General features: G+C 34.0%; 7 protein-coding genes, 2 non-coding genes and 1 pseudogene across 12 annotated transcripts; 4 read left to right on the top strand and 6 right to left on the bottom strand.

Moving 5' to 3' along the window:
• The first annotated feature begins 9,641 nt into the window (after window positions 1–9,641).
• Window positions 9,642–9,749, top strand: LOC130937684 (small nucleolar RNA R71). The gene has a single exon (XR_009068890.1). It is a non-coding gene; the product is annotated as a small nucleolar RNA R71 (small nucleolar RNA).
• A 6,602-nt stretch (window positions 9,750–16,351) lies between these two features.
• Window positions 16,352–16,458, bottom strand: LOC130938524 (small nucleolar RNA R71). Its single transcript, XR_009069688.1, has one exon. It is a non-coding gene; the product is annotated as a small nucleolar RNA R71 (small nucleolar RNA).
• Window positions 16,459–41,089: 24,631 nt separating this feature from the next.
• On the top strand, window positions 41,090–51,182 carry LOC130932431 (triacylglycerol lipase 2-like). The gene is made up of 9 exons (XM_057861754.1): window positions 41,090–41,242; window positions 44,286–44,402; window positions 46,270–46,410; window positions 46,675–46,785; window positions 47,719–47,862; window positions 48,393–48,433; window positions 50,046–50,125; window positions 50,669–50,764; window positions 50,860–51,182. The coding sequence occupies exons 1-9, from the start codon at window positions 41,090–41,092 to the stop codon at window positions 51,180–51,182; spliced, it is 1,206 nt and encodes a 401-aa protein (XP_057717737.1).
• A 9,587-nt stretch (window positions 51,183–60,769) lies between these two features.
• LOC130934594 (2-hydroxyacyl-CoA lyase-like) lies at window positions 60,770–62,604 on the bottom strand (annotated as a pseudogene).
• A 3,817-nt stretch (window positions 62,605–66,421) lies between these two features.
• Window positions 66,422–69,087, top strand: LOC130936205 (uncharacterized protein At4g15970-like). The gene is made up of 3 exons (XM_057866241.1): window positions 66,422–66,662; window positions 67,292–67,657; window positions 68,447–69,087. The coding sequence occupies exons 1-3, from the start codon at window positions 66,522–66,524 to the stop codon at window positions 68,942–68,944; spliced, it is 1,005 nt and encodes a 334-aa protein (XP_057722224.1). The 5' UTR covers window positions 66,422–66,521; the 3' UTR covers window positions 68,945–69,087.
• Window positions 69,088–69,612: 525 nt separating this feature from the next.
• LOC130935828 (30S ribosomal protein S21, chloroplastic) lies at window positions 69,613–71,448 on the bottom strand. Its single transcript, XM_057865734.1, has 2 exons — window positions 70,983–71,448; window positions 69,613–70,024 (listed from the first exon to the last, which is right to left on the bottom strand). The coding sequence occupies exons 1-2, from the start codon at window positions 71,420–71,422 to the stop codon at window positions 69,907–69,909; spliced, it is 558 nt and encodes a 185-aa protein (XP_057721717.1). The 5' UTR covers window positions 71,423–71,448; the 3' UTR covers window positions 69,613–69,906.
• Window positions 71,449–71,666: 218 nt separating this feature from the next.
• On the top strand, window positions 71,667–78,152 carry LOC130936253 (uncharacterized). Its single transcript, XM_057866299.1, has 15 exons — window positions 71,667–71,906; window positions 72,029–72,292; window positions 72,363–72,460; window positions 72,775–72,937; window positions 73,030–73,140; window positions 73,627–74,643; window positions 74,732–74,884; window positions 74,960–75,059; window positions 75,151–75,245; window positions 75,828–76,016; window positions 76,128–76,184; window positions 76,291–76,362; window positions 76,502–76,600; window positions 76,865–76,996; window positions 77,126–78,152. The coding sequence occupies exons 1-15, from the start codon at window positions 71,790–71,792 to the stop codon at window positions 77,453–77,455; spliced, it is 2,997 nt and encodes a 998-aa protein (XP_057722282.1). The 5' UTR covers window positions 71,667–71,789; the 3' UTR covers window positions 77,456–78,152.
• A 647-nt stretch (window positions 78,153–78,799) lies between these two features.
• LOC130932941 (uncharacterized) lies at window positions 78,800–83,976 on the bottom strand. Of its 2 annotated transcripts, XM_057862407.1 has the most exons (15): window positions 83,712–83,973; window positions 83,510–83,624; window positions 83,321–83,432; window positions 83,135–83,179; window positions 82,971–83,038; window positions 82,813–82,867; window positions 82,638–82,717; window positions 82,444–82,527; window positions 81,837–81,950; window positions 80,799–80,917; window positions 80,594–80,711; window positions 80,086–80,219; window positions 79,846–79,999; window positions 79,679–79,758; window positions 78,800–79,089 (listed from the first exon to the last, which is right to left on the bottom strand). In XM_057862407.1, the coding sequence occupies exons 1-15, from the start codon at window positions 83,903–83,905 to the stop codon at window positions 79,014–79,016; spliced, it is 1,548 nt and encodes a 515-aa protein (XP_057718390.1). In that variant the 5' UTR covers window positions 83,906–83,973; the 3' UTR covers window positions 78,800–79,013. The 2 variants fall into 2 exon arrangements, with proteins under 2 accessions (XP_057718390.1, XP_057718391.1); XM_057862408.1 differs by lacking the exon at window positions 81,837–81,950 and having other exon boundaries at window positions 83,712–83,976.
• Window positions 83,977–84,934: 958 nt separating this feature from the next.
• Window positions 84,935–91,815, bottom strand: LOC130935601 (uridine/cytidine kinase UKL1, chloroplastic). Of its 2 annotated transcripts, XM_057865420.1 has the most exons (14): window positions 91,487–91,813; window positions 91,293–91,384; window positions 90,875–90,944; window positions 90,119–90,237; window positions 88,195–88,291; window positions 87,823–87,902; window positions 87,235–87,429; window positions 86,894–86,977; window positions 86,744–86,804; window positions 86,516–86,576; window positions 86,177–86,270; window positions 86,005–86,077; window positions 85,472–85,554; window positions 84,935–85,381 (listed from the first exon to the last, which is right to left on the bottom strand). In XM_057865420.1, the coding sequence occupies exons 1-14, from the start codon at window positions 91,680–91,682 to the stop codon at window positions 85,235–85,237; spliced, it is 1,452 nt and encodes a 483-aa protein (XP_057721403.1). In that variant the 5' UTR covers window positions 91,683–91,813; the 3' UTR covers window positions 84,935–85,234. The 2 variants fall into 2 exon arrangements, with proteins under 2 accessions (XP_057721403.1, XP_057721402.1); XM_057865419.1 differs by having other exon boundaries at window positions 86,005–86,270; window positions 91,487–91,815.
• A 14,867-nt stretch (window positions 91,816–106,682) lies between these two features.
• On the bottom strand, window positions 106,683–124,327 carry LOC130933180 (DNA replication ATP-dependent helicase/nuclease JHS1). 2 transcript variants are annotated; one of them, XM_057862726.1, is made up of 34 exons: window positions 123,747–124,327; window positions 123,183–123,350; window positions 122,886–123,110; window positions 122,638–122,706; window positions 121,843–122,046; window positions 121,687–121,746; window positions 121,546–121,607; window positions 119,826–119,958; window positions 119,020–119,130; window positions 118,780–118,876; window positions 118,536–118,618; window positions 117,772–117,837; window positions 117,251–117,406; window positions 117,067–117,122; window positions 116,910–116,967; window positions 116,712–116,822; window positions 116,568–116,624; window positions 115,991–116,125; window positions 115,630–115,866; window positions 114,439–114,513; window positions 114,114–114,229; window positions 113,942–114,014; window positions 113,658–113,762; window positions 113,385–113,552; window positions 112,791–112,860; window positions 112,559–112,710; window positions 111,108–111,185; window positions 110,934–111,026; window positions 110,700–110,837; window positions 110,217–110,256; window positions 110,040–110,137; window positions 109,761–109,898; window positions 109,505–109,624; window positions 106,683–107,043 (listed from the first exon to the last, which is right to left on the bottom strand). In XM_057862726.1, the coding sequence occupies exons 1-34, from the start codon at window positions 124,206–124,208 to the stop codon at window positions 106,885–106,887; spliced, it is 4,173 nt and encodes a 1,390-aa protein (XP_057718709.1). In that variant the 5' UTR covers window positions 124,209–124,327; the 3' UTR covers window positions 106,683–106,884. The 2 variants fall into 2 exon arrangements, with proteins under 2 accessions (XP_057718709.1, XP_057718710.1); XM_057862727.1 differs by having other exon boundaries at window positions 110,064–110,137; window positions 123,747–124,326.
• Window positions 124,328–137,649: the final 13,322 nt, after the last annotated feature.

The raw sequence follows: 137,649 nt of genomic DNA, 5'->3' as shown, positions 1-137,649 counted from the left end.
TAACAACACAAAGCTATGTAAAGGGAGTCAGGGCCCTCTCAGGTATGTTACACACTCACAACCCTCATTTATAATTTTATATCTCTTATATCTATTCTGACTTGAGCGTTGGAGTGTCTTTCTAAGTACCACTCCTACCGTTCGAAGGTCCGATTGCGTCATCACCAAGACTGAAAAGTCCCGATCCTCCCATCAACATGTACTAGCGAAATCTTGTACAAAATATAATATAATAATAATTTTTTGGTTTAAATACTTTATTAGTTCTTATACTTTACTAATTTTTAGTCAAGTTCTTATCTAAGAATTTATAATTAAATCATTATATTAGGTAAAAAAGTTGATTAGATCTTTAGTAATTATCATCTTTTAGAAAATATACACTAATCCTAGAATATTTTATTTTTAAAATATTTTATAATTTATCCTACATTAAACATAAAAATAAATAATGTTAAAAAAAGTTAAAAGAAAATCTAATTGAAGATTTTTATCCAATATAGGAACTTAACATAATTACAAACTATTAAATTATAAGAACCTAAATAAAAACTTAATGAAACTATTAAGATTAGTAGAATAATTAAATATAATTTTTATAATTATATTTTTTATTATAAAATATGATTAATTTTTAAATGATCTAACTAATAAATTAAAGGTTTAATTACTTTGTTGGTCCCTATAGTTTAACCAAATTTTTAATTAGGTCCTTATAGTTTTTTCCTTTCAATTGAGTCTCTATACCAATTTTTTGTTTTAATTGGGTCCTTACAGTGACAAGAAACGTTTGGAATAACGGAATATTCTGTTCCAAAATAGAATATACCCAGTTTTAAACATTTTTTGTAATCCTGAGTGTATTTACATATTTTGTATTGTCAAAATTGCCCCTTCCTTAATAAAGGAATAACCCTTGATCTTAAGTAACCAAAAAATAACCCTTCATTTTCACTGAGGCAAAAGAAACCCTTCCCCTTCACTCCATCTTCGTTTGTGATTGTTCGAGAACGCGTTTGCATTCCACCATTGTTTGATCGAGGTTTGTTATTGTCTATCGTCACCTTCTTTATCGAAGAAGCTACTGTCGTCGTTGTTGCAAAGGTACGAGTTACACTTTTTTCCATTCTTCATTCTTTCAAAAGTTGTCGAACGTTATGGCGTTGAAGTCATTAGCATTGTTGGTAATGTTTGATTAGGGGATGACTAATTAGCATTTTGCTTTTTTTTCTTGTGTAACAATGGGAGAATCAGAGTTCACAATAGAGCTCCATCACGGAAGAAAATTTATTGTGAATGACCATATATTTTTAAAAAAATAAAAAAAATTAGAAATAAAAGTTTGTGATGGTTTCAGTGGCTAAGAGAAGGGGGGTTGAATCTTAGCCCCCTTTTCGATGCTAACACTTGCTGATCTTCAGAGAAGACTTTTCTGTTTTTGCTCGTCCCTTGCCACGAGACTTTTCTTTTTGTCTCGTCACTTGGCACGAGATAATTCTGGTTTTTGCTCCTGTGTATTTGAAAACAGAAATGGAGTAGGAAGTAGAAGAAGATTGCACCCAGATATATCCTGGTTCGGCTGCTAAGTGCAGTGCAGCCTACATCCAATCTCCATCACAAACATGATGGAATTTCACTATAATCAATCTGATTACAACTTGTAAAGTGCTAACCCAACTTACAAGGGGATTCCCACAGAATCATGATACACAACATAGATGAACAAAGGACCTCTAAGACATCTATGGCTTTTTCTTTTAATTTTGCTCTCTCTGCCTTTTTTCACTCTATGGCTTTTTCATACAAACCTCACTTGTTTGCCTTTTTCCATGAGACTCAAGACATGACAAAATTAAACAGAAAAATTACAAAATAGAGAACATTGAAGGAGAAGAGAAAAACTGTTAGCTCAGGTAGCTCCGAAAACTCTGTGCCTTGCACTCTCAAATTTTCTCCTTGCTTCAAACAGTGGTTGTTCCCCCTTTTTAAAGAAAAGGAAAGCCTCCACACTTGAAGCCAAAACCGAACCAACTTTCTTCCTCCTTCAACAAACACAGAACCGGTTCGGCCACACAGAGAGAGAAGAGATAACCATGCATTAACCAACATGCAATTACCTCTAGTCCTTTCTTGATCATCACCCTTCATCAATCCGGGCTCTCCATCCTTGGCTTGCTCTCCAAGATGGATTTCTGGCCCTTGATGCCTCATGATGATAATGACTTCATCTGCTTCAATCTCTGTCTTCAACCATCACTTCGCCACTCTAGCTACTCCCTGTGGTGGTTGAGCAGAACCAAAGACAAGCCATGCTTCAAGAATCTCCCTCTTGGCCGAATCTTCAACGTCCCTTTTTGAGCATGAAAGGCTCAAGATTACCTCACCAAATCTAACCACATTTGGTGAAAATCTCAGCCACAGCTCACTTTTATTTTAGTGTGTTTTCTTGCCATCATTAGCTTGATGGTCTTGATGCATACAGCCTCTTCCTTTTCTTGGTTGAAGAATATTTCTTCCATTGTTTCCTGGACAAGGACCGGAGAAAGAAGAGGAAAGAGATGAGAGAGAATTAAAGAATCTGAAGAAAAGCAATGTAGAGTGGCTAAAGCACATTAATTTGAGAATAGCTTGCTTTTACTTCCCTTAGAGTGGCGTGCATAGTCATAATAGCCATCAAATCAATCTTCTCTCTCTTTCTTATGTTTCCAATGCATTAAATCAATTTTGAATTCCATCCAAAGTGAAAAATGGAATCCGTTGGAGGCAAGCAACCAAATTCAATGAGTTGGGTTTTTCATCAATGTGCCCCAATTCCATTTTTTTCTTTCGGACCATGCATGCTCAACAAATTGGGCTTGTGACATTATTTAAATTTCTGGCCCAATAGTAACATTTGCTTTCCTGATAAAATTTGGAACATGCACAAAGCAAATGGAAAGCATGTAACACACTTGGGCTTATAGCATTAAAACTTATTCTTGGCCCAATATAACTAGCTTTAATCACAAACTCATTTGGACACTCAAAGCTGAACCAATAATGCAACAGTTGGGCTTTGTTAATTTTCTTTTGTTTCGGCCCAACAAAAATCTGCACAACAAAATTATTAATTAAGCAAATATGAATTAAGATCAAATTAATAATTTTGTAATTTAATATTTTAATAATGTTTGTTCATCATCAAAATCTAATAAGAGTTTTCCAAACTCATCAATCTCCCCCTTGATGACAAACATTATTAAAATTGAAATGGAAAGAAATTTTGAGATTGAGTGAAGAGTACTCCCTTTGAATTTGAATTTCTCTCTGGTGCACGAAATTGTGATCAATACTTTTCAAAACATAAACAATCCCTAGTAATGGCTCCAAAGACTTGGTGCTCAATACCATGGCATAAACACAACTCCGCACAACTAACCAGCAAGTGCACTGGGTCGTCCAAGTAATAAACCTTACGCGAGTAAGGGTCGATCCCACGGAGATTGGTGGTATGAAGCAAGCTATGGTCATCTTGTAAATCTCAGTCAGGCAGACTCAAATGGGTATAGTGATAAACGAATAAAGCAATAAGATAAAGATAGAGATACTTATGTATATCATTGGTGTAAGAGCTTCAGACAAGCGTATGAAGATGCCTTCCCTTCCGTCTCTCTGCTTTCCTACTGCCTTCATCCAATCCTTCTTACTCCTTTCCATGGCAAGCTCGTGTAGGGTTTCACTGTTGTCAGCAGCTACCTCCCATCCTCTCAGTGAAAATACGTCCCTGATGCTCTGTCACAGCATAGGCTAATCATCTGTCGGTTCTCGTTCAGGCCGGAATAATATCCATTGATATTTTTGCGTCTGTCACTAACGCCCTAGCCTGCTAGGAGTTTGAAGCACGTCACAGTCATTCAATCATTGAATCCTACTCAGAATACCACAGACAAGGTTAGACCTTCTGGATTCTCTTGAATGCCGCCATCAGTTCTCGCCTATACCACGAAGACTCTGATCTCACGGAATGGCTGGCTCGTTTGTCAGGCGAGCACTCGGTTGTCAGGCGATCAACCATGCATCGTGTATCAGTAATCCAAGAGATATTCACTAAGCCTCGCATGCTTGTAGAACAAGAATGGTTGTCAGTCACCTTGTTCATAGGTGAGAATGATGATGAGTGTCACGGATCATCACATTCATCAAGTTGAAGAACAAGTGATATCTTGGATAAAGAACAAGCGGAATTGAATAGAAGAACAATAGTAATTGCATTAATACTCGAGGTACAGCAGAGCTCCACACCTTAATCTATGGTGTGTAGAAACTCCACCGTTGAAAATACATAAGCATAAGGTCTAGGCATGGCCGAATGGCCAGCCTCCCAATGATCTAAGGTAGCATAAAACGAAGATAGCTACCAAAGTCTACAGATACAATAGTAAAAGGTCCTACTTATAGATAACTCGTAGCCTAAGGTGTACAAAAGATGAGTAAATGACATAAAAATCCACTTCCGGGCCCACTTGGTGTGTGCTTGGGCTGAGCAATGAAGCATTTTCGTGTAGAGACTCTCCTTGGAGTTAAACGCCAGCTTTTATGCCAGTTTGGGCGTTTAACTCCCATTTAGGTGCCAGTTCCGGCGTTTAACGCTGGAATTTCTTGAGGTGACTTTGAACGCCGGTTTGGGCCATCAAATCTTGGGCAAAGTATGGACTATCATATATTGCTGGAAAGCCCAGGATGTCTACTTTCCAACGCCGTTGAGAGCGCGCCAATTGGGCTTTTGTAGCTCCAGAAAATCCACTTCGAGTGCAGGGAGGTCAGAATCCAACAGCATCTGCAGTCCTTTTGAGTCTCTGGATTAGATTTTTGCTCAGATCCCTCAATTTCAGCCAGAAAATACCTGAAATCACAGAAAACACACAAACTCATAGTAAAGTCCAGAAAGTGAATTTTAACTAAAAACTAATAAAAATATACTAAAAACTAACTAAAAGATATCAAAAACATACTAAAAACAATGCCAAAAAGCGTACAAATTATCCGCTCATCACAACACCAAACTTAAATTGTTGCTTGTCCCCAAGCAACTGAAAATCAAATAAGATAAAAAGAAGAGAATATACTATAGACTCCAAATTATCAATGAAACTAAGCTCCAAATTAGATGAGCGGGACTAGTAGCTTTTTGCCTCCGAACAGTTTTGGCATCTCACTTTATCCTTTGAAATTCAGAATGATTGGCTTCTTTAGGAACTCCGAATCCAGATAGTGTTATTGATTCTCCTAGTTAAGTATGATGATTCTTGAACACAGCTACTTATTGAGTCTTGGCCGTGGCCCAAAGCACTCTGTCTTCCAGTATTACCACCGGATACATACATGCCACAGACACATAATTGGGTGAACCTTTTCAGATTGTGACTCAGCTTTGCTAAAGTCCCCAATTAGAGGTGTCCAGGGTTCTTAAGCACACTCTTATTGCCTTGGATCACAACTTTATTTCTTTCTTTTTCTTTCTTTTTCTCTTTCTCCCTTTTTCTTTCTTTTTCTTTCGTTTTTCTTTCCCTTTCTTTTTCTTTTTCTTTTTTTTTTGTATTCACTGCTTTTTCTTGCTTCAAGAATCATTTTTATGATTTTTCAGATCCTCAGTAACATGTCTCCTTTTTCATCATTCTTTCAAGAGCCAACAATTTTAACATTCATGAACCACAAATTCAAAAGACATATGCACTGTTTAAGCATACATTCAGAAAACAAAAAGTATTGCCACCACATCAAACTAATTAAGCTAGTTTTAAAGATGAATTCGAAATCCTGTACTTCTTGTTCTTTTGTGATAAAAACAGTTTTCATTTAAGAAAGGTGATGGATTCATAGGACATTCATAACTTTAAGGCATAGACACTAAGACACTAATGATCACAAGACACAAACATGGATAAACATAAGCATAAAATTCGAAAAACAGAAGAATAAAGAACAAGGGAATCAAGGAACGGGTCCACCTTAGTGATGGCGGCTCTTTCTTCCTCTTGAAGATCCTATGGAGTGCTTGAGCTCCTCAATGTCTCTTCCTTGTCTTTGTTGCTCCTCTCTCATGATTCTTTGATCTTCTCTAATTTCATGGAGGAGAATGGAGTGTTCTTGATGCTCCACCCTTAGTTGTCCCATGTTGGAACTCAACTCTCCTAGGGAGGTGTTTAGTTGCTCCCAATAGTTTTGTGGAGGAAAGTGCATCCCTTGAGGCATCTCAGGGATCTCTTGATGAGAGGGGTCTCTTGTGTGCTCCATCCTTTTCTTGGTGATGGGCTTGTCCTCATCAATGGGGGTATCTCCTTCTATGTCAACTCCCACTGAATAACAGAGGTGACAAATGAGATGAGGAAAGGCTAGCCTTGCCAAGGTGGAAGACTTGTCCGCCACTTTATAGAGTTCTTGGGCTATAACCTCATGAACTTCCACTTCTTCTCCAATCATGATGCTATGAATCATGATGGCCCGGTCTATGGTAACTTCGGACCGGTTGCTAGTGGGAATGATTGAGCGTTGAATGAACTCCAACCATCCTCTAGCCATGGGCTTGAGGTCATGCCTTCTCAATTGAACCGGCTTGCCTCTTGAATCTCTCTTCCATTGTGCGCCCTCTTCACATATAACTGTGAGGACTTGGTCCAACCTTTGATCAAAGTTGACCCTTCTTGTGTAAGGATGTTCATCTCCTTGCATCATAGGCAAGTTGAACGCTACCCTCACACTTTTCGGACTAAAATCCAAGTATTTCCCCCGAACCATAGTAAGATAATTCTTTGGATCCGGGTTCACACTTTGATCATGGTTCTTGGTGATCCATGCATTGGCATAGAACTCTTGAACCATCAAGATTCCGACTTGTTGAATGGGGTTGGTAAGTACTTCCCAACCTCTTCTTCAGATCTCATGGCGGATCTCCGGATATTCACCCTTTTTGAGTGAAAAGGGGACCTCGGGGATCACCTTCTTCAAGGCCACAACTTCATAGAAGTGGTCTTGATGCACCCTTGAGATGAATCTATCCATCTCCCATGACTCGGAGGTGGAAGCTTTTGCCTTCCCTTTCCTCTTTTTAGAGGTTTCCGGCCTTGGATGCCATAAATGGTTATGGAAAACGAAAAAGCAACGCTTTTACCACACCAAACTTAAAAGGTTTGCTCGTCCTCGAGCAAAAGAAGAAAGAAGAGAGTAGAAGAAGAAGAAATGAGGAAGAGGGAGATGGTAGTGTGTTCGGCCAAAGAAGGGGGAGAAGTGGTGTTTAGGTTGTGTGAAAATGAAGAAGTGAAGAAGGGTATTTATAGGAGAGAGGGGAGAAGGAGTTCGGCCAAGTATGGGTGGGTTTGGGAGGGAAAGTGGTTTGAATTTGAAGGGTGAGGTTGGTGGGGTTTTATGAAGGATGGATGTGAGTGGTGAAGAGAAAGATGGGATTTGATAGGTGAAGGGTTGTTGGGGAAGAGGTATTGAGGTGATTGGTGAATGGGGGAAGAAGAGAGAGGGTGGTGGTGGGGTCCTGTGGGGTCCACAGATCCTGTGGTGTCAAGGAAAAGTCATCCCTGCACCAAATGTTGCTCAAAATCACGTTTTGAGCCAATTCTGGCGTTAAACGCCGGGCTGGTGCCCATTCCTGGCGTTTAACGCCAGGTTCTTGCCCCTTTCTGGCGTTAAACGCCCAGAATGGTGCCAGACTGGGCGTTAAACGCCCAACTGCTAGGTTTACTGGCGTTTGAACGCCAGCAACATCTTCCTCCAGGGTGTGCTGTTTTTCTTCCTGTTTTTCATTTTGTTTTTGCTTTTTTCATTGATTTTGTGACTTCTTATGATCATCAACCTACAAAAAACATAAAATAACAAAAGGAAATGGTTAATTATAAAACATTGGGTTGCCTCCCAACAAGCGCTTCTTTAATGTCAGTAGCTTGACAGATGGCTCTCATGGAGCCTTACAAATGATCAGAGCAATGTGGGAACCTCCCAACACCAAACTTAGAGTTTGAATGTGGGGGTTCAACACCAAACTTAGAGTTTGGTTGTGGCCTCCCAACACCAAACTTAGAGTTTGACTGTGGGGGCTCTATTTGTCTCTGATTTGAGGGAAGCTCTTCAAGCTTCATCTCCATGGTGACAGAGGGATATCCTTGAGCCTTAAACACAAAGGATTCTTCATTCACTTGAATGATTAGTTCACCTCTATCAACATCAATCACAGCCTTTGCTGTGGCTAGGAAGGGTCTGCCAAGGATGATGGATTCATCCATGCACTTCCCAATCTCTAGGACTATGAAATCAGCAGGGATGTAATGGTTTTCAATTTTTACCAAAACATTCTCTACAAGTCCATGAGCTTGTTTTCTTGAGTTGTCTGCCATCTCTAATGAGATTCTTGCAGCTTGTACCTCAAAGATCCCTAGCTTCTCCATTACAGAGAGAGGCATGAGGTTCACACTTGACCCTAAGTCACACAAGGCCTTCTTGAAGGTCATGGTGCCTATGGTACAAGGTATTGAAAACTTCCCAGGATCTTGTCTCTTTTGAGGTAATTTCTGCCTAGACAAGTCATCCAGTTCTTTGGTGAGCAAGGGAGGTTCATCTTCCCCAGTCTCATTTCCAAATAACTTGCCATTTAGCTTCATGATTGCTCCAAGGTATTTAGCAACTTGCTCTTCAGTGACATACTCATCCTCTTCAGAGGAAGAATACTCATCAGAGCTCATGAAAGGCAGAAGTAAGTCCAATGGAATCTCTATGGTCTCATTTTGAGCCTCAGATTCCCATGGTTCCTCATTGGGGAACTCAAAGGAGGTTGGTGCACGCCCATTGAGGTCTTCCTCAGTGGCGTCCACTTCCTCTCTTTCCTCTCCATATTCGGCCATGTTTATGGCTTTGCACTCTCCTTTTGGATTTTCTTCTGTGTTGCTTGGGAGAGTACTAGGAGGGAGTTCAGTAATTTTCTTGCTCAGCTGACCCACTTGTCCTTCCAAATTTCTGATGGAGGACCTTGTTTCATTCATGAAACTTTGAGTGGTTTTAATTAGATCAGAGACCATGGTTGCTAAGTCAGAGGTATTCTGCTTAGAACTCTCTGTCTGTTGCTGAGAAGATGATGGAAAAGGCTTGCCATTGCTAAACCTGTTTCTTCCACCATTATTATTGTTGAAACCTTGTTGAGGTTTCTCTTCATTCTTCCATGAGAAATTTGGGTGATTTCTCCATGAAGAATTGTAGGTGTTTCCATAGGGCTCTCCTAGGTAATTCACCTCTTCCATTGAAGGGTTCTCAGGATCATAAGCTTCTTCCTCAGAGGAAGCATCCTTAGTACTGCTTGGTGCATTTTGCATTTCAGACAGACTTTGAGAAATCAAATTAACTTGTTGAGTCAATATTTTATTCTGAGCCAAAATGGCATTCAGAGTATCAATCTCAAGAACTCCTTTCTTCTGATTAGTCCCATTGTTCACAGGATTCCTTTCAGAAGTGTACATGAATTGGTTATTTGCAACCATTTCAATTAGCTCTTGAGCCTCTGTAGGCGTCTTCTTCAAATAAAGAGATCCTCCAGCAGAGCTATCCAAAGACATCTTGGATAGTTCAGAGAGACCATCATAGAAGATACCTATGATGTTCCATTCAGAAAGCATGTCTGAGGGACATCTTCTGATTAATTGTTTGTATCTTTCCCAAGCTTCATAGAAGGATTCTCCATCCTTCTGTCTGAAGGTTTGGACTTCCACTCTAAGCTTACTCCATTTTTGAGGTGGAAAGAACTTTGCCAAGAAGGCATTGACTAGCATTTCCCAAGAATCCAGGCTATCTTTAGGTTGTGAGTCCAACCATATTCTAGCTCTGTCTCTTACAGCAAAAGGGAATAGCATCAGTCTGTAGACCTCAGGGTCAACCCCATTAGTCTTGACTGTGTCACAGATTTGCAAGAACTCAGCTAAAAACTGATGAGGATCTTCCATTGGAAGTCCATGGAATTTGCAATTCTGTTGCATTAGAGAAACTAATTGAGGCTTAAGCTCAAAGTTGTTTGCTCCAATGGCAGGGATAGAGATGCTTCTCCCATAGAAGTTGGGAGTAGGTGCAGTAAAGTCACCCAGCACCTTCCTTGCATTGTTGGCATTGTTGTTGTTTTCGGCTGCCATGTGTTCTTCTTCTTGGAAGAATTCGGTCAGGTCCTCTAAAGAGAGTTGTGCCTTGGCTTCTCTTAGCTTTCGCTTCAAGGTTCTCTCAGGTTCAGGGTCAGCTTCAACAAGAATGCCTTTGTCTCTGCTCCTGCTCATATGAAAGAGAAGAGAAAAAGAAAATGTGGAATCCTCTATGTCACAGTATAGAGATTCCTTGAAGTGTCAGAGGAAAAGAAAAATAGAAGAAGGAGGTAGAAGTATTCGAACTTGATTAGATAGAGTTCGAATTGTGCATTAAGAAGGAGTAGTACTCCATAAATAGAAGGATGTGGGAGGAGAGGAAGAAGATTTTCGAAAATTCAATTAAAAGGATTTTGAAAACATTTTGAAAAACATTTAATTGATTTTCGAAAATAAAAGTAAGAAAGAAATCAAGTGTTTTTTTTTTTTTGAAAAAGGAATTGAAATTAGAAATCAAAAAGATTTGATTGAAAACTATTTTGAAAAAGATGAGGTTAAGAAGATATGATTAGTTTTAAAAAGATGTAATTGAAAAGATATGATTTGAAAACAATTTTAAAAGATATGATTTGAAAACAATTTGAAAAGATATGATTTTAAAAATTAATGACTTGCCTAACAAGAAAAGATATGATTCAAACATAAAACCTTCCTTAACAGAAAAGGCAAAAAATGTTCAATCAAATCATTAATTGTTAGTAAGTATCTTTGAAAAAGGAAAGAAATTGATTTTGAAAACATTTGATTGAAAAGATATGATTTGAAAAAGATTTGATTTTGAAAAACTTTGAAAACTGAAAAAAATTGATTTGAAAACAAAATCTTCCCCCTAGCACCATCCTGGCGTTAAACGCCCAGAATGGTATACATTCTGGCGTTTAACGCCCAAAATGCTACCTCCTTGGGCGTTAAACGCCCAACCAGGTACCCTGGCTGGCGTTTAAACGCCAGTCTGTCTTCTTCACTGGGCATTTTTGAATGCTCAGCTTTTTCTGTGTAATTCCTCTGCAGTATGTTCTGAATCTTCAATTCTTGGTATCATTGACTTGAAAAGACACAAATTAAAAATATTTTTGGATTTTTTTTTAATAATCAAAATGCAACAAGAATGAAATAACAATGCATGCAGGACACCAAACTTAGCAGTTTGTATACTACTGACACTAACAAGATGAGAATGCATATGAGAAACAACAAAACACTCAAGTCAATAGAATTCAAAGATCATAACAAGGAAATCATCAAGAACAACTTGAAGATTAGTGAAGACACATGCATAAATTCGAAAAATGCAAGAAAAACAGAAACATGCAATTGACACCAAACTTAAGATGAGACTCTAGACTCAAACAAAAAAAAATATTTTGGATTTTATGATTTTGTAATTTTTTTGTGCTTTTTTGAAAATTAAGTGAAAAGGAAAATAAAGGTATCAAAATTCTTAATGAGAATTCCAGGAATCATGCAATGTTAGTCTATAGCTTTAGTCTAAAGGAATTAGACATGGCCGGCCAAGCTTCAGCAGGACATTGCATTCAAGAGCTAAATTGATGAGAATCAATCAGCTTTGGTGATGATAAGAACATCACCTTTGAAACACTAGAATTCATTCTTAAGAACTCTGAAGAAAAATACCTAATCTAAGCAACAAGATGAACCGTCAGTTGTCCATACTCGAACAATCCCCGGCAACGGCGCCAAAAACTTGGTGCACGAAATTGTGATCAATACTTTTCAAAACATAAACAATCCCTAGTAATGGCTCCAAAGACTTGGTGCTCAATACCATGGCATAAACACAACTCCGCACAACTAACCAGCAAGTGCACTGGGTCGTCCAAGTAATAAACCTTACGCGAGTAAGGGTCGATCCCACGGAGATTGGTGGTATGAAGCAAGCTATGGTCATCTTGTAAATCTCAGTCAGGCAGACTCAAATGGGTATAGTGATAAACGAATAAAGCAATAAGATAAAGATAGAGATACTTATGTATATCATTGGTGTAAGAGCTTCAGACAAGCGTATGAAGATGCCTTCCCTTCCGTCTCTCTGCTTTCCTACTGCCTTCATTCAATCCTTCTTACTCCTTTCCATGGCAAGCTCGTGTAGGGTTTCACTGTTGTCAGCAGCTACCTCCCATCCTCTCAGTGAAAATACGTCCCTGATGCTCTGTCACAGCATAGGCTAATCATCTGTCGGTTCTCGTTCAGGCCGGAATAATATCCATTGATACTTTTGCGTCTGTCACTAACGCCCTAGCCTGCTGATGAGCGGATAATTTGTATGCTTTTTGGCATTGTTTTTAGTATATTTTTAGTATGATCTAGTTAGTTTTTAGTATATTTTTATTAGTTTTTAGTTAAAATTCACTTTTCTGGACTTTACTATGAGTTTGTGTATTTTTCTGTGATTTCAGGTATTTTCTGGCTGAAATTGAGGGACCTGAGCAAAAATCTGATCCAGAGACTCAAAAGGACTGCAGATGCTGTTGGATTCTGACCTCCCTGCACTCGAAGCGGATTTTCTGGAGCTACAGAAGCCCAATTGGCGCGCTCTCAACGGCGTTGGAAAGTAGACATCCTGGGCTTTCCAGCAATATATAATAGTTTATACTTTGCCCAAGATTTGATGGCCCAAACCGGCGTTCAAAGTCACCTCAAGAAATTCCAGCGTTAAACGCCGGAACTGGCACCTAATTGGGAGTTAAACGCCCAAACTGGCACTAAAGCTGGCGTTTAACTCCAAGGAGAGTCTCTACACGAAAAAGCTTCATTGCTCAGCCCAAGCACACCAAGTGGGCCCGGAAGTGGATTTTTATGTCATTTACTCATCTATGTACTAGTTTTCTATAAGTAGGACCTTTTACTATTGTATTTGGAGAGACTTTGGTAGCTATCTTCGTTTTATGCTATCTTAGACCTTTGGGAGGCTGGCCATTCGGCCATGCCTAGACCTTGTTCTTATGTATTTTCAACGGTGGAGTTTCTACACCATAGATTAAGGTGTGGAGCTCTGCTGTACCTCGAGTATTAATGCAATTACTATTGTTCTTCCATTCAATTCCACTTGTTCTTTGTCCAAGATATCACTTGTTCTTCACTTGATGAAGGTGATGATTGACGCCCATCACCATTCTCACTCATGAACAAGGTGACTGACAACCATTCTTGTTCTACAAGCATCTGAGGCTTAGTGAATATCTCTTGGATTCCTAATTGCACGATGCATGGTTGATCGCCTGACAACCGAGTGCTCGCCTGACAAACGAGCCAACCATTCCGTGAGATCAGAGTCTTCGTGGTATAGGCAAGAACTGATGGCAGCATTCAAGAGAATCCGGAAGGTCTAACCTTGTCTGTGGTATTCTGAGTAGGATTCAATGACTGAATGACTGTGACGTGCTTCAAACTCCTAGCAGGCTAGGGCGTTAGTGACAGACGCAAAGTATCAATGGATATTATTCCGGCCTGACCGAGAACCGACAGCTGAATTCCGCTATGCCGTGACAGGACATATGCAATCGCTTTCACTGAGAGGATGGGAGGTAGCCACTGACAATGGTGAAACCCTACACAAGCTTGCCATGGAAAGGAGTAAGAAGGATTGGATGAAGGCAGTAGGAAAGCAGAGAGACGGAAGGGAAGGCATCTTCATACGCTTGTCTGAAGCTCTTACACCAATGATATACATAAGTATCACTATCTTTATCTTTTATATTATTTTCGTTCATCATCATATACATTTGAGTTTGCCTGACTAAGATTTACAAGATGACCATAGCTTGCTTCAATGCTAACAATCTCCGTGGGATCGACCCTTACTCACGTAAGGTATTACTTGGACGACCCAGTGCACTTGCTGGTTAGTTGTGCGAAGTTGTGTAATGCCATGGAATTGAACCACCAAGTTTTTTGGAGTTCATGACCAGGGATTATGAGAGTTGTGAAAAGTATTGTTCACAATTTCGCGCTACCAAGTTTTTGGCGCCGTTGCCGGGGATTGTTCAAGTTTTGAGCAAGCTTTTGGTAACAATGCCTGGGATTGTTCTAGTTTGGACAACTGACGGTTCATCTTGTTGCTTAGATTAGGTATTTATTTTTTTCGAAATTCTTGAAGATGAATTCTAGAGTTTCATGATGATTTGTTGAAATCTGGCTGGCTGAGAAGCCATGTCTAATCTGATTGGACCGAGGTTTCAACTTATCACCACAAGAGCTTGTTGATTTTCATCAATCTTGCTTTTGGAGCAGTGATCTGCTAAGACTTGGCTGACCTTTGGTCATGTCTAGTGTTTTGGACCGGAGCTTTCCTTGAAAGCTTGGCTGGCTGTGAAGCCATGTCTAATGCCTGGACCGGAGTCTTAGACTAGCATTGCACTGATTCCTGGAATTCTCATTAAGAATTTTGATACCTTTTCCCACTTAATTTTCGAAAAACACAAAAAAATAAAAAAAAATCATAAAATCCAAAAATATTTGATGTTTCTTGCTTAAGTCTAGTGTCTCATCTTAAGTTGGTGTCAATAGCATGCATTCATTCATGTGTCTTAAGGATCTTCAAGTAATTCTTGATGATTTCTTACTCTGATCTTTGAATTCTTTTGGCTTGAGTGTTTATGTGTCTCATATAGTGTTAGTAGTATACAAACTGCTAAGTTTGGTGTCTTGCATGCATTGTTATTTGATTCTTGTTGCATTTTGATTATTAAAAATCCAAAAATATTTTTAATTTGTGTCTTTTCAAGTCAATGATACAAAGAATTGAAGATTCAGAACATACTGCAGAGGAATTATACAGAAAAAGCTGAGCATTCAAAAATGCCCAGTGAAGAAGGCAGACTGGCGTTTAAACGCCAGCCAGGGTACCTGGTTGGGCGTTTAACGCCCAAAGAGGTAGCATTTTGGGCGTTAAACGCCAGAATGTATACCATTCTGGGCGTTTAACGCCAGGATGGTGCTAGGAGGAAGATTTTGTTTTCAAAATCAATTTTTTTTCAAGTTTTCAAAGTTTTTCAAAACCAAATCTTTTTCAAATCATATCTTTTCAATCAAATGTTTTCAAAATCAATTTCTTTCCTTTTTCAAAGATACTTACCAACAATTAATGATTTGATTGAACATTTTTTGCCTTTTCTATTAAGAAAGGTTTTATGTTTGAATCTTATCTTTTCTTGTTAGGCAAGTCATTAATAATTTTTTTTTTTTAAAATTCATGTCCTTTCAAACTGTTTTCAAATCATATCTGTTAAAATTGTTTTCAAATCATATCTTCTCAATCACATCTTTTTAAAACCATAACTTTTCAATCAAATCTTTTTAACCTCATCTTTTTCAAAATAGTTTTCAATCAAATCTTTTTGACTTCTAATTTCAAAATCTTTTTCAAAAATCACTTGATTTCTTTTTCACTTTCAATTTTCGAAAATTATCAACATCTTTTTAATTGAATTTTCAAAAATTCTCTTCCCTCCTTCCCACATCCTTCTATTTATGGAGTACTACTCCTTCTTAATGCACAATTCGAACTCTATCTAATCAAGTTCGAATTCTTCTACCTTCTTTCTTCTATTTTTCTTTTCCTCTGACACTTCAGGGAATCTCTGTACTGTGACATAGAGGATTCCACATTTCTCTTGTTCTCTTCTCTTTCATATGAGCAGGAGCAGAGACAAAGGCATTCTTGTTGAAGCTGACCCTGAACCCGAGAGAACCTTGAAGAGAAAGCTAATAGAAGCCAAGGCACAACTCTCTTTAGAGGACCTGACCGAATTCTTCAAAGAAGAAGAACACATGGCAGCCGAAAACAATAACAATGCCAACAATGCAAGGAAGGTGCTGGGTGACTTCACTGCACCTACTCCTAATTTTTATGGGAGAAGCATCTCTATCCCTGCCATTGGAGCAAACAACTTTGAGCTTAAGCCTCAATTAGTTTCTCTAATGCAACAGAATTGCAAGTTCCATGGACTTCCAATGGAAGATCCTCATCAGTTCTTAGCTGAATTCTTGCAAATCTGTGACACAGTCAAGACTAATGGGGTTAACCCTGAGGTCTACAGACTGATGCTATTCCCTTTTGCTGTAAGAGACAGAGCTAGAATATGGTTGGATTCTCAACCTAAAGAAAGCCTGGACTCTTGGGAAAAGCTAGTCAATGCCTTCTTGGCAAAGTTCTTTCCACCACAAGATGGAGTAAGCTTAGAGTGGAAGTCCAACCTTCAGACAGAAGGATGGAGAATCCCTCTATGAAGCTTGGGAAAGATACAAACAATTAATCAGAAGATGTCCCTCAGACATGCTTTCTGAATGGAGCATCATAGGTATTTTCTATGATGGTCTCTCTGAACTATCTAAGATGTCCTTGGATAGCTCTGCTGGAGGATCTCTTCATCTGAAGAAGACGCCTGCAGAAGCTCAAGAATTGATTGAAATGGTTGCAAATAACCAATTCATGTACACTTCTGAAAGGAATCCTGTGAACAATGGGACTAGTCAGAAGAAAGGAGTTCTTGAGATTGACACTCTGAATGCCATATTGGCTCAGAACAAGATATTGACTCAACAAGTCAATTTGATTTCTCAAAGTCTGTCTGGAATGCAAATGCACCAAACAGTACTAAGGATGCTTCATCTGAGGAAGAAGCTTATGATCCTGAGAACCCTTCCATGGAAGAGGTGAATTACCTAGGAGAACCCTATGGAAACACCTATAATTCTTCATGGAGAAATCACCCAAATTTCTCATGGAAGAATCAAGAGAGACCTCAACAAGGTTTCAATAATAATAATGGTGGAAGAAACAGGTTTAGCAATAGCAAGCCTTTTCCATCATCTTCTCAGCAACAGACAGAGAGTTCTAAGCAGAATACTTCTGACTTAGCAACAATGGTCTCTGATCTAATAAAGACCACTCAAAGTTTCATGAATGAAACAAGGTCCTCCATCAGAAATTTGGAAGGACAAGTGGGTCAGCTGAGCAAGAAAGTTACTGAACTCCCTCCTAGCACTCTCCCAAGTAATACAGAAGAAAATCCAAAAGGAGAGTGCAAAGCCATAGACATGGCCGAATATGGAGAGGAAAGAAAGGAGGAGGACGCCACTGAAGAAGACCTCAGTGGGCGTGTACCAATCTCCTCTGAGTTCCTCAATGAGGAACAATGGGAATCTGAGGCTCAAAATGAGACCATAGAGATTCCATTGGACTTACTTCTGCCATTCATGAGCTCTGATGAGTATTCTTCCTCTGAAGAGGATGAGTATGTCACTGAAGAGCAAGTTGCTAAATACCTTGGAGCAATCATGAAGCTAAATGACAAGTTATTTGGAAATGAGACTTGGGAGGATGAACCACCTTTGCTCACCAAAGAACTGGATGACTTGTCTAGGCAGAAACTGCCTCAAAAGAGGCAAGATCCTGGGAAGTTTTCTATACCTTGTACCATAGGCACCATGACCTTCAAGAAGGCCTTGTGTGACTTAGGGTCAAGTGTAAACCTCATGCCCCTCTCTGTAATGGAGAAATTAGGGATCTTTGAGGTGCAAGCTGCAAGAATCTCATTAGAGATGGCAGACAATTCAAGAAAACAAGCTCATGGACTTGTAGAGAATGTTTTGGTGAAGATTGAAAACCATTACATCCCTACTGATTTCATAGTCCTAGAGACTGGGAAGTGCATGGATGAATCCATCATCCTTGGCAGACCCTTCCTAGCCACAGCAAGGGCTGTGATTGATGTTGATAGAGGAGAGTTGATCATTCAAGTGAATGGAGAATCCTTGGTGTTTAAGGCCCAAGGACATCCCTCTATCATCATGGAGAGGAAGCATGAAGAGCTTCTCTCAAAACAGAGCCAAGCAGAGCCCCCACAGTCAAACTCTAAGTTTGGTGTTGGGAGGCCACAACCAAACTCTAAGTTTGGTGTTGAACCCCCACATTCAAACTCTAAGTTTGGTGTTGGGAGGTTCCAACACGGTTCTGAGTATCTCTGAGGCTCCATGGGAGTCCTCTGTCAAGCTAATGACATTAAAGAAGCGCTTGTTGGGAGGCAACCCAATGTTTTATAGTTAACTATTTTCTTTTGTTATTTTATCTTTTTTGTAGGTTGATGATCATAAGAAGTCACAAAAACAATGAAAAAAGCAAAAACAGAATGAAAAACAGGAAGAAAAACAGCACACCCTGGAGGAGAAGAAGCTGGCGTTCAAACGCCAGTAATGCTAGCTGTTGGGCGTTTAACGCCCAGTCTGGCACCATTCTGGGCGTTTAACGCCAGAAAGGGGCACCAGACTGGCGTTAAACGCCAGTAAAGGGCAACAACCTGGCGTTAAACGCCAGGAATGGGCACCAGCCCGGCGTTTAATGCCAGAAATAGCTCAAAACGTGATTTTGAGCAACATTTGGTGCAGGGATGACTTTTCCTTGACACCACAGGATCTGTGGACCCCACAGGACCCCACCATCAATCTCTCTCTTCTTCCCCCATTCACCAATCACCTCAATACCTCTTCCCCAAAAACCCTTCACCTATCAAATCCCATCTTTCTCTTCACCACTCACATCCATCCTTCATAAAACCCCACCAACCTCACCCTTCAAATTCAAACCACTTTCCCTCCCAAACCCACCCATAATGGCCGAACCATTACCCCCCTCTCTCCTATATACCCTTCTTCAACCCTTCATTTTCACACAACCTAAACACCCCTTCTTTCCCTTCTTGGCCGAACACACCACCTTCCCCCTCTTCCTCATTTCTTCTTCTTCTACTCTCTTCTTTCTTCTTTTGCTCGAGGACGAGCAAACATTTTAAGTTTGGTGTGGTAAAAGCGTTGCTTTTTCGTTTTCCATAACCATTTATGGCATCCAAGGCCGGAGAAACCTCTAAAAAGAGGAAAGGGAAGGCAAAAGCTTCCACCTCCGAGTCATGGGAGATGGATAGATTCCTCTCAAGGGTGCATCAAGACCACTTCTATGAAGTTGTGGCCTTGAAGAAGGTGATCCCCGAGGTCCCCTTTTCACTCAAAAGGGTGAATATCCGGAGATCCGCCATGAGATCCGAAGAAGAGGTTGGGAAGTACTTACCAACCCCATTCAACAAGTCGGAATCTTGATGGTTCAAGAGTTCTATGCCAATGCATGGATCACAAAGAACCATGACCAAAGTGTGAACCCGAATCCAAAGAATTATCTCACTATGGTTCGGGGAAATACTTGGATTTCAGTCCGGAGAGTGTGAGGGTGGCGTTCAACTTGCCTATGATGCAAGGAGATGAGCATCCTTACACTAGAAGGGTCAACTTTGATCAAAGGTTGGACCAAGTCCTCACAACCATATGTGAAGAGGGCGCACAATGGAAGCAAGATTCAAGAGGAAAGCCGGTTCAATTGAGAAGGCATGACCTCAAGCCCGTGGCTAGAGGATGGTTAGAGTTCATACAACGCTCAATCATTCCCACTAGCAACCGGTCCGAAGTTACCATAGACCGGGCTATCATGATCCATAGCATCATGATTGGAGAAGAAATAGAAGTTCATGAGGTCATAGCCCAAGAACTCTACAAGGTGGCGGACAAGACCTCCACTTTGGCAAGGTTAGCCTTTCCTCATCTCATCTGTCACCTCTGTTATTCAGTTGGAGTTGACATAGAGGGAGATACCCCCATTGATGAGGACAAGCCCATCACCAAGAAAAGGATGGAGTACACAAGAGACCCCTCTCACCATGAGATCCCTGAGATTCCTCAAGGGATGCACTTTCCTCCACAAAATTATTGGGAGCAATTAAACACCTCCCTAGGAGAATTGAGTTCCAACATGGGACAACTAAGGGTGGAGCATCAAGAACACTCCATTCTCCTCCATGAAATTAGAGAAGACCAAAGAATCATGAGGGAGGAGCAACAAAGACAAGGAAGAGACATTGAGGAGCTCAAGCACTCCATAGGATCTTCAAGAGCAAGAAAGAGCCGCCATCACTAAGGTGGACCCGTTCCGTGATTTCCTTGTTCTTTATTCTTCTGTTTTTCGATTTTTATGCTTTATGTTTGTCCATGTTTGTGTCTTGTGATCATTAGTATCTTAGTGTCTATGCCTTAAAGTTATGAATGTCCTATGAATCCATCACCTTTCTTGAATAAAAACGTGCTTAATTGAAAAGGAAAGAATTGCATGAATTCTGAATTTTATAATAGTTTAATTATTTTGATGTGGTGGCAACACTTTTGTTCTCTGAATGTATGCTTGAACAGTGCATATGTCTTTTGAACTTGTGGTTCATGAATGTTGGCTCTTGAAAGAATGATGAAAAAGGAGACATGTTACTGAGGATCTGAAAAATCATTAAAAATGATTCTTGAAGCAAGAAAAAGCAAAAAAAAAAAAAAAAAGAGAAAAAGCAAACCAAAAAAAAAACCAAAAAAAAAAGAAAGAAAAAGAAAGAAATAAAGTTGTGATCCAAGGCAAATAAGAGTGTGCTTAAGAACCCTGGACACCTCTAATTGGAGACTTTAGCAAAGCTGAGTCACAATCTGAAAAGGTTCACCCAATTATGTGTCTGTGGCATGTATGTATCCGGTGGTAATACTGGAAGACAGAGTGCTTTGGGTCACGGCCAAGACTCAAGAAATAGCTATGTTCAAGAATCATCATACTTTACTAGGAGAATCATTAACACTATCTGGATTCTGAGTTCCTAAAGAAGCCAATCATTCTGAATTACAAGGGATAGAGTGAGATGCCAAAACTATTCAGAGGCAAAAAGATAAAAGCCCTGCTCATCTAATTAATACTGATCTTCATAGATGTTTTTGGAGTTCATTGCATATTCTCTTCTTTTTATCTTATTTGATCTTCAGTTGCTTGGGGACAAGCAACAATTTAAGTTTGGTGTTGTGATGAGCGGATAATTTGTATGCTTTTTGGCATTGTTTTTAGTATATTTTTAGTATGATCTAGTTAGTTTTTAGTATATTTTTATTAGTTTTTAGTTAAAATTCACTTTTCTGGACTTTACTATGAGTTTGTGTGTTTTTCTGTGATTTCAGGTATTTTCTGGCTGAAATTGAGGGACCTAAGCAAAAATCTGATCCAGAGACTCAAAAGGACTGCAGATGCTGTTGGATTCTGACCTCCCTGCACTCGAAGCGGATTTTCTGGAGCTACAGAAGCCCAATTGGCGCGCTCTCAACGGCGTTGGAAAGTAAACATCCTGGGCTTTCCAGCAATATATAATAGTCCATACTTTGCCCAAGATTTGATGGCCCAAACCGGCGTTCAAAGTCACCTCAAGAAATTCCAGCGTTAAACGCCGGAACTGGCACCTAATTGGGAGTTAAACGCCCAAACTGGCACTAAAGCTGGCGTTTAACTCCAAGGAGAGTCTCTACACGAAAAAGCTTCATTGCTCAGCCCAAGCACACACCAAGTGGGCCTGGAAGTGGATTTTTATGTCATTTACTCATCTATGTACTAGTTTTCTATAAGTAGGACCTTTTACTATTGTATTTGGAGAGACTTTGGTAGCTATCTTCGTTTTATGCTATCTTAGACCTTTGGGAGGCTGGCCATTCGGCCATGCCTAGACCTTGTTCTTATGTATTTTCAACGGTGGAGTTTCTACACACCATAGATTAAGGTGTGGAGCTCTGCTGTACCTCGAGTATTAATGCAATTACTATTGTTCTTCCATTCAATTCCACTTGTTCTTTGTCCAAGATATCACTTGTTCTTCAACTTGATGAAGGTGATGATTGACGCCCATCACCATTCTCACTCATGAACAAGGTGACTGACAACCATTCTTGTTCTACAAGCATCTGAGGCTTAGTGAATATCTCTTGAATTCCTAATTGCACGATGCATGGTTGATCGCCTGACAACCGAGTGCTCGCCTGACAAACGAGCCAACCATTCCGTGAGATCAGAGTCTTCGTGGTATAGGCAAGAACTGATGGCAGCATTCAAGAGAATCCGGAAGGTCTAACCTTGTCTGTGGTATTCTGAGTAGGATTCAATGACTGAATGACTGTGACGTGCTTCAAACTCCTAGCAGGCTAGGGCGTTAGTGATAGACGCAAAAGTATCAATGGATATTATTCCGGCCTGACCGAGAACCGACAGCTGAATTCCGCTATGCCGTGACAGGACATATGCAATCGCTTTCACTGAGAGGATGGGAGGTAGCCACTGACAATGGTGAAACCCTACACAAGCTTGCCATGGAAAGGAGTAAGAAGGATTGGATGAAGGCAGTAGGAAAGCAGAGAGACGGAAGGGAAGGCATCTTCATACGCTTGTCTGAAGCTCTTACACCAATGATATACATAAGTATCACTATCTTTATCTTTTATATTATTTTCGTTCATCATCATATACATTTGAGTTTGCCTGACTAAGATTTACAAGATGACCATAGCTTGCTTCAATGCTAACAATCTCCGTGGGATCGACCCTTACTCACGTAAGGTATTACTTGGACGACCCAGTGCACTTGCTGGTTAGTTGTGCGAAGTTGTGTAATGCCATGGAATTGAACCACCAAGTTTTTGGAGTTCATGACCAGGGATTATGAGAGTTGTGAAAAGTATTGTTCACAATTTCGCGCTACCACCTGCTAGGAGTTTGAAGCATGTCACAGTCATTCAATCATTGAATCCTACTCAGAATACCACAGACAAGGTTAGACCTTCCGGATTCTCTTGAATGCCGCCATCAGTTCTCGCCTATACCACGAAGACTCTGATCTCACGGAATGGCTGGCTCGTTTGTCAGGCGAGCACTCGGTTGTCAGGCGATCAACCATGCATCGTGTATCAGTAATCCAAGAGATATTCACTAAGCCTCGCATGCTTGTAGAACAAGAATGGTTGTCAGTCACCTTGTTCATAGGTGAGAATGATGATGAGTGTCACGGATCATCACATTCATCAAGTTGAAGAACAAGTGATATCTTGGATAAAGAACAAGCGGAATTGAATAGAAGAACAATAGTAATTGCATTAATACTCGAGGTACAGCAGAGCTCCACACCTTAATCTATGGTGTGTAGAAACTCCACCGTTGAAAATACATAAGCATAAGGTCTAGGCATGGCCGAATGGCCAGCCTCCCAATGATCTAAGGTAGCATAAAACGAAGATAGCTACCAAAGTCTACAGATACAATAGTAAAAGGTCCTACTTATAGATAACTCGTAGCCTAAGGTGTACAAAAGATGAGTAAATGACATAAAAATCCACTTCCGGGCCCACTTGGTGTGTGCTTGGGCTGAGCAATGAAGCATTTTCGTGTAGAGACTCTCCTTGGAGTTAAACGCCAGCTTTTATGCCAGTTTGGGCGTTTAACTCCCATTTAGGTGCCAGTTCCGGCGTTTAACGCTGGAATTTCTTGAGGTGACTTTGAACGCCGGTTTGGGCCATCAAATCTTGGGCAAAGTATGGACTATCATATATTTCTGGAAAGCCCAGGATGTCTACTTTCCAACGCCGTTGAGAGCGCGCCAATTGGGCTTTTGTAGCTCCAGAAAATCCACTTCGAGTGCAGGGAGGTCAGAATCCAACAGCATCTGCAGTCCTTTTGAGTCTCTGGATCAGATTTTTGCTCAGATCCCTCAATTTCAGCCAGAAAATACCTGAAATCACAGAAAAACACACAAACTCATAGTAAAGTCCAGAAAAGTGAATTTTAACTAAAAACTAATAAAAATATACTAAAAACTAACTAAAAGATATCAAAAACATACTAAAAACAATGCCAAAAAGCGTACAAATTATCCGCTCATCACTCTCCCTTTCTAAATGTTACATGGCTCCCCCTTAATGTATGCTATTTTACCAAGGGAAGCACTAACTTGTAACATTTAAAATCAAGCTTCAAGTAACAATGTTATTTAGCAAATTTTATGATGCTAAATGCTTGATTTATGAGCAGTTTTAATTGATAATCAAAACTCATTTGATATCATAACTGATTTACTGCTCAAACACAAAAGGTATCCAAATATTTTTCAAACATTTTCTTGTTTAGGATATCAGAGCAAATCAACATGATGAAAAATATTTGAAGAACAAAACAAGACAGTTTTGATATTTTACACAAATTAAAGGAACTGCCAAAAATAAATTTTCAATCCAACAAGTTTATCAATGATGAATCAACAGCCAGGCATCAAAATAAATCAAACATCATTATAAACCAAATGCCAAATAGACTAATCATGATAAACAAATGCAGTTCAAACAGCAATGACCATATTAAAACAAATGCAATAACAACATGCATTCTTTGAACAAGGGTGATCATGAATTTTCAAAATTGAAAATTTCAACCCCTGTGGTTCCCCTGTTTTTCCAACCCTTGTTTCGTTCCAATTTTAATTTTGGAACCTAAATTTCCTCCCCCTTTTGTCATCATGGGGCACCTGCACAAAACGTGATTAACATAGCAAAATATTTAAGATAAAACAGTAAAGGTATATCTCAGTATTCCTAGAGATTATCCTAGAGCAGTGAGTATCAAGTCATGCTCATACAAAAAACAGATTGAGCCTAATGGAGCCAATATCAAACAGAATAAACACAATTGCTAATCATCAGAGAAATGAATGTCTTCTTCCTCAGCGCCTCCTTCACTATCATCTCCCAAATCCTTATTAAGATGTTCCAGCATCAGGTTGACCCTTTCTTTGCAGTTTTTCCAAGCTTTCTCACTCTCATAAGCTTGCTTGCGGGCCTCTTTGTGAGATCGAAACATCATGTCTGCCATGTTTGAAAATTCTCCAAAAATCTGTTGGATGGATCTGATTGTTTTGGAAGATTCTGGCCTGCCATCATGGTCACTATCCGATGCAGTTTTTCGCCCTTTGGTTTCCTTAGTTGCTCCTCCTCCTCGGATTGTAGACACCTCGTTTTCTACCTTCTCATTTAACAAATCAACTTTAAAGTACTCAAAAATTCTAGTTAAAAATATACCATAAGGCAGGTTAGCCTTTCTGGTGCTTCTAACAGAATCCCACATGTGCCTAATCATGATGTAACCAAAGGAAATAGGGGTAGAGGTAACCAAAGCAAACAATATGAGACAGTCAGAAAATGTTACTCGGTTGTGTGAGCCACTTTGGGGAGTCAGAATATAAGTGATGATTCGGTGAAGTAGGGAATTGACTGGTCCAAGGGCTTTGTGAGTTGGAGTGGTGCCATGCAATCCAGAAAGGTTTTTGCAAATGTGCTGGAGAACAGTTTTGTGAGAAACGCCGACTTGTGTGTCCCATTTCTCCACCATATATGCTCGCGGTCCTTCATCCTTGAAGCCCAGGGCCGCTCCAATTGTCTCAGCATCAAGGGCTATTTGAACCCTTTTGACATAGGAATGAAGGGTGCCGTCAATAAGTCGCATATTAGCATAAAACTCTCGAACAAGACCTGGGTAGACTGGTTTCTTGATGAGGAGCAGAGGCTTCCAGTTGAGGAGTTCAAACAGAGAGGAAATGTTGGTACTCTTGAGATTTTCGAGACTGACAAGATAGGTAGTGCACAAATGACGCTTCTCCATAACCTCTTTGTGAAACTCAAAAGAGGTACAGGAGTTAAATCTGCTTGGATCAAAATGAGAGTGAGTCTTGCCATACTTGTCTCTGAATTCCATGGATTCCAAGTTTGGAGGTTCAGTCGTGTCATTGAGTGCAAACCCCTGATTCTTCTGTGAGCTTTTTCCGGGGGTAGACTTCTTCGGTGATGAGGGTGGAGGTGAAGGAGTGGGAGAAGTATGAGACTCTTGCTCTTCTTCTTCAACTACAGGTTTCTTGTTCTTGCCTCGGCCTGAACTTTTGTGGGCAATCACCTTTTTTCTCATGGTGGTTGTTTGTTTGGACGGTGGTGAAAGAGAAGATGATGAGGTTGAATGAATGTGGATATGAGTGTGGGTTTGATGCGTTGATGGTTTTTGAGACAGAAGAATTCTTTCACTCTTTCTTGGCGCGGTTTTCTTTTTCATGGTAATGGAGGAATGAAATATGAAAGGGTTGATAACCGAGTTGAGTGGGAGAGAAGCAAGGTGGGTGACGCATTAAATGAGGTTTGGAGAGAGAATATGATGGAAATAATGATCATTAGTGGGTGGTTAATGACCATTATGTGGTGGTTATTACCCAAAAGATGATTTCCCTTTTAACTTTTGAAATCTAAAACTGAAAAGTTGTTGCCTTAAATCAAGGGATTAGATGGAGAGAGGGATTTGATTTGACAATAACCACTTCCAAGAAGATATGATGACATAAGGAAGAAGATTCTTATTTGCATGGAGAGATAACTAACAAAACTGTTATGGTGGGGTCATGGAATTTTGGTGGGGCCCATAAAATTTTGAATTCTGCGTTGCCTCCCCCTTGACCACAGCTCTTCCATTATGTAATTATTTTTCATCTCGTCCAAACCTACGAGCAAAACTGAATAGAGTCACAAATTCACAGATTTTCAATGAAACTTAAATCAAACATCCCCAAACTTTTTCTCAAGGTACAGAATCTATCTTCACAGAGAGGTTTTGTAAAAATATCAGCAATTTGGTCTTCAAATTTTACAAATTGAATATCAATAGTACCCTTTTGCACATGTTCCCTAATAAAATGATATTTTATCTCAATGTGCTTAGTTCTTGAGTGCAGAACAGGATTTTTTGAAATGTTTATAGCACTCATATTATCACAAAATAAGGGTATACTATTGATTTTTAATTCGTAATCTTCCAATTATGTTTTTAACCAAATTAATTGTGAGCAACAAGCAGATGCGGAAACATATTCGGCTTCAGCAGTGGATAGAGCCACTGTGGCTTGTTTCTTGCTTGACCACATGTTGAGTGAGCTTCCAAGGAAGCAACACATGCCGGAGGTGCTCCTCCTATCCACTCGATCTCCCGCATAATCTGCATCACAAAACCCTACTGCACAAAAGTCATCAGATTTAGGATACCATAATCCATAATTACAAGTTCCCTTAATGTATCTAATGATGCGTTTAACAGCCGTAAGGTGGGATTCTTTTAGATGTGATTGAAACCTTGAACATACACCCACACTTTGGACTATATCCGGTCTAGAGGAGGTAAGGTACATGAGTGAACCTATCATTCCTCTATACCTTGTTTCATCCACATCTTGGCCATCATCATCCTTTTCAAGTTTAGTATTGGGATGCATAGGAGTGCCCATTGATTTGGAATTTTCTAGGCCAAACTTTTTGATAAGTTCTTTTGCATACTTTCCTTGATGAATAAAAATACCACTAGGAGTTTGCTTAATTTGGAGGCCAAGAAAGAAAGTAAGCTCTCCCATTAAACTCATCTCAAACTCACTAGTCATGAGTTTTCCAAACTCTTCACACAAGGAAACATTGGCCGAACCAAATACAATGTCATCAACATAAACTTGAACAAGAAGGATATCATCATTAGATGTTTTAATGAATAGGGTAGTGTCAGTGGTTCCCCTTTGAAAATGATTTTCCAACAAAAAAGCACTAAGCCTTTCATACCAAGCTCTTGGAGCTTGTCTAAGACCATAAAGAGCCTTAGTTAATTTAAAAAACATGATTTAGAAATTCTTTATGTTCAAAACCGGGGGGTTGAGCCATATACACCTCCCTATCAATAAAGCCATTAAGGAAAGCGCACTTAACATCCATTTGAAATATTTTGAAACCCTTATGGGCAGCATAGGCAAGAAGCAACCTAATTGCTTCCATTCTAGCTACCGAAGCAAAAGACTCATCAAAATCAATACCTTCTTCTTGATCGTAACCTTGGGCCACTAATCTAGCCTTGTTACGAACAACTTGTCCATCTTCACCAAGTTTATTTTTAAATACCCACTTAGTACCCGTTACCTTCTTACCATCCGGATGAGGTACTAATGTCCAAACCTTATTCTTGTCAAATTGAGCAAGCTCCTCTTGCATTGCTTTGACCCATGATGGATCCTCAAGAGCTTGTTTGACATTGTTGGGTTCTATTTGTGACAAGAAGGCAAGATTGCTAAGTTCGGTTGGCCTTTTGATGGATGATCTTGTTGTTACTTCTTGAGAGGGATCACCAATGATGAAGTCATGAGGATAGCCTCTCATGGACTTCCATTCTCTAGGCTTTCGGACAGGTGTTGAGTTTTGATGAACTTCTGGTGGTCTCACTGTTTCAGTTTCTCGTGCCTGCTCAGGAGACAAAACAAAAGTTTCTCCTTCAATCTGACGAGACAAAACTGGACTGGCAGATTCTTCATTCTGGACAGATTTGGGATTTTCTTTACTTGTTCCAGCTCCTTCTCCATCTGAATCATTATCTATCACAGTACTGGGAATTAAGTTAGAATCACAAAAAGTAACATGTATGGATTCCTCTATTGTCCTATGCTCCTTGAGATAAACTCTATAGGCCTTGCTTATGGTGGAATATCCAACAAACATTCCTTCATAGGATTTTGGATCAAATTTTCCAAGATTTTCTTTATTATTAAGCACAAAGCATTTGCATCCAAAAACATGAAAGTACTTAAGATTTGGAGGGGTTCCTTTCCATAGCTCATAAGGGGTTTTCTTTAGCCCTTTTCTAATGATTGTTCTATTCAAAATATAACATGCTGTGTTCACAGCTTCTGCCCACAAAAATTTAGGAATCTCATTTTCACATAGCATAGCCCTAGTCATTTCTTGAAGGCTTCGATTCCTTCTTTCAACCACCCCGTTTTGTTGGGGTGTTCTAGGGCATGAGAAATTATGAGAAATCCCTAAGTCATCACAGAATTTTTCAAAATCTTGATTTTCAAATTCTCTTCCATGATCACTTCTTAAATGGGCAATTTTCAAATCCTTTTCATTTTGAATTTTCTTGCAAAGGGTGGAAAAGGCATAAAATGCATCATTCTTATGAGCAAGGAAAAGTATCCAACCAAATCTAGAGTAATCATCTACTACTACAAGACCATAGTGTTTACCTCCTAAACTTTGAGTTCTAGTAGGGCCAAAAAGATCAATATGCAACATTTCTAATGGCCTTTTGGTTGAGATTCCATCTTTTGATTTAAAAGAGGATTTTACTTGCTTGCCCAATTGACATGCATCACAAGTAAGATCCTTGTCAAACTTGATGTTTGGAATTCCTCTAACCAAATTCTTTTTGACTAGCTTAGAAATTTGGTACATGCTAGCATGTCCCAACTTTCTATGCCAAAGCCATTTTTCAGATTCAAAAGATGTAAAGCATGTTACATTTTGTTCCTTTAAATCCTCAAGAGTTAATCCATACACATTGTTACATCTCTTGGCTTCAAATAAAATATCCCCAGTTTTCTCACAAACAACCAAACAAACAAACTTCTTAAAGATAACATCAAAACCTAAATCACACAATTGACTAACACTAAGTAAGTTATGTTTCAAACCATTTACAAGAAGCACATCATTTATACAAGAAGAAAAGTTTTTACCAACTTTCCCAACAGCCACTATTTTTCCTTTTGCATTATCACCAAAAGTGACAAATCCTCCATCATACTCATCTAGCTTTATGAAGAATGTTGTCTTTCCGGTCATATGCCTAGAACATCCGCTGTCCATATACCACATGTTCTCCTTTCTTTTGGATGCTAGGCACACCTACAAAACAATGCTTAAGAGACCTTAGGTATCCAAATCCTTTTGGATCCTTTTACGTTAAACCATCTTCTATGTCCTAAGCCATTGTAATCAAAAACAACTTTACAAACTTTATCACCAATCATTCTTTCACCAAAGAAACATTGAATAGGAAAGTGTCCATTTCGATTGCATAGCCTACAAAATCTTGGAGTTACTGTTTTGTTAAAGTGAGTTGGGTTTTGATACTTTGTATCATTTGAAGATGAAGCAATGTTTTCAAAATGTGATTTTTCAGATTTATAAAACCCCAACCCAGCTTTATCATAAAGAGGTTTTTGACTAGCCAAGATTTGATTCAAATTTTCAGAACTTTGGGTGAACTTGGTTAAGTCTTCTTTAAGTCTTTTAACCTCTTTAAGTAACTCTTCATTTTGCTTAAAACAATCCACATATGCAAGGATCGAATGGTCACTTTCACAACTTCTAACTTGGGCTCTTAACTGCTTATTCTCTTCAACAAGATCACAAGCAGTTTCGGCCTCTCTCACTTTTTCTTTTAGAAAACTGTTTTCAGCTTGAAGAATGGTGATTTGTTGTTCAAGTTCTTGATTTTCCAGCAGAAAGCATCTTATTTTTTCAGAAAGGTGGTCTATCATAAGATGAAGATCTTCAGTGTCAGGGTTATGAAAGACTACCTGATTTACATGATCTGCCATAAGGCATTGTTGAGACTTGGTCTCTGATTCTTCATCATCATCATCTGAGTCATTTTCCAACTCTTCCCATGAAGCCATTAGTCCTTTCTTCTTTCCTTTTCTCGGCTTTTCTTCCTTCTTCAACTTGGGACAATCAGATTTGAAATGTCCCATTTCCTTGCAATTAAAACAGATTACTTTGCTAGGGTCTTTCTTCATCCTCCTTGAGCTGCTGCCTTTGCCTTTGAGCTTTGCCATTTTCCTGAATTTTTTTGCAAACAACACAAACTCATTTTCAGAAGAGTTATCACTGGATTCATCATCCAGAGGGTTAGTCACAGAAGAAAAAGCAATTCCTTTCTTTTTTGAATCTTTTTTCAAATAGGAGTTTTCAAAAGCAAGAATATTTCCTCTCAAATCATCAAGTGTCATGGAATCTAAGTTACTACTCTCAGAAATAATTAAAGCTTTTGTTTCCCACTCTTTTGTGAGACATCTCAACACTCTTCTCACTAGCACAGATTCTGAATGTGTGATTCCAAGAGCATCTAAGCCAACAGTGATGATATTGAACCGTTCGAACAGTTCATCAATGGACTCTCCTTCCTTCATTGCAAACATCTCATATTCCCTGTTTAACATGTCTGTCCGAGTTTTCTTTACAATGGTAGTTCCTTCATGAGTGATTTGCAACTTGTCCCAGATTTCCTTTGCCGTTGTGCATCGTGATACTCGTCGGTACTCCTCAAAGCTGATGGCACAGTTGAGCAGATTGGTTGCCTTGGCATTTAACTCCACCGTCTTCCTATCTTCCTCGGTCCAGCTTGCTTCTGGTTTAAGAGAGATTACTCCTTGAGCATTTGTGGTAGTTGGAAATTTAGGACCTTCCAAGATGATCTTCCAAAGTCTGTAATCCACGGCTTGTACAAATATCTTCATCCTCTCCTTCCAATAGGTATAATTTTTCCCATTGAAGAGGGGAGGTCTGTTGCTTGATTGACCTTCAGCCAGATTGTATGACAACACACTTGCGCCACTGTTTTCTGCCATGAGGATCTTTACTCCAAGCTGCAAAGCTTGATCTCTTTGAGACCAAGCTCTGATACCAATTGATGGTTTCAGTGGCTAAGAGAAGGGGGTTGAATCTTGGCCCCCTTTTCGATGCTAACACTTGCTGATCTTCAGAGAAGACTTTTCTGTTTTTGCTCGTCAATAGACACGAGCAACTTTGTTTTGTCTCGTCCCTTGCCACGAGACTTTTCTTTTTGTCTCGTCACTTGGCACGAGATAATTCTGGTTTTTGCTCCTGTGTATTTGAAAACAGAAATGGAGTAGAAAGTAGAAGAAGATTGCACCCAGATATATCCTGGTTCGGCTGCTAAGTGCAGTGCAGCTTACATCCAGTCTCCATCACAAACATGATGGAATTTCACTATAATCAATCTGATTACAACTTGTAAAGTGCTAACCCAACTTACAAGGGGATTCCCACAGAATCATGATACACAACATAGATGAACAAAGGACCTCTAAGACATCTATGGCTTTTTCTTTTAATTTTGCTCTCTCTGCCTTTTTTCGCTCTATGGCTTTTTCATACAAACCTCACTTGTTTGCCTTTTTCCATGAGACTCAAGACATGACAAAATTAAACAGAAAAATTACAAAACAGAGAACATTGAAGGAGAAGAGAAAAACTGTTAGCTCAGGTAGCTCTGAGAACTCTGTGCCTTACACTCTCAAATTTTCTCCTTGCTTCAAACAGTGGTTGTTCCCCCTTTTTAAAGAAGAGGAAAGCCTCCACACTTGAAGCCAAAACTGAACCAACTTTCTTCCTCCTTCAACAAACACAGAACCGGTTCGGCCACACAGAGAGAGAAGAGATAACCATGCATTAACCAACATGCAATTACCTCTAGTCCTTTCTTGATCATCACCCTTCATCAATCCGGGCTCTCCATCCTTGGCTTGCTCTCCAAGATGGATTTCTGGCCCTTGATGCCTCATGATGATAATGACTTCATCTGCTTCAATCTCTACCTTCAACCATCACTTCGCCACTCTAGCTACTCCCTGTGGTGGTTGAGCAGAACCAAAGACAAGCCATGCTTCAAGAATCTCCCTCTTGGCCGAATCTTCAACGTCCCTTTTTGAGCATGAAAGGCTCAAGATTACCTCACCAAATCTAACCACATTTGGTGAAAATCTCAGCCACAGCTCACTTTTATTTTAGTGTGTTTTCTTGCCATCATTAGCTTGATGGTCTTGATGCATGCAGCCTCTTCCTTTTCTTGGTTGAAGAACATTTCTTCCATTGTTTCCTGGACAAGGACCGAAGAAAGAAGAGGAAAGAGATGAGAGAGAATTAAAGAATCTGAAGAAAAGCAATGTAGAGTGGTTAAAGCACATTAATTTGAGAATAGCTTGCTTTTACTTCCCTTAGAGTGGCGTGCATAGTCATAATAGCCATCAAATCAATCTTCTCTCTCTTTCTTATGTTTCCAATGCATTAAATCAAATTTGAATTCCATCCAAAGTGAAAAATGGAATCCGTTGGAGGCAAGCAACCAAATTCAATGAGTTGGGTTTTTCATCAATGTGCCCCAATTCCATTTTTTTCTTTCGGACCATGCATGCTCAACAAATTGGGCTTGTGACATTATTTAAATTTCTGGCCCAATAGTAACATTTGCTTTCCTGATGAAATTTGGAACATGCACAAAGCAAATGGAAAGCATGTAACACACTTGGGCTTATAGCATTAAAACTTATTCTCGGCCCAATATAACTAGCTTTAATCACAAACTCATTTGGACACTCAAAGCTGAACCAATAATGCAACAGTTGGGCTTTGTTAATTTTCTTTTGTTTCGGCCCAACAAAAATCTGCACAACAAATTTATTAATTAAGCAAATATGAATTAAGATCAAATTAATAATTTTGTAATTTAATATTTTAATAATGTTTGTTCATCATCAAAATCTAATAAGAGTTTTTCAAACTCATCAGTTTGTTTCGATTTTTTTCGTGAATCTTTTAAATATTTATTTAAATATTATTACAGAAATTTAGATATAATTAATGAGTAAGTCGTTTACTAAATATAATTTTTTTTGTTATTTAGAAAAATATAATATTTATTGATTTTTTTTGTCATATTTTTAAATTATTTAAAAACTGTTTTGTTGATAATATTTTTTTAAAAAATTTTTGTTAACAATTAAATTTTTCAAATATTGATTTAGTAGTTAATCCTTAAAAGATATTATTTTAATCAATACTGATTTAAAACGGAAGAGACAGTTAATTCAAAATGGAAGGAGTTATTGTAAAATAAATAAATAAGGAAAAAAATAAATATAAAATAGAGAAATATAAATATATAAGACTCTAGTATTAACGTTCACCAATATTCTTATCTTATTAGAAGTAATCTCTATATTTACTAATATTATAATTATTGTAACTTAAAACCGCAGAGAGAGATAAAGAGAGAGAGAGTTTATATTGTAATGTAAAGAGAAAGAGAGAGAAATATTTATTTTAGTGTTGTGTGTCATTTGCTTCATATCACACTTCTATTTATATCCAAACAAAAATTTTGCTTTCAACTGTAATTAAATTTGGTCTTATGTCTTGATAAGCTTAACTTTTATATTGGAAAAGTTAGCCGCCTAAAATTGTGAAAGAAGTCACAATTCATTAAATGGGCATCCACCTATGTATATCACAACACTCTTCCTTGAATGATCATGTAGGAATATACCTCGTTAAAATTTTACTAAAGAAAAAAAAATCCAATGAAAGAAAACTTTAGTAAAGGAAAAAGAGTACAATATCCTTTGTGATGGGACTGCCTCATTAAAAACCTTGTCAAGAAAAATCCATTGGAAAAAAATCTGACTAAGAAAAAAAGAGTACAGTCTCCCCCCTCTTGTCAATATTATTAATATCTTGAAATCGGCGTATCCCAATCTCATGTACCAATCTTTCAAAGGAGAATTTTGGGAGTGACTTTGTAAATAAATCTGTCAAATTGTCATTTGAGCAGATCTGTTGGACATCAATTGTCCTTTGATTTTATAGATCATGAGTGAAGAAGAATTTAGGAGAAATATGTTTTGTTCTATCGCCTTTGATATATCTGCCTTTAAATTGAGCAATGCATGTTGTATTATCTTCAAACATGACAGTTGGAGATATCTTCTGATTAGTTAGTCCACATTATGACAGAATATATTGGATCAAACTCTTGACCCAAAAACACTCGCGATTAGCTTCATGTATTGGCAGTATCACTAGTATTTTAGCATGATTAGAGAATGTTACCGCAATCATCTGTTTTGTGGATCTCCATGATATAATTGTACCACCATATGTGAACAAGTATCCTGTTTAAAATCTCCCTTTGTGTGGATTAGACAAGTATCCTACATCTGCATAGACAACTAGTTGTGACTTGGATCCATAGGGATAAAACAATCCCATATCAACCGTTCCATGAAGATATCGAAAGATTTGTATGATTCTATTCCAATGTCTTCTGGTTGGAGAGGAACTATACCTTACTAGTAAATTTACAGCAAATGATATATCAGGTCGTGTATTATTAGCAAGATACATTAGCGCTCCCATGGCACTAAGATATGGTACTTCAGGACCAAGGATATCTTTATTTTCCTCTTTAGGGCGGAATTGATCTTTTTCCACATCCAAAGACCTTACAACCATTGGGATACTTAATGGATGTTATTTATCCTTAAAAAATCTCTTTAAGATCTTTTCTGTGTATGTTGTTTGATGAATGAAGATCTCATTTTTTGTATGCTCAGTATGCAGGCCGAGACAAAATTTAGTCTTTTCAAGATCTTTCATCTCAAACTCTTCTTTTAGAGTTTTTATAATTGTTGAAATCTCTTCAAGAGTTCTAATGATATTTAAATCATCAACGTACACAGCAATTATAATGAATCAAGATGTATATTTCTTTATGAAAATATACGGACAGATATCATCATTCCTGAATATGCTTTTGGCCAAATACTTAGTAAGACGATTATACCACATTCGTCCATATTGCTTTAGACCATATAAAGATCTTTTCAATTTGACTGAGTATAACCTTGCGAATATTTATTGGATGGTTTAGATATCTTTAGTCCTTTAGGCTGCGTTCGTTTACAGAGACAGGACACTTGGACATGGACACAGAGACACAAAATTGTGTTTGATAGATGAGGCATGGACAGAGACAATGTGTCCAGAGATACTGAATTAGTGTATTTTGTGTCCATCCTGATAGGAAGGACACAGAGACACTAACAAGGGACACAACTTATTTTTCATTTTTTCTTTCATTATTCTTGTTAATTTTTTATAATTATATTTTTTTATTATTATATTTTTCACCTCAAATTTTTTGAATGAAAAAAATTAGAATAAATTGGATTTTCATAATTTGTTCTAGTTTATCACCAAACAGAATACAAGAATACAAAATTTTGTGTCTCTGTCCATCAGTGTCTTGTTCTGTCCTATTCTTAGTATCTTGTCTTGTTCTATTCTCAGAAAAAAACGCAGCCTTAGGGACTTTCATATAGATATCACGATCTAATGATCCGTATAAATAGACAGTTACTATATCCATTAAATGCATATGTAGTTTATGATATGCAGATAAACTGACCAAATAATGCAATGTTATTGCATCCACTATAGGGGAATATGTTTCTTCATAATCTATACCGGGCCTTTGTGAAAAACCTCGTGCCACAAGTGGAGTTTCGTCGCGTACAACTTTATTTTTCTCATTTCATTTTCTCACAAATACCCATCTGTATCCAACAGGTTTTACATCTTCTGGTGTACGGACTACAGGTCCAAAAACTTCACGTTTTATAAGTGAGTCTAACTCAACCTTCATGACTTCTTCTTATTTTGGTCAATCATTTATTTGTCAACATTTTTCGACTATTTTTTACTCAAGATCCTTACTTTCATGCATGATATTTAAGGCCACATTATATGCAAATATTTCATCGACAATTGTCTTATTTTGGTCCCATTTTTCTCCTGTAAAGACATAATTATTGAGATCTCGTTATTTTCACAATTTTCAAGTACCTGAATGTCTTCTAGCGTTAAAACTATATCAGAATTTTGGATAACTGTAATGTCTTTACTATGTATTTTTCAATAGGAATAGTATTTATCTCTTTTCTTTTTTGAGAATTTTTGTCTTTGGAACCGATAGGCCTGCGACGCTTCTAGCGTGAATTTTTTTCAGTGGCTATTTGTCCGACTAGGATATCAATTCGAATTAGGGTATTTTCCGTGGTATATAAGATTTGGTTATTCTCTTTGTATCGAAAAATGCATCGGGCAATTTATTTGCTATTCTTTGCAAATGTATAATCTTTTGAACTTCTAGTTCACATTGCCCTGATTGAGGATCCAAATACATCAAGGATGCTGCATTCCAATTAAGTTCCTTTTCAGAAACTTATTCTCTCCTCCTAATGTTATAAATTTTGATTGATCAAAATGACAATCTGCAAATCAGACTTTAAATACATCCCCAGTTTGTATCTCAAAATACCATACCATAGAGGGAGAATCATATCCAATATATATCTTTAATTTTCTTTGGAGTCCCATTTTGGTGTGAGAAGGTGGTGCAATGGGAACATATATTGTACACCCAGATATTCTTAAATGGGAAACATTTGCCTGATGACTAAAAGCTAATTACATAGGAGAGAATTGATGGTAACTTATTGGTCTCAAACGAATAAGTGCTGCGGCATATAAAATAGCATGCTCCCAAGCCGAGGTTAGGAGATTTGTTCTTATAAGTAAGGGTCTAGCAATTAATTGGAGGCGTTTAATAAATGATTCTATTAACCCATTTTGTGTGTGAACATGAGCTACTAGATGTTCAACACTTATTCCATTAGCCATACAATAAGTATCAAAAGTTTAGGAAATAAATTCACCAGCATTATCAAGACGAATTACTTTGATTGGATTTTTTGAAAATTGTGCTTTTAATCGAATAATTTGAGCAAGTAATCTTGCAAACGCCAGGTTGCGAGAAGACAATAAGCACACATATGACCATCTCGAAGATGCGTCTATGAGGGCCATAAAATATCTAAAAGATCCACATCGTGGATAAATAGGTACACATATATCACCTTGAATCCTTTCTAGGAAATCAGGAGACTCAAATCTAATTTTTACTGGTGATGGCCTTAAAATTAACTTTCCCTAAGAACATGCAGCACAATAAAATTCACTAGTTTTAAGAATATTATGATTCTTTAGTGAATGTCCATACGAGTTTTCAATAATTCTTTGCATCATGGTTATTCACAGATGACGCAATCGATCATGCCAAGTTATGAATTCATTTGGGCATGTGATTCAATTGCACTAATTTTGGTATAATATAACCCAGATGAAAGTGAGGGTAATTTTTCTAATATAACATTTTTATTTAAATCATGAGTTGTGATACATAAGTATTCATGATTTTCCTCATTCATAGTTTCAATATGATATCCATTTCGGCGAATATCTTTGAAACTCAATAAGGGTGTATTTGGTAACCACGTTGAAAGAGGAAAAGTACGTTAAAGCTTCTTGAACGCTTCCATTTTTGGTTTGGCTAATTTTTTTATCTATAAACGCAGAAGTGATTTTGGTTACAAAACCACGTTTACAAGAAGCAAGAATTTCTAACTTCTGCGTTGCACTAACTGGCTTTTAGCCATTGGCATTTAACTTTTATTTTTCTTTTACCAATTTTATCCTTTATACATATTATTGTATTACTTATAAAATTCTTATTATTTCTCTTTATATGAGCTCTTTTTTCTATTATTTATTATTTATATTTTTTACAAATTTTTTATTTGACATTATATATTTTTATAATGGTAATTTTTGTGCATTATATTTATTATTATCTTTTTATAATATCATTTATTGATCTCATTAGGTAAAAGAAATTAAACAAAAAAATTAACTATACATAATAATAGTAAAAAATTATAGTGCACTAAAAAAAATACTAAAAATACTAAAAATATACTATATAAAAACATATAAGAAAAAATATAAAAAAATTATATATATAACATTATAACATATTATATAACAAAAAAGTGATTTTAACTAATATTATCTAAACAATATTTATTTTATCAAAATCAATTTTAGTATAGAGTTGCCAAACATAAATCATGTTGACACAAACTTACTTCTACCCAAAATCAATTTTATAAAATCACTTTTATTCAAACTCCAGTTTGACCAACCACAATCCAAACACACACTAAGTTTCTTACAGACTTAGTAGACAATAGTGTATTATTTATTATGAATTTTGTTCCTTCAGGAAACAAAATTATAACTCTTCCAAAGTCTTCTATCACATTGACTGAGCCAATAATAGTATTAACATATTCTTATTTTGGCATAAGATGAGTAAAATATATATTATTTTTGAGAATGGTGTGCAAACTTGCACTATCCGCAAGGTAAACATCTTCACTATATGTCCTTGCCATTTTCTTGAAAGACAAATAATAAAATAAGTAGAAGTACATGCGCATAAAATTATTTTTCTGATTGAAAATATTTTTCTAAAAAATATAGTATGTACTAAAAACTTTATTATTATTATCTTGACACTTTTAGTAATTTTGAAATTCATAAATATTTTATTATACATCATATTTAAAATTCAGATGCATAAAAATAAAATTTAATAATAAGTTTCTTACATTATTTATTTACATGAATATTCAACAATTTCACATATTAAAATATTCTATCATTGATCAAATGACCAATATTTCCTTCAAAATCTTCAAAGAAATCAGATACATCATAATGAGTGGTGAAATTTTTAGCATCATTTGAAACAAAATTTGTTTCATTTCCTTTGTCATCCTTTTTTAAAGATGTTTGATAAAGATCAACTAGGTGCCTTGGGGTATGATAGGTACGTGACCAGTGACCCTTTCCACCACAACGAAAATATTTATCCTCTGTTGATTTATTTTGCGCATTATTTTTTTCTTTATCCCACTTCTGATGAGATCCTTTCTTGTGAATATAATTACTCTTCCTTCCATAATGTTTTTGTCAAAACCTTGTCATTTACCTTTTCTGGGGTTATGATTTGCCATGTTTTCTTCAGAAAATGGGGCGGTGCCAGTTGGGCGCGCTTCATGATTTTTTAAAAGCAACTCATTGTTACGTTCAGAAACAAGAAGGTAAGAAATTAACTCAAAATATTTTTTAAATCCTTTTTCTCGATACTACTGCTGCAGGAGCACATTCGAGGCATGAATGGTCGAGAAAATTTTCTTTAATATGTCATTATCAGTTATCTTTTTCCCACATAATTTCATTCGTGAGGTAATTCAAAATATTTCTGAATTATATTCATTTATGAATTTAAAATCTTGTAGACTCAAGTGCGTCCATTCATATCAAACTTGAGAAAATATCACCATCTTTTAATGATTATACCTTTCTTCAAGCTTTTTCTACATATCTGTAGGATCTTTTAATGTGAGATATTTATTTTTCAATCCTTCATCAAGATGACGACGAAGGAAGATCATGACTTTCACTTTATCCTTTTGGGATGTATTAGTTTTAGCCTTAATGGTATCTCCAAGATTCATTGAATCAAGATAGATTTCAGCATCTAATATCCATGATAAATAGTTGTTTCCAGATATATCAAGAGTATTAAATTCAAGATGAGAGAGCTTCGACATAATAAAAATTTGTTACCTGAGTTTTCCTAAAATTTGATTGAAATCTTGTGTTGATAAGGTATTGTAAAATAAATAAATAAGAAAAAAATAAATATAAAATAGAGAAATATAAATATAAGACTCTAATATTAATGTTTACCAATACGCTTATCTCATTATAATAGTAGTAATTTCTATATTTACTATTTACTAATATTATAATTATTATAACTTAAAACTACAGATAAATAAAGAGAGAAAGTTTATATTGTGATATAGAGAGAAATATTTGTTTTATTGTTGTATGTCATTTGTTTCAAATCACACTTTTATTTATATGCATATAAAAATTGTGCTTTTAACCGTAATTAAATTTAATCTTGTGTCTTAATAAGTTTAATTTTTATATTAAAAAAGTTAGCTGCCCAAATTGTAAAAGAAGTCACAATTTATTAAATGAGCATCTACCATGTATATCATAACAGGAGTATTATTTTAGTTTAAAATCATTAATTGTTGGACAGTTTTGATTTATTAAACTCTAATCTAATTAAGTCATTGTGAGTTACCAATAGCCCTAAGGAAGAAGTTCCAAATATTAGTGGACCCCTCAACGACTTCCCAAAAACGCCCAAAGAAAAGAGAAAACCATAAAAAAAACACTATAAATTAAAGAGAGTAAAACACATGAGAATCAGAAACCAAGTCTGTTTTCCAATTCCTTTGTCCTCCTAATTTCTCTTTCATTATTTCACACACCCCTCTCCCTTCTCTCTCTATCTACTACTCAATTATCCCCACACCTTCATAAGCATAAAATAATAAACCGTTATTATTATTATGTCTCTCTTGGCTATTACCCTGTGGCTTTTATTTTTCTTTTCATCTTCTGTGCTTCATTCAGGAGCACAGAGCTCTAGCCGTGGCTCCTTAGGTGATGGCATATGTGCCTCTTCTGTTGTTGTTCATGGTTACAAGTGCCAAGAACTCCAAGTAAGAACCACAACAGAGGCCTTAAGAAAATAATAAAGACATGTGCATAAAAACGTTGCTTATTATATGATACCACACTTCGACAGCTTAGATATATAATCACCTTGCCAAAGGTTGAAAATGTTGCCCTAGATTTTAGGTGACGTTTTTTATAAGCGGCAACATTATTTAACCATTGTCAAACGTAGAAATTCGCCTACATAAAAGTCAATTTAGTTAAACATGTAGGAAACCAAATTTCAGACATTAGAAAAGTCAAATTCTTATAATTAATTTTAAAGAGCCAATCAAATAGAAACTTAAAGCATCTTTTTTTAAATATTTTATAGTAATTAAAATTTAATACTTATAGTCAATTAAATTATATTATTTTTGTCAAAATTAGATCATATAAATTGATTTGGCAAAAAATTGATAAACCAAATCTTGAATCAATCTACATAAATATTATTTTTTATAGAAAATGACTACAATAATTCTATTATAAAAAATAACTAAAATATTTTTATTATACATATATATATAATTTTAAAAACTCTAAATCCTAACTTTATAATGACACAGAAAGAAGAGAAGGATTAAGATTTAGAGTTTTCAAATAATAATAATAATAATAATAATAATAAGAGTATTTTAGTTATTTTTTATAATAAAAATATTGTAGTTATTTTTATAAAAAAATATTAATTTAGATCAGTTTAAGGTATAATTCATTGATTTTTTGGCTAAATTAATTTATCTAATTTAATTTTGACAAAAATAACACAGTTTAATTAATTATATATATTAAATTTTAATTATTAAAAAATATTTTAAAAAAAGACGTTTTAAACGTCTTTATCTAAATAGTTCTCTTAATTTTAATTTTGTTCAAATTTATAATATTTTTAATTTTAATTTTTTATTATAATTAACTTATTTATATATATATATATATATATATATATATATATATATATATATTGTTGGAAAAATAGACAAATTTAGAATAAGGGTTATGCTACATGTACACTGAAATTAGCTACCAAAATCAGCCACTAATATAAAATATATATTGAAAATAAATTAAATCACATATATATTTATATACAAATACATTGATGACTAATTTTAGTGGTTAATTTTAGTGTACAAATAATATTTTTGATAAGATAAATTACATTAATAAAATGATGGTAGAAAAATTTTACATAAATGTCCTATTTCTAATTTTAATACATTTATATCTTTTATTCAATTCATGTAAATCGTATTTAGTAAATTCGAATCTACCATAAACATGTAAATCCAATTGCATTGAATCAATTTATGTTAAAATAGTGAAAACAAATAAATCGAATCTCGATTTATGCATAAATTGTGGCAATTATAGTAAACCAAATTACATTTGTGCAATCTAAAGTTCTTTTGTCCTTTCTCATGATGTCATTGTCCTTCCCACGTTAACATGCAAATATGCAATGCATGACTTGACATGTCCTATTATAATGCTTTTTTTGTATTTGTTTTTAATTTTAATGTATTGATAATATAAAATATTTTATTTAATTATTCAATAATATTATTATTTATGTAATTAATATAAAAATATTTTCTTTTAACGTGACATTATACGATCCAATGCATATGTAAAATTAATTTATGTTGATAATATATTAAGATTAAATTTTTAAATAAATTTATTTTTTCAAAAAAATCAATCTCATATTTCTTTTAAATCATCTACAATTGTTTTTAAGAAATAACAAATTAGTCTTTAATTTTTGTTGAAATTAATATGTTATTATTTTAAAAATTTAATTATTTTATTAGTTCTTATAGTTTTACTAAATTTATAATTTAATTTTTATAATTTTTTAGTAGAATTTTTATACTGTTTTTAATTTTATAATTAAATTATTTTTGTGTAAAAAATATTAAAATTAAAAAAATATTTTTTTTAAAATTAATAAAATATTTTTTTCATAAGAACCTCTTTAATTACATGTTTTTAGTGTTAGTTCTTTGACCATGTATTTTTAGAATTAGGTTTTTTTATTATATATTTGGGAAGTTCTATGGTGACATTGATTTTGGTGGCTAATGGTGACATAAATTTGACCAACAAATAGAATATTAACATATGATAAAAAAAATTAAATCTAAAATCAAAATAATTTTCCCTCTCTTATAATTTTTTATGATTATTTTTATCAAAATAATTTTTTATAATTATTTTCATAATTATAAAAAATAATTTAAAAAAATAATACCAAAAAATTTTATAATTATATTTATAATTATTATTTTTATTTTTAAAAATAATTTTATAATTATTTTTACTAAAATAATTTTTTATAATTATTTTTTTGTAATTTCGAAAAACTAACACCAAAATGATATTCTCTCTCTTGGTGTTAGTTTAAAAATAATCATAAAAAATTATAAGAGAGAATATTATTTTGGTTTTAGTTTTTCAAGATTACAAAAAGAAAAAATAATTATAAAAAAATTTATTTTGATAAAAAAAATAATAATAAAAATAATTAAAAAATAATTTTGGTATTATTTTTAAAAATTATTAAAAATAATAATTATAAAAAATCATTTTAGCAAAAATAATTATAAGAAATTATTTTTTAAAAATAAAAATAATAATAAAATAATAATTATAAATATAATTAAAAATTATTTTAGTTTTATTTTTTTAAATTATTTTTTATAATTATAAAAATAATTATAAGAAATTATTTTGATAAAAATAATCATAAAAAATTATAAGAGAGAGAATATTTTTTTTATCATATGTCAATATTCTATTTGTTGGTCAAACTTACGCCATTTTTAGCCACCAAAATCAATACCACCATAAAACTTTCGTATATATTTAAAAAAAAATATTCCGTTAATTTTAAGTTTTAATGTTTTGTAGTATATATTTGTGAATTGTGATGGTTATGTTAAAATTGTGGGAGACATAGAGGTTATTTATTAACTTGAAAGAAACTACTATATTTGGTAAACGTTACCCAATATCTTCTTCTTCTTTTTTTTTTTTTCTCAGGTTACAACTGCAGATGGGTACATTCTTAGCGTCCAAAGAATCCCAGAAGGTAGAAGTGGCAATGGGAATAATAATAATAAGAAGCAGCCAGTGATAATTCAGCATGGAATATTAGTGGTAAGTAGTGCACACAATAAACACCCTACTATATATTATTCTTGAATTATTACGACTCTTTATTTGCCTATCATGCATATATAACGTGTCAATTCACATACATACATTTTTTTATTAGCAAAATATATAATTGACATCATACTGCATTGTATTTGCTAGAGTTTAATTTTAAGTGTGTCATTATAAATATGTTAGTGAGATTATTATTAGTTATTTTAAAGTGAAGTTTAATTACCTAAATATGTATATTAGTTTTTGTGGAAAATGCTGGTTATTAGCGCGATAATTACTAATTTCACATAATATGAACTTACTAAGATATACGTGTTCAAATTATTATTGAAAAGTATATATATAGTTTCACACATACGAGCTAAGGTCAAATGTGCATTTGGATGAAACTTATAATATTCTATATTTCTATTTATTCAGAAAACTGAATTTCATATTTTTACTAAAATTACCAGTTGGCGTTATGCAGTAATAACGAGGTTGAACCACAACTTCTTGAGTTACATCTATCTAATATATGAAAAAATTATAGAAAATAGAAAATTAATTTTTAATTGATTAATATTAGTCTTTTTAAGTTAAATTATTTTGACAATTTAAAATTTAAAATTTATAATTTAGAATTTAAAATTAAAATTTTATAATTTAGAGTCCAAAATTTAAAATAAATAAAATAATTTTAAAAAAATTGATTAATCTTATTATCTGAAAAAGATTAACTCACTAATATTACTCATAGTATATATAGATGTGTAGACAAATGGCCGTTCTTATTAGAGAAATAATAAAGTTTAGTTAATAAGAATTTTAAATGTTAAAATTTCTAAAAATTACGTATCTAAAATATAAAAATTTTGCATTTATATTATTAGTTGAATTTGGTTAATTTTTACTATTTTTTAATTTTGTTCTTGTTGTATTTAATTTTTTTTGTTCCTTACAATTTGCTACTGATTTAGAGGAAGAATTTAGACACTACAGAGAATATGAATGCGTGAATTGTAATAATTATCATAGTTTTATATAATTTTTTTAAAATTAATAGTAAACCCATGATTTATATAAAAAATAAGAGGATAAAAATATTATTTTTTATTTAAGATAATTTAATAATTTTTATATTCAATTAATTTATTTAAATAATTTATCTTGATTAATGTATTCTATAATTTCTAATAAAAATTTATATACAATTATTTTTATATAAAATTAATAATTAAAATTTATTAAATAAAAATTTAATCAAATCTATTAAATTATCTATACTTTAGTCCCACACATATATATAGTGGTCTTTTATTTTCAATTGATTATGTTACACACAATATCTATTATATTTAAAATTATTTTAACATAATATGTATAATACATATTTATTACATCTGAATTATATAATTATTCTACTGATAACTAATAAATATTACATAAAATAATTTTAGATTATTTATAGTAATTTTTTATTATCTCTTTTTAATAATAATGCATGCGCATTGTGCACCGTCTCAATTGCCAGTTATGATGTTATTTGCGCATTGAAATAATAAAATTTAAGAAATAAATAAATAAATAATAAAATATATAAAAAAATTTAATTCGTTTTTGATAATTATTTTAAAAGACAATAAGATTATTGATAAAAAAATTCAATCTAACTTTAAAATTTTATTTTTATAGAACTGATTAGTCTTTATATAAAGAAATAAATATTATTTTTTTTAACATATAGACTAATCAATCCAAAAAATATCAAGAGTCAAATTTGATATTTTTTTTTAAAAGCCTCAATCCTTTTGAAGTAATTACCAAAGTGAAATAGAGTATTCACTCTAAAGTATATATGTATACGTGGGTGCAGGACGGAATGACATGGCTTTTGAACGGTCCAGAACAAAACCTGCCATTGATATTAGCTGATAACGGCTTCGATGTTTGGATTTCTAACACCAGAGGCACCAGATTCAGCCGCCGCCATATCTCATTGGACCCTTCTACTCCGGTTTACTTTCTTCTTTCTCTCCCCTTTTTATTTCTTAACTTGGATACTACTGTCTCTTATCTTTAAACTAATATTATTTAAAAGTGAAAATTCAGATGCAATTGACTTCACATAAAATTTATATTTAAGAGTTATTAGATGATCGATTGCAGTTTTCACCTTATTTAAATGTCTTACTATTTAATTAACTCATAAAATTAAAAAAATATAAAACTAGAAAATTTACGTTAAAACCTAATCTTAATTTTGTGAATAACAACACAGGCGTACTGGAATTGGTCGTGGGATGAACTGGGTAGCTATGATCTACGTGCTGTTGTGGAGTATGTGTCCAACCATACAGGACAAAAGATTCATTATATCGGCCATTCACAGGTACTACATCACCTACTTTGTTCCTTGCTTGCTTACTTTTACAGTTTTACTTCGAGATTTTTTCAAGTAAACAGTTAATAAAGTAATAAAATAGAGAATTAATTATTATTAAATTAAAATAATAAAATATTAAAAATATTATTTATAGTTAAAATTAATTATTATGTATTTGTATATAAATATATGTGTTGTTTAATTTATTTTTAAAGTATATTAATATTTTAACATATTTTATTTAGTAAATTTTAATTTACACACAATATAATTATAAAATATATATTTTATAAAAATTATAAATTTAATAATAATTAATTTTTTATTTTTTTATTTTATTATTTTTTTACTTTAGAAGATTTTAAACTCTTTCAACTTTGAATTTACTTATGTTACCTATTTTGAAAAGTAATGGAGTTAATTTTTTTATTAATATCAGTTAATTATTCGAAATTATTTTTATTTTAAATTTATTATAAAAATTTGAATACTATTAATTTAAAAATTATTTTTTTATAATTTGCATTGTCAATGTGGCACTTTTTTATTGATATTGTGAATAAAATATTGAAAATGTATAAACTTTAAATTTTAATATATTAAATTTTTTAATTTTTGAACAATATATTTAGAACACGGTTTAGTTAATTACATCTATCATTGTGACTATTTACAGTTTTACACATTCATTAAAATCTATAATTACAATTTTTTTTACCAAAATAACTCTGTTTATTACTAATTTATTCATCTTAATTATTAACTATTAAGTATTAAGAGTTTGGCGGTTACTAGTGACTTAGTGTACTTGGAATTGTGAATTAAATTGAAACAAATTTACAAATTATTACAACAGCCATGGATATCGTGATGAGAATAAATAATCACATAGAATAACAATAGTGTATTGTCTGGGAAATTAAAGAACATGTTTGGCAGGGAACATTGATAGCTTTGACTTCCTTCTCGGAAGGGAAATTGGTGAATAAACTAAAATCAGCGGCATTATTGAGCCCCATAGCCTATTTGAGTCATATGACCACTGAACTATTAAATGTTGCAGATAGGTTATTTCTTGATCAGGTAACTAAATACAACCAACTTATTATTCATACGCCATATAACAATTAATTCATCTCAATACTCATCAACATACATCTCCTTTATTTATCTTTTACTACTATCATAAAAAAATGTTTCTATATCTTCTTTTGTTTTATTAATATATTCAAACAAACAGCATAGCTAAGTGCATTAATTTACAGAACTATACTAAATTTTATTTATAGTAATATGTATCATAATTTTTTTATAAAAAATTTTAAAAATTTTAAAAATTTATTATTTTTGTTCATCATTTAACTATAGTCTAATAATCTAATAACATACTTTATTCCATATTTTTAAATATTGATAGTTAACTGATGATAAAAAAAAATAAATTCTAATAACTCTATAGTATTTTTCTCTTTTTATGACATATAACTAGCTATTGTAAAGGGCATACAAGAAATTTTGTTTTCCTGTTTAATTTTATGAATTTTATAACTTGTATAACACTGTACACATGGTAAAATGACCTTGTTTTTGTCTTTCACTCTTTTGCCCAATAGCTCATAAAAACATTGGGGATAGCGGAATTCAGTACAAGAGGGTAAGAAGTTAAGAACAAAACAAAAATAGCCGTCTGGTTATGTATACTTCAACTCTATCACATTTCATACATGTAATGTAATTTATGTATTTTTTATTATTGAAGTAAGTATTATTTTGGTCCGTAATGATGAGAATTAGAATAGAAACCGTCTCTAATATAATTTTTTATTTAAAATCGTAACCAAAGTTTTATTTGGTATTAAAATCGTTCTTTTGAATGATTTTATCTTATATCAAGAGAGAGAGAGAAGCAGCCTTGCTTCTTTGTTCTTCACTTCTTCTCAGTTTCATTCAGAGAAGAGAGAGAAGCGAGTAGAGATTGAGAGAGAAGGAAAGAAAAAAGTTTCGCCGTTGTCGTCGCAGACACCCTCCTCCTCGACCTCGCCTCGACTTCCCCCTCGCCTTTGCTTCACCACGCCTTGCCCTTGCCTTACCGCACTTGGACCTCGCTCTCGCCTCTTGTTCCTCATTGTCGTCGAGAGGTAGTGGTGGTGGTGGTGGTTGTGTTCCTCGCATTTTCAGCATCACCGCCGCGCCTCCCTTTCCCTTCCCTCCCTACTCTCTACTATTCAGATTTACTGCCACCACCACCATGCAACTCCACTGTCACTGTATAGGCAAATTAAGATTCAAGTGTCTAATTTCTGTTCTTATTCATCACAATATCTAATTTTTAAATTAATCACAAATTCTAATTTTCAAAGGTTTTCGTCAAGGCTGAAGGAAGTCACTGCCGAGCTGCTCCCTCCTTACGTCGCTGTTGTTACTGCAACCACCTTCTCTAATCTTTGTTCTTGTTTTTGTTATGTTCTTGTTTTTGGATTGTTGTTGTTTTTTTCATTTTCTGTTTTTTTGTTTTTTTAAATCTGAATCTATTGTTGTTGTTGTTGTTGGATTTGAAGAAAATTTTTTCTTTTGTTTTGTTCTGATGTTGTTTTTGGATTGCTTCTGGATGCTGATGCTTTTTTTATTCTTTTTTTTTTAATTTTGAATATGTGGTTGTTGTTGGATTTGAAGAATTTGACGTTGTTTATCACAGTTTCTAATTTTGTAAGGATTTGTGATTGTTGTTGTTGTTGTTAATTGTATTTAATGATTTGTAGTTTTAAATTTTGTTAATGAAAGAAGAAGGATTTGTAGTTTTGAATTTGTTAATGGAGAAGAAGAGTGAACTAGTGGAAAAGAAGAAGAAGAGTGAACTGGTTTAGGGTTTAGGTAAAAAAGGGGCATTTTTGTCATTTAGAAAAATTTTTTATTAAAAATGACAATTTTAATACAAAAAAAAATATTGAAGACGATTTTAAATAAAAAATTATATCAGGGACGGTTTTGATTCTGACCCTCAATATTAGGGACCAACACAATATTTACCCCCTTATATTAAAGACATAATAATCTAAAATTATTTAATTTAATTTAATTATACATTTACTATGTTTATATTATTTAATTATTTTAACAGTAATTAAATAACACAAAATAAAGTACAAGGTAATTACAAAATAAAAAAAAGTGATTTTTAAATTATTTTTTATTGTCTTTTAAGATATATTTTTTAAAACTTTTATGTGTGTTGTATAATGCATTTTTAATTTTTAATTTTTTAATAGGATACCTTTTCAATCCTTTCTCAAGCAACTTTGCGCTCAGCCTGGAGTTGATTGTTCCGACTTGTTCACTGCTATAACCGGTTTTGACCTTGACCATACTCTATTAATTTGATTTCAACCACTGGATAGAATAGAAACAATTAAAAAAATAATTATATTACATTGTCACTAAAAATGAGTTATTTTTGTATATAAATATATATTAAATATAAAATAAGCATATATTGACTTTTTTTAGTTAAGTTTTATAAATAATTAAGTAATTTGATTTACACTTATTATTACAAAACTTCAGAAATAATACAATCAAATTAGATTTATATTTATGATAAAGTCACAATAAAAAAATAAAAAAAAACAGAAATAATTAACTAATTTTTTATATTCATCATAAGAAATTTGATTATATGGTGTTAAAAGACTTTGATTATTTGAATATAAAGAGTCTAATTATTATATAATAAAATATTCATTAGTTTTGTTGGATAATTATTATATTTTCTTAGAAAAAAAATATATAAAACGATAAATATAAATAATTAAATATACACAAATGCAGGGTAATGAATTTGAATTAGACATAACATTTTAATAACTATCTACACTCAAATTTTTTTTTTCAGGTAATAATTGTTGCCTCAATTCTTCAGCTGTTAGTCTATTCTTGAAGAATGAACCTCAGTCAACATCAACAAAGAATTTGATACACTTCGCCCAGAGTACGTAGTAGTTCATTAGTAATTACATATTGCCATAAATAATTTGTGAATTTTAATCTAAAAATGATTAAATATTTGCGAACTATTTTTTGCAGTTGTTAGAAGTGGGGTTGTGGCAAAGTTTAATTATGGGAGACGAGACCAAAATATTAGGATCTATGGAAAAACATCCCCTCCAATTTACAACCTATCTAATATCCCTCATGACCTACCTCTATTTCTCAGCTATGGTGGTCGAGATGCTCTTTCTGATGTTGTTGATGTGAAAACTTTACTTGATTCCCTAAAGTCTCATGATGTTAATAAGCTTAGTGTTCAGTTCATCAAGGACTATGCTCATGTTGATTTCATTATGGGGGTCAATGCCAAAGACATAGTGTACAATGCTGTCATTTCATTTTTCAACAGATTTAATTAATTAACTTGAGGAGAGACCATGCCATGTACTAGGCTATTAGCCTATATATATTAATATATCATCACCGAGTTGAATATAAGTCATCTAATGATTAAATTTGTATTACGCAATAATGATTGGTGCAAAATGATATATGATGGTGTGTGTCATATTATGTGAATATATATTTTAGATTTTTCATTTTAAATTTTAAAATGAAAACACCCTATTTTTTTAAAGTTATTTAATATATTATGTTGTGAACCATGTTAATTTTTTCAATTAGACCGACATAAGTTTTAAATGTCTTGGGATCATCAAATTCGAATTAGTATAGATTATTTGTTCATTTTTTTAAAAGGTTTTTGTTTCATATATAATTTTTTTTAAATCAATTAATTGTGTAAAAAAACCCTGTGCATAAATATTTGCACTAGCACAGGTCCAGAAGAGAGCCGCACTCAAAGAACATAACATATGCAGACAAAGAAAACTCAACTGTTATTCTAATACTTTCTTTTTAATTATGTAAAATAAATTTGTTACAGATCCGACCTCCCGGATTTCATGAGCCCTCAACTAATTGTCCATCTAAAGTGAGTCCCAAATTTCAACAAATCCGTTAAATTTGGGAATAGTCAAAATCTCTTCAATAGATAAAATAATTTACACCTTCTATAAAAAGGAGCTTAATTATTTTCTTAAATATGATCATTCAATTTTACACATCCATTTTTTACCTTTCTAACTCTCTGATTTGGGCGTCAGAGTGCTTTTACAGGTACCACCCTCACGCTTTCCAGCCTCGTCATCCTGCCGGACCAACGGATGCTTGACCTATCATCAACCAAGGAAGTTCCATCTCGCATCCGATTGGTATAGTTTTGTAAATTAGTGCTGTTTGTTGGGACCGTTGAGATTCCAGTAGTATTGTAACACCCTAATATTCAAATTCTTATACTCGAGTCATAAGTCAATGATGATAAGGTGGTACCACTCAAGGTGAATTTATAATACATATATATTTTAAAAGAATTATTAAACGAGAAGTCTGAAAAAAAAAAGTAAAAGAAAAATCGTGAACAGAAACACTACTCGCATATCGATGAAAAAGAATAAGGCACATTCGGAAAGCGAAAATAAAATAAAATATTAAAGAAAAATAAGATAAAGACAAGGTATATATATAAACATACATATAATAGCTACTAGTCACGACCTGCAAAGTTTAGGTCGGCTAGGGTTATAGTTATAAAAAATCAGTTGACAGCATTATTTCCTTTCTCTTCTAAAATATACATCAAGGCCTCTATAGGAAAGTTCTAAAAGAAATATATACATATAAGTTTTTCAAAATAAGTAAGGAGAGATTCTAAACAAAATGTAAAATAGGAGTTCAGTAAACTTCGTCGTCTCCCAGATGAATTGCAGCTCACTGGTGAGCACCAGGACCTGTATCTGAAAAACAAGAGATATATATATACGGAATGAGAACCACCGACTCATGAATTTTCAGTACAGTAAAAGTACCAAATAGATATTGCATAAGGCAACAGAAACTCACTAAGCAATCTTAAGCGGATATACATTTAATATGCAAGTATTTAGCACATATACATTTAATATGCACAATCAATCAAGCCAAAACAAGAATAACAAGCCGAAATAATTCAAACAATGCAAATGATGTATGCTTGTCCTATAACAAGCCATAACAAGAATATGCAGATGGGTATTTCTGTTTGGCATGCATACGTACGCGGACGAGGCAATGCGTACGCGAGATGGGCAAATTTCATCTCCACGCATATACATGGCCCACGCGTACGCATGACCTCTGTTTTCATCAAAAATGAATTTTGTGTCTTAAAGCTTAATTTCGAATCTTTAAACCTCTATTTTTACTCTTTTAACCCTTAGACTTTAGTAATACGCTTAGTAATGAGATGAAGTTAGGAAGGAGAAGTAACTTGGAGTTTAAGAAAGGGCTACTTGATTTGACGAGGATGATGAAGTAAGAATGATTTGTAATTAAATGAGATATATGTGACTGGAAAGACTGGAGAGTATTTAGTATAGTATAGAAATGCTTGGTATTGATTTTGAAATAATTTGATACTGGAAATGATTTGAATGACTGATGATTGAGGATTGAGGATTTTGATTAGGATTTGACCAAGTTTAGAACCTTAGAGAACTACCCCTATTTATGGTTTCTGTTTTAGTTCCTTAAGTTTTATAATCTGAATGTCGGCGTTCTAGGATTGCCTCTGGCTTTTCTGGGTGTTTAAAAGCTCAACCTGGATTAAGTGGAATAATCTACTACTACTGCTACTACCTAGGCGTCACAATCACTAACCTGGAGTAAGCGAGACGAATCACAATCCTTACTGCTGCCCAGGCATCTCAAATAAATTCAATTCACTTTTCACATTCATTCTCATTATCATTCAATTATTCAAAAAATTATACTCAATAATCAATCTTCATTCTCACACTCATTCTCATCATACCTCTTATTACTTTCTTCAATAATTCATATTCAAAACATAATTCATTATTTTCTAAATAAATCAAACTCCAAAATGTAACCATTTTCTTAATAACTCCAAAATTCAAATTATAAAACCCTTAAAAGTCTAAATATTTCTAAATAACCATTTTAAACGAAATCTCCAGTTTTTATAAAAATTTTGGCAGCATCTCCTCTAAAATTCGGACTATGCCACCCTTACGGGTCCCATCAAAGTCACATTTTCCACCCGTTCCCAACTAGCTTCAAATATCAAATCCTTTCCAAAATCAAACCAAATCCCAATTTTGAATCTTTTCTAAAAACAAACATTTCCAAAATTAAACTAAATTCTAACATTAAACCTTTTCCATTAATTCAAGAAAAATCAATTCAATACCGACCAACTTAACAAACCAAAACAGCAAATCAAAATAATGAGCTTCTTTAATAATTCAATAAATCAATCAAATAAATAATCACAGCCATCCAAATAGTTCAATTCAATTCATAAGACTCACGTAATTATAAAAATATATTTTTCATACTATTATCGACTTATAACAATTCTTGAAAGTAAAATGAATTTAAAAAAACGCGCCTACCTCGATTGTCGAAACTCGAAAACTCAAACGCGTCACAAACCTCTTTTCTCTCGTGGCCCACAACAATAATTAGCGTACGCATGACCCCTGTTTCAGCAAACATGAATTTTGTGTTTTAAAGCTTAATTTCAAACTTCTAAATCTCTATTTTCATTCTTTTAGCCCTATATCTTAATAGTATGCTTAGTGATGAGGTGAAGTTAGGAAGGGGTGGTAGCTTGAAAGAGAAGAAAGCTTGAGAACATGATGAATAAGGGTTTGGGAAGTGTGAAAGTGTTATGTAATTGATGAATATTTGGTCATATTGATATGATGATTGATGAATGAATTGAGATGAAATGAATGAATGAATGTTTGAGATACTTGGGTAGTAGCAAGGATGGTGGTTCGTCCCGCTTGCTCCAGGTCAGGGATTATGATGCTTAGGTAGTAGCAGCAGTAGTGGATTATTCTGCTTGCTCTAGGTTGAGCTTTTATATGCCCGCCTGGGTAGTAGCCACAGTAGTGGTTATTCCACTGGCTCTGGGTTAAGCAGGTAGTAGCAAGGGGGTTGTAGCTCAAACATACTTGCTCCGCAATGGGTGTTTCTATCCATGGTTAGCTACTAGGACGTGTCGGGTTGGCTATATAACCGACAGATGATATCATCAGCCATAGGACAGGCATGCATCATATGCATTTGTATATTTTGTTTGCTTGTGCATTAATTGGGCTTGCCTACGTGATTATTATGCTTACTCGCTAAACTATTACCTACTGTATTTGTACTCTACCTGTGCTTGCTTTGTCTGTTTGTTTGTTTGTGGTTTCACCGGAGTTGGAGGATTGGAGGAAAGGCGGAAAATTGAGGGGTTTTGGATAAAGTTGGTTAAGTTTAGAACCTTAGACAACTACCCGTTTATGGCTTCTACTTTAATTCCTTAAGTTTTATAATCTAATGTCGGAGTTCTAGGATTGCCTCTCGCTTTTTCGGGACCTTATTTATTATATATGTGGGCACCTTAACCATACTGAGAACCCCCGATTCTCATCCCATACAATATTATTATTTTTCAGATGCAGGTTGAGAAGCACCACTTTGTATTCTGGAGACTCTAACGAAGCGAAGAACTCTTGGGACTCAGGGGCGTATTTTGTTTATATTTATATATGTATATAAATTCTCCACCTTGTATTTTATGTTTGTCCCTCTTAGAGGTTGACTCGGAGAAACAGGTTGTCATTTTTTCTGTTTTGGGTCATATTGGGATTCTCAGGTATAAAATAGTTTTAACTCAACAAAATAACCTCAAACCACTCAATTTCACACATTCACAATCAACCAAACTCCAACCTACTTCATTCACACATTTTAACTTTCATCCACTTCACGTCTCAATTCCACAATTCCACTATTCTAACAATCATTTGCCATTTCCTCATACTCAATTCCAATTTTACAATTTCAATCTCATGCATCAACATATAATTCAATCACCAACTTACCAAAAGTTACCTTTTTCAGTCTCCGGCCCAAATTTACGGCCCAACATCCATCAATTCAATATACACACACACAGACACACACACACACACACACACACACACACACACACACACACACATTAATTTCATCCAAACACACTTCAAACTTAATCCTAGAGGTATTTAGCCTAGGATTTCACATTACATTACCCGATATTTAAATAAAACTTAAACCTTAACTCCAAGCCTCACCAATGATCAATCTTGGAAGCCAAAATTAAGCCTTGCACTTATGAATTTTCACCAAACCTTAACTCCAAGCCTCACCAATGATCAATCTAATACCTCTAATACCACTCTACACTATTTTCACGTAATATACACAATACTCAATATACTAGGGTTTCATAAGGAATCATAGACACAAGGAAAGTGTTCTTATCTTTTTTTCACTAAAATATAAGATGAAACCCAACTAGATCTCATTATAGAGTACCCCTAAACCATCAAAATTACAAGATTTCTCAATACCCAAAGCTCAAATTTAAATTTAACATGTACTGCAAAAATGGGGTAAGAGAATTCGAAATTCTTATCAATCTTTTTGAATAGAATTATAGAGGATGAGATGAGTGACACAAAACCACAAACGGTGCGACAATCGAAGCTCCGGAGAGAAAGTTATAGTAGTTTGAAGAATCAAGGTTTAGGGTTTCACTCTTCCTCCTTCTCTTCTCATCTCAGCTGCACTCTCTCTCTCTCTCTCTCTCTCTCTCTCTCTCTCTCTCTCTCTCTCTCAATAGGTTGAAATTACTGAAATGGCCTTAGTTAAGGGCTTATATGTGTTGGGCTTGGGTCCAACTTGGACCCGGTTCACTTATATGGCCCGTTTGGCCAAACTTTGGGTTAAAACCTTTAAGGTTAGTGTTTTAATTTGTATTTTAAATATTTTTACTTTCTCAAATCATAAATTCTAATTTCTTAACCCTTCTCACTCATAATTAATTTTCTCAGCTGCAGTACCAAACAGATTTAAGCTGGTACTATCGGTCAAATTTTCAGTGAGCATTTTTACGCAGAGAACTATGTTTTCCAACTCGAAAAAATTCTTTAACTCCAAATATCATTGTTAAATTTTCAAATTATGATTGATAAATTTTCTAACCCTTTTTCTCATATTTAATTTAATTACTTATTTAATTATCATTTGACCAAGTTTTACATCCTATCCAACTAATTTAAAATTTTGTCCTCAAAATTTAGTTACTTGTGAATAATTGCGGGTAGTCATTCCTCATATCAGCTTCCAACTCCTAAGTATGCTCCTCAATTTCTGATCGACTCCAAGATACCTTAACCAATTTAACTTCTTTTTCATAGAACTTCTTAATGCTCACATCATCAATATGAATCGGAGCAACTTGAAAAGTCAGATGTAGAAAACGTAGTCCATCCCTAGATTCCAACTGAGAGGATCATGAAGTACGACGACACCAAAAACCCACAAGAACACATAATATCCTTTGAGGCCAAGATGAACCTGGAAGGAGCAGTCGACGTCGTTCGATGTCGGGCCTTCCCGGTAACCTTAGTTGGCCCAGCTATCAAGTGGTTCAATGTGCTCCCGAACGATTCAATATCATGCTTTGGTTACATCTCCCAAAAACTTCTGGCACAATTCACCATATGTATAGCCAAAGTAAAGCACCCGATCAGCATACTAGGCATTACACAATGCTTAGAAGAGTCAACGAGAAAGTACTTAGACAGATTTAACAATGAATGCCTAACCATCGACGGTCTGATAGACTTGGTGGCCAGCCTATGCCTGACCAATGGTTTGATGAATGAAGACTTCTAGATGGACCTCACAACGAAACTCGTCCGGTCAATGCATGAAATCCAAAGCATGGCGTGGGAGTACATAAATGACGAGAAGGTAAGCCAAGTCATGGCCGCCAATAAATGACACCATGACAACACAACACCTTAAACCAACTCCCTCCCAAAGAACCCAACAAATAACTATTCCGACTCCCAACCCATAACCGACCACCATGGGTGGAAAATTCACAAACTACACCCTTACCCACCCTGCTCACATAGATATACCAGCAGATCACAGAAAGGGATATCCTTCAAAAACCCAGGCAACTAAAGGAATGCACGGGAAAAACAAAAGTCTATACTGTAACTACCACAAAGGATATGGGCATAGAACCCAGGATTGTTTCGACCTCAAGGACACCCTCGAGCAGGCTATTAGAGATTACAAACTCCCTGAGTTCGCCAACATCATCAGGGAATCCCGACGGGCAAGAGAGAAAAGTCATCAGAACACAAAGGGCGAAACCCTAGGGCGATACAAATCATTTCCCGAGACACTGGGGATGAAGACCCGACAATAGTTGTCAATGTTATCACGGGAAAAAATGTCCAAGAAAAATCCAAATCCACTAAAATAGACCTCCGAATACTAGCAGTCGCCCCGATAAAAGTCCATGACCCACCAAACATAACCTTTCACTCGGAAGATTGCCAAAAGGGAAACATCAGAGGAAGACCCTCCCTTTGTCATATTAGCAAAGGTGGGAACAGGGATGGTGAAACACATCCTAATACACACCAGAGCCGACTCCAACATCCTCTTTAGAAGAGCATTCAATAAGTTAGAGATCTCAAACAAAAACCGACAGAATAATCTCAATGGGATAACTGACCTTAGAGATAACTTCATCAAACCAGATGATTTGATAATGCTCCCGATCACCATAGGAACTAGAAACCATTTTTTTTAATTTGTGGTGTTCAAGGGTTCCACGACTTATAACATCATTCTCGGAAGGAAAACCATTAACGACCTCTCTAGGGTCATATTTACAAAATTTCTGGTCATGAAGTTCTAGGCCAACAACGAAACGATCGGAACCATCCACAGTGATAGGGTGGTGGCAGTATAATGCAATAACACAAGTCTGGCACTCGGGAAAAGATCTCGTGATGCTTCCAGAATTTTTCTTGTCGACTTAGACTCCCAACAGGATTACCAGACAAGACTAAAGTCAGAAGGGGACATGAAAAAACTATAGATCGAACAAACGGAGGAGGAGTTCACCTGCGTCAACAAAAACCTCCCCTTCATCCTGAATGGATAGATCATCAAGCTGTTAAAGGAAAATGAAGTAAATAGAGGAAAGCAGTTACAAGAAATAGAAACCCCCCAATGTTTCGAATGGAAATACAGAGGGACGAGGACAAAAAGGAAAAAAACCAAATCTCTCTCTTCCCATTAAACGTCATTAAGACACCTTGAAAAATGCAACCGACAGACCCCACCATCGTGAAATGCAACGGACAAGTGAAAGAATGGCCAAGTATTTTGAACATCCACGGACTCCCGATCTTGGTCAAAAGGGCATGGTGTAGCATTCCGCTTCCCTACACGAGGTCCATGACCTTCAAAGTCATGAAAAAACAAACTCAGTCAGCGATGAGACTAAGCACGCATACTCTCCCGCTCTACGGACAACTGTTCTGGACCCGATCCTCGAGTCTCCCAAACGACCAAATAACGATCCAGTTTCCCGGGTTCACGCCCTCATCACTGTCAAAATTAGCCAGCAGATTCCAAATCTCTAACTATTATTCAAATTCAAATACTTCTCTTTTCTTAGCCAACAAGATAAGATAAAATAACAACACAAAGCTATGTAAAGGGAGTTAGGACCCTCTCAGGTACGTTACACACTCACAACCCTCATCTATATCTCTTATATCCATTTTGACTTAAGCATTGGGGTGTCTTTGCAAGTACCACCCCCACCGTTCGAAAGTCTGATCGCGCATTATTAAGGTCGGCGAGTCCCGATCCTTCTATCAACCTCTACCAGCAAAATTTTGTACAAAATATAATATAATAATAATTTGTTGGTTTAAATGCTTTATTAGTTCTTATAATTTACTAATTTTTAGTCAAGTTCTTATAATCTAATAATTTATATTTAAATCATTATATTAGGGAAAAAAGTTAATTAGATCTTTAGTAGTTATCATCTTTTAGAAAATATATACTAATCCTAGAATATTTTGTTTTTAAAATATTTTATAATTTATCCTACATTAAATATAAAAACAAATAATGTTAAAAAAAGTTAAAAAAAAATCTAATTGAAGATTTTTATCTAATATAAGAACATAAATAATTACAAACTTTTAAATTATAAGAACCTAAATAAAAATTTTATGAAACTATAAAGATTAGTAAAATAATTAAATCTAATTTTTATAATTATATTTTACTATTATAAAATATGATTAATTTTCAAATGATCTAATTAACAAATTAAAATACTAAAATAATCATTTAAATAATAATATATACTTTAGAATTTGATTATTCTAAGTTTCATATTAGAAAAAAGGTTTAATTACTTTACAGGTCTTATAATTTTACCGAATTTTTAATTAGATCTTTATACTTTTTTTTCTTTTTAATTGGGTCCCTGTACATTTTTTTTTAATTTAGTCTTTATTAACGTTAAACGTCAAAAAAATGTTAGTGAATTGTGAAATTACTTGTATACCCTTAGGGACTCAATTGAAAAAAAAAGTATAGGGACCTAATTGAAAATTCGATAAAATTATAAATATTCAATGAAAGATATTCCTATAATCCTATTCAAGGATTCTACGACATGAAAGATATTCTTATAATTCCTTTTATTTTGTCACTATCATTCTTTTACTTATTTATATACAAATTGTACTAAAAATACCTTTTTTTCTTTTTACTTTCAAAATACCTTATCTTAAGAACATACAGAAAAAAAAAGAATGGATAAAATGAAACAGAAATAGTAGTAATATTTTACATTTGTACCGATTCATGAAATATAGTTTGTAACTTTATCATATCATGGTACATCATAGAAAATCACAAGGCTATGTAATTTGTGTTATTGAAATTTTAAATCTAAAAACGAAAACCATAGAAAACGGAGTTTTAGTCTAATAATATAATCTAGAAATCAGTTCTTGTGTTGCAACATTCCACTCTCTGAACTAGCATAGGGATCAACAATAACATTGATAACGGCCGATTTTTTAGCCGAGAAGGATTCTGAAAGATCAAACTTGTGTTCATCAGGTGTCCCAACAAGATAGTCCTTTCCACCAAAAGCTTCAATCAAAGCATGGTAGCCTGCCTTCGGAACAAAGGAAGTCGGAGTAGGATCATCTTTGTGAGGTCCAGTCATCACTTTGGGGGTTCTCGGGTCACCATCATATACACCTCCATTTTTTAAAACAATCACTACCATAGATAACTGGTACTGAACCAATGTCTGGATTGAAAAAAGATAAGACATATAAGGCAATACATATTTTCTCAAGTATCGACAAAAAGTAAGACATACAATCCAGAATTTTCACTCCACATTCCTAGACTAAACCATGTCAAACAGCATCAATAGTCACCAACTCGTTTATAATTTAGTTTCCAAAATAAGGGATTCTTGCAAACAATCCCGACAAATTCAGGACAACAAAATTCATTTATAATTTACCTTTACCACTACTCAGTACTCACTAATAAATGGTAAAAAAAAATCTCCTAGAACTTGAGATTTTAGGTTGCCACATAGTAATTACACCAGCTTATGTAATCCTATCTATTACAGAACTACTAGCTATGGATAGAAACATAAAAAAGTTCATGGAAGATCCTAAATCAAAACAATGACAGTACAAATTTTTGCTAGAGTTCATATAAGATCCTAATTCTGGTTTTTACTTAATAATAATGTATAGACTAAAATAAAAATCATTCCATTATATGATGATGAAAATATAACTAAAGATAAGGACATCAATCTACATAACACAATGGAAGGAAATTAAATAGATAAACATAAGCATGGGTTCAGCAGTATATACCTTAACTTCAATGGCACTAAATCCGAATCCGAAATCCCCTTCAACTGCAACAAGTTCGTCGGAACAAGCCACTGCAGCTGCAATGCTCCAAGCCCAACCCCTATGGTCCCCCAAGTCCCTGCATCCAACCTAGTCCTGGGCAACCAACATAGCCCTACCTACATCCATGGTGTTTGCACCCTCGAACACCACTAGCGGAGCCGAGCTTCCGACTCCAAGAATTGCATCTCTTATGATCCTCATTGGTTTCAAGAAATTGAATGGCACAACATCTTTAGCAATCTGAGCCTCCATCTTCGCCACATTATCCTTAGACTTTTTCCATATAGCTTCCACCCAAGGTGGTTACTGGCCAAACAAAAAAGGATAATCTTTAATCTCCTTATTCAGAGTCTCCACAACAGTTTCTGCATCACCAACCAACCCAAATTCAGTAAAAATACATGAAACTTGCCACCATGATGATAAAATCTTAATCCTGGCCCATCACTACATTAAAAAAAACGAAATAGAATCCTAATAAAGCAGCATCATCACAGCAACAACAATCAACAATCAACAATAAACAAAATTTATAATCGGCAAAACTAATTTATATCTCAATTCACCAATTAACAAAATCCCTGTACATAAATATTCATATTGTAAATCCTAAACCATTATATCAAAACAATTCAGAAATCAATTCAAGAAATAGGTATTCAACCAATGTCATATTCTTAAAAAATTGACATATGCATAAACATGTTACATCAAGCTTTAAAAACTGAAAAAAAAATCAATTTTAGTGTTACCTGTTTTGAGACAGATCGACCACAGGGAGATCGAGGAGAAGTGCGGCGCGGGAACGGGAGGCCAGGCGCGGCGAGGCGAAGTACCGCAAGGGACGGCGATGGCTTGGACGGGCAAATAGCGCAGAAGACTTCATAATAGAACAACGCAGAACAGATCAGACTAGCGCAGAAAGAAGGAGGCGACGGACGGCCGACCACCAAGCGTTCGCTGCAGACGACGCCGGAGATGGATGAAGACGACGGACCGGCACAGGAGACGGCAGTAGACGCGATCTCCAGAGAGCAATTTAGGGCTGGATAGGTTTTTTTTTTCTTTGGAATAAAATACCAAGGGTTCTTTTGGTATTTTAAAAAAATACATGTATCTTCAACTAGCTACTCCAACCAAATCATCAGAATATTCGTTTTTTAACTAGAATATTCTGTTATTTTAAATATTATTCTCATGGCAGGGACTTAATTAAAAAAAATTTAACATATAAGGACCCAATTGAAAAGAAAAAAATACAGGAATTTAATTAAAAACTCGGTGAAACTATAGGGACTTGCAGAGTAATTAAACCTAAAAAAATAATTAATTTTTTATTGTCAATATAATTAAACATTTCTCCTTATATATATTACCAAATAATTATTTAAAAATTCATCTTCCTTACAATTATGAAACCAATTTTTGATAATATTTATAACTTAAAAAGTTCTTTCAATTGATGTATTTGCTACGATAAAATTAAAACTAACTTTAAAGAAAGAAATTAAATAGTCATGTATAAACAATGTTTTTTTAAGTCTCAACCAATTTCTAATGAAAAATATCAATTTCATTGAAATTCGAGAATTGATCATAAAAACGTATATCTAAAATAAAATTCTTAAGTTGACTATTAAATGTTAAAAATTGAGTAAAAAAATTCTATTGAAGCCAAATTAATAAATTTAATGAGAACAAATAATTATTATTGCTATATACTTCTTAAAAAACTTTTAAATTGTAGTGGATGGAAGCACTTATCCTCACACCTTAATACGTAAATCCCTTCCTAAGATGGCTAAACTATAGATAAACTAACTAGATGAGTTAACTACTTAACTGTATAATTACAAATAACTAGCTAGGTGCTAGGTGGCATAGGTGCTAACAGATTGATAACTAACAATTATTACTTTCTAAATGTGGTAGGCATTTGGCATCAAGACGAGTCATTTCACATTCTAAAGCATCGCACTAGAAACATAAAATCATGCACCTTATTTACAAGTCACCATCATTTCTAGATTAGTATTTCATCAACACATACAACAATGGGGTTTTGTTTAGCTGGTACATATCATAAAAAAGGCACCACTTAATTATTTCAAACCAAGCATCTTCAAAAGCTATGAATATACCATGTCAAAGGTTTATCTTGCAGTTTATATATGTTGGAAAGATAACGTATGAATCCGTATTATGTATGTGTTCTTACTTCTTAGATGTCACTTGGAAGAGAACTAAACATAAAAAATAATTAATCTATCCGAATGTATTATGAAGTTCAAAAATGTTTCAAAACACTAGTCTAGAAGTGCAGTTCAAAAATCAGTTTTCCCCCATGTTACACAAAAAGAGGAAAGGAAACGAGCAAGTAAATTTCATGATTTTTTTTGGTGACTAGTAAATTTCATGATTTAATGATGATAATAGTATAAGCTAAGGCTAAGGAACAAATTTATGATACACAAAACTGTAAATGAGTATGAATTTGCATAATATTTATGTTAGTTTCAATTATACAATAATGAATCATATTTACAGCTTGACGAACCAGTTTTCAAATTAGCATCGCCCAGTGTCCTTTATGTCTTTGAGATCATTAGTCTTTGAACAAATATATAGAATATAAAGTTGTTGTTAAATTTATTTATTATTAGTTATTTAGATGATCAAATTGTAAAATTATTAAATAATTATATCATATAATTTGTTGTCCAAACATAAATACGACATTCGTTACAATTTTATTAAAAAAAATGTCCATATCTATTATATCCAATTTTTTAGTTATTTATGATTTAAAAAATAAAAAATCTTTGGAGGTTAATAATTTTTAGTATTTTTAACTATCATTTGAACAACACAAATACTAAACTATTTTTAATAAATATATTTTACTAAATTATATGGGCGAATTTTAAAAAATATAAGTGCAAATTGTATTGATGATTAATGTGTACAAAATTTGTAAATATAAGTATAAATTATATATTTTTTGTGTGTAAAATATCTATAAATATAAATGCAAATTATTGTTGACTAAATACTAATAAAAAATAATAATATTTATTAGTCACATAACATTACTTTTAAAAAAAATATTTTTATAATTATATTCAAATGCAAAATTTTCTATTTTTGCCTTTTACTTATGTTTCTTCTTTTATTTATTATAAAAATATTTTTTTGAACCGCATAAAGCCATAATAAACAAAAAACCTCTATTAGATTTATATTCCGTTGAATCCACATAAGCTTATCCAATCAACAGTCAGCAAAATAAAAAATAAAAAATAAAAAATAGATAAATAGTCAATCTTTATTATTCTTTAATACCATATATTACTATACCATACCATATCTGATTTTAAGTGCTAAGCTGATTTGGGATGAATATTTAATTAGACAAATGGATGGCATATATGGAAAGCAATAATGAACCTTTTCCGACCTTTCCTTCCTATTGGGCATAATAGTTAATTTACCTGATTTTTGAGTCAATCCATTATCATATGAATTCACGATCCATTAAATGTATTCAAGGGTCAACTAATTAGAATCTATCAGTTACAAAAATCCAAAAGTAGTTTACAAAATTGTCCTTTGATATTATTAATTGTTCTCTTTGAAACATTACTATGTTAATTTTTAAATGAGTTTCATTAAATGATATGTTTTAAAAATATTTGTAATATGATTTTTATTTACAAAAATATTCTTTGAATTATAAGTATGTTTTTATGTTTTTTGTTCTCAAGATTTACATTTGATTTTAATTTTATTTTTAATATTTGGTTTTAACTATATTTTATTCATTGTCATTTTAATATGTTTCAATTATACTCTAAAAATATATATAACATATGATATAACAACTCTAGACCAAAATTTCAAACATTATAATTAAAACATATTTAAAATATTAGGAATAAAATTAAAATAAATTAAATATTATTAGCATTTTTGAAATTTGTCAAAAATTTCAAGATTTTATCCTTTTATATATTACATAATTAATGATACAATATTTGAAATAAATAAAATTTATTACATTGACAATAAATATATTATTTTTATTATTAGTATTTCTTTAATCAACCAAATAATAATAATAGTAATATTTAAATATTTTATCATTAATAATATAATTAATATATAAAAGTTTAAATTAAATATTTTTAACAAATTAAAAAATGTTATATTGTTACTATTATTAAAATATTTTGATAACAACTTAAAATATTTTATATTATTATTATTATTTTGAATCAATCAAATAATTTATCACTAATTTATATATATAATTATAATTATCGTTGAAGGATATTGTAGTTAAATGAACTAAAAAATAAGATATTTTAATTTTACAAGAGAGAAAAATATATATTTTATAAATAAAAGAGAGAGTAATGTTATTTACACGTCTAACAGAAAAATTTTTTATTTTCTCTTGAAATTATGGAAAGAATATCCTTTTTAATTCTAAATAATTGTTCATTCGAACAAATTTGGAAAATTAATTTTTTTTTTCGTTGAGAAAAATTTTAAAGAAAAAGAAAAAAAATGAATAAAATTTATGACAGCCATTTATTCCGTATTGTGATATTGTCTGTTTCTGCTTAGTCCGAGAACCACTTGGGTTCTCCTTTAATGCAAAGAAATGCCCTTTAAGGTTTAAATACGTAATTTGGCTTCTTTTTATTTTCAATGGCCAGAAGACATAAGAACTAAATTCTATAATCCAGCCAACTTAGAATAAATTGCCCATAACATTATTTTTTCCATTGGGAATTAAGCATGAGAGCTTTAGCATTGAGAAAGCCTCTTCATCTTCCTCTGATAGCTTTCTTGATCGTCTTCCTGTGTTTCCTTCTGTATCACTATAATGGATCACTTCAACAAGCTCACACAAGGAGTGTGCTCAATTCTCCATCAACTGTAAGCATTATTTTACATATTCTTATTCATTTTATTTATTTATGTTTATTCGTGAATGGTATTTGGGAAATATTATCTGAAAATTGGTGGATAGGATAAAAATATGGGCTAATTTTTTTGGATACAGAAGAAATTTGGTGTAACACTCAACTATTAAATTTATGATATTTTTAAAAAATTTGGGGAGGGCGTATTGTGCCGTATTGTATATTTTAATTAGTTTTAACAATATCTATCAAAATAAACGAAAAATAGGTTATCCGTGAATTGGTCAAAAATTAATAAAAAATTGATATATTGGTCAAATTGATTTGATTTTTAGTTATTAGTTGGTTTAAAATAATAAAATGCAAAAAATTATTTTTTAATAAAATATATTTTATGGATAAATTTATTATTTGATTATAACCTGATTGGTTTTCAGAAGCTTGGTGCTGGCCTCTGATTGATTTGGTATGGAATTTTAAGGTCGGAGTAGCATATCCTTGCATCTATATAGAACTTACCAATTTTTATAGGCAGTTCCACTAATAAACAATAATAATCAGTTTAACAAATTGCATATCTTAAAATTTAAAAATTATACGTCTAAAATCTAAAGTTGTTGCTGATTTGTCCTTACTTATCAGTTACAAAGACAAGAGTTGGTTCAAGTGCTGAAGAAAGTGGCCATGCCAGACAGAACAATCATCCTAACCATGGTGGATGAATCATGGGCAAGTCCTGGATCTATTCTTGACGTTTTTCTTCAAAGCTTCAAACATGGAGATGGGACTCAAAGATTCTTGAATCACTTGGCGGTCATAGCCATGGACCCCAGAGCCTATGAATACTGCATTTCCTTGCATCACCATTGCATCCACCCCAACACTTTTGTGCATTATTTTATCACCAAAATACAATCCACCACAGGCCCAGATCACAGTTCGTTCAGTTGGAGAAGGAACAATGTTCTGTTAGAAATGATTGAATTGGGTTACAACACAATCTTCACGGTATGGATTTTGATCAGCCTTCAACTTGCAAATGATGATGGATACTTTTTTATTTTTTATTTTTTAGGTTTTGCTAATAAATAACATAATGTTTCATTTCAAAGACAGGACTCAAATACAGAGATGACATAGATAATAATAATATCAAAACTTTATGTCTTTGTATCCTGGGTCTTATTTCTCTACTTTAGAAAAGTATAGTGTTCTGGTCAAGAACTTTTCAGAGTGGTGGAAAGGAGATTAATCAGGGAGCCACCAGATAGCCGTCGCCTCAAAGCCGGATCAGGGTGGCGACACCTGAGGGGGATTTGTCCCCTAATATTTATAGCATTTGATGGCCAGAGATCTCGGAAGAATCTTTATATGATTCTATCCTGTTTTGTGGGATATGATTTTAATTTGGATATGTGCGACCCTCAATGGGCCGCACGTTTAGACCCAACCTGAGAGTTGAGCCGTAACATATAGAAAATACACATGTTTTTATTTTATCTCTTTAACTAAACATCATGCAGCTGAGGTTTAGCTTAGATGGTAATCTATGTGCCTCCGGGTTCAAACCTTGGTGAATGCACCAAGTATTATGCCTCTTAATATACTGCATCCGAGTTCGAACCTTGTTGAATGCACCAAGTATTGAAAAGGAACCCTTTAGTGTAATAGTGTTGTGTAGCGTGGGTGTATTGTGATGCTTAAGATTGGGGGTTATTGAAGAAAATTTAATTTCATTAAGGTCAAGTGTTAGTGTTTATTAAAAGTATGAATTGCATGAGACTTACTGTTTTGCAGGAAGCAGATGTACTATGGCTGAGAAGTCCGTTATCACACTTCAATCCAATTCAGGAGCTCTCAATTTCGTGTGATTCTTCTGGTAATGTGCAGAGCGGCGATTTCTCTCAGGACGGTGGAGTCTTTTTCTTGAAAGCGAATGGTATAGCTTTTGAATTCCTCAAGTACTGGAAATTGGTCAAGTTTCTGTTTCCAAAGTCTCCGGATGAAGATTCATTATGTGCAACCATAATGCAAAATCAAGATATGGTTGCAGCTTATGGCTTCCGTGTTAACCACATAGATACAACTTATTTTGGTGGATTTTGTCAGCAAAATAAGGATATGTTGATGGAAGCTTCTACCATCCATGCTAACTGCTGTGAAGATCTCACAAACAAGGTTCATGACCTTAGGAGTGTTCTTGATGATTGGATTCAGTTCAGAAAAAATGTATCAGGTTCGGGCAAAATGATTATGGGGAGGCCATGGAAATGCTTAGGAAGGAAATTTACTTAGAACATGATGTAATTTTCAGGTTAGAAAGAATTTATTTTACCAAATAGAGGACCCTGAAGAATGTAAATTTTAGTGGATGTGTTATGACAGGAAATATAACGTGCTACATCTGTGTTGTTTATAGTGCATTTGTTCTAACTTTTTTTTACGGGACTGAAGCTAAAAGCCTTTTTTTTTTCTTTAACATTTCAGTTTCTATTCGAGTGTTCAAAAAAAAAAAGAAAAACAGAAGCAAAAACATATTCTTTAAATTCTAGTTACTTTTTTTCACCAAAAAAAAAAAAGAAACAAACTTCTAGTTACTATTAGATATTCTATCTGATTATGAAAAAACTGATTTCTTTTCGGCTTAAAAATGCACCCTTTTTTTGGCAAGATAAGCTAAAACAAAAAATTCTTAGTTTAGACCATTTGTCTTGACCTTTTTGGAGATAGATGTGGTGAAGCCTCTGCTGTTTTCAATCTACTCTCCAAAAATATGAACTAGGCTGATAACTCAGACTCACAACCAACTGATGATCTTAGTTCTTCCAAAAAATTTCTGATAATAAGAGGTCTCTGACTAGTTGAAGGTTCAAATAATGAATTATTCCCTTTCAAAAAACAACCGAATTTTCACAACACCTGCCTTGCTTCGGCACAACTATGCTCTTTGATTATGGACAGCGTTGACGCTGAAAATAAATAACTAGTTATCTGATTTTTTATTAATGGTACTACACATCTAGAGGAGTTTTCAGATAATGCAAAGAGGGACACAAAATCAGACTGCTGCAAGATTTTAGAGAATCGAGGGCAGAGTGAGCTTTTGATGCACAAATGAACAAATTGCATAATATTAACTTAATATAAGTTGGACATAACACTAGTTGAGTCCAAGAAACTTGTTTTACTAAACAGAACTTAAATGCAGCAAAAGGCTCTCACAGTAAGACGCGAAGAATAGAACAGAATGTAAAGCATCATGCGCTCAATCCGTCTTCTTCAGGTAGATCCCAGTTATCATCATCTTCCTCCTTCTTAGTTGTTGTTGAGAGGACATCCTGCCTGTTCTGCATTGGAGATCTCATTGGTGGGCGCCTGGAAACAACAGCGAAAACAAACAATTATGAAGAAAACTACATCAGCAAACACGAACCGAACACCTTTTCTCATCCCAACACATAAAATTGAAGCAGAAACATTTTAAGCGACTCATTTAAAAGTTTCATTCCAACCCTAGGTACAATAGAAGTGATTTGCAGTTTTACATGTAAGCACAACCACAAAGACACTAGACAATGCACCATTGGAAAAGCATAAGTTCCCGTCATCCACTGAAAGCAACATTTGCAGTCCACTAATTTTATAATTTAAGCACAACTTCGAGTAAGAGTCCTGAAATCTAAAAATTTAGTTTTTAGGGGGTGTAAAGTGTGAGTCACCTCTTAATTATGTTTTCATTATTGTGCTATCATGTTTTCATTGATGTCATATTAGATGAGGTGTTGACATTCCACATCACTTCCAACATGATATGGATGACAAATATATCATATTAGTTCTCGAAATTTCTAGAAGCGTCTAAAACTGCGCTAAAAAGCCTGTGAATCAAATGAAAAAGTGACAAAAAAGATCATCTAACTTGAACTAGTTCTTGAACAAATAGACCAAAATCAATTATGTGCATTTTAGATCATGTTTGGTTTTTCAGTTAACCAAAATTCCATAATTGATTATAGTGTGAAAATCAATTATACACATGTGAAACTTTGTCACTTCTCCAATTCTATTATTGATTATTAATTATGGCTTGTCAAAATCAATTCTAGAAACAAAGGAAAAAAATTACCAAACATAAATCATTTTCGATCAAAATTAATCATACATAACCAATTTTGGCCTAATCAACTCTAAATAAACTCTCAATTCTACAAAAAAAAGTAAAACAAGTCAAACACACTAATTAACAAGTTAGTTCTCAAGATTCCAAAACCAAATAACCAGTTTACCATTTCCGAAACTAAATTAAACACTTAATTCATAAATTCTAGAGCACCTGCTACGTTTGTTACGCTTGGCAGCTTCGCGAGACTTGCGCTTCTTCTGGTCCTGTTTGTTCTCAAAGAACCTCCGGCGCTTGCACTCTTGAATGACGCCGGCCTTCATAACTTCCCGGCGGAACCTGTTGAGAAGCCTCTCCTCGGGCTCGTTGTCGTCTACCACCACCTGCACATTGTACGCCGATCGGAAGAACAGCGTGTTCGCGTGCGCCAGGGAAGGGCACATCACTGAAGAAAGCTCCGAGGAGGAAGAAGAAGAAGAAGACGAGGGGTCATGTTGCTGTTGTTGGGCGACGAGGGAGACGGAGTTGGGAGTGGGCTTGTGGCGAGTGGTTATGGCGATTTGTGGCGGCGGTGGCGACGGAGATGGTGGCGGTTGTTTTGAGGGTAAGAGGAATGAGAAGAAGTTGGAGAGGGAGGATGAGGCTGCCATCATAATGTGAGGTGGGGAAGAGTGAAACAAGAGTCTAACCTTTTTGCTTTTTCAGTTTTATCTTTTAAATGTCCAACTAGGACCATGCCCGGGTTGGAACTTGACCCGATCGCTTTTTTCTTTGTATATTTTTTAATAAATATTTTATATTTTATATTTAATAATTAATATTTAATATTCGTATAACATAATTATTATAAAATAACTAAATTTCGTATTTTAGACATTTGATTTCAAACCCAAAAGAAGAAAAAAGAGAAAAAACACTTAAAAGCACAAATTCCGAGCTCTACTGCTTCTCTCGCTTTTCCGTCACCACCACCATCCACCGTGAATGAGCGGTGCCTAAATCAGAAAACAGGTTCTGGTTATGGGGGCAGAACCACAGTTTGCCCGAAGCTTAATCCACAAAATCTATGATCCCTTGGCCAAGCAAATACACTTCGCAGCTCCAATATCGTCCTTGCGAACTAATGAACTCGAACTCGTACAGCATTATCCTTTATTCTTTTTCCTTTAAATTCTGATGTCTTGGTAGAATCTTAGCTTCCATGAGATTTTTTGACGAATGTGTTACTGGTGCGTTTCAATGTCTATTCTCTGATTTAGGTACGTGGTATTTTGCGAATGCTGCAAGGGTTTTCTGGTTCCCTCTTCTTTTGGGATCACAGTGCCAACAGTTTTTGTAGCAAGAGTGGAATATACTTGAGTCACTTGTCCCAGAGAAGTCTCAATTCTCTTCTCACTCAGTTCATCCATGCTGCCACCTGTCTCCAGTTGGTGGAGATTACCATTGATAAGGTCGAAGCTGCGGCGGCGAAACCTCCTCCGACTCTGAAGGCATTTGCGTCCTCTGCTTTGGCCTGGCTTAAGGTGTGTGTCTCATACTCATTGGAATCATAACAAGATCGAAATTTATATATGCTATCTTGTTGTTTTGCAGCGGTTGCGTGATATTGCGTTGAAGGAGGAAAGCCCCGCAAGCAATGCAGATGGCTTAACCACTCCCACCTTGTTAGGATTGGCGAATTCTTTATCGAGGTTTCTAATTGTTACATATTTGAACTTTTAGCAGAATTAATATCTTATTTGTGTGCATGCTTGTTAAAATTACATTTCGTGTTTGATATATGTAGCGTATCCTACTTAGTGGGATAAAACTTTCTTCTTGTTGTTAAGTTGATTTTAGGTGAGATTGGTTACATGGATCAAGCAATGTCACTTCGTTTTATCTGAGGTCATGCTTACAATCAAGTCAATGTCAAATTGTATTTTAGAATATATCTCTTCAGATTTTATTTATTTTAGTGACTGGGGGGACATGACAGTATCTGATGATCAGTTGCGGATTGTAGTCTTTGCTCAGGTGCTGAGTACCTATTCCGAATAGTCCATGAAGCGATACCCAGGGCATACTTTGAACTTGGTGCATCTATACCAACAGCAGATCTAGCAGTTCACGTGCTTGACTATCTGCATAAGAAGCTTGATGAGATGTGTCTTGTACAAGGTGGTGAGGTTGTGTCTATTTTCCTGTGTTACATTTGTAATTCTTTTTAGAGAACTTTCCTGGTTCATGTTTTCAAACTTTAAATCTCTCACAATTGCAGGATGAAGCTTATCAAATGGTGCTGGGTATGTATATTGGAAGCTTGTTGCCATATATTCAGGGTCTAGATTCTTGGCTTTTTGAAGGAATACTTGATGATCCTTCTAATGAGGTAATTGTTGTTGAATCTCATCTCATGGGAAATGTTCTTCCTCACTTTGGTACCAAAGAGTGTCATATAAGTTTCTCGTATACTATGTTGTGTAGTTAAGGAATTTTCTCTTGGTTCAAAACTTCAAATTGATGAAGTCTTTCTGACCATGAGCTGCATTTTTGAAATGGTTACAATCAATTATTCAATTTTTATGTAATATTCTTGAAAAGTTCTAAGGCATCATTTTATACATTTTTTCAATATATATGATCTATAATGAATTCAATATTTAAATCTGTTACATTATGCTGCAAGTTCAATCATTATGGTTTTGTTGCCATATACTGGTTAGAACATGCTTGGTTGACTTAATTTTGCACAAAAGTAGCTTTTCAACTGAAAGCACTTTCTGTATATTTCTTATTGTAATATTTTTCTAAACACATAATCAGATAGTCCAAACATCCTTTCATGTGGCATTGATCATATCATCTCCCTTTTCAGATGTTCTTTTTTGCAAATAAAGAAGTATCAGTTGATGAGGCTGAGTTTTGGGAGAAGAGTTATTTATTAAGGAAGTTACATCATAGTAAATTACATGGTGAGTTCTCTTCCAAAAATTATGTTAATGATCCTCTACCAGCATCAAATGACAAGCAAATGCGTGGTAGGGAATCCACCTCTTTATCTGGAACAATTAAAGGGAAAGAACAGAGCACAATAGACCGTCCAGCTTGTCCCTTTTTTATTAAGGATTTAGCCAAGTCAATAGTTTCAGCTGGGAAATCTTTGCAGCTGATGCGCTATGCCCCTAATTCATTAGCAGTTTGTAGCAAAGGAAGTAATTATGAGATTGGAACTACTAAATATTTTAACTATGGTGTGTATCCTGCTCAAAACAAAGCTGGGTTAACATTGGCAGAAGTTTTTTCTGTATCACTAGCTGGGCTTATAGGTGATGGTGACCACGTGCACAAGTACTTTTGGCAAGATGACTGGTATGAATCTGAATACACACTTTCCTGTGTAAAGGATGAAAAAACAGAGAGTAAGGGCAATGAAAATCTAACTGCTCTGCCACACTCAGAAAAGATTTGGTGTAAGTTCTTGAATGATGCTTTATCTCAGAAAAGCTCAGCTGATTTGAAGCAAAAATATGAAGGCATTAGTAGTGATGCAGGAGAAGTGAAAGGAGCTAAAGTGGTTGAAGATGAATTCCAACTCTTAATGAGATCATATGTAAACAATCCAGTTATTGCTGTATGTCAAATGGACCTTAGGAAAAACAGTGATGTGTTGAGAAAATTGAATATATCACGAAAGTTCTGCTTGCCTTCTTTAAATGATGAGGTTTTAAGAACGGCTGTATTTGGTGGAGGAAGTACAACTTTTTCTGATGTTAAGGGAACGAACTATACTTTAGGTTTTCAGTATGGTGAGCCTGAGTATCTTCGCTCACAGGATGACAGAAAGCTACTGGAAATGTTGCTTCCTTTTCCGACACTTCTGCCTTCATTTCAGGTATTTCTTTTTCCTAGTCTAGCAAGCATTAGATGTAGGTTGCAGTAGTTTGGCGCGCTAAACAAAATATATATACAATTTGAAACAGGATGATCTTCCTGTGTCAGAGCTTTTGCCTTTCCAGAGAAACAGCACTCTTCCTTCAAGGGTTCTTCACTGGATGCAAAATGTTGACCTAAGGACTACCCCACTCCCTCTTGTTATTATGCAGTACTGTCTATCTGTGTACATTCAGAAACAGGTCAATTACATTAAACAATATCAAATATCTGGATTCATCCTATTAGTATTTAAAATTGGATTTTGAATTGAACAGGTGGATTATATTGGGAGGAATATGTTGTTGAAGTTGATGAATGAATGGAGGTTGATGGATGAGCTTGCAGTGTTGCGTGCTATATACTTGCTGGGTTCAGGTGTCTGCTTAAATGATTTCCATATTGGGCATTACTATTTTGTTCTATCTTGGTATGGGCAATTGGTCATCTTGGTTCTTGTCTTTTGCAGGTGATTTGTTGCAACACTTTCTGACTTTAATTTTCAATAAGTTGGACAAGGGTGAAACATGGGAAGATGATTTTGAATTGAACTCAATATTACAGGTAGATTTACTTGATCTTATTGAACTCAGTATCCCATTTGTTTTACCTAAATAAATATTAGTGTAAAATATGTTTTTTTGTCCCTAACGTTTTCAAAATTCTTCAAAATTATTCATTCAGTTTTGTTCCTAATGTTTGAAATAAGTTTCAATTATATCCTTTATTGTTAATTTATTTTTACAGTTAACAGTAAGTAAATATTTTTCCAAATTTAGCTTTAACCACCCATTCCAACCCTAATCCTAAACTCCAACCAAATCCAAATGTTATGGACAAAATTTAATGGGTGAATTTGGAAAAAAATAGTTGACTGTAAAAAATTAATGGTAGGAATAGAATTGAAACTTATTTCAAATGTTAGGGGTGAAATTGAAACAAATTAAACGTTAGAGGTAAAAAGTATACTTTACGGTAAATATTTTTTATGATTGATCACATCATAACATGGTTATATTATTTTTTTCACATTTTTCCCATTCTTTGTCTATGAAATGACTTTTAATGGTTGTTTTTCGTTTGTGTTACTCTGTTGAACACATTTATGTTTGCTATCATAATCTTTTTTATGTATGTGTGCTGCAGGAATCAATCAGTAATTCTGCTGATTGTATGCTGTTAAGTACTCCAGATTCATTGGTAGTATCAATAACAAAAAATGTTGACCAGGATGAGCATTCTTTGACAGCTGGTGTTCTTTCAAGTACTCCTCATAAAAGTCACATCAATAGCTTTGGAATTGATGGCCTTGATATGCTGAAATTCACATATAAGGTCATTGTTTGGTTGGTTTATTGTGTGTTTCTTACTAAATACTGTTTATCTCAAATATTAGTTTCCAGAGATTTATAAGTAACAGTAAAATTGAAAATTCGGTGTTGGCAGGTCCCTTGGCCTCTTGAACTTATTGTCAATGCAGATGCAATTAGGAAATATGACCAGGTATCAGGATTGTTTTTGGATTTCTGTTTCATTTTCTTAGGTTTTTAGTTCTTTTATTTTAAACATTCTGATTATCATATTTCTTTTGTTGGTTTTCAATTCTTAGGTGATGCGGTTCTTGTTGAAGGTCAAGCGTGCGAAATCTGTACTAGATAAAGTGCGAAGATGGATGTGGAAGGTGCTTTCACAGATTACCTCCCTTTCTCTGCAGTGGAGCATGTTCTCCCTTGGCTAAATCTTTCTTGAACATTAATAAACTCGACAATATACTTTTACATTTTACAAAATTCATAAAAATGATCAATCACTCTTTGCAGGGTAGAGGATCTTCAACAAACGACAGAAAACATCATTGGATAGTGGAGCAGAAACTCCTTCATTTTGTGGATGCTTTTCACCAATATGTAATGGATAGGGTATGTACATGCATCAAGATAAGCACAAGAATTACCTTGCAAAGTCTGTTCACTAGATTTTGGAGGGAAAAGGAAGAATATAAATAATAAAGAATGAAACCTACTTACTAATAGAATGGCTGGTTGTGATGGCTTTTGATGCCTTCTGATTCCTTTTATGGTATTAAACAATCACAGTATATTATCTTTCTATCCATAATGATTATGTGATTCTGCATTTTTTTAATGGAAGATGAGAATTTTAGCTGTCAATACTATATGCAGGTATATCACAGTGCATGGCGTGAACTATGTGAAGGGATGAAAGCAGCTAAATCTCTGGACGAAGTCATTGAAGTCCATGAGGCGTACATGTTATCCATTCAACGACAGTGCTTTGTGGTTCCTGATAAGCTGGTGATTTATCATTCTCTTTGGGTCTTTGTGTTCTTCATAAATACACTCTGTTTTGAATCTAGATTGGTGCAACTATAAATTACACTGTAGCAAAGCCCGACTAATTTCAGTATTCTTGATTGTGTTTAGGGGGCTTTGATTGCTAGTCGCATTAACAGCATCCTTGGCTTAGCCTTAGACTTCTATACCATTCAGCAAACGTTAAGCAGTGGTGGAGCTGTTTCGGCAATCAACGCAAGGTGCGAGATGGAAGTGGACCGGATAGAGAAACAGTTTGATGATTGCATTGCTTTCTTACTCAGGGTCTTATCTTTCAAACTGAATGTTGGGCATTTCCCACATTTGGCGGATTTGGTCACCAGAATTAACTACAATTACTTCTACATGACTGCTAATGGAAATTTGATGACTGGCTCCAGCTCTGGTAGCGTCACTTCAAGATTGGGTAGAAATGTTTGATCAAACGTGGCTCATCACAGCATGTATCTGTATCTGAATACAAGGATGAATCTGCGCCTGCTTTTTTGTTGTACAGTTAAATAGGCAGGCTTTCTTGTGTCCTCTCTTCCATTTACTTGTTCGGAAATTTGTTAGCAACGTTGCTGTAAAAATGGAAGGTTGCTTGAATGCATAGCAGGAACCACGTTGCATCTAGTAGTGTTGGTTATGTCTTGCACAAGTGCATAGCTAAGTTGACGAGTAAACTGTAAAGAGAATGCTGGTGCGTTTTGTTTTGTCTTGCATCAGATAATTTGTGTAACATAATGTCTATAGCGTGTGCCGTACTGCTTCGTGTCTGCACTGCTGCACAGCACACAGTCCTTTAAGTTGGTCCATATACGCTTACTTGTACGCCTCCCCAGTTGTTATTTTTTTTTTTTTTTTTTACCAAAGATAATAACTCGAATGTGCTATCTCTTAGGTGAGTATGGATCTCTCCAGTTGTTACTTGTTTTGTGAGGTTAAAGGCCTTTTTATTTTTGTTCTTGATTTGGTTGAGTTGTCTTCCTCTGATCTCAAAGTCACAGATTCAAACGGGAAAATCTGTCACTGGTGTAGTTATCAAGTTAGACGGCATACATTACACCTTTTAGGTTGGGCCCTTTTTTGGACCTTGTATTAACACGAGCTGTTTGCCTATAGAGCTTTTTATTTTTTTTGGTCAAATAAAATTTAGTTTTAAGAATAAAAGGCTCGTCAAAAAGTTAGTTCTTGGTCATTTAAATCATCACCAAGCTAGCAAAATTCATGATTTTACATAAAATTGAAAAGTTATACTAAACATGTAAAACAAAATCTAGCATGGCTGAAGAAAACACTGGGACAACCCATAGCTACGTTTTCCTCTTGTGCCAGCAGTTTCTCATCTGGATTGTGTTGCCTGGATTGACAGCATGAAGACAAACAAGATGCACAAACAAAGTTAAACCACATGCTTGGGTTTAAACCTTCGTGAGTGCACCATATGAATCCTTAAATTTTTTTTTTTTTTTTTGGTTTCCCACGGTATCCCCCAACCCGACAGGTCAAGGACTAATCCGTCGCGATACTGAGCTCCATTTAAGGGTTTGCCGCTGGCCAATGGATTGCTGCATGCACAAGGCGGGATTCGAACCCCCGACACTTGCTTAAGCGGACTAGTGAGCTAACCACTAGACCAACCCAACTTGGTTATATGAATCCTTAAATGTTCTGTGGGTGAATGTATAGTGTGGGTATGTTGTGATACCTAGGATTGAGAGTTGTCTAATCCACTTGATCAAAAAAAAAAAAAAAAAAAAAAAAAAACAAAACTACACTGAAAATTTAATTTAATATTATTTCTACAAAAATTAATCAAAATTGTTTTTATACAAAACTCCTTTAACAACAGTACAAAAACCCTCCCAGAAAATGGAAATTATATAAGACTTCTACTAAATTTATCTGCTCCATCCATGTTGCAGGTGCAAATGAAACTTCCTCGATTTTGATCAGTATGTTAGTTTAGGTCTTAAGGTCTCAGTCTCTCAGACAATTACAAGTGTTTTTTCTTTTTCTTTCCAGGTTTCTTTTTCTGAGGTCCCCTCTTGAACACTGCTAGAATTTCAATGCTGCAACCAAATGGAAGATGACAAATCAATTTTTTTTTTTTCATTTTTCTTTTGTTGGGGGGGGGGGGGGGGGGGGGGGGGGGGAGAAGGGAATCAACCAAACAATGTATCCTACCATATATAGATATGTATATGAGAACTATAAGAATAAAGGTTATATAAATATTTATTAAGCTGGTTCATTTTTATTTTAGAATATAGCATTTAGGGCTAAGTGGAAATGAATATAAGGTTTGATTCTTATTTCCTACTTTGGCTCAACTAAAGAAGAAAAATTAGCACCACTTGAAACTCTCAGGTGCTTCACATATCCATACCTCTTAAGTAGAACTACAAAGGCTAATTTCTTAACTACAGAGAAATATGAACAAATGAAACGAAAAAATAATAAGGTTCAGGTTTCTAGATAAATCATAACAAGAACTGGATTGAAAATTGGATGTAATTCAAATTGAGAAAATGGAAGATGAGGATTTATTAACTGCACAAATATGTTTTTCCCCTTGTTGATAAAAAAATATAGTGATGAGAATAAATACTAAAGACACATAATTAAACAAATACTAAGTTATAGATATGACATAAATACCTTTGGGTACCAGGAAAGAAATTAAACCCATGAGCTTTATCCAAATGCCAAGCCTTACTGGACAACAATGACTTACAGTCCTGTCAACAATTCATCAAATTAACATATGGATAATTCAAGTTTTAAAAAGTCGAAGCACAATCATAAAACATAAATCATGGGAATACCTCCTTAAAGCTTTCCCATCCACAACTTATGTATATCAGGGTTTGGGGAACTGATTGAGGAATGTTCTCAGGAGGCGGTTTTCTTCCAACCTGGACTGAATCTTCTTTAGCACGTAAAACCCACGGTCGTTTCTCTTCCTTGACTGAGTTTGAGCTGCAATTAACTCGCAATGAATCAGAAATTTGCAAAGGGAAATATTTTCAAATTTACCAAATTCATCTGTTAACAAAAGGAACAACCTCTCAAATGATGAAAAGACTTTTCGCTCCATTGATGATATATTCTGCAATGCATCTTTTAGTGATACATCTAGTCCTTTTCTGGGAGGATCAACAACAACAACATCTGAACCCACAAGCCATAAAAAAGGTTCCTGGCGACAAGGATAATAGCAATCAATTCCAAAGTTCATCTTTCTAGTCTTTTCTATTCAAATAAAATCATCACATAGACTGATAAAAAAAAAATTTAAAAATCATTTTTAGTCCTCCTCACATGTAAAAGCCATCAATTTAGTGCTGAATTTTTTTAAATCAGTTTAATTTAACACTTCGGAATTTGACTGCAATTTAGTTTTGATATTTTGAATCAACATTAATTTTCATCATTCTAATGCATTTGCTTTATACTTCTGATGAAACATGCACACCGAAATTTAAGCTGTAGCAATAAAAGTTACATAAATCAGAAAAATAATAGAGGTAAAACATGAAATGTATGATGAGGCTTCAAATATTCACTACTAACTCTGGAAGCATCGGCATGATGCCAAGTGATACTGCTGTCAACTGTGGCAGGCAACCGACCAATAGTCTTCTCAAAAGATGCCTTTGACTCTTTGTTAATCTCGATGCATTTAACGGACCTGAAAGACAACTAGAAACATAAATTCTCAAACTCCACGATGTAACAACAAGTAACAATTTAGACGCATAGAACCACAAACTCTTGCCTGCACTTTCTAGTGGCAGCTAATGACAACCCAATTACCCCAGCTCCAGCATACAAATCTGCAACAGATGCCCCATGTGGAACATATTTCTGTAACTTCCGAAGCAAGACATCAAAAGCCTGAAAATGAAGGAATATCAAAATATCGGTTATTATCATCTCATGCAATATAAACAGGTTTTGTACATATCAAATATCAATTATATTATAGAACGCTCATCAGTGAATGATTCAATAGCTGGAAAATCACGTGAAAGTAAGAAAGATACTAGTCCTGCTATTAGAAGTGGACCTTTGTGATATAAGAATACTGAATAAAAACATTTTCACAAAAGGAGAATGTATTTTATGAATGTCGCTCCTCCATCTCATCAATTTAGTTTCGCTCTTTGGTTTGATTCTTACAAAGCGTGAACACTTAAAAGGAGGGCTACTAGTTGTTCATATTCCCACACTGATGAGCAGCCAGCAGACATCTTCACTAACACAGTATCTAGAGAAAAGTTTCTGAGCCTAAGAGAGAACTTACTGGTAACAGCCGATCCGTTAGATAGCTAGAGCAAGTGCCAGCTAGGATAACCCCCCAACTAACTTAAGCATGCAAAGGCTCTTCTACCCTTTGCACTGGTTATGTATATAAACACAGATTCAGTGCTTCAGAACTCTCTCTCTCTCTCTCTTCTACCCTGTGCTTCATTACTCACATCTCTCTCTCAGAGAGAGAGAGTCTTAAAATTAGGAGGCATAAAAAGGTCTTTTAAAACTTAAGAAACCCAAATCAATTCATTTCAGTACAAATCTTTAAAAATGATAAGATTTGATAAAATGCATAATTAGAATGGATTTATAAATCCATTCATTTCACTTGTTATCTACCGGCTATGTACATCTATACCATGATTTTATCTCTATATAAATGTGTAGTGTTTATATTTTGTTTCTTGTCCATGCTTCAATGGTAACTGAATCAAACTATCAATTGAAAACATTCCAGAATTGCCAAATAGATTATGATAATTCACAGGATTAGAGTCTTTACCCTAGTGTTTGCCTGGCCAAAACTAGAAGGAGCCAAGGACACATCAATTCCACCAACATGTTCCCAAAAATCTCTCTCTCCAAGAAGATGTCTCCATCTATTCCCAAAAATTATCTGGGCCATGACGTAAACATTTTAAAGGCATGACTACATATAAAAATATCTTACCAAAACAAAAAAATGATTACAAGATCGGCATAGATGGTATCCCAGAAAAGAATAGCTTAAGTGACATAAATATTAAATTTCAATATCCAAAAACTTCATCAAATTTGTATTAACGAAATCATTCCTGTCAACCTCCAGTTCCATTTTGACCATTTGCAAAGATGCATAGTCCAGCATCACTTACAATTAAAGAAATAATTCAAGACACAATGCTATCATGTGGCAAATTTCCCCCATCTTACAGTGTTGAGCGAGAACTTGTATAACAATGTCATATGATTTATATTCAAAAGCAGTAAAGAAACAAGCACCCTCTTTCCTTCACAACTGAAACTATACGTCCATCATTGCCAAATGACATTCACAATACAATTTTCCAGTTAGCCAAACACAAGTCATTCATTTGTTTCATATGAAAAAAAAAAATATATTAACTCACATTGTTTGTCGAAGTCTGAAAGTTGACCCACACAGAATGGAGTAAATGAAGCTTGCTCTTGGGCCCACCATTTTTCCATAGAAACTGCATCCAATCATATAAATTAATAAATTATCACTTTATTATATGATTAAAAGGGCATCGACACAGTAACTTATGTCATTTAAAAAAAGTAAAGAAAGCAGCAACCTTACATTTGCCAATTCATTCAATTTATCTGAACTAGGTGAATTTTCATTTCTTGAATTCCAAACTAAAGTAACCTGAACCTTTCCTGAAACAGTATAAATTCAATTCAATTTAATTAACTCCATCAGCAAAACAATATCAATTCAATTTTATTCACATAATTCAATAGCAACAAGGAACCATTCAGATATCTTTCTGCTGCTGGAAGAGACGTGTTGTGTGTTGTTACAGCCATCTGCATACACCCACCCAACATCAAAAAACTTTCCAGATCCAGAACTTCAATTGTCAATTGAAAGAAAAAACTAACATATTCAATATTATTACATACCGTTTACCTGAACATATCGCAACTCGCCGGTACCCTCATCTTCAACATATGGTTCAATATCTAATTCAGCAATACCTAGACGAAATTCAGAGATGGCCAAAAAGAACTTAACAAAAAACTGCATTAGAAAATAAAATAAGCAAATAGTTAACAAAAACGACAAGAAATTACCCTGTCTAAGCAGCTCAACAGCAGCATTAATATTAGGATGATGAGCTGCCCAAGAGATCACAGCACACAGAAACCTTACTTAGCATAATTTCATGTTAACGAATAAGAACACTAATATGAAATTTATTATTGCTAATAATAAAGAAAAAACACAGACGCATTAATAAAACAGAGGCAAGCGAAGACCTTTGCACTGTGGAATGTCAACTACGTTGTGAGTACCCTCTTCATAGAGACCAATGAGAGGGTCCGATGAAGAGCCACGCACAGCCAATTTCGCACGGCACCTCCAACCCCACTAACAAGACCAATCCAAATAAAAATTAATTAATTAATTAATTACAATTCGGAGTTGAAAACGAAATCGAAAAGTACCAGTTTGCAGGTATCGAAAGTGAAATCGGAGACTCCATGTTTCCGAAAGAAATCAGAAGCATCTTCCAGTATATCCGGACGGTGGAGATTGAACTCGTGCGTGCACCCGGAGCACCTGCCAAAAAAAAAATTTACAGAGCGAAGAAAACAAACGTTACAAAAGATAGAGAAACACTGAAAGAGAGGAGAGGGTGGTTCTTACGACTGGAAGTGTGGGCAGTGAAGTGCGCAAGTTAGCGGGGACTGAGGAGTGGAAGAAGTAGGGGGTGACGACGAGAGTTGAGGAAGCGGAGGCGGAGGCGAAGGGAGGGGACGGGCAGCGGCGGCGGTGGTGGAGGAAGCATGGCAGGTGAAGAGAGGGATGGACGGTGGAGCTGAGAGAAGACGGAGGGTCATTGTTTGAGGGAGGAGCTTGCTGTGTTTTGGGAGTGGATAACGAACGAGGCAAAATATCCCATGGCCATGCCCATGTCACTCATTATGCTGAGAAAAATTACAAAAGTAAAAATTAAAACTATAAATATGTTTTTAAATATTTAAAAATTTGACATAATTTTTATAAGTGTTATACACTTATACTAGTATAGTATGTGAATTGTATAAAAATATTTAGATTATTATTTAAAAAATTATAATAAAAGTCAAAATAAAATTTAATTTTTGAACTTTTTTTATTCCTTAAAAAACCAAAATCATAAAAAAAAATTCTTTATGCTTATCAGTTTCTAAGAATGAAAATATTTTAATTTTTTAATTAAATTTGCATAAAAATTATCAAAATTTGATAACAATTTCGCCTCGCAATTCGCAAAGCACCCGCCATGGATACAATTTCATCCTTACTGGCAGCTAACTTCCAGTCTTCCACATTATTTTTCCATTGACATTGTTGATAGAGTCACCGTTTAAGATTGGATATTGAATGACCAATTTCATTATCCCGTACAAGCAGGAAACAACACATCTCTCGCCTTATCATCTCACCTAATAACATGTCATAGTGGCCGTTAACATTCTATTTCAAATTTCCGTTAACACTATTAATTGACGGAGGAACTAACTAGATTCATAATTTAAAATTGTGAAAACTATTTGATCATCAAGTGAAAAACCAGAAAATGTTTCCAAAAGAGATCAACACATTAATAAATTAACTCCAAATTTATAACAAAACGCAATGGCATTGTTGGACCATGCTATATAATTAGGCATTATTATTGTCGCTGCAGGTCTAGAATTAGAAGTTAACAATTTAGTTGTTAAAGTTGAAAATAAAAATTCACTCCTAAATATTATAATGTGAATATTTTGTCATATTTTTATTAGGGTTATGTATACTTCAAAAGAAATACGTAAAACCTACTAATTCATTTGTTACTTCAATGTTCAATCATTTTCGATACATTTTTTAGACCTATTTATGTATTATGTATAGCAAAAAGCTTTTTTGCACATAATCACCAAACAGATACATAGGTTGAATTTTCTACTAGCATTTTTTGTATGACACCATCTTTACTGCAAACTAACATGATGAAAACCACTCATGCATTATCAATATAACAGTGAGTTACGCTCGTTTTTATTTTAATCTGGTTGCACCAAATCATAGACAAAGTCGGCTTCTGAATCTTTTATATCTCATTACAATGCATTGTTCTCCTTTTCATTTCTTATGACTACGCAGCCTACCCAAATAGATCAGGTTACACTTAGCCTGTAGGATCAATCATCTGTACCAAAGTAGCGATCCCCAAACTCGCCCAATCCAGGGATAACCCGAAACTCATCGTTTAAGGCGGCATCAATCTCAGATGTGACAATTTTCAGTGCGGGAAACCGTTTACACACACAATGGATCCCCTCAGGAGCCTGAATTCAAAAGTGTGTACATTGAGTTAGAAATAAAAAACAAATACTTGCGATTATATATGCAGTGAAGGCATCCAAATTTTAACTCACAGAAATGAGATTCAGGAATATAATGTGGGACTCTGGAACTCCTTTCTGAATGAGTAACTCAATTGCTTGGTTGGCGGAGTTACCTACAATGTAAGTTATTGATGTCAACATTTTATCAGCATCGAAACAAAATGAATTAGCAACACAAATCAATGCTAGACGACCAGAATAATAATGAAAATATTTAATGGTCATCGCTCCCAAAACAAAAAAAAGAAAATACAATAGTGTTCCATGTTCACAAATATGATGCGAATCAGTAACAACCATTGTGCTACACCGTTAGAGTGAACAACTTGAAGTAAATAGCTACTTTCCCTTCCTAGGCTAACACTTCCTACATATATGAAATAGGATTTCTCCCACATGAATTAAAGAATACAATAGAAGGGCAAGCATGAATTGCTCGCATAAAAAGTTTCAGTAAATATATCCCACTGTAACATGAAAACAGTAATATAGATATATTAGAACACTAAATAGTTAAAGAGACGAAAACATAGGAAATTTTCAAGAGCATATAAAGAAATCACCTGTAGCAAGGACAGGATCGAGAAGCAAGACATGCCGTTCTGAAATATCCTTGGGAAGCTTCTCATATATAAGCTGCTCAAAAAAGCAAAGGATTCTACCATTAAACACAACATCCATCCTATAGATGAGGTCTCTCCTATAAGTCACTTCTGTTCTGAAAGTTTTATATACCTGTTGTCCATCGTCTCCATCCCGATGAATCAGAATTTTCCCTATTTTAATGCCCTTACAACATGCACGAAGTGCATTCTCCATGCTCTCACCACTGTTATACAAAAATGACAAATATCCAGCTTGAGGCAAATGGCCTAGACAGAATATCATGGTGAATAATTCTAATTTAGAATAAGGACTGAACGATAAGTTGATAACTATATGGTAAACGCAAACTTAGACTACTAGTCTAACCAAAAAAGAGAAGTAATGTTAAAGCTTCAATCAATGCATTTATAGTAGCACTATCCTAATTAGACTGGACCTGCCAAAACCAATACCTGGCTCAAAGCTCACCTTCGAACAATTGAAACACCACATAGTTTCTTGCAGAAATCAACACCAGTGTAGACAGATCCTGTTTGAAACATGATTTCAGTGAATCAGTATAACCAACACAAGCCAAAGTTCATGTAGTAAGCATATATGAAACAGTTCCCAAAACACAACTCTTGGTCCAAACCAAGAACAGTGGTTGTGATAAACATAAAAACTTCCAAGAGTTGGACTAGGGCAGAAAATTACCTGTTGGAGTAACGACTTGCTTTTCGGTGAATGGGAGATGACCAAGACCATGCTCAACAACCTATGATAAGAAAACGAAGTTATCTCTGATATACCAGCACACTAAGGAAATAAAAACCCACAATAAGAGAGCAATAGCGCATACAGTACCAGACGAATAAGCCGATCAGAATAAAATACGAAATCATGCTTTGATATGTCTTTGTCACGAATCAATGTATGCATCCCCCTTATCTGAGACGAGCACAATCAATAAACAACCAAATAAAAAAAGGAACAAATAAAATTATACCAGCTTGTAGCCTATAAACAGAAATGATAACTGCAAAAATTATCCAGGTCTGTAAAATGCTTCATTGAGGAAAGTTATCTGGTCTGTTTCTATCAGAAACATGACTATGCCACATGATCATCCAGAATTTTGAATTCTAAAAATGAAAATTAAAAAAGGAGGGGGGGATAAAAATATCACAGAAGATGTTTATATATACCTGGAATGTTGATTGAATAACATAAACATTTGGATATATTTTGCACAGATCATGTTGACCAAGCTTTGTGCGGATATGTTGCACGATCAAATCAATGGCAACATGATTATCACCTCCCCGAGGAATGATCACATCAGCATACTTCTTTGACGGTAGAACAAAATCATCAAAGGCAGGCTTAACAAACTTTGCGTACTGCAAAATCAGCATTGTAGACAGTAAGATATAAATCTTAGAAGTGATTGTTCACATTTCATTTGAAAAAGGATATCCTAACATCCATAGGCTTGTCCAACTAATCTCAATAAATTCTCACAGCATTACAGCTAATACAACCATATCATTTCACTAATTCCTTTAGCCTATTTCACATTAATACATGCATATCCCATTAATTCTATACCTTACTCAGCTTCACCTCTTAGATCAAACTACTCTTCATACATATCAACTGACATAGTCTAGCATATAACTTATCAATCCAAATCTCATGCGTCAAACTCATTAAAAAATATATATAAGAATTCATACTCATTATTAGCCTAGGTGCAATTAAACTGTGGTTACTGAGAATATTGTTGGCAATACCTGTTCAAGAACAGAGTTTATGTCCCTCCCTCGCTCCACTGTGTCACGTCTAATCCTACGAGCTAGTCTCACATCAGCATCTGCAAACAAACAATTGACAGTTAAAGATCAAACTAGAGTTAATAAGGAACAAGGGATAGCTTTCATAGAGTGTAAGAATAATAGATTTTGTATAATGCATAGTGATATTCAAACCTAAGCTGGCAGCCAATCTAATAGGGAAAGTTTCCATTTCAATTTATTTTTTAAAAGCACTTGCATAAATACGATTCAAAACAAGAGGACGTTAGAAATAGAGATGGAAAATTTTCCCAATAAATTCCCAGTATTTTATAAAAATACATGACATGCGATGGGGCATATCAAACAAACCTGTGTCAACAAAGATCTTCATGTTCATTAAATCCCGGACATCCTGATCATGGAAAACAAGAATTCCCTCCAATATAATGACATCAGAAGCATTGACCTGAGCAGAAATTAGAGATGGCAAATCAAAAACCATAAAAAAATACAAAATTTATTGCCACAGCAATGTCTGATACATTTGAATGCTCATAAAATATAAAATATGGTAAATACTTCAACAGGTGCAAAATGTACTTATATTTTGTAGGACCTCATGAACTAAGTTCATCTACTGATGTATGCATGAAGCAAGACTATCAAGGAAACAACAGAAATGTTTTTACATTGACCATCAGTGTTTTCCATTACAGAAAATTTTAGGGTTCATGTTGGAGCTTTTTCAGAAATGGTTTGGACTAAATTCAGATATAATTATTACAAGATTTTCAAGGTTTTGGAAAGAGAAAGGAGGAAAACTTTCGCCATGTTTACACTCTTATGGTCAATCGTTGTTTTCAACCCAAGGTTTTGAAAGAAAAGCCATCCAAGTCATTGACAATGCAGAGGATTAGAAAGGTCCTTTGCTTTATTAAATCTAACTTTGTTTGTCTTTGCTTCAAATTATGTAAGAATGCTGATCACTTTTCTTGTAGCGTTATGCTCAAAGGTTTGATGTAGTTTTCTGGAATGTAACTACGCTGCTTTAATGACAAATAATATACAGACAAGCAGGTGTTGTGGTATAGGATTACGTGCTCGGCTTTTACTTGGTGCAAGATTTTGTAGAGGTTTCTCACTCGAATATAATGAGCCTAAGAAATTGGGAAGATTTGTTCTTTTCATGATTTCGTTTGTTGGTTCTTGTTTTCAGTTTAACAAGGACCTCTTATCTTCCATTCTCTTTGTATATTCTCCACTTAATCCTGTATAAAATTTCTTCTATGTAAAAACAAATGGAGTTTGGACCACACGTAAGACATACAAAATATTTCAATGGATATTTTGCATGTGCAAAATACACTATTTATTATATTTGGTGGGAATTGAACAAATTTTTTTTTTCCCACTAAAATGCATCATATGAAAGATTTTAATTAGACAGCAACACAAATGTTTCTGAATTGAACAACAGTCAATTGCATGGAAAAGGCTTTTGGTGTGCACAGTGGAACTTGAGTTTGTACTGAGTTAAAACCCAGTAAGTTTTAAGGTTTCAAGGTTTTGGAAAGAGTAAAAAGGAAAACTTCTGCCATGTGTTCCATTCTTTTGACCTCTTATTGGTGTCAGCACAATGATTTTGGAAGAAAGCTCCATAGATTAATATAAGAAGAGGAATGGAAGACTTCCTCTGCTTCATTACATCTCTCATTGTTTTTCTTTTCTCCCTAATAACATGATGACCTCCATTTTTCCAGGGTGAGGGTATATAGGCCAAACTTAAAACAAGATTTTACTTATGGATCTGGTATACCATTAACTTTTATGCAGATATCAACCTAAAAAACCAATGGGCCTACATGATTGTTCTCTCTTCTAATTATAGTTCATATAACTTAATTCTGCTTTGCACTCCTCCATCTAATTATATTTCTTCTTTCAATCATAAAATATATGCATTAACCACATTAGTAAATCCTGGATAAGACTATTTTATTGTATCTAGAAGACTAAAGTAACTGAAGGGCATACTGGGTATAACTCGCAACATCAATGACTGAAACAAATCAGAACAGGCGGAAAACAAATGAATAATGCAAATCCAAAGGCAGCTCGAAATGTCCAATAACCAAATTCAATTATCATGCTATTAATTCAAGGTTGCATTGCATCTTCACTTGCACAAAAAATGGCTAATGTCATGCTTAAAGCACCACCTGCTAAGACCACTTGTAAACCTTATCCATCAACTACATATATAAATATTCTTGAACATTCTGGGAAATGATACCTGCCGAAAACTATCTGAACACCGTTGGTGCTTCTTAAAGTCATAAATTGGCACCTGCACACTCTGGCCAGCAATAAGCTTTCTCATGCACTCTAATAGCTGTTCGGTGTCGAAGGCATCTACAAGGAAATAAAGATCCAACATATGGCAATGGAAATAAGATAAAAACAAAAAAAGGCAATAAAACAACTTTTCTTTTCTTCCTTTTTTTTTGGTGTGCAAAACAATAGAATCATTTAAGGATATGTTGGAACTCACTACCAGAAAAAGGATATTTTGGAATTATTTAAAACTGAAAATGATTTTAATTGAATTGGATTTCAAAAACCACCTCCCATCTTTGAAACTCATAACCAAAACATATCATCAAATTGATTTATGAATCAATTTCTTCTTTCCTTTTATTTTTTGATAAAAAGTTCCGCTTTCCATGTTAGGAAGTTGTAACACATTAAATATGAATTAAGTTGATTTTATAGTTGTAATTTGCACTACCAGCTTTTACCTGAAAGAAAATCGGTTATAAAGGTTAACTACTGAACACAGGTCAATTTCAACAAACAAAGCTAGAATCAAATCAAGCACACATATAATCAAATGTAACCAAATTTGAGTAGATTCTATTGTTACAAAATCAATCCAAGAAGGGAAAAAATCAAAATGTTTCTTTAAACTTGATTTGCATTCTATGAAGTTGCAAGCTAAGATGCCATGCTTGTATAAATAAATACATAAAATAATTTTTCAAAAAAATACCTGGATGATCAAAATTGTACTCGTGAACTCTTTCCAACTCTTCAGGTCTCAAACCACGGTAAAATGAATCCTACAAACACAAACACAACCAAATACACCTAATGCAACAATTTTAAACTTATTATTATTATTATTATTATTATTATTATTATTATATTATTATTATTATTATTATTATTATTATTAATAAAATTCACGATAATAACTCAAAAATAACCTAGATGTTGTGTGTCAATGTACAATGATGAATGTCTATTTATAGGCTAAAAATACAATATAATTATATCAAGAAAATTAAACTACAATCAAACTAAAACAATATAAATACAAGGCAAAATATGATACTATATTATTATATAACATCTAAAATATACTCTTAACAATTATTATTATTATTATTATTTAAAAAAATCGGAACCTGATTGACAAGAACAACGCGGTGATCATGAAGCTGCTGAATGATCATGTCACAGACAGTGGTCTTCCCAGAAGCAGTACCTCCAGAAACACCTGCGCACGCATGTTTAGCTTTGTTTCAGTTGCATTCAATAATTAACTTAAACAATTAAAAGATATAAAGTATAGGGAAAAATGGAAGAAAGGAGGAGTGACCAATAACGAAGGGCTGGTTGAGAGAATCGGGGGATAGGGCGGAGGAAAGATCGGGTGCGGAGGAGAAGCGGTGGGCGGGGGAGGAGGTAGAGGAGGAGGGCGGGGAGGAGAGGAGGCCGTCGAGGCGGAGACCGGAGAAGTGTGGCCCCGAGGCTGCCTCCATGACATAGTCGATCGACGTGGTTTCCTCCGGCATCTCTCGCTCGCTCTGTCAATGTTATGTTATGTTGAGAGTTGAGATGCTGCTTCTTGTGTTTTGATATTTGTGGAGAAGGCAGTGGTGGTGGAGTGAAGTTGAATTTGGTCAAGGTTGGTGTTTGTATTGTGCCAATTAATTAAGTGAGCCACTCGAATATACCTCGTGTTATGAAGCCCCTGTGTCTTTTTTTTTTAATTATATTTCCTTTTATTTAAAATAATGACTAAATTATAAGGAAAAATTTAATTTTAATACATTTAATTGTCATTTCAATAAAAATAATTATTTTTTATATTAATTATGTGAATAATTATCCAAAAAAATAAATATATTTATGTTAGTGTAGTAAGAATTAAATTTATTAAAAAAATACATTTACTAAAAAAAATAGCAATTAATTTGAGATTTGGATTGGTTTAATTACTCTGTTGGTCTCTATAATTTCATCAAATTTTAATTAGGTCCTTATATTTTTTTTTCTTTCAATTGGGTTCTTACACTACTTTTAATTTTGTAATTACGTCATTTTCAAGTTAAAAATGTTAAAATTAACATAATATTTTTACCAAAATACATGTTGTCAAAGATTTAATTAAGTTTTTAATTATAAATACCTTCAATTTGCGAACAAATATTCAGTTAACTCTAATATTTTTTACACTATGAAGGACTTAATTACAAAATTAAAGCAGTGTATAGACCTAATTAAAAGGAAAAAAAGTATAAGAACCTAATTAAAAATTTGGTGAAATTATAGGGATCCACAGAGATTCTCTAAAGTTTGAATTTTACAAGTATAAAGTGTAATCTCTCACCATTTATTTTATAAATGGGACCAAGAGAAAATATGAGAAAGAAATCATTCAATGGTAAGATATCACATTTTTTCTTCTAAAATAAAAATTTAAAATTTAGAATATCCAAATTGACTCTGATATTTATATTTAAGTAAAAATTAGATAAATTATTTACTTTTGATCTAGATATTTATAAATGAGTTAGACGATAAGATCTAATCTTAATCGGAGATAACTTCACAAACCTGTATAATCCACATAATTGAAATAGTAGAAAAAAAATTCTTAATTACCTTCAATTGAACTTGAGTAGGAGATAGTATTTATTTGTAGAAAATAAAATTGAAACTCAAATTGAGTTCCAGTATCTGTATTTAATAGTTAGAGATTAAAATTAAAATTTTAGTTTCAAAATATAAAATTTTAATTTTTTTAGTACTTATAAAAAATAATAATAAAAAACTAAAAATTTTTAGACTAGATACTGAAATTTTAATAATATTTTTTAAAAAAATATTTTTATTTAATTTTTTTAATTTTAAATTCATTCTTTAATTTTTATATTTATCTTAATTAAAATATAATACTTAAATATAACTCAATCCAGTATATTTTACAGTAAATACAATACGTAAATTTAATTTAGTCTCAATTTTTTTTTGTCTATGTGTCTCAGCCTCTCGTTCTCGATCTATTTCTTTTTCAAACGTAGTCTTAAAATCCAAATTTATTGTTGGTCAGATATTATAATCCGATGGTTAATCTAATTTCATTTAATGGGTCAGATCAACTTAAATTGCCGAATTTAAAAAAAAAAACTCTCTTATTAAATTTTGCATTAGATATTCATTGAGTTCAATTTAATAAATTCAGATACAAAACAACAGACACTAGATTTGGTCGTTGAATTTTAAAATTAATCAATTTGGTCTTGAGATTTTATGCGTAAATCAAGTTGTTTATATTATTATAATAATTAACTGACATTATATACTATTAGTTTACTAAATAAAAATAGAACACCACCACCCAATACAAAAAAATCAAGATAATTCCAACAAGACAAGGAGATGTCGTGATGGAAGAAGAATCTAGCTAAGGGAAAGATTCCAATGGAATTATAAATGGGCAGCAGATCAACCCAGATGTGGAGATACCTAAAATTGTTATGACCTAACCTGTAAAAGTCTCATACAGAGATCGTCTAATAGGAGATGGGCTAGATAAGTTAAATCCAAAGGATATTATTGAGATGGTGGTGAAAGACAATCTCTCTAATCAAGAACCCGTGGATCTTGGTACGGAGTTTCAGGCTCCCTTCAATCCAAAACCATCAATCGAAGTGATCTTGGAGGAGTATGACGAGTGGTGCAGGTCATGAAAACAGACGCTGATTGTGAAACCTCTAGACAAAAAGATTAACCCCCAAATTATGGAAAGATGGATAAATAGAAGATGGTTCAGAAAGGAGGCTATATGGGTGATGGATCTTGAAGAAGGGTTTTTTCTGGTCCAATTCTCTTGTCATGAGGACTATGGTTATGTTCTTTTCGAGGGACCATGGATGATTGCTGACCACTATATGTTAGTACAAAGATGGAGACCTTTGTTCATCCCACAGGAAACAGAGATGCAGAAATTGGCCACTTGGATGAGAATTTTGAACCTTCCGGCAGAGCTCTACAACAAGCATTTTCTTTGGAAAGTGGAAAATTCCTTGGGAGTCATGCTTCGTGTCAACGAACTCACCTCAATCCATTCTAGAAGAAAATTCGCACGTATATGTGTTGGAATAGATCTTAGAAGAAAGCTTGTACCATCCTTCATTGCTCTTGTAAAGACTTCAAATTGGAATATGAAAGACTCTACCAAATTTATTTTTCCTGTGGAAGATATGGGCACAAAATGAATGGATGTGTTGAATTGACAAAAGAGACCAAATAGGGTGCAGCAAAACATGAGAAAAAATCTAGCTGGAGGCACCATGGAGGAAGTGACAACACTGAAAACCTAAGCCAAAGGAAGCAGATTCAACAAGAACAAAATGGAAAAGAAAATATGATAGCAGAATATCAGGGAGTAGATTTGAAAAATCAAGTCGTTGAAAATATTCAACATAACCAAATCCCACAAATCAATCAAAATTTGAATGTTGAAGAGTTAACAAATAAGGAAAGTTCCTTTAGACCGTAGATGGTGGTCAAAAAATCCCAAAGAAGGAATAAACAAAAGACTGGTAATGCGTATAAAAATAAGGAAAGAAATGCTTATGCGGACAGGTTTGATGCATTAAAGGAGCAAGAGCTAGAAGAGGGAAATGGAGTGCATTCAGAAGGAAATATTCATTCCAATAAGAAAAAGAAAAATGATGCTAATGCAAAAGGAGTGCAAAACTATACCAGCGTAGAAAATCAACAGAGAAACCACAATGCTGCAATAAAAAATTATACAACAAGTAAAACCAATAAAGGTAAGAACTCTAACAACAGTAGAAGGATCAACCAGAATCAAGTAGGAAGTTCAAAACACAAGCAACAAGTCAGCACAAACAAGTCTATTTGAATCTAAAAAGTAAGCTGATAAAGAAAGACAAGAAAACACTCAAATCGTTGCAACAAATAACAGAAGTAAAGAAGGAAGCCACAGTGAATATTGGAAACAAATCAACAGGTTAGGAAAGGATATCTACAACAGTCATAAAGAGGGCAACTTTATCCCTTTGATTAGCAATCTTGACCCTCACACAGAAAATCTTATAGCCATCACTATGAGGGGAGGAAGGGTAGGAGGTCACACAGGGAATATTAAAGACAAGCACCTGAGAATGAACAGGATACCAGGGCAGAAAACACTAAAGTGATAGATAGTCCTATGCAAGATGACAACTCTAAAGTCAAAGAGCAACCTGATGCCGAGGACCTTCGGCATATGGAGATATAATTCTCCTCTCCTCTGTCTAGGGAGTTTCTTCCCTTGTCTTCTCTTTATCTTTTCTAGCTTTTTTTTATGATGAATATTTTAATTTGGAATTGTAGAGAAGCCTCTGCAAAGGATTTCCATTCTATGTTAATTGACTTATATACTAAGTATAAGGTGAATTTTGCATCTTACTTGAGACCTATATTTTAAGAAAAAAACAGAGATGATTATTAAAAAATTTGATTTGATAGCTGGTGTGTCAGTAAAGCTGAAGGCTTCTCGGGTGGTATTTGGTGTTTATGGAAGAAATATTTTTAGAACATCAAACCCATTACTATACATAGATAGTTTATCCACTTGGAGGTTCAATGGAATACAGAAGCTTCTTTGTTCTTCACAGCTGTTTATGGGAGTCCTCAAATAGAAAATCGCAATACATTATGGGATAATCTGGAGGATATTGCTCACAGCATAACAGGCCCATGGTGTTTAGGATGGAATTTCAACTCTATTCTTACGATAAACGACACAAGGGGATCCTCCAATATTTCTCTTGATACTTATAAGTTTCAAAATTGTTTAAATGTTAAGAGATTTGGGCTTTTCAAGGCCCTTTCACCTGGCAAAGAAGAAATATTAAGAGAAGGCTTGACCGCTTTCTCAGTAATATTTTCTTCTCTGATCGTTTTCTTGATGTTGGTGTCAAGCATATTTCTAAATTAAAATCTGACCACTTACGTATCCTTCTTAACTTTCAGGTAGCTAATGATGAGGGGAGGGATAAACCTTTTTGGTTTCTCGTGCCTTGGATTCTACATGAAGAATATAATAACATGGTGAAAGGAACTTCAAAATGTCAGGAACTTCACGACTCAAGCAAAGTCATGGAACAAGGACGTGTTTAGATACATCTTTAGAAAAAAAAGCAACGAATTATGATCAGATTGGAGGGAGTCAATAACAACTTGTCTTTTCTTCCTAATCTTTTCTTAGAAAAACTTCAAAAAGATCTCAACAAGGAGTATGAGATCATTGTTATCCAAGAGAGAAGCTATTGAAAACAAATGTCTAGATGTAATAACATTAGTTTTGGCGATAAATACGCAAGATACTTTCATTAGAAGGCCAATGGAAGAAGTAGAAGAAATAAAGTCACTACCCTTAAAAATGAGGAAGAAAACTGAATTGATATTTGATAATATTTCTGTTTTGAAGAGATGGAGAGCGAATTTCTTTAAGGCTCTCTACTCTTCAGACTCGAATCACAAGCCCTACTCAATTAATAACCAGTTTCCCATGCTCTAGGATGAAGACTATGCTGATCTCGGGAAGGATGTCTCTAGAGAGGAAGTTAAAAAAATTATTTTTAACATGGGTAGTTGGAAGGCACCGGGTAACGATGGAATCCTAGCAAAATTTTTTAAACACTCCTAGGATATAGTAGTAGAATCTCTAACCAGTTGGGTCAAGGATATCTTCCAAGACCTGAGAAACATTAAGGAAGTTGATCAAACATTGATTACTATCATGCCCAAAAATTCAGCCCCTGAGAATTTTAGTCACTTTAGACCTATTAGTCTCTGTAACGTATGTTATAAAGTGATTATTAAAATTGTGATTTCTAGATTAAATTTTTTTATGCCTACTCTTATTGCTAACACTCAATCTAATTTTGTGCCTGGCAGGATTAGTGTGGATAATATTCTTGTGGTAAAGGAGGTGGTCCATACCATGAGGAGTAGAAACCAAGACAAAGGTTTAATGGCGATAAAATTTGATTTAGAAAAGGCCTATGATATATTAAATTAGGATTTTGTGGTGGATACTTTAAAGGATGTGGAGATTCCGGACAACACTATCATTGTTGTTGCCTATTGCATTTCATCCCCAAATATGAATCTCCTATGGAATGGTTCGCCATCTAAAATATTTAATCCTACCAGAAAAGTTAGACAGGGAGACCCTCTTTCCCCCTACCTCTTTGTTTTATGTATTGAACGACTATCACATATTATTAACAAAGTAGTAGAGGATAGAAAGTGGGAACCTATATCCCTTTCTAGAAATTAACCTAATATTTCTCACCTATGTTTTGCAGATGACTTAGTGCTTTTTGCAAAGGCTAGCTTGAAACAAGTTCAAATTATTAAGGAGACCCTACAAATGTTCTGTGACAATTCAAGGAAAAAGTTTAACTTTAGCAAGTCGTGTATATTTTTTTCAAAGAACGTGAATCACAATATCAAGCAACAACTTAGCCAAGAACTTGGGGTACCCCTCACATCTAATCTAAGAAGATATCTAGGAGTTCCCCTCATTCATGAGAAATGCAACCAGCAATACTTCCAGTTTGTGATTGATCGGACTCAAACCAAGCTTTCATCTTGGAATACGAGGACTTTATCTCTCATCGGGAGAACTACGCTCGTCCAATCTGCCCTATCCACTATGCCTAGCTACTATATGCAAACTATGAAGCTTCAAAAGGTGGTTTATAATAAGATTGATAAATTTTATAGGAATTTTCTCCGGGAAAGTAATGAAGAAGATAGGAAGGTTCATCTTCTGAATTGGAACAAAGTTTGTAGAACCAAAGAAGAGGGTGGGTTGAATATTTGAAAAGTTCATGAGACTAACCAGTTATTCCTTATGAAGTTGGCTTGGGGTCTCACTTACAATAAGGACGTCCTGTGGGTTAATTCATGAAGGTTAAGTACGGATGTGGGAATGGCAAGATCCCTAAAGTTCACGAAAAAACTAGTAGCTCGAATGCGTGGAAGGGAATCACTTCTATTTGGGAGAAGTTTTGTAACCATCTTGTCTGGAGAATAAGAGATGGGAATGGTATTTCTTTTTGGAAAGATCATTGGGTTCTAGGAATTCCTCAACTAAGAGAAGCTGCTAATATCAACCTGGACGAGAACAGAATGGCAGAGAAGGGCTAAGACTATGCAAATGAACATGGGAATTGGGACTGAAAAAAAATCTCTCAAGTTTTACCTGATGAGTTGATTAATCATTTACGTATCCTGAAAGCCCCTAATATCTCTATAGAGGAGGATTGTGTGAGCTGGGCTCTGGCAACAGATAAAAAATTTTCTATTAGAACAACCTACGATGCTTTATTTAAGGATAACAATAAAAGTAGTAACAAGTACAGAAAAATTTGGAGACTAAAGATTTCTCAGAGACTGAAGTCTTTCAGTTAGATGTTAACTCATGAAACTCTTTTAAAAAATAGCAAAAAGAAAAGTAAAAGATTAAGTGAAGATAGTATCTGCCCCAAATGCCATGATGTTAAAGAGACGATACTCCACATTTCGTGGGATTGCCTTTTCATTCGGGGTCAAGCTAGTAACAGAGATGAGAATCCTCAAGTTTGTGGTTGAGTCTGACTCTAGATGTACATTGGAACTAGTGCAAAAGTCACCAATGGAAAAGCATTCTCGATCTGCTCTGATTCGATCTATTAAAGAGCTTCTAGTTGGCTTGGAGTGCATCATCGTCTGGCATATTTACTGGGAAACAAATTTCTGTGCAGATACTTTTGCTAAAGCAGGACAAGAACAAAAAGTTGGAGTCCATTGCTTCGAACTTTTTCCTACCATGCTTGCATAACACCTGCTTGCCAATAGGAGTGGGTCCAATTTTCAAAGAGACCTTTTGATGTGATTTTTTTACTCTCCTGAGCCTTGGACTTTAAGATTACGTTTAAAAAAGAAATAAACGACTAAAAACTAGAGGCTGGGAGATAGATAAAAAATTTATTGTTGGTCAGATATTATAATTCAATAATTAATCTGACTTTATTTAATGGGTCAGATAAACTTTGATTACCGAATCACTTATTAAATTTTGTTTTAGATATTCATTGAGTTCAATTTAATAAAGTCAGATATAAATAACATGATAGCTGAATTTTAAAATTAATCAATTTGGTCTTAAGTTTTTATGCGTAAATCAAATTATTTATATTATTATAATAATTATCTAATATTATATACTATTAGTTTAAAAAATAAAAATTAAAAATCACCATCCTAACACAGTATTTTTATCTTTTTATTTTTTTTTTAAAAGATGTTTTTTAAGATGAAAATCTGATAAATTATAAGAGGTGTTGGAAGAGTAACTTGTTGCATATTTATTATGGCTAACGGTTAGAAAAATGTAATGAAAAATATTTTAATATGTGTAATTTGATAATCATTAAATAATAATTTAGTTGAATATATTAAATTATTTAATAATTTTTAATTATTAATTTTATATAAAAATAATAACGTATATGAGTTTTTACCTAAACAAAAACATTCGAATATTTTTTTGCCACCTTATATTGTTTATTATCTTAATTTTATTATAAAATGTATAAGTAACATGCCTCGTATTTTTAGATTTGCATCACATGAAGATTATAATATTTTTGTATAATTACATGATGTTCCTATAATATCTTAGAAGATGACCAATTTGACAACAGATTGTTTATTTCAACTTATTTTGCCATTGTATTTATCATATTGAGATGTATCTTTTATTTAGCATAAGGAAAATTCATAAGCGTTGTTGTTATATACAATAAATTTTGGAAGATTGTTATAATGCATGTCTACTTGTACACTAATTAAAAAGCGTATATAAAAGTATTGAGTTAAAATTTGATCTGGTATCTTATAAGAATAAACATAATTAATAATTTTTTATTATATTTTTTTAATGAATATTGTAGATATTTATGAATTAACAATTAAAGTTTAAAATTAAGCAATTCAAAATTCAAATAAAGAGAATACATAATTGAGTAAATCACATGCAAAAATATGATCTTTATGCAAGAGGAAAGGCGTTGTACACAGTCGAGTTAAACAAGAAAAGGGTTCTCCTTCGATGTTAATGGCTACACTCATTGAATGTACAAAGTACAAACGGTTACCTTGATTAAATTAGGAATGATTGTAACACTGAAAAAAGTAATCAAAATTTATAAAAAAAATATTTTATTCAAAGAAAAATTAATTAACTTTTGCATATTGCAAATCATACCAACAGTCTTTGACTCTTTATTTTTGAGTGCATTCATATATATATATATACATATAAAAGTCATTCAATTTTTTATTTGAGATTTGATTCCGAAAGTATGCTGAATTTAAAATCCACTTAATTTTTCTTAATTAAATTTGATTATAATTAAATTTGGTTAGCATCTAGGTGATAAATTTCGGATAATTTAGATAGTTTACAAGAGTGTGAGTCTCTTAGAATTAGTGTTTATAAATCTTATTAATTATAGTGAAAATTCTATCATTGTTATAGTAGAGACTAAATATAAAACACATTGTATTTCATGGCCGAACTAAAATATATCGAGGCGTTACTCTTCTCTTTTTTATTCTCTGCACTCTTTTATTCTCAGTTCTATACTATGGAACAAGATAAAATTACAAATAATTTCTTGAATTTAGTGTATTGTACAAACTGTTTTATTATTTGTATTAAGTATTGAAAATGATTTCTTGATTCAACTCCCTTCTTAACATATTTGAAAATCTTCAAAAAAAGTACGATAAAAAGATGAAAATATAATAAAAATGTTTAAACATAATTGAAGGTTTCAAGAGAGTTGAGAAGGGGAAGATTGAGTCAAGAAATTACTTTTAATGCTTATAAATAAATTGTGCAGAACTTTTGGTTTTAAGAGATTATTTGTGATTTTGTCTCCTCCGAATATGTAGAATAAAAAGTGCAAAAAATAGGAAAGGAGAAGAGTGATGCCTTGATATATCCTAATTTGGCTACTAAGTACAATGTAATCTACGTCTAATTTCCTCCACAAGAATGGTAGAAATTTTATTATAATCAACATAGATTATAAATTCCAATACCAAGAGATTCACACTCTTGTAGATCACTTAAGTTATCCCAAATTTAATAAGGAAAAGTATATGAAACCAAAAGGTTATCAGCCAAAAACTAAACAAAATCACATTAATTTATATTAATAATTAATTAATTTTAATATTTTTAAAATTCAAAATTTAAAAAATAAAAATTGATTAAGTAAACCTAATTAAAACCTATAAAAACATTCATCTTCTCTCTCACATTAATCTACCCATCTCCAACAATCACACACACAAACTTCTCTCTCTCACCGTCAGGCCTTTTCTGCCTCTCCACCGCGACCCACTCTTCTTCTATCACTGATATCTGGTTTGTCGGATTTGCCACCATCGACAAGAACCGCTTCTCTTTCGTAAATCAGATGTGTTACCGAAACCGCCGTTGCAGTTGGAGTTGAATTTGAGTGCAATTTCTAAAGCGGCGGCAATTTCGAGGGCGAGGGGACAGAAATAAGAGAATTAGAATTAGAGTGGGATTTTGTTTCCTGGATGGGATTTGTGGGTGCATAGCGCACAAGGTGTTTGATATAAGTTCCCAAAGGCTCTTCCATTTCTTATTTATCTGTTGCATCATTTCTCTATTTTGCCGTTGGTTCTACGCTCCGTATCCTTCCAACTTCCAATTCCAATCCAATAACATTAGAGAAATTCTCTTCTTTCTTCATTACGATATTGTTCTCTGCGTTTTGGGAGCGTTTTGGGATATTAGATGTCATTTTGATGATTAAAAAGACGGTAAACTACACACTTGATCTTAGTCAAAAGGAGTCCTTGAACTATTACAGAAATATAAAAAAAACATTCATTTAATATGAAAAAAAAATATCCTAATACTTTACAAAAGAAATATCCAAAAAGATTGTAATACAAAATAAAATTCAAAAAATATATAAAAGAATATCTATTTAGTATGAAAAAGAAACATTCTGATACTTAACAGAAGAAACATCCATATATATTAATTCGTAGAGATTTTAGATTCACGCAGAAGTATTTGGCTAATTTTTTGCTAATACTCTTTTGGTTCCCTAGCATTACTCATTTAGTAAATCATCTAAGTGCTAACTCAACCTAATTAAGAGAAATCAAGTGTACTCTAACTCAGCACATTTTTAAAATTAAAACACTCAAATAAAAGATAAATGACTTCTTTATACACTACTCTCTTTATCTTTTTATATCTTTTAAAGTAAGCTTGAATATAGAAAAAAGAGAAACAAAAACACACTTAAAAACAAGAAAAATCATAGTTGTTTGTATGATCTTCAATATGCACGAAAATGATTGCTTCTTCTTGAAAGAAATCTTAATACATAGAGCTTGACTGCTTCTTTAATGTTGGAATCATTTTTAATTTGATCAAGCTAGCAGTTGCATTTTTAATGTTCTTAGGCTTGGTTTAGTAAAATTCTTTAAAAAAGTGGCACCTCATTTTGTGTTTGATAAATTAAAAAGTCAAAGTACTTGTATTTGCGACTTTTAAAAGTTAGTGGTGTTTTTAAGAGCACTTAAAAGAGAGCTTTTTAAAGTTAGTTTATACTTATCAAAATTAAAAAAAAAATCTAATATTACTTTATATAATAATAAATATTCAAAATTATTCTTATTAATTATTAAAAGTTATTTTTAATTTGATTTTATCAAACTACAATTTTTCAAAAATCATTTTTTAAAAGATAGCTTTCATAAGCTACTTTTGAAAAATAAATCTTTTATCAAACCAAGTCTTAATAGTTGGCTTTAAATAAAAATTCATGGCGCCTGATTCAATACTCCTGGAAGGTTTGAAGTATTAAAACTCTTCTTAAAGAGAGTTAAACAAAAGTTAACGTATTTGGAGTCTTAGTACTCCTTAATTAAGAAGAGAGAGAAGAATCATTATTTAATTATTAAGGAAAGAGAAAAGAATTAACATTAAATTCTATTTGGGTTAAATTTTTTGTTTTAATTTAAATTTATTTTATTTTTAAATTGATATTAAATTATTATAAAATTATGATAAAAATAAAAATTTAAAAGAATTAAAAAGATATAATACTCTTATTATTCTAAAATTTTTTTATTTAAACAAACATATTCATATTATTTTAAAATTAATATAAATAAATTTATTTAAAATTTTTAAATTTTAAATAAATATATTCATCTTATTTTAAATAAATGTTCTCGTATTATTTTTTTAAAATGATTAAACATGATTTTTAAATATTTCAACAAAAGAGATAGATATATGTAATCTTTCAAATTAATAATATTAGAGTGTATATATAAATACATAATATCTGAAAAGATTAATAAATCTTACCTAAAAAATATAGTTAGAGATATTTTTTGCTTAAGATAATAAAAAATAATACGAATATATTTATTTTTATTAAATTAAATTATTAATTTAAATTATATCTATCTAAATTTTAAATAAAAAATTTTAAAAATTTAAAAGTAAAATATGTGAATAAAATTAGATTAATAAAAAAATAAAAATATACGAATACGATTCAAATTGTATAGAAATAGGAATAAGTTTGTCAGTGAATAAATTCATTATTTTCAATGAATAAAAAAAGTAGTATATTAAATAAACTTTATGAAATAAATTATAATTTTAAATAAATAATTAAAATAAATAAAATATAAAATTATTAATTAATTAGATTTTATTAACTAATTAAATAACTTATATACTAATAGAGCATATTAAATTTCTTATAATAATTATAATTATTATTTATTAAAAATATATTTTATAAGTTGTAATTAATATATTTGTAGTTTTTCAAAAAAAAAAGTATTAATTGTTTATTGATTTCATCAGTATGCATTAAATGTTAACCTAAATCAACGCAAAGTAAATTAAATTTTAAATTTTAATAATATTTTTTTTGTTAAAATTATATGAAGTTTTAAAACTCCAAACATCAAGGGAGTATTGTAACATCCACCAAAATTCATTCCTTATTTAGCTTGATAAAAACGCAGCAATTATTCAATTGCTTATGAGCTTGATTTTTGGAACGTTTCTTGCTATATTTGACTGTACAATCTCTTTTTAAATTTGGGTTGATGTAATATGCATATTAATGTTGATGATTTGCACAATTCTATTTTACTTGATTAATTGTGATTGATTCCTATAATGCTTATCATAATAAATTAGTTATACTAAAAAGTAATTAATTATATTTATTATTATAAGATATTAAATCAAATATTGACTCAATAATAATAAAAATACATATCATTCTTAATATTGTCAAGATAAGATGGACAAATATTTAGAAAAAAATCTTCATGGATCAACCTTTTTTTTTAACCATGTAGATTCTTTTATTATGACAATTTTATAGAAATGTCTAAAATTATGCAGGGTCTACCTGATGCAATAGCATTACATAGCAAATGTAATTATTCAAATCCATACTAGAAAAAGAAACATATTGGAGCATTAAAGGCTACATGATATTGTAATGTTACTCATGATTTGTGTCTTAAATCCAGTTAACGTGCATTTCATATCATGAAAATGTTATATTTATAGTTTTATACTATTTATGTTACCTTTCAAATTCAAACTTTAGGAAAGGAAAAGAAAAAAAGAAAACAAATAGTGATGATTATGTCTTAAATGGCGTTAATGTATATTTCATATCATGGGAATGCTATATTTATACTATATATGCTACGTTCCAATCTTAAACTTTAGGAAAGAAAAGGAAAACGAATAGTGATTGATTATGAAATCATCCAATTGGTTGATTTTTTGGGTGATGGAAGAAGTTTAAAAATTAAAAGTGAGAGCTTAATTTTTTTGATAATATTATAGCTAAGAATTACTATACGAGTAGTATAGTTTAATTTCAAACGTTTTATTTAAAAGATTTTTAATATTAGCGTATTGCAATCATGTATATTTTATTATTTTGTTATATCATGCTGTGTATTTAACATTTTAACTTCGGTGCGACAAGTTATTTGAATTAGGAGGAATGCTAGCAGTTATGAGAATTTATTATTTTTGATTATTAATTATTAGCTATTAATATTTAAAAGTATAAATTAAAATATTTGTTAAATTATTAAACTAAAGAAAATTAAATTGATAATTAAAAGTGATAACTAAAAATAATAAATTTTAATAATTTTTTAATTTTTTTTGAATTACATATATCTCAACTTATACTATTTAAAAAACACATGAATATATTTTCAAGAGATTAATTAAACATAAATCTAAGATTTTAAACTAGAGTAAAAGATTTACGGCCACACGAAGATGAAACGGAGAGCTTATCGAATTAATCTTTCCTCCTGAAATAAGCACCCACATTTTTTCTATAGAGTTGAATAATAATGGCAAGGATTTTCTGATTTGGGTCTTGAACTCCAAGAAACAATATGATATAACGTCTGAATATGTGGTTGCGTATGGCTTTGCGCATGAGCCGATCAATCAACTTCCTGCAATCATGCAAAATTCAAGAAGCTGGAGAAAAATTTGGGATTTACAGTTACCAACAAAGATAAAAACTTTTTTGTGGCGAATTGTGCATGAAAGTTTACCTGTACTGAGTCTCATCCACCAACGTTTCCAATCGACTCCACATTTGTGGCCCAGATGTAGATTAGCCCTGAAAACCATCATTTACTGTCTTCGATAGTGCGGTCTTGCTCAGGAGGTATGGGAAGTAGTTGATTTGAAACTAGTGCCACCATTGCAAAGTGTTTCCTTCTTTGTGGAATAGTGAACCTAGGTACTATTAGGTACTGAAAGTGGGAGAGAAAGTGAGCTCTCAACATTTTTGTTGCTCTTTGTTGGGCATTGTAGACGTAATAAAGAAGTGTTTGAAAAGAAGAAGACCTCTGTCCAATATCTCTAATTAAGCAAAGAAGATTTTATTTCTTTGGTCCATATTAAACTTTGTATCACTTTCTTAGAGTAATGTAATTATTTTTACTTTGGAAAAAAAAAAAACTAGATACAATAAAATTAATATATCTTATATAGAATATATATTTTCTAAAAGATTTTTTTAACTAATTTTAAATCAATTTTTTATAAGAAAAAACCAAATCAATTCAACCAATTTACCTTTTGCAAATGAATTTTCGGTCTAACCATACAAGTCAGGTGATCAGTTTTGATTAATGCGATTAAATCGGCCAATTTGATTAGATTTTCAAAACCATGCGTGTAAAACAGAAAACTTTGTTCCTACTTTCTATGATATCTCCATTGATCAAGAACATACTTTTTACACCAAACCAGAAATGTTATCTAGGAGCCAAATCAAATTATATTTGTGACATGTTTTTATCAAACTTATATTTATATATGGAAAAATCTAGGGGCAGCAACTTTATATATTATTGTCTCAATAACCGCAATTAATGAGGAAATTGTGGTCTTTACATATTAAACCTTGGAGATATTACAATAAGGAAGACTTTATAGAACCACTATCCCGAACAAAAATTGCATAAGCCAATTTTTTTTCTGTTCAAACAAAACAAAATGAATGCATATTTACATTTGATTCTCACAAAACTTCCCTCCAATGCGAGGGAAATGTTCTTAGTTCAACCCATTTGAGAACATTTTCGGAGCTGACCTTTTGGAACGATATCCTTCTTCGAAACACTTATAATTCCACATTGTTCCTCAACGTTCTTAATGAGAAGTTTCAGTAGCAGAACCTTTGAAAGAGTTCTACGAGACCCCACCATGATCAACTTTTTCTACAAGCACAAAACATAAATCATTGGTTATAATCATCTTAATAACGTTTAATTAATGCTTTGCGTAAACGAAGAAAACGATGGCTTCAATAACTGTTAGAGAACACAATTGCAAATGCTCCAAAATGCAAAATGACAATAATGCCATACCCAACACCAACAGCTTTTGAGAGAATAGGAGATAAACTAGATGTCCGAAGAGTGTAATAGAAATGTTTGTCATACCAAACACGAATCTATTTATCTATTTATTAAAAAACACAGCTGAACCAAGTGTTCTAATGCATTTTTAATCTTTTAATTTTTTAACATTATGTCATCAACATAAGTAGTTAATTGGCATAACTGTTTATTATTTATCTAATAGAATTACTTTTTAATTCTTTGGTGTCTAGTTAAATTATTTTTAAATTTTTTATTTCTACTCCTCAGGTACTCATTATTATAGTGTAGAATTCTTTTTCATTTTTTTTCTTACTTTCATAATATTTATTTTTCTTTAAGTTATTCTATAATTTTCATATTCTCTTACTCTTTACTTTATATAATACTATATGCCTTCAATATTAATATTATTTCTCTTTATTAGATATAAACATAATTCATCCTCTTTTATACTCACTCTTTCTTATAATTATTACATAAAATTGTAACTTAGAATTCTTCTTCATTTTTCTTCTCACTTTTATGTCATTTATTTTTTTTTAGATTACTCAATACTTTTTATATTCTCTTACTTTTTACTTTTAATACTATATGGTTTTGATGTTAATATTATTTCTTTTTAATGAGTATAAATTGAGTAATAAAACATAATTCATCCTCTTCTTTCGTACTAACTCCTTCTTATGTTTTTTTAATATAAATCAACATTCACTTCACACCTTTTCTTTATCTCCTCTTTTCACATAATATCATATCTCTTATTCTCTTTCCTCCATTCTTACTAATATTTTTTACAAATATTTGAAAAATTTGAAGAATTCGGTTGATGGCCACAACTTTTTTTTTAATTTGCTAAACATATGTATTAGGTAATAATTCTTAAAACGATATACCTTTATAATTTTTAGTTTTTATTTTATTTTTTATCTAATTGTATTCATTTGTTATATTATTTATATATTATATCTTTTTCTTTCAACAATTTATATTTTTAATATCATTTAGTTGTAATATATTGAAAATATATGGTACTAACTACTATCGTAAGTCGTGAAAATAAAATTAGAAAATTGAATGTTAATTTCAATTATATATCATGTCCTTTACAAGGTCTTTAGTTTTTCCATTTTTAGTCTAATTATATTCATTAATTATATCATCCAACTTCTTTTCCCTTTCAATTATTTATATTTTTTAATATTATTCAATTGTAATATTATTAAAAATATATAGTATTATCATGAGTCATGAAAAATAAAATTTAAAAATTAAATATTAATTTTGACTATTGAAATATTATATTTAAAATTATATTTCATATAATAGTTTTATATTTGTATTATAATATTTAAATATAATTTAAAAAAATAAATAAATAAAAATGACTGCTTAGAAGAACAAAAATAAAGATAATAATATAAAATTAAATAAATAAATTTGAATTAAATATTTTTCAAATTTTACTTAAAGTCAAATTTATATATAAAATTTTAAATATATATTAAATTAATGTATGTATTTTATATAATATATATCTATTTTATTTTCACGCAATGTAGATCTAGATCTAGTTAAGTGTAGTTTCAGTTTGAAATAAATTGTCAGAGCAAGAAATATTTTGATAGCCTAAAGTTATGCAACGCATATGCAGGGTAAACTATTAAAATAATATTTAAAAGTCTATATTTCTAATGAAAATAATTTCAAAAAATACTAGTGATGACAAATAAAATCTCTAAGAATCTAAAAATATGATAAAAATAACCATATATTAAAAATACATTCTCAAAAAGATTTTAAAAATAAGATTTTAAAATATTTTTTTACAAGTATAATTAGAAAAGTATTTTCATCACTAAAATTTGGTGATTTTATATTAATTTTTTTTATATTTTTGTGGAGGACAGAAATAAAAAAAAAATGAAAAGTTTGGTAATTGGATTTTGCTTCGGTTTTTTGCATGTACCTCCTATATACTTATACTAAATATTCCCACAATAATTTGGATTAAATATATAAACATTTGTCAAATACAAAATTCGTCGGCTACTTAAAAAAAAGAAAGATAATTTTATTTTTGTTATGCTTTTAAATTTTTGGAAACTTATTTGCTGTTTGTATTTTCTAGAATTAGTTTTATCAGCAATATAATTTTTTAAGGGTCATTCTAGTAGTTTAGCCATGCATTTATTTAAACAGTAACCATAGCACGACAAGTAAAGCTTAACAAATTATGTAGTATAGTGAAATGTTAGGTGGAAAGATATATATAGGCATTGGAGCACATTGAACTTACCCTAGCGCGAGTGAGTGCCACATTTATCCTGTGCCAGTCTCCGAGAAGAGAAGCAGCAAGGTTCGTTGGGTTTTCACTAGATCTTACGAAAGAGACTAATATGCAATCCTTATCTCTACCCTGGACGAACAAATGACCAATATATGGAGATACATATCAAAAAACAAAAGTGAGCTTTTAAGTAGTAAACTATTGAATCAGAAGCTTAACCCTGTAAAACCTTTGTAATGCCTGACAATTCCATTTGTTCATTTACCTGATATTTGTCAATGGTATGTATCTCCATGGAAATCTCGGAAGCTGCTTTCCGGATGAGGTTTGCCTGTGAATTATAGGGGGTAATAACACCAATCTGCTCTCCTACAATTCCATTTCTAACCAATTCCGTTGCAACCTTGCATCATAAAGTGAATGAAAAAAAAAATTAGTGGCATGAGTAGTGAAAACAGGATTTCAGAATTCATGTATGTTGCCACTCGACTCGTGTATTGAGAATCACTGAATCACCTCGAAATGACCAAGATTTAGCACTCACTGTATCATAGGGAAAATGGCATACCTCGGCAATTATGTGAGCTTCAACTGGATTATTGACAGTCTTCTGATCTCTTACCTCCAAAGCAGGTAACATGTCTAAAGAAAAGAAATATAGATCTATCAATGCTGTGAATTTTAGAATAAAGGATGAAAAAGAAAAATGATATTTACAAACCAGTATCAATAAAAATCACTGGCCTGCTTGGATTTAAAACCTGCATAGGTATACAAATTCATAAGACCTTTATTTAATAATTTAATGGAATACAAAGTTACAAACAGATAATATTGATTCATATGGATGACCATCTATAGTGGGTATGAAAAATGTTAATATTGCTGATGTGATGATACATCATACATGACTGGGAATCTATGAAAAATGTCTTTTCCACTAACAATCTATAGAAATTAAATCAAAACTAGTGTTTTACACCATCTATCCAATCAGATTCATTCATTTAGATGACCATTTATTAAATGTGAAAGAAGATCATCAAGATATTTTAGAGCAATTGAACCGTGTAGCATAGTTTTGGCTTGCTAGCACAGCCCACATATTTACTCTACCAACAAGATCTGAATGTCACTTAACATCAAGGTTGAGATAAATCCTAAACAATTAAGCCAATGAAAATGTGGAAATCAAAAGCCTTACATCTTCTAGCCAAGTCAAGCCACAGTTTAGATTAGAAAACTCAAGTGTTGCATTAGCTATTTCAGATGAACCACACCTCAACCTGTCACCATATATCAAGGCATTTGACAAGTCCATAATGCCTTGACGCATCCGGTACTGCATATATTTAAAAATTGCACGTGATGTAAATGGAAAATGGAAAATGAATAAAAATGAACTTTGTGATCTAATGTGATGTGTGGTTGAGCATACCTGGCTCCGTAATTCCGCAATTGCCTCTGGATGTGTTTCGGAGAGCCTACAGAACAAACTTATCCCCATGCCATTCTCTCGGGCCTCTATGCTCTGAGAATAATCAGGTATGAATTTCCTAATAGAGTTTACCGTAGTAAGAGTTATACACAAGAAACATGAGTAATCACCTACCTGGACAAGTGGAGGCAATTGATAATGATCCCCAACAAGTACAAACACTGAAGCAAATGCTAGGGGGCCCAAGGACACCTGAAATGGCAACATTTGCAATATAATTTTCCTACACAATAATTGTTCATTTTCTTAACTCGTGCCAATGCAAGGACAATAGGCAAACTTTGGGGATGTCACCAAAACTTTGAACTTGTGTTTTCACACCCAAGGTAAGAAAGTGATGCTGTTAGTTGATGTGGGACCTCTAGTAATTTTATTTCTCGCAAGTTGCTGGAAACTGCGAAGCTCATTGTTATTTTGAAGCATAAAATGCCAAGCAAGAAAAATGTATCGGAGTGTGAACTTTTGAGGCTTCACGTCCAAAGGGTAGATGTTTGTCATGAATTTTTCTACTTAAGTTAGGAGGGACTGGTGTGGACCTACGAATGGATTTGTAATTGTTGGAGTCTTGGAAGAACTGAGCCTGTTCCAAGAGATGGTAACTCAACAAAACCTAATTTCACGGGGAAGCTAAGTTGTGCATGTGCGAGGCTATGCCCAATGAATTCCTTATTCCCAAACATGGGAGTGACTATATCATATACTCTATAGCTCAGTAGTAGAAGCTCCACAATATGCTATTGCTACACGCCAGAAATCTCCTTTAGCATGAATAAAGCTTGTCAATTCATGGCTAATCCTCTTGTATTACACTAGAAGGCTGCCAAACAAATTCTGCATCATCTAGGAGGAACAATGAAGCATGGTCTTCACCTAGTTTGGCCTCTTCAATCTTTGGGACTTAAGGTTTTTGTGGTGCAGACTGGGCTGCTGATGTGGATGACCACAGGTCACAGCTCTACATCAGGAGCTTTTGGGGGTGGGGGGGGGGGGGGGGGGTGTTCAAAGAAGCAGACCCTGGGGAGATTGAGAAATTAACATTGATTTAATACAGAATTGAAGCTTCGTATGGATCAGGCATGTATCCCTAAATGACTTACTAGTTTTGAGACCAAGACATAGTCCAAGCTTAAGCAGTTAGGACTAAATGGGGACTACCAGATACAGGGCCAAAGGAACAACAACTATCAAATACAAGCAGAAAGCAAGCACCTTGAAGCCTAGGACTATAAGATATCAAAAGAAGTTATTTGTTTTCAGACAACAGCTGGGACAGGGTTATGAATTTTGCTTCTCTAGTATTTTACTCATCTTCTCCTTTGAGGTTTCTATACTAGATATGCTACAACGTTGATATCCCTAGTTGCATGACCCAATTAGTTATGCTTTATCAGTTAGCTTTCTCAAAAAAATTCTTAAGGAAACAAAAAACAAAAAATCCTTGAAAACTACATGCAACATGTGACAACTACAAGGTTCTACAGCATCTTTTATATTTCAATCATACATTCATATATCTGCATATATGTCAATAATGAGAATCATGATGAAAGAGTTAAAAAACATACAGGTAAGGTTGTCTGTCCAGCTTCATCCATAATGCATACATCAAATCTCATGTTGGCAAGCAAGGGACTGGAAATGCCAAGACAAGTAACTGCAACAACTCTGACTTGACCCAACCTTATTTTGATATCTTCAACATTTTGTATACTTGTTGCTGAGATGGAAACTTATTTCATAAGATGTTATACAAAATGATAAATTGAAATGAGAAGCACTAGGAATATATTGGCAAACCTGAAAGGCAGTGTCCTCTGACCACCTCATGCACTGCTTCTGGTCTTCCAATCCGAACAAAATCAATGTCCTAAATCCATTTGTATAAAACGGCGCTTCAAAGTTAACAATTCGAGGAAATGTTGTATATTATAGACAATCCGATAATGGAGAGGCATGCATCAATTATTTCTAAAGATTGAGCTAGCAATACCATGAGCTCTCACCCAACTTAGCAGAACAATGAGAGAACAAATGAAATAAAATTAAAAGGAGGATACATGGTGGAAGCTATCATGATACAGAATGGAAAAGAAAAATGCTTCTATATACATTCTTTACTCTTGGAGATGTCTGTTGTGCGCTTCATAAAGCATACAGAGTAAACAACAACCACTGAGACTAAAAAATAAAAATAAAGAAGGGAGTCATTGGCTGCATTTAGGTTATGCCATGTTCCTTTTGAAGCGTTTTAGGCTATTAAGTATATTTTAGACCAAAATGTCAAACTACTAAATCTGTTGTTCAATTTTAACCTACTTTCATATTTTGCAAACAATTATATCGTTTATGGCTCTTTGCATGTGCAATATTAGGTCTTCTTTTATAAAATACCTGTGCTTTTAATTTCATGAGTAAATTATCAACTGCAGAGTTTGTATAGGCTGTCAGCAAAATGGAAGAGCCCCTTTCCAGCAAGGCTTTCACAGCATGAACCAACGTAGAAGTCTTTCCTGTTCCAGGCATTCCTAATATAAGCGCATAATCTTTTGCTGCAAGTATCTGACAACAAGAAATAAAGGAGAGCCACAAGAAAGATGATTCAACTTGACATAAAATAAGCAGCTAGATAGGAAAAATTGAACAAATTTGAGCTTCATTGCAAACCTTGAGAATTGCTTTACATTGATCATCATTCAAAGATTTCTTCGACCGAACATATGATATTGCTGGATCCTGACTGACTATAGATTCACAGTCAAACCTAGGAGCCTATATTCAGCATTGCCATAAGGACAGAGAAAAGAAGTAATCAGCATTGGCATCAGCACAGAGAAAAGTAAGTCATTAGCATTAAAGGTAACTTTTATGGTGGGAGTGTGTGCACGCGTTGTTTTGTGCACTTGGGGAGGGGGGGGAGGTGATTCATGTAGAAGCAGTAAATGATTAACCTCAAGATCAACAATCATCCTCCGCAGATGAGTACTCCGAACATTTTGTAGAAAAAGTTGTGCAAGATTAAACCTTCAGGGAAAATGCTAGAAAGCAATCATACAACTTTGAACACCAGCAAACAACAATACAAATTAAAGTTTGAAAAAAAATCAGTGGTCAGACAAGCACCTCATAGATGCAAATGAAGTCACAAATTCATCCTTGTCAATTCTCCAAACCTGTTGAAGGAGATCATGTGTAGTGGAACATCTTCCAGGAATTCGTAAGCGTTTTGAAAAGGAAACCTACAAATTTTAAGAAGTAAATACTTAGATGTAATTAGTCATATCATTATAACAAGACAGTCTAATCAAGGATTATGCTACCTTGTCTTCAGCTAATATTTGTTGCAAAGACAGACTGATCAAGTGTAATACTAATATTTTGTCAAAAGTGGCCAACATATAATAAAAGAGGAGCAATTATTACAAGTTATTAAAATACTATCACTTACAGATACATGAATCTGGCTAATATCAGAGATCACCCCTTTTGCAATAATTTGCCCACTAGAGTCATTACTCAATATCTAAAATGAAGAAGAGGTAAATTAGAGAGAGAAAGAGAGAGAGAGAGTAAGCAATGAAATTGCACAACACAACCCTTTATTTAAAGCAATATTAAAAATGTCCATTCCTGGCTAGAAAACTAATCCACCTTCATTATGACCTCCGTCAGTTAAAATTCCATTAAAGGAAACAGAGCTAATCCTCATGAAAATGAAATAACTCAGTGTCAAAGAACATGCAATCAGAAATTCAAGCAACATGTGGAGTTATTGATTCTGAATTTAAATTATTCAATTTGGCAAAATTTTACGACACACAAGCAACAAAGATGTCAGCATAACACGTCTTTTAGCAACATAAACTTATACATATCAAGCTGTAGGCAGCATTTCTGGAAAATCAGAACTGAAGAAAATTTCAAAGAGCTTGATTTTTATTTTTTCATATGTATATTGATGCAAGAGAAGGGCCGCAGCAGAAAGCTCTACTGTCACCAAGAAGTCAAGAACTATTATATATATGTTCTTCACTATCGCAGTCCCTCCCAATTCATTAACAGAAAACAGAAAAAAAAAAAGGAGAGTGTAAAAAAACCTGAATCTGAAGAAGAATGGTGAAAGGGGATAGAGAGGGAAAGAGAGAAGAGAATGATGGAGGGAGAGGTTGTTACTTATTCATTGATCATCGTGAATTGCACACTCTTTCTTACCATTGTGGCCTGCTTACTAACTCTATTAATTCCTACTCTAATTAACTCCTTTCTAACAGAATTCTAACTTGCCTAAACTACCTTCTATCATTAACTTTCACGTGAATGACTCATAACAGAATGGCTTTCAGCTTATGTAAAATCTAAGAGTAGCTTGTGAGGGTAATTCAGGAAATATACTTGGAAGTTAGTTATAGGTCTGTCTGTGTCATAGCTTGCAGAGGCAGTTACATTAAGCCTAGATCTACTCTTGTAACTTAGATTTACTGAGCTGTTCTTAACTTGCTCTATTAGCCATGCTTCTGTAGTAATTTTGAATGTGGTCACTCCACCTTGCATTCGATAACTATGTTGATTTTGTCAAATATAAGGTTATCATATAACTAAATTCACTTGTTTTAAAGAATAAATAGGAGATTATCCGTACCACATAGTCTCCACTTGCAAGTGTAAGATCTAAATTTGTTGAATAGGTACTACAATGATCACCATCAGAAACTTCAGAGGGACAATTATCTTGTCTTACAAAACGATAAACAAAGCGATTATCTTTGACAGATTTCTGATGAGGAATTCCATATGAAGCATCGAGAACAATAGAAGAAAGGCTACCACAGTTTGGAGCTTTTAAACTATGTGATCGCCACATCTCTTTCCTTAAAAGCTGAAGCAATGAATGAAGAGAGAAATAGAGGAATTCAGTGAGATAAGACACTTTAAACCATGTCAAATTTGATCAAGACTAAATCTCAGATTGTAAAAGCCTATAAAACAGATTTAGATTGTACCTCAGTCTCCTTGGCTTCCAAGTCAATCAGCCGATCCCAATGGCAGAGGAACTTGGAATGGGAAGATGTAAGGTGGTCAGTAAGAGAATCAAATACATCTTCCAATCCACTGCTTTTTGTGCTTCCACCATGTAACTAAAGCAGTAAAGTACCACAAATAAAACAATTAAAAAAATGAATAAACATATTACCAATAAATTCTTACACATTGTGCAATAACTGTGACATGTTCCATTTGTAGTTCTCTTACAATGCATGTGAGCACGTCTGTGCTAAATGATATTTACTAGATTAGACAAGGGTATTAAGTTTGGTAATCATGATTTGGAATTGAGGAGCTATAGACATTACCTAATGGATAAAATGCCACTATCTTTAGAATTACAAATGCAATTCCCAAATGAACATTTTATATATATAAATTTAAGAATGAATCTTTTTTTAGTCGTCTATGTTTTGAACATGTTAAGTCGATCATAAAATTTAAAAAGAATCAGGAGATACAGCCGTAATAGGATTGGCTTCAAAAGTACTTATTATTAACCAAATTGCTATTCTCCATGGGTAAAAGAAGTACCTTGTGATAAATGCTACAAACATTAAGATGGCGACAACCTTTGCAAATGCCAGGACTCTACAATTCAAGCATAAAGTGTGAAATCAGAATCCTGAGTTGTTTAGCATGTTATGACATTATATAAACAAAATGGAAAGCCCATACCTTTAACATTGCTGGAAGTTGTTGCGAGGTTAATGCCTTAAGAATATCACTTGCTAGCTCGTTCCGTCGCATTATTAGGCCAACTAAGTCAGATCTTTGAGCCACAATACCCTTTGTACATAACAGTTAAAACAATGTTAGCTTTCTTAACAGACGCAGATAATGTAGTATGTAAAATCCAATATAATATAGTCTTACCTGTGTCTGATCTGATTGGAGATAATATAGAAGACCAGAATCAATGGTGTTTTGATACCTAATAACATGATCAGAACGACGTAAATAAAACAAAAAGTAAAACGTCTTCGCGAAAACTTCTTCATCATATATGCTGTTAGTGATGAATCATTTGCACCTTTCAGACATCAGAAGAGTATATAAGATTACTTGAGCATTGTGTTCTGCTGATGACTGCAGGTACAATATGCAAGAGTTGTAAGTAAAAAATATCATTAATCTACTGTAATGTTACTAGTGTCTTAAGCATGTCTATTGATGTTTTTTGTTTGTGGTTGATTATAAATTAATAACAGTCGCGCCTGGCCAGCTGGTGATTTCCCGGTTTTGAACTCTACTGGCATAATCTTCTCCTCCAGTTCATCTTTTACTGATTGTACTGTCACTCTGACTGAAGCATCAATCATCCCTTTCAAACCATATTTAGGAGCCCATGCCATCTCTTCAATATCAATTACCTACAATATATGTTACAAATAATGTTCAGAATCCAGAAATGAGCAATATCAATTAATAGGCAGATATGAGCATATCATGGATATGCAATACATTACATTGTTGATATTCATGCTTAGATTAAGAGAATGCTCAGTCAAATAACATCTTTCACACATTTTATTTGAACAAGATAAAATTGTATCAAATAGACAAGATAAAATAGTACAATAAGGCAATCTCCAAAATAAACAAACTGAACAAGCAGATGCATATTTATGGTAAAATAAAAACTTCAAGAGACTTAGCAAGGTCCTTCCACTACAATATGCATATCTATGCCCGCATAATAATACACAATAAACGAATCGGTTTGATTAGAGCTTGCCTCAGATATGGCAACTTTGTTAGGCCTATTGTGAAATCCAAAACAAACATTAGGATCTTCATTTTCCTGCCAAAACTCCATGTCATCAGTCACAACATTTAACCAAGAAACAAAAAGAGTAAAAGAAATTAAACACTTTACTAAGAAAATAAATAAATAGATAAATTAATATATAAAAAGAATTATCGCAGAAAAAAGAAGAGTTACACATGGTTAGAACTTTGAAAATTTGTATGTAAAGCTGTGTTCTCCTGCTGGAGAATTCTGATATATATACTATATATGGAGAGTAAATACACACTAATTTCAGATGCTAACCTACAGCCGGGTAAGCTAATGTAGGATATAATTACATAATTACATCTGCACAATCACACAGAATTTGATTATATAATGAAATATGCACAACCCCTTAGAATTTGCAGATTTGAACGAGCAAATATTCTGCTAATATACTTGCAGATATTCTTTCAATACTCTGCCATAATATCCAACCAATTACATTCACAGCTACACATTTTACGACAAGTAATTAATTGTTATCCATCCAATAATAAAAAATGAAATGGGATCTTCAATATGAACTTTACTTCCAAATACATCTTAGGGAATCCAGTTTCAAAATATCTTAAAACTTCTTTTCTAGCTTCTACCTCCTTTGACCACCATCGCATAACCACTCTCTTACATTGAACATAGGCATACCAAGTCAAACATTTGGCAGCAGAAAGTTTCAAAAGAAAGCACTCACTCTTTTGACATACCTCCTTATTTGTGAACCGTAAAATCCAACTCAATATTCTCGGGACAGCATCAATCAAGGTTTTCCAAACATCACTTTCATTTACTGCAATGTTCACATGCAGAGGAATTAATACTCCCCATGAAGTATTCGAGTGGAAAATCTCAATAACTAAATCAATAAAATTTCTTCCTGATAAATTCCACACTTGAGGTGCATAATGTAATACATGATACATATATAGACACAATACTACAAATTCACACCTCCACAAGCATACAGACTCTCAATGTTCCTAAGTAATACCACTTCTGTGTAACCTTCCAAGAAGTCAATAGATGGATTGTCTTCTGTGAGCCCAGCCTACACCAATGAACCAAAAAGCATCATCCAAAGAAGAAATATAAATGTGAAGAAGAAAAAAAAAAGAACCAGAATCTTTATAACTTAATCATTAGGATGAGAAAACAGATGGATAAAAATGATACAATATGAATTTTAGAGACCTGAAAAATTTGGTGAAGCAAGGTTCCAGTCAATGCTGCAGTAGAGTACTCATTGCATTTTAGCCTCTCATCTAAGACAGTTCTCCTAAGGCAACCAAAACTGCCAGCAACCTGGAAGTTAGCAATAAACACAAATATGAGCAAGCACACAAATATTTCTCTGAATATAGGGGCATTCACCTCAGATAAATAAAACTGAAAGGGCTTTAAATACGCCATAGGATAAAATAAATAAATACACCAAAAAAATTGAACATGAAAATAAATTGATAGAATTTTGTAAGATTAAATGAAGTGCAATGGAGATATCTGCTTCAACAAACAACTTCAAAGAATTTGTGTAGAAAAATTATTATTATTATTATTATTAGATTAGGAAAGAGAGACTATAACTTGAACAACAAGTCAACCGGACATCCTTTACTCTCTTTAAAATTGGAGATGAACCCAGAATCACCAGGTTCAGTTAACAATAAACCCTGCTCCTAAGTTTGGAAAAGTATAAACAAATGAACCTTGTAGACTATTACATTTCTTACTAATAACTAAACTAACCAATGACTAGCAAACTAAACAAAGTCATGAAGTTTACGATAACCACATCACTGACTAGTGATTATCAATTTATCATATAAATCCACCATAATTCACTGTAGACCCAGAATATAAGGATCAATAATTTCTTATATGAAGGAAAATCTTGTAACATGAGAGCTGCTTAATTGGAGATTGTAAGACACCAAATAAATTTTGACTAAATAATAATATGAGATAGTAAATTTAGGAGAATTTCAAAAGATAACTACCCTTGTTCCAGACAGCAGAATGTCTGGGTGCACAATCAAGAAATTATTTTCATGGCCTATATCACAACTTCCTCCTTCATCAAATTGACCGATTATGTTTACAGTATCTCCAGGTGCAATTACACTGAAAAACCTGAGATCATGGAGAAAGAAAATTAGAAATATAATAACTTGATGAAGAATAACTGGCAGGAAGAACAAATGTAAAACTAAGAACTAAAACTTGTGACTATTCTCATCGAAGAACTCAGCTACGTGTTTAACTATAACCGGAGTAAATAACTGAAAAAATAGATAAACAAAAGATATATAGAGAAAACCTAGTTATTGAGGAATGGAGTTCCATAGTGCCTAGCAGCAATTTAACTTAATGGCACTGTAAATTGCACGAATATGAGCATGAGTTGTATGGTACAGGTGCAGGTAGGGAGTATAGTTTAACAATAGTTCCAAAAAATAGGGTAGGGATTGCGTAGGATACTTTATATAGGAATAACACCATAAATAATGAAATAAAACCATGAGATAAATGCAATTTTCAGTGAGACAAGGCTCAATTTGGTCTCTGAGATTTTGCCTGTAATCAATTTAGTCCCTGAGTTTTATAACAGTGAATCAAGTTGATCCTTCTATAGTTCTATCACCAATCTAGTCACCAGAAGGCTTATGTGTGCAATTGTTGCCACAGTGGCAGTTTAACAGCTAAATCACATGACAATGAAAGTGTTGAACTGAATTTAGTTTCTTAAGGGACTTAACTTGGCCATTCAATGAGCTAACTTTATAGAGGTGGATGGCTCAATTTAGTCCATTGAAAGACCAAATTGAGTCTCACTCCTTTGGTGCTAAATACCCTGTTAATTAGATTGGCGATGAACCGATGAAATAGCTAACTTGATTCATAGTTATGAAACTGGGACCAAACTAAGCACATCTAAATTTAAAACACAAGTACCAAATTGATTATCAGGTTAAAAAACAAGGACCAAATAGATACTTATTCAATTTTCGATATATACTAACTCCGAAATTTTTCAACAGAACTCCATCAAGTATATCAAGTAAAATAACTAAAAAGGCATAAGATTTGACAAGGTGAAGTAGTAATTTATTTTCTTTTAGTAGTAAATCAAACAACTGGAGTCACATAAATTTCTACAGATCACTGCAAGGAAGGGAATAAGGATGGCATCGAATAGACTCTGGGACTTGAAAGAGAGTTCTTTTTCCGCCTTAAAGAATGAATAATAAGATCACGGCCACTTATAGATAAGAGCAAGAGTTTTGGCTTTATCCTTTCCATCGAGCTGTCTGGTCTAGTTCATCTGCTCTTCACTACCATCTATCTAAGCGCTAAGAAAGGTTCCCGTCTGGCTATCTCCTTCTCAGATGAGAGTAGGCATGAGAACTCAATCACGAAATGCCACAGTAGGCTTGTTTTCAAGAAAAAACGGGTTTCAATAAAGGTCTCAATGACAACCTAACCATGCATGAGTTAAGCCTCTATATGTATAACACTTATACTCAATAACTCAAACAAATAACTAGACTATAATTACTTGACAGCTTCTCTTTCAACAGTACAATAATATTCCAAATACTAAAAGGTTGAAATGCCAAAAATATGAGACATAGTCAATGATATAAGTTCAAGTACACTAAAGCACATTAGCTTAACACAATGATATAAGTTCAAGTACACTAAAGCACATTAGCTTACCACTCATCCCTCAAGTTTACAACCCGCTCCTCTCCAGTTTGCTCATTTAGTAAGCGAAGCACCTGGAAAGCAGTGGATCAACTAAAACATTAGTCTGATGCTTAGAATCCATAAGTAGTTGCCAAATAAGCCTTACTACACCTTGTATGGGGATCGAGCATCAGCAGCAGATGAATCAGCAGACCTAGAATTTTCAGACACCTAAAATAGAAAGCAAATACAAGGATGCCCATGATAATTCATGATGTTTCAACCAGAAAATTAGTTAAAAAACAGAATACAATAACATGAGCATACCTGCAAAACCAGATAACTAGAGTCAGCAACCATATCCTCTTTAGATCTATGTGATCTTGTTCTTTCTTCAGCATGGTTGGCTCTAACAGGGAGCTCATCAGCAATGCCATCACAACATTTTAAAGAATCAGTTCCCTTGTTACAAACAGTAGCGTCATCAACAGCAATGGCATCTTCAACTTGATCTAACAGTTCAAGCAAAGTCTAGAGAAAAAAAATTTCATATCAATATACGTGTCTTCCTTTGATAATCCTCTTATCATGGTAACTCACAAGCAACTTTATCAAATAAGAAAAATGGTTTCGCTATGGTTATGAGTTAAACTTCCTTTTATTCATTGATTATATACATAGTAATTTTTCTGTGAAACTGGAGAGTAGAGACACAGAAAAATTGATTAACATATGACAAGTTAAAACCTACGCACATAAACACAAAGAAAACAAAGTAATTGATTCCAGATGTTTATGACAGTCATGCTGTCCATTGTTTCAGATTCAAATTTTTACCCTCCAGATATGGTTTGGATGTGTCACATTTGAGATGGCATCCTTTAACTTAAGTTTCACTTATGTTAAATAATTTATAATTCAAAGTTTATTCAGTTTCTGGTCCTTCCCCATCCAACTGTTTCTATTATCTATTTTATACGCACATACACACACAATTTTCATAATTCGCAAAGGTCCTTGTTCTTTAAAGGTGTAGTAAATTGCAAGTTAGTTATGGAACAGTCAATAGTTAAGCTAGATCTGAAAGAATTTCTATCACAAAGATCAAACAGAGGACCATACCTTTTTGTGCTGTCTGAGATAAAGTTGATCAGATGGTCCAGTGCATTGAATGTCATTAATAGGATGCACCTACAGAAGCAATATGAAAGAAAGGTATTCAAACTTATCATTTAGATATGAGTAAAAATCAACTCAACCAATAAAAGTAAACATTGAAGAGCACCTTTTTTTTCTACAAGACAAATAGTGGAAACCTCATGGAAGATTTATCAGGTCCTAAGAACCAATAGACAAAGAAAGTAAATCACCTTATCGGGACAATGAGACAAAGAGGGTGGAGTCCTGAAGGGACTCTGTCTGCTAGATACTCCAGAGTAGCTCAGAGTAATTGGATTGGTGTCAAAATCCACACTTTGTTTTGGATTTATCCTTTTCAAGCCTAATTTACTCATTGAAGGTAGAGCTTTTGCAGAAGCCTTGGGAGTTGGTGAAGTAAGCAATTCGTCAACCTTGTCATCTTTATCCCGAAAAATCTGCAAACTTCATTGTTATGACACAACCTCACTTAGTATTTAATTAAAAGAAAATGCTTCTCATAAACATGCCTTATCTTCTGAGCAGCTACGAAATGGCAATAAGTTGAGTCTTGAAGAGTCGGCCAACGCTTTAATGACATTTGGCACATGTTTAGAAACAGCTTGGAGTCTTTCGTTCACTGGAGATATCTTCCATGTGACCTCATCAACCCCATAATCTTGAGTCTGCTTTATAAACTATCCTCACAACATATTGCGGAAATTTCAACATTAAGGAACGAAGAACAAACATAACATGATGCATAAAGAACCATACTCAACTACTGTACTTGAACACAACAGCCAGTTGCAAAATACAAAGATACTAATATTGGGAATTGCCCGCAACCAAAACACACACTAAACTTGGTCAAGAGAACACACTTAATGATTTTACGAAAGCACAGGCCGGGGAAAAATAGACCAATGTAACTTGTGCTAGAAAACTCCTAAAAGGCTCAAGTTTGAGCATCGAGTAGGGAATACTCGTCCGAATTGATAGTGATATACAGCTCATGACTTTTGATCTTTAAATTGAACCAATTTAAACATTGAAAGAGTAATTTAAGGAAACCAAAGAGTAAATGCAATTACCATTCCAGGTGAGAATTTGAAGCGCTTAAGCGGCATAGCTTTAGAAATATCTGGGGACACCTCAGACACAATATCTTCCATCACATTATCAACCGGCACCACCGACTTCTCAGTAGGAGTATTCTGGGACGGTCCATTGTTACTTCTATTATCATTATTACTAATATAATTTGTATTACCCTTGTCGAGGCTAGGTTTTTGCGGCGACGGTTGGGGAGTCACCTGCACAACGGTGCTGAAAATCGGGTCTCTGGTTCGGGCAGGGAGAGGGTCAGAAACTGGTTTAGCGGCGGAATCGGAAGCATTGTTAGTTTGGAGCTTTTGGGAGGCGAGGAGAGCGTTGTTCTGTGTGTGGCGATCGAAGAAGTGCTGGATGCCGAACTTGGAAGGTTGAGGGTTATGCTTCTTGGACGCAGAAGAAGAAGAAGAAGAAGTGTTGTTCTTCTTCTTCTTTGGAGGCATTTTCCGAAATCCTTTTGTTAATAGCTTCTGGCTGCGTCGATATTAAGGGTACTTCCTTTGTTCAAGTTGCGGGTTTTGCAGAATTAAGCAACCGAAGACATTGCTCCCAAGAGAAGCAATTGGGTTCTGATATAAGGAGTATGTGGGTTGTGATTGAATGATACAAGGAAATGGAGGAGATTTTTCGGTTGGTAGGGTGTGGAAAAAAATCTGAGTCTTGAGTTAAGCGACTCGGCGGGAGTATACCATCTGGGTACCACAGGGCGGGAATGATTTTTGTGTTTATTTATTTATTTATTTAATTATTTATTGATTCTAAATTAATAGGCCTTTTTTAGGAGTTAAGTCCAGCTAAATTGATCCAATAATTTATTGGTCTAAAAGCAAAATCAACAAAAATCGTCTATACTATTATTTGCAAAAAGTCATGCACTTCGATGTATGAGATTTTATCAAAATCGTTTTTAGATTCTTTGTTCTTCTTCGTCATCTCAATAATTTTTCAATTTTTTAAAAATTTCTTTCAAATAAGATGCAGAATCTCCAAATCTGGTTTTCATCTCTTTCAATCTTGTGTTGCTTCATTATTTTTTTCTCTAAGAGAGATATTTTATTGAATAAGATAATAGCTAATTAGAGTTAATTAGTTGAAAAATATGAAATCTTTTATAAAAAAGAAAAAATAACTCTCCGTTATCCTAATTTTTTAAATTTCAAAACTAAAAATATAAAAGATTGATTTGAATTGGCTTAGATTGTAGTTGGTTCTTATACTTTTTCATAATAAAAAAGTTCTATCCATAGAAAAAAAGGAAAGCTTGCCAACAATGATTACCAGCAGAATAAAAAATGAAAAAAACTGAGCTAAACCATCTACAGTAATAGAGCATGAAACTGTAATCATACACTCCTTGATCCAAGCCATCCATCTATTGCAAAATTCTATTTTTCTTATCATTGCTCAAACAAAAAATCATTTAACTATGTCATAAGCCTTACTAATCTATCTTCAGAGCTAAATCATAGCAATCGTAATTTTTGTTTTTTAGAGAATACATGAATTCATTAGCAATTAGTATATTATCTCTTCAGTGATTTTTTTCATATGAAGAGATCCGCCTACAGAATTATCCAAAGAAGTTATGGCGACCTGAGTAATCACATCATAAAAGATCTACAACTGTATCCAGTCCGAAAACATGTTGGAAAGACACTTTCTAAGCATAACCTTGTACATCTCCCAAGCTTCATAAAGAAATTCACCTTCTTGTTGCCTAAAGGTCTGAACATCAGTTCTTAGCTTGCTCAGCCTCCAAGGTGGAAAGAATTTGGTCAAGAATCTGCTGACCATATTATCCTATGTATCCAGTTTCTCTTTGGGTTGTGTATCAAGCTGGTGCACGAAATTGTGATCATCAATGGCGCCATCAACATGGTACGCTCAATTGCAATCTCAACTCTTTATCACAACTTCGCACAACTAACCAGCAAGTGCACTGGGTCGTCCAAGTAATAAACCTTACGCGAGTAAGGGTCGATCCCACGGAGATTGTTGGTATGAAGCAAGCTATGGTCATCTTGTAAATCTCAGTCAGGCAAATTCAAATGGTTATGGATGATTTATGAATAAAACATAAAATAAGGATAGAAATACTTATGTAATTCATTGGTGAGAATTTCAGATAAGCGTATGGAGATGCTTTGTCCCTTCCGTCTCTCTGCTTTCCTACTGTCTTCATCCAATCCTTCTTACTCATTTCCATGGCAAGCTGTATGTTGGGCATCACCGTTGTCAGTGGCTACAGTCCCGTCCTCTCAGTGAAAATGTTCAACGCGCTCTGTCACAGCACGGCTATTCAGCTGTCGGTTCTCGATCATGTATCGCGAGTTTGAAGCTCGTCACAGTCATTCAATCCTTGAATCCTACTCAGAATACCACAGACAAGGTTTAGACCTTCGGGATTCTCTTGAATGCCGCCATCAATTCTAGCTTATACCACGAAGATTCCGATTAAGGGATCTAAGAGATATCCACTCAATCTAAGGTAGAACGGAGGTGGTTGTCAGGCACACGTTCATAGGTGAGAATGATGATGAGTGTCACGGATCATCACATTCATCAAGTTGAGGAACAAGTGATATCTTAGAACAAGAATAAGCTGAATTGAATAGAAGAACAATAGTAATTGCATTAATACTCGAGGTACAGCAGAGCTCCACACCTTAATCTATGGTGTGTAGAAACTCCACCGTTAAAAATACATAAGTGATAATGGTGATCATTGGCTTCGGCCCCAGAGAGGGAACCAGAAGAACCAAGATGAAAATACAATAGCAAAAGGTCTTATTTGTAGAGAACTAGTAGCTTAGGGTTTACAAAGATGAGTAAATGACATAAAAATCCATTTTCGGGGCCACTTGGTGTGTGCTTGGGCTGAGCATTGACGCTTCTATGTGTAGAGACTTTTCTTGGAGTTAAACGCCAGCTTTTGTGCCAGTTTGGGCGTTTAACTCCCATTCTTGTGCCAGTTCCGGCGTTTAACGCTGGGCAGTCTTGAGCTGATTTGGAACTCCGGTTTGGGCCATCAAATCTCGAAAAAGTATGGACTATTATATATTGCTGGAAAGCCCAGAATGTCTACTTTCCAACGCAATTGAGAGCGCCCCAATTAGGCTTCTGTAGCTCCAGAAAATCCACTTCGAGTGCAGGGAGGTCAGAATCCAACTGCATCTGCAGTCCTTTTCAGCCTCTGAATCAAATTTTTGCTCAGGTCCCTCAATTTCAGCCAGAAAATACCTGAAATCACAGAAAAACACACAAACTCATAGTAAAGTCCAGAAAAGTGAATTTTAACTAAAAACTAATAAAAATATAATAAAAACTAACTAAAACATACTAAAAACATACTGAAAACAATGCCAAAAAGCGTATAAATTATCCGCTCATCACAACACCAAACTTAAATTGTTGCTTGTCCCAAGCAACTAAAAATCAAATAAGATAAAAATAAGAGAATATGCAATGAATTCCAAAAACATCTATGAAGATCAGTATTAATTAGATGAGCGGGGCTTTTAGCTTTTTGCCTCTGAACAGTTTTGGCATCTCACTCTATCCTTTGAAATTCAGAATGATTGGCTTCCATAGGAACTCAGAATCCAGATAGTGTTATTGATTCTCCTAGTTAAGTATGATGATTCTTGAACACAGCTACTTTATGAGTCTTGGCCGTGGCCCAAAGCACTCTGTCTTCCAGTATTACCACCGGATACATACATGCCACAGACACATAATTGGGTGAACCTTTTCAGATTGTGACTCAGCTTTGCTAGAGTCCCCAATTAGAGGTGTCCAAGGTTCTTAAGCACACTCTTTTTGCCTTGGATCACAACTTCATTATTTTTTTTCTTTTTTTTCTTTTTTTCGTTTTTTTTATTCACTGCTTTTTCTTGCTTCAAGAATCATTTTTATGATTTTTCAGATCCTCAGTAACATGTCTCCTTTTTTTCATCATTCTTTCAAGAGCTAACATTTATGAACAACAAATTCAAAAGACATGCACTGTTCAAGCATACATTCAGAAGTCAAAGTATTGCCACCACATCAAAATAATTAATCTGTTATAAAATTCAAAATTCATGCAATTCTTCTCTTTTTCAATTAAGAACATTTTTCATTTAAGAAAGGTGATGGATTCATAGGACATTCATAACTTTAAGGCATAGACACTAAGACACTAATGATCATAAGACACAAACATAGATAAACATAAGCATGAAAATTCGAAAAATAGGAAAATAAAGAACAAGGAGATTAAAGAACGGGTCCACCTTAGTGATGGCGACTTGTTCTTCCTCTTGAAGATCTTATGGAGTGCTTGAGCTCTTCAATGTCTCTTCCTTGCCTTTGTTGCTCCTCTCTCATGATTTTTTGATCTTCTCTAATTTCATGGAGGAGGATAGAATGTTCTTGGTGCTCCACCCTTAGTTGTCCTATGTTGGAACTCAATTCTCCTAGGGAGGTGTTGATTTGCTCCCAATAGTTTTGTGGAGGAAAGTGCTGACGATTGGATTTTTGACGGTTTAGAATTTTACAAATGAAATCTCGTCGAAGTATAGTCTCTAAACCAACAATAATCCTCTCATACAAAAATTTGTTTGTCACAAGTACAAACCCCTAAAATCTATAAACCGAAGTATTTAAACCTCGGGTCGTTCTCCCTAGGATTTACAATAAAGTGTCTTGTTATTGGTTGTGAGTTATTTTGGGGTTTTAGATGAGAAACATGAATAGTAAATGGTAAGGAAACTTTATTAACAAAATGGTCTTGGCAAGATTTGGTTGTCAAGGGTCTTCATCATTATCACTAGCCACAAGTATGGTAGTTGCAAGGATTAATCCCACTTAGTCATCCTTAAATCAATTAACAAAGGAAAGTCAAGTGAGTTATATCAATCATAGTCCATAAGTCCTAGCTTTCCACTAATTGGATTAATGAAGGCTAGAGTTAATGGCTATCAACTAGCAATCAATTGGACACTAGTGACTCAAGAAATCCTAAGTTACCTTCTCAAGCCAAGAACATAAAATCCTACTCTAACATCCTCTCAAGCATTTCATCAAACACTTGGAGGGTAATGAAAGAAAGCATTTTTATTTGTAAGAATAAAAGGAATCAACAACCAACAATTACAAAGAATTAACAAAACAACAATCAACAACATCACAATCACATGAATTATCTCAAATTGCATTATTAAAAGAAAACAAAGGAACAAGAATATCTCAATTACAAAACCTAGAAACAAAATAAGAGAAATTACAACAAGAGGGTAGGGATAGAAAGAAGAACCAAAGTGTAGCAATCACCACTTTAAGGTAGAAGTAGAAGGAGACTTGAATTAAACCTAGAACTATGAGATCCTATAATCTAACCCTAATTCCTAATCCTAGAGAGAAGTGAGAGCTTCTCTCTCTAAAACTAACTCTAACTCCTAAAACTAAGCTAATGATCAAAAGTATCTAAAGTATGTTGATTCCCTTTCAATACTTGACTTAAATAGCATCAGAAATGAGTTGGATTGGGCCCACAAGGCTCCTAAAACCGCTGGGGACGATTTCATTAAAGTGGGCCACGGACAGAATCGGCGCGCACGCGCAAAGTGCGCGTGCGCGCCCCTGAACGCGAAGCAACATATGACAAAATTTATATCATTTCGAAGCCCTGGATGTTAGCTTTCCAACCCAACTGGAACCGCATCATTTGGACCTCTGTAGCTCAAGTTATGGTCGTTTAAGTGCAAAGAGGTCGGCTTGACAGCTTTCCGGTTCTTTCATTTCTTCATGAGTTCTCCAACTTTACATGCTTTTTCTTCATTCCTTTAATCCAATATTTGCCTCCTAAATCTGAAATCACTTAACAAACATATCAAGGCATCTAATGGAATCAAGGTAAATTATATTTATCTATTTTAAGACCTAAAAAGCATGTTTTCACTCTTAAGCACAATTAAAGGAGAATATACAAAACCATGCTATTTTATTGAATAAATGTGGGTGAAAGGTGATAAAATCCCCTAAAATCAATACAAGATAAACCCTACAAATGGGGTTTGTCAAGTGCATCCCTTGAGGCATCTCAGGGATTTCATGATGAGTGGGATCTCTTGTTTGCTCCATCCTTTTCTTAGTGATGGGCTTGTCCTCATCAATGAGGATGTCTCCCTCTATGTCAATTCCAACTGAATAACAGAGGTGACAAATAAGATGAGGAAAGGCTAACCTTGCCAAGGTAGAGGACTTGTCCGCCACCTTATAAAGTTCTTGGGCTATAACCTCATGAACTTCTACTTCCTCTCCAATCATGATGCTATGAATCATGATAGCCCGGTCTATAGTAACTTCGGACCGGTTGCTAGTGGGAATGATTGAGCGTTGGATAAATTCCAACCATCCCCTAGCCACGGGCTTGAGGTCATGCCTTCTTAGTTGAACCGACTTTCCTCTTGAATCTCTCTTCCATTGAGCGCTCTCTTCACAAATGTCTATGAGGACTTGGTCCAACCTTTGATCAAAGTTGACCCTTCTAGTGTAAGGGTGTTCATCTCCTTGCATCATGGGCAAGTTGAATGCCAACCTTACATTTTCCGGACTAAAATCTAAGCATTTCCCCCGAACCATTGTAAGCCAATTCTTTGGGTCCGGGTTCACACTTTGATCATGGTTCTTGGTGATCCATGCATTGGCATAGAACTCTTGAACCATTAAGATTCCGACTTGTTGAATGGGGTTGGTAAGATCTTCCCAACCTCTTCTTCGAATCTCATGTCGGATCTCCGGATATTCACTCTTTTTGAGTTTGAAAGGGGCCTCGGGGATCACCTTCTTCATGGCCACAACTTCATAGAAGTGGTCTTGATGCACCCTTGAGATGAATCTCTCCATCTCCCATGACTCGGAGGTGGAAGCTTTTGCCTTCCCTTTCCTCTTTCTAGAGGTTTCTCCGGCCTTAGATACCATAAATGGTTATGGAAAAACAAAAAGTAATGCTTTTACCACACCAAACTTAGAAGGTTTGCTCGTCCTCGAGCAAAAGAAGAAAGAAGAGAGTAGGAGAAGAAGAAATGGAGGAGATGGAGGGGGCTTTTATTTTCGGCCAAGGGGGAGAAGTAGTGTGTAGGTTGTGTGAAAATGAAGGAGTGAGGATGGGTTTATATAGGAGTGGAGAGGGGGTGTATGGTTCGGCCAATATGGGTGGGTTTGGGAGGGAAAGTGGTTTGAATTTGAATGGTGAGGTAGGTGGGGTTTTATGAAGGGTGGATGTGAGTGGTGAAGAGAATAGTGGGATTTGATAGGTGAGGGGTTTTTGGGGAAGAGGTGTTGAGGTGATTGGTGAATGGGTGAAGAAGAGAGAGAGTGGTGGGGATCCTGTGGGGTCCACAGATCCTGAGGTGTCAAGGATAGTTCATCCCTGCACCAAGTAGCGAGCAAAATTGCTCTTTCTGCCAATCCTGGCGTTAAACGCCGGGCTGGTGCCCATTTCTGGCGTTTAACACCAGCTTGATGCCTATTCCTGGCGTTAAACGCCAGTCTGGTGCCCCTTTCCCGCGTTAAACGCCCAGAATGGTGCCAGACTGGGCGTTAAACGCCCAATTGCTGCCCTTACTGGCGTTTAAACGCCAGCAAGGTTTTCCTCCAGGGTGTGACAAACCCCATTTGTAGGGTTTATCTTGTATTGATTTTAGGAGATTTTATCACCTTTTACCCACATTTATTCAATGAGATAGCATGGTTTTGTATACTCTCCTTTAATTGTGCTTAAGAGTGAAAACATGCTTTCTAGGACTTAAAATAGCTAAATCTAATTCTCCTTGATTCCATTAGATGCCTTGATATGTTTGTTAAGTGATTTAAGGTTTAGGAGGCAAAGATTGGATCAAGGGAATGAAGAAAGAAAGCATGAAAAGTTGGAGAACTCATGAAGAAATGAAAGAACCGGAAAGCTGTCAAGCCGACCTCTTCGCACTTAAACGACCATAACTTGAGCTACAGAGGTCCAAATGATGCGGTTCCAGTTGGGTTGGAAAGCTAACATCCGGGGCTTCGCAACGATATAAGATTTGCCATAGTTGCTACACGTATGGTGGCACGCACGCGCATAGTATGCGCACACGCCGTTGCTGCCTCTGGTTCACTTAATGCAACATGTGGCCAACGATTTTAGAAGCCTTGTGGGCCCAATCCAACTCATTTCTGATGCTATTTAAGCCAAGGATTGAAGAGGGATGAGGCATCTAGTTACCATTAGTTTAGGATTAGTTTAGAAGTTAGTTTCTAGAGAGAGAAGCTCTCACTTCTCTCTAGGATTAGGATTAGGATTAGTTCTTAGATCTAGGTTTTAGTCTTTGCTTTCTTCTACTTCTACCTTTCAATTTCTTTGTTGCTACATTCATCTTCCTCTATTCTTTTGTTGTAATTTCCTTTATGTTGTTCTTGTGTTTTTGTTGTAGATCTACTTTTGTTTCTTCTACTTTCTTCAAATTCAATTCAAGGTAATTCATAATAGATGTGTTTCTTTTTATTGTTGTTATTAATTCTTTGCAATAATTGTTGTTAGATTCTATTCTTGTTATCAATTTACTATGCTTTCCTTTCATGCCTTCCAAGTGTTTGATGAAATGCTTGGTTGGATTTTAGTGTAGGTTTTGTTCCTCTTGGCTTAGGTAGAGTAATTAGTGACTCTTGAGTTATCTAATTCCTTTGTTGATTGATAATTAGAAGTTGCTAATTAATTTGAATGCCTCTAAAGCTAGTCTTTCCTTTAGGAGTTGATTAGGACTTGAGGAATCAAATTGATTCATCCACTTGACTTTCCTCCATAGTTAGAGGTTAACTAAGTGGGAGTAATGGACAATTTGTCATCACAATTGAGGAGGATAATTAGGATAGGACTTCTAGTTCTCATATCTTGCCAAGAGCTTGTTAGTTGTTAGTTTACTTTCTTTGTCATTTATATTTCTTGTCCAAAAGCTTAAAAACCCCAAATATAATTCACAACCAATAACAAGACACTTCATTACAATTCCTAGGGAGAACGACCCGAGGTTTGAATACTTCGGTTTATAAAATTAGGGGTTTGTTACTTGTGACAAACAATCTTTTGTATGAAAGGATTTTTGATTGGTTTAGAAACTATACTTGCAACGAGACTTCAATAGTGAAATTCTATACCGTCAAAAAATCCAATCGTCAAAATGGCGCCGTTGCCGGGGAATTGCAATGGTGTTATGTTATTGGTTATTGTATATATGTGAATAGTGTAAATATCTTGCTTTTTGCTTTATTTGCTAGTTGTAGAATTTTAGTTCTCTTGTTTTCTATTATCTTTTGATTTTTGTTTTCTCTTTCCACTATGAATTCTCATATTGGCTATGAGTGTAGTTACAACTATGTTGTAGGAAGTGGAGATTACAATGAAGAAATGTATCAAGGATGGGATAATCAAAGGTGGGAGGAGCCATATGCTTATGATCAATCTTCATGGCAACAACCTCCACCAATGCACTATGAAGAAGAGCCATTCTATGATGCATATCAATCCAATGGCTTTGGTGAATCACCTTGTGATTTTCAAGAACCACCACCATATGCCTATGAGTCATATCCTCAACATGAGCCTCAACCACACTCTCAAGCCTATTTTCACCAAACACCTCCATATGACCATGATTCATATCCACTACACCAACCACCTTTTGAACCATATGAGCCATACATGGAACCACAATTCCAAGATTACTACTCCCAAGAACCACCTCAATACACACCACCACCTTACCAAGAAGAACCACCTTCTTATAATGAACCCTTTCTCCAAGACAATGAACCCTCCTATCCACTCCAATCTTCAATGGATGAAACCCTTAGCCTTATACTTCAAGGGCAAGGAGAAATGCAAAGGGGGACACTAGAATTTATGGCTACTTTGACCAAGGTAGTAAGTAATTTAGTCTCCCAATATTTGAGTACTCAAGGAACTCCCATGGTTACATGTGGAGAATCAATTGAAAAGCATAGCATGAAGGAGAGATTGGAAACTCCGGTGGAGAATGAGGAATGCTACTTTGTGTTAGAACAATTGGAGGAACCTATGGTCATTAAAGAAGAGGAAGAAGTGGTTGAAGACTTAGGAGATGCGGAACCCCCTTGGGAACTTAGAATTGAAGAAAACCCTTCCAAGAAGATTGAATTTGATGTTGAGGAGGAAAGTGCTCAATCTCCAAAACAATTTTTGAATGAAGACTTGGAAGGAATGAAGCAAGAATTGAGTTTCCATGGTGATGAAGATCATGCATCCAATCTTCTTGGTGAAGAATCCTTTGAATTTGAAGAACCTTCTCCCAATGAATTTAAAAGTGATGTGGAGGTAGATTTCTCTCAACCTCCTATTTATGACTTGAGTGATGGAGAAGAGTTAGATGAAGTTGATGAACAAAGGATTGAGAATGAAGAAGTTTATGAAGAGGTGGAGATTGACAAGGAAGCAAACAAGGGAGTAGAGCTCGCAAGCACATTGGAGACACCTCTCCCCAAGCCACCACCATCCATTCTCGCATTCAAGTGGGTAAATTCCTTATACTTAAGCTTTGTTATTCCCCTTGAATATGGTTTGCTTGAGACGGATGGTCAACTTAGAAAAATTAGTGGCTTTAAGAGTAAAAAGGAGATGGTTAGTGGTTGGAAATATCATTCTAGATTCATTATGGTTGCATGTTCAAAGCTTAATTGTAAAGGTTGGTGTATAACTAGAATACATGGGCCTAGAAGGATGTTTGGTCACTTTGTTGAGAATTCACCTTGCTCACCACCCACATGGATTAATGATAATCAACTTGGAGATGGGTGTGAAGACAAAATATGGGATCCGGGAACACATGAGGATCAACATTGGGAGCCCATGGTTTGTGAAGAACTCCATCAAAGCTTGGAGATATTAATCTTGAATGATGGAACTTATTGGAAGTCCAAGCATTGGTGGAAGTTCCAAGATGAGTACAAGCACAAGCCACCTTGAGAGAAGCTCCCCATAAGTCCAACTTAAGGACAATAAATAAAGTGCTAGGTGGGAGACACCCCACCATGGTAAAATTCTTTCATTTTCTCTTTTGTACATATTGGTAGAACTAGTTTAATTTCATGTTTTGATTAGTTTGTTGAGTTTACTTAGTATTTTATCATGTTAAATAAGGTTTTAGGGTGTTTTGGTAGTTGCTTGGAGGTTTAGAATGCTTGGATTGGTGCAAAAACATAGCAAAAATTTTTGAAAAACAAAGCACCATCCACGCGTATGCGCACTTCACGCGCACGCGTGCATCAAGCATTTTCGACCATCCACGCGCGCGCACCATGCATGCGTACGCGTGGATTGAGAAGTTCCACATTCCATACATTTTCCAGAGAGTTATGCCTACGCCACGCCAACGTTGTGCCTTTGGCACAACCCCACTTGCGCGCATGCGCACATGACGCGTACGCGCCACTCTCGAAATAAACCATCCGCGCGCGCGCGGCATGCGCGCGTACGCGTGGATTTCCTTCCTTCACCACATTTCTTTTCTTCTCCTCTTTCTATTTCTTTCCTCCTCCCTTCTTTTTCCCTCATCCTACCCCTCATCCAACACTTCCAAATACCATGGATAACCATTTATTTTAGTTAGTTAATTAGTTAGTCGGTTAGTTTGTTAGTTGGTTTTAGTCTAGTTTTCATTTTATTTTCTCTCTTTTCATCATAAGTGTTGGATTATTGACTTTGTTTACTATGCATTGCTTCCCCTTTATTGCCTAAATGCTAATTTAGCATTAATGTTTTTAGATAATCTTTGTTGGATCCTATGATTGAGGTTATATTTTGCTACTTGGTCTTGAGTTTTTCATGCTTATCTTTTGAAAAATACCAAGTGATGAGAATTGCCTTCGAGCTTGTAACTCTTCTTGAATTACATGATTTGGCCACCATGTGATTTGAGCCTTATTTTGTGATTAGGCAACCTCTTGATGGATGATGTTGTGCATTTACCTTAATGCATTGTATTTTATGATTATATGCATCCATATGTGTTTGGCTTGAATGCTTTCATGCTTCTTTAATGCTTGTTTTACCTTACAAGTTTACTTAACGCATCTCAGGCATACTAGAATGAGTAAAGTGCATGCTTCTTTTGTGACATAACTTTTATGCTAATGTGTGTTCTAAACCGCGCAATTTAGAATTCACACACTTATTTGTCATTAATGTCACACTAATTCACTCACTCAATTCTAGTGATTTACCTCATTCCAACAATTATGCTTCCTTGCTTTTGTATTACCCTACCTTATGGTGTTATATTTTTGTTTTTCATGATGAATACACCACAAGCAATAACGGAAGCAAGACTAAGAACACGTAGCAATCCGGAGAGTCGTCGTACCCCCTTGCTCATCTTTGAGTGCACCGAGGACGGTGCAAACTTTTAAGTGTGGGGAGGTCGTCCGACCGTTCGACGATTTTGGGTGACAAGTTTCTAATCCCAACACTTTTGCATTTCATTCTAGGATTTTAGGATTTTTACTTGCATTTTCTTATTTTTGCATATATATACACAATAAGCTTAGTCAAAATAATGAAAATTTTCAAGATTTCTATCTATAGGGCACCAATTGATTTGAGTGAGAACTTTTCATAGAACTTGCTTGAATTATATATCTTGTGGATCATGTTTTGAGCTAAGAACACAAGCAAGTGAGATTCGAGCCTAATGGTGTGGTTACATCTTATAACCACTTAATTTTCATTCTTGTGTGCATTATTCTCTTCCTATGATTGTAATCCTTGCTTTGTTTGATTCTTTATGTCCATTATTTTGTGTATACATGCATTTATATGATTGAGGCCATCATTTCATTGAGCTTACTTACCCAAATAGCCTTACCTTTTATCTTCCATTGTTAGCCAAATTTGAGCCTACGCTTAACCCACTTGTTCTTAATTTTAGCACATTACAAGCCTTAAAGCGAAAAACAATAAAAGTCCTTATTTGGATCTTTGATTAGCTTAGGCTAGTGTGTGTGAGTACCATTCAAGTGTGGGAATCTTGGGACATTGGGTGAATAAAAGGGTAATTTTGTATTGTTATTGAAAATATTGGAAATTGGGTACATACTCATGTATTGATCAAATGTAAAACCTTATGCATTGAGATTCTTGTATATAGAAAAAAAATGAGAAAAACAAAAGAAAAAGAAGAAAAAAAGTAATATGGAAAAGAAAAAAAATAGAAAAAAAAAGAAAGAAAAAGAAGAAAAATAATAAGAAGGGGACAAAATGCCCCAAATCAAAGTATAGTCCAATAAAATCAATGCATAGGTGTTGTGAAATTAAAAAGGAATACATGAGTATGTGAAAGAGTGAAAAAATGGGTAGTTAGGTTGGAATTTAATTGTATAGGATGTCATAGGTTAGGTGGGAAGTTTAAGCTTATCAAAGATTCAAATTTCAAACTCACTTAACCAAATATGCATCCTACCTTGACCCTAACCCCATTACAACCTATGAAAAGACCTCATGATATATGTATGCATGCATGAAATATTTGTTGATTGTGAGATGAAAAACAATCTTGGAAAGCATGATTAGGGGAGAATTGAGAGAATCGACCCTAACACTTGAGCGAATAGAGTGCAAACACTTCCGGTGAGGGTTCGATGCTCAATTACATGTTTTCACCTATGATCATCTCTTCATGCAAGTTTGTAAAATATTTTAATAACTCATTCAATTGTGGATTAGACTTGCTAGTCCTTAGCCCGTGCTTATTGCTTCTTGGGAATTGATTTATTTGACCAAGCAATTGCACTCATTTAGATAGTTGCATATAGGTATTGCATTTAGTTAGTTTTCAT

Source organism: Arachis stenosperma, chromosome 6 (genome assembly GCF_014773155.1).
Source record: "Arachis stenosperma cultivar V10309 chromosome 6, arast.V10309.gnm1.PFL2, whole genome shotgun sequence".
NCBI classification, from domain to species: Eukaryota; Viridiplantae; Streptophyta; class Magnoliopsida; order Fabales; family Fabaceae; genus Arachis; species Arachis stenosperma.
The sequence above is the reverse complement of the archived record's forward strand: the minus strand, read 5'-3'. Positions and strand labels throughout refer to the sequence as shown.

Coding starts and splice junctions, on each gene's coding strand:
- LOC130932431 (XM_057861754.1), top strand. CDS start 41,090: ATGTCTCTCTTGGCTATTACCCTGTGGCTTTTATTTTTCTTTTCATCT. Junction 41,243..44,285: donor ACAAGTGCCAAGAACTCCAA/GTAAGAACCACA, acceptor TTTTTTTCTCAG/GTTACAACTGCAGATGGGTA. Junction 46,411..46,674: donor CATTGGACCCTTCTACTCCG/GTTTACTTTCTT, acceptor ATAACAACACAG/GCGTACTGGAATTGGTCGTG.
- LOC130936205 (XM_057866241.1), top strand. CDS start 66,522: ATGAGAGCTTTAGCATTGAGAAAGCCTCTTCATCTTCCTCTGATAGCT. Junction 66,663..67,291: donor TGCTCAATTCTCCATCAACT/GTAAGCATTATT, acceptor CTTACTTATCAG/TTACAAAGACAAGAGTTGGT. Junction 67,658..68,446: donor GTTACAACACAATCTTCACG/GTATGGATTTTG, acceptor ACTGTTTTGCAG/GAAGCAGATGTACTATGGCT.
- LOC130935828 (XM_057865734.1), bottom strand. CDS start 71,422: ATGATGGCAGCCTCATCCTCCCTCTCCAACTTCTTCTCATTCCTCTTA. Junction 70,025..70,982: donor AAGCGTAACAAACGTAGCAG/GTGCTCTAGAAT, acceptor TGTTGTTTCCAG/GCGCCCACCAATGAGATCTC.
- LOC130936253 (XM_057866299.1), top strand. CDS start 71,790: ATGGGGGCAGAACCACAGTTTGCCCGAAGCTTAATCCACAAAATCTAT. Junction 74,644..74,731: donor CACTTCTGCCTTCATTTCAG/GTATTTCTTTTT, acceptor AATTTGAAACAG/GATGATCTTCCTGTGTCAGA. Junction 75,246..75,827: donor AATTGAACTCAATATTACAG/GTAGATTTACTT, acceptor TGTGTGCTGCAG/GAATCAATCAGTAATTCTGC.
- LOC130932941 (XM_057862407.1), bottom strand. CDS start 83,905: ATGACCCTCCGTCTTCTCTCAGCTCCACCGTCCATCCCTCTCTTCACC. Junction 83,625..83,711: donor CACTGCCCACACTTCCAGTC/GTAAGAACCACC, acceptor TTTTTTTGGCAG/GTGCTCCGGGTGCACGCACG. Junction 82,718..82,812: donor AGCAGAAAGATATCTGAATG/GTTCCTTGTTGC, acceptor ATACTGTTTCAG/GAAAGGTTCAGGTTACTTTA.
- LOC130935601 (XM_057865419.1), bottom strand. CDS start 91,682: ATGCCGGAGGAAACCACGTCGATCGACTATGTCATGGAGGCAGCCTCG. Junction 91,385..91,486: donor CAACCAGCCCTTCGTTATTG/GTCACTCCTCCT, acceptor ATGCGTGCGCAG/GTGTTTCTGGAGGTACTGCT. Junction 87,903..88,194: donor GAAGATCTTTGTTGACACAG/GTTTGTTTGATA, acceptor GTTTGTTTGCAG/ATGCTGATGTGAGACTAGCT.
- LOC130933180 (XM_057862726.1), bottom strand. CDS start 124,208: ATGCCTCCAAAGAAGAAGAAGAACAACACTTCTTCTTCTTCTTCTTCT. Junction 123,351..123,746: donor TCAAATTCTCACCTGGAATG/GTAATTGCATTT, acceptor TTGTGAGGATAG/TTTATAAAGCAGACTCAAGA. Junction 111,027..111,107: donor AATTGCCTCCACTTGTCCAG/GTAGGTGATTAC, acceptor GATTATTCTCAG/AGCATAGAGGCCCGAGAGAA.